The 122,864-nt window shown below is 59.1% G+C and overlaps 5 protein-coding genes, 2 long non-coding RNA genes and 1 other non-coding gene across 12 annotated transcripts in view; 5 read left to right on the forward strand and 3 right to left on the reverse strand.

Annotated features, from left to right (window-relative positions):
• Window positions 1-1,628: 1,628 nt before the first annotated feature.
• On the forward strand, window positions 1,629-1,700 carry TRNAS-AGA. The gene has a single exon. It is a non-coding gene; the product is annotated as a tRNA-Ser (tRNA).
• Window positions 1,701-16,632: 14,932 nt separating this feature from the next.
• GAS6 (growth arrest specific 6) lies at window positions 16,633-49,786 on the forward strand. Its single transcript, XM_032496567.1, has 15 exons — window positions 16,633-16,909; window positions 17,159-17,325; window positions 29,263-29,287; window positions 30,541-30,603; window positions 35,685-35,807; window positions 36,607-36,729; window positions 40,128-40,250; window positions 40,854-40,975; window positions 41,649-41,767; window positions 41,870-42,059; window positions 43,491-43,655; window positions 44,636-44,804; window positions 46,600-46,772; window positions 48,214-48,442; window positions 49,317-49,786. The coding sequence occupies exons 1-15, from the start codon at window positions 16,831-16,833 to the stop codon at window positions 49,466-49,468; spliced, it is 2,022 nt and encodes a 673-aa protein (XP_032352458.1). The 5' UTR covers window positions 16,633-16,830; the 3' UTR covers window positions 49,469-49,786.
• A 9,391-nt stretch (window positions 49,787-59,177) lies between these two features.
• On the reverse strand, window positions 59,178-83,354 carry TMEM255B (transmembrane protein 255B). The gene is given in 10 exon segments (XM_032496569.1): window positions 59,178-59,720; window positions 59,722-59,781; window positions 63,993-64,136; window positions 66,947-67,106; window positions 67,801-67,886; window positions 68,459-68,539; window positions 70,424-70,513; window positions 73,387-73,449; window positions 76,028-76,170; window positions 82,883-83,354. Coding segments are annotated over 10 exon segments (1,314 nt in total). The 5' UTR covers window positions 83,262-83,354; the 3' UTR covers window positions 59,178-59,612.
• Window positions 73,467-74,885, forward strand: LOC116668618. The gene is made up of 3 exons (XR_004325840.1): window positions 73,467-74,266; window positions 74,429-74,481; window positions 74,686-74,885. It is a non-coding gene; the product is annotated as an uncharacterized LOC116668618 (long non-coding RNA).
• On the forward strand, window positions 82,380-97,582 carry LOC116668619. 2 transcript variants are annotated; one of them, XR_004325842.1, is made up of 4 exons: window positions 82,380-82,525; window positions 88,566-88,637; window positions 95,795-95,965; window positions 97,440-97,570. It is a non-coding gene; the product is annotated as an uncharacterized LOC116668619 (long non-coding RNA). The 2 variants fall into 2 exon arrangements; XR_004325841.1 differs by having other exon boundaries at window positions 95,795-97,582.
• Window positions 89,972-102,714, reverse strand: GRK1 (G protein-coupled receptor kinase 1). The gene is made up of 7 exons (XM_032496568.1): window positions 102,016-102,714; window positions 100,670-100,797; window positions 98,204-98,361; window positions 97,447-97,530; window positions 94,871-94,995; window positions 93,008-93,209; window positions 89,972-91,941 (listed from the first exon to the last, which is right to left on the reverse strand). Exons 1-7 carry the CDS (start codon window positions 102,712-102,714, stop codon window positions 91,646-91,648), a joined length of 1,692 nt encoding a protein of 563 aa, XP_032352459.1. The 3' UTR covers window positions 89,972-91,645.
• A 2,451-nt stretch (window positions 102,715-105,165) lies between these two features.
• On the forward strand, window positions 105,166-110,035 carry ATP4B (ATPase H+/K+ transporting subunit beta). Of its 2 annotated transcripts, none has more exons than XM_032496022.1 (7): window positions 105,166-105,291; window positions 105,736-105,864; window positions 106,951-107,064; window positions 107,163-107,362; window positions 108,127-108,183; window positions 109,190-109,285; window positions 109,801-110,035. In XM_032496022.1, exons 1-7 carry the CDS (start codon window positions 105,180-105,182, stop codon window positions 109,960-109,962), a joined length of 870 nt encoding a protein of 289 aa, XP_032351913.1. In that variant the 5' UTR covers window positions 105,166-105,179; the 3' UTR covers window positions 109,963-110,035. The 2 variants fall into 2 exon arrangements, with proteins under 2 accessions (XP_032351913.1, XP_006176796.2); XM_006176734.2 differs by having other exon boundaries at window positions 105,180-105,291; window positions 109,184-109,285.
• Window positions 110,036-112,797: 2,762 nt separating this feature from the next.
• Window positions 112,798-122,864, reverse strand: part of TFDP1 (transcription factor Dp-1) — a 21,938-nt gene continuing 11,871 nt past the window's right edge. For all 3 annotated transcript variants that reach the window (XM_032496572.1, XM_032496571.1, XM_032496573.1), the window contains exons 5-12: window positions 121,928-122,049; window positions 120,898-121,063; window positions 120,550-120,693; window positions 120,046-120,114; window positions 118,087-118,238; window positions 117,531-117,697; window positions 116,564-116,642; window positions 112,798-113,922 (exon numbers count right to left, since the gene is read on the reverse strand). In XM_032496572.1, coding sequence (XP_032352463.1) covers window positions 113,775-113,922; window positions 116,564-116,642; window positions 117,531-117,697; window positions 118,087-118,238; window positions 120,046-120,114; window positions 120,550-120,693; window positions 120,898-121,063; window positions 121,928-122,049 — 1,047 coding nt within the window. In that variant the 3' untranslated portion in view covers window positions 112,798-113,774. The remainder of the gene's footprint in view (window positions 113,923-116,563; window positions 116,643-117,530; window positions 117,698-118,086; window positions 118,239-120,045; window positions 120,115-120,549; window positions 120,694-120,897; window positions 121,064-121,927; window positions 122,050-122,864) is intronic.

Consider the following 122,864-nt stretch of genomic DNA (forward strand, 5'->3'; position numbering starts at 1 on the left):
GGCTGTGTAAGACTTCTGAACATTCTGCCGTCTGTTTTGGAGATGTCCCAGCGCTGATTCCACCTACCAGCCCCCTGGCCTCCCTGTTAGTGCAAATCTCTGAATCTGACTGCTTGTCACCACCAGCTGCTGGCAGACCTTGTGAATGTGCCCAGAGAACCCCAACTTCAGGTTCCTGTGTGTCCTGTGTCCCCCACATTTATTCCGAACCACCCGACGAGGGCTCTTGTGTAAGGCCTGCTGGCATGCACCACAGTCACCCCAGGAAGGGTCTAGAAAGTGGTCACAAACGTGCCTCCCTGCCCCTGACACGAGCCCCCTCCCAGGGGAACAGCAGAAGCACAGCACCTCTTGCAGGTGCTCTGAGGAGGGGGGAGAAGATTCAGCCCCGGATGGGGCCACACTTCCTCCTGAGACAGAACAGAGGGCACGCGGCACGCGGCCATCTCCACCAAGTTCAGAAACAGGCCAATCACTTGTGATGGGAACAAAGGGACAGTGGGGAGTCACTGAAAGGAGGGGGTGAGGGTCACATGGGACAGTCTACTCACCAACACCTTATCATTTGTTTGTAAGTTTTACCTCCCCAAATCCCCACACCCCTCAGGATGGACCGTCCAGGGGTTGGAGTCGTGATTGGGCTTAGCTAGACTGCCCCAGAAGACCCGGCTCAGGTCTCCAGGTAAAGGATGCAGTCTCTGTACTGCTTCTTACAACTGAGGGTGAATCTTTAACTGTCTCAAAATAAATAGCTTTAATTAAAAAATCAATTTTTGTAATTTATAGGATTACAGGATAGAAACCATTCATACTTTCATTTCATATAGAAAGAATTTGACAAATTCAACAACCATTCATAATTTTTTTAAAAAGACAAAAATAGCAAATTATATTAACTCAAAGTAGAACAGGGTAATTACCTCAGTCCAGTATAGGGTATTTTTTAAAATTCTACACTTAATATAATGCCTAACTGTGAAACAGCAAACAGTTGCTCTTAAGATAGGAAACAAGGTAGGAATGACTGCTCCCACCGTTTTTCCAACATGTAGTGGAGGTAGTTGCCAGTGCAATATGGCAAGAAATAACACCAGGTAAACAAAAATCTCACCTCCCACCCAAGACTAAATCAAGGTCTGTTTATCTTAGCTCCTTAAACTGACACATCACGTCCAGCTTTTATCGAAAGTTACAAGGCAGCTGAAAGGCAAAAAAACACTGTCTGAACTGAAACAAGCACCAGAACCAGCTAAGGTATGGTGGGGATTCTGGAATTATCAGACCAGGAACTTAAAATAACTAAGGTTAATAAGCTAAAGGCTCCACTGGGAGAAATGGACAAAATGCAGTGATGGGGGTGAGGGGCCAGAGAGAGGGAAGCACCACGAAAGAATAAAAAGGAAGTGCGAGAAGTGAAACCACTGCGACAGAAATGAAGAATACCTCCGTGGGTTCACTAGTAAACGACGAGGGAGGAAGCAGCGATTTTGAAGATACGTCCCAAGTACTTGGAGGTTAAACAAAACACTTCTCAGTAACACATGGGTAACAGAAGAAGCCTCCAGAAAAATTCAAAAGTATTTTTAAATGACAATGAAAATTTATCAAAATTTATGAGATGTCGGGGAGAGGGTATAGCTCAGTGGTAGAGCACAGGCCTAGAATGCACGAGGTCCTGGGTTCAATCCCCATTACCTCCATTAAAATAAAAAAATAAACCTAATTACTTTCCCCATCCCTCGCAAAAAAAAAAAAAAAATGTATGAGATGTAGAGAAAGCAGTGCTTGGAGGGAAATTTACAACAGTGAATGAATAGCTCAGAAAAGATCTAAAATCAATGATCTGAACTTTCACTTTATGAAACTAGAAAAAGATGAGCAAGTTAAATTCAAAGTAAGAAAGAAAAAGTAATAAATCAATGGAAAGGAAAACAATAGAGAAAATCAACTAAACAAAAGCTAATGATTTGAAAAGATTAGTGAAATTGATAAACCTTCAGCCAAAGTAACCAAAAAAAGAAGAGAGGACAGTAACTACTAGCATCAGAAATGAAAGCGGGTCATCAGCACAGGTCCCACCCATCTGAAAACCGAGACGAAGTGGACCACCTCCCTGAAAGATGCAGCCCACCAGAATGCACACCAGGAGACATGGACCATCTGAGTAGGCTTGTGCCCAGTAAAGAAATCGAGTCGGTAATTAATAACCTTCCAAAAGAGAGAGCGAGAGCACCAGACCCAGGTGTGCTCCCGGTGAGCACTACCAAACCTGTAAGGAAGAAATCGCACTGATTTGCTGCAGTCTATCAGAGAAGATACAAGCAGAGGGAGTGCTTCCTAGCTCACTCTACGGGGCAACACTACCCTAATGTAAATGCCAGACAAAGATGTTACGAGAAAGGAAAAGCGTAGACCACTATGTCTCAGGAACCTAGATGCAGGAATCCTCAACAGAATATTAGCAAATCGAATACAACGAAGTATAAAAAGAATTATATGGCATGACCAAGTGGGATTTATCCCAAGTATGTAAGGCTGTTCAATATTTGAAAATCAATTAATGTAATCATCACATCAGCAGGCTGATGAGGAAGTCATATAATCGTAACAGTAGATGCAGAAAAAGCACATGATAAAAATTCAACATCTATTCGTGATAAAAAAAAAACTTTCTGCAAACTAGAAATAGAGGGGAACTTCCTCAAGAAGATGAGGAACAGCTACAAAAATCCACAGTTAACATCGTACCTCATGGTACGAAACCAGAAGCTTTCCTCCTACAACTGGGGACAAGGCAAGGATGTCCTTTCTCCCCACTCCTATTTAACATCATACTGGAAGTCCTAGCTAATGAAATAATACAAGAAAAGTAAATAAAAATTACACTAATTGGGAAGGAAGAAATAAATTTTTTTTTTTTTTTTTTTTTTTTTTTTTTTTTTTGCAGATGGCACGATTGTCTAGAAAATTCCAAAGAATCAACAACAACAGCAAATCCTGGGACTAATAAGTGACTTTCACAAGGTTTCAGGATAATAGTGGTTAATTATTGTACTGGTGAATAAATGTCCATTGCTCTCCAACATACCAGCAATAAACAATTGAAATTTGAAATTAGAAACACACTATTTACATTAGCACCAAAAAAGAGAGATCTACTTAGGTATAATCCTACCAATTGTAAAAATGTAAACAAAACATAGATGTATAACATCTATGTGAGGAAAACTACAAAGCTCTGATGAAAGAAGCCAAGGAAGAGCCAAATAAATAGACATTCCATATCCAGGCACAGGGAGACTCCGGTTGTTAAGATGTCAGCTCTTCCCAACTTGATCTGTAGATTCAACACAATCCTGATCGAAATCCCAGGAAGTTATTTTGTTATTATCAGCAAACTGATTCTAAAGACCCAGAAAAGTCAACACAATATTGACAAAGAAGAGAAAAGTTGCAGAACAGACACTGCCCTACTTCAGGCTGCACTAATCAGGACAGTGTGGTGCTGGCAAAAGAACAGATAGACCAGAGGAACAGACTAGAGATAAAGCCACACAAACACAGTCAACTGATCGTTCACAAAGAAGAAAGGATTGTCTTTTCAACAGGTAGAGCTGGAACAAATAGACTTCCACATGCAAACAAAAAAAATTAACAGGAAATTAAAGACTTTTGCTTTGTGAAAGACCATGTTAAGAGACTGAAAAAAGCCACAGTCTAAGAGAAAATACTTGCAAAGCACGTGTCTGATAAAGGACTGGAGTTCAGAGTGTATTCCTAAAATTCAACAATAAGAAAACAAACAACACAATTAAAAAGTGGGCAAAATTTCTGAACAGACTCCTCACCAAAGAAGTTATAGAGGTGGCAAATAAATATATGAAAAGATGCTCCACATCATATGTCACTGGGGAATGGAAATTAAAATAGCGGTGAGAGACCACTACACACCTGACGTCACCAAATGCTGGTGAGGGTGTGGACCACAGGAACGTGCGTCATGGCTGGCAGGAAGGTGGAACAGCCCCCAGAAGATGGTTTGGAGGTTTCTTACAAAGCCAGACACAGTCTTCACCCTGTGACCCAGCATTCAGGCTCTGTGGTATTTACCAAATAATTTGAAAATATATGTCCACACAAAAACGTGCACACAAATGTTTATAGCAACTTTATTCACAGTTGCTAAAACTCAGAAGCACCAAGATGTCCTTTAATGGGTGGATAGGTAAACACACTGTGTTACATCCAGACGATGGACTGTTATAGTCAGTGATTTAAAAAGAAAATCTATCAAGCTGTGAAAAGACATAGGAGAACCTTAAATGCATGTTACAAGTGAAAAAAAAAGCCACTTTGAAAAGGCTCTACGCACTGCGTGATGTCAACTCCATTGACGTTCTAGAAAAGGCAAAACTATGGCGACAGTAAAAGATTAGTGGCTGCAGGGGCTGGTGGTCTGTGGTGAACAGGAGGAGCACGGGGGGCGGGTTGGGGGGCTGTGAAGTACTCTGATGACACTGGGGTGGGGAACACGTGACCTTACCCATAGGGTGTGCAGCACCAGGAGTGACCCTGACGTAAACCATGAGCTTTATTAGTGATGTGTCAGCACCGGCTGATCAGTCATAGCAGATGCACCCCCGACGCAAGATGTTAATAACAGGGGAAGGGGGGCGTATGAAAATTCCCTGTACTTCTGCTCAGTGTTTCTGTAAAACCTAACACTGCTCTAAAAAACAAAGTCTATTAATTTTTTAAAAAGTGAAGAGGCTCTTTAGGGGTTGTCACAAACAGACGCTGAACAATGTGCACGTAAAATTGCATTTAATGTAAGAGAGGTGGAAACTGATAAAATATTCACATTTGTTTGCATAAAAGAATTTGGAAAGATCCTTGATGGTAATAAAAGAGCAGATTTTTGTTGTCCTGGTTTCCGCACACACCCCTGTCTCCACTCTTGTGTGCACAGACCCCTTGGGGGCGGGGAAAAGCTCCCGCTTTTCTTTGTCACATGTGCTCACTTGGAGGGGGACCGAACCCCTCGTGGTTTGGGGCTGCCCGCGGGCTCCCATTCCGGCCCCACGAGCTCTGATGTGTGTCCACACCCCTAGCAGCACCCTGGACAAGCCTGACCCCGTTCCTGGTGCCCGCTCGCTGTGCCCAGCCCGGAGCCTGCCCCAAGCTGATAAGCTTACAAGAACAGTTATTTTAAATATGGGGAAATAGCCAGGGAAATCTGACACTGGCATTTGATGCCTTTAAGGAATCACTGTCAATTATTTTTGTTGTAAAAATGGAATTGTGGTTTGTGGGGCGTTTTTAGTTCTTATCTTTCACTTAGAAATACTTTCTGAAATATTTATGGATAAAATAATATGACGTCTGGACTGGCTTAAAATAACCCCATGAGGAAGTGGGTGGAGTGTAGACAAAACAAGGTGGGCGGTGGACTGGGTCCCTAGGGACAGATCCGGGGCTGGTTGGGCACCATCCCTGCTGTGTGTGTCTGCAGTTTCCATAGTGAGCCTGAAAGGCTTGTGTGTTAACTTGTCCCCAGGGACCTCTGGCCAGCTGACCGCGACCCAGAGGCTGGGCTGTCCCCTCCGGCTCTCTAATCAAGGCGGTGACGTTGTACACGTGCTCGGTGCACACCCCTCACCGTGTGCAGACCTGGGGACCAGGAGGCTTCTTACCTGCAACAGTCTGCTGCTGTCTAAGCCTCGGGCCTCGCAGACACGTGTGTTTAGGATCGCCTCCATTTCTGTCGCAGCTTTGCCCTCATTTTCCTTCACTTTCCTTCTCTGGCACTGCCTTCCCTTGGAGAGTTTGGGAGCACACAAAGGGATACAGTGCACCTCAAAGGCCTCTGGGGGGAGGCAGGGGGAGGCGGACACACACACCCGGGTGATGGAAGGACTCTGCTGAGTCCCTCACGTGGGCGTCTTCACAGTCCAACCCCCGACCACACAGCCCGGGCCCACCAGGACTCAGTTTCCCCTCCACCAACACCCGGGCTTTGCCGAAGCTGCAGCCCCCACACCCTCCGCCTTGCGTAGCACAGGAAACAGCCTGTTTTGATAAGACCAGGCTACAAGCTGGGAAATCAGATAAGCCCTGTCGGACAAAAGCATTTCCTTTGCCAGCATTCCACGCTTCTCCCTTGGCCCGGGGGCCTGGTCTCAGTCTGGAAAGGAGGGGGCCCAGGGCGACCTCCAAGTGTCGGCTGTGCTGTGCGGCCACCTTCAGCAGAGCCCCCAGGCCCCGCCACGTGCCAGGCAGGCTGCAAGAGCTTTAAACATCCCCACGGCTTTTCCTCCCCTCAGGCCCCGACCAGCGTGGCAGCCAAGGTCAAATGGCCCCTTTCTTCACTCACTGTTGCATTTTGCCCAAATCTCAGAAACAGAAACGGGAAATGTCAGGAGACTGGGTTGGGCTGGGGCCCTCTGGGGCCAGTGAGATGCTCGTTTCCAGTCCTGCTCAGCTCCGTGCTGTGATCACAGAGGATTTGCGACACTGACCGACCATAACTAAGTGGTTGTGCTGCCCTGGGCTCTTTTCATAAAAAGCAGAAAAAGAAGATGCTTTTCCTTATCAAGTTCCCAAACTCAACAGCCTGGAAGGGAGGGGGCCTCAGCATCCCGGAGCAGTGTCTCCTCTGGGCGCCAGCTTCCTCACTACCTCCACCGCAGAGCGCATCATCCGACGGCTGCTTCTCACTCACCTGGGATACGGATAACAGGGCTGGTCATTCAGACCCGTAACCCCAACCCTGCCTGCTCCAGGGGAACCTCCACGTGCAGCAAACAGGCAAGTTGCAGCCTTGGCTTTTTGAGTTGCAGGGAGACGTCAGGCAGGGGGAGGTGGGGTGTGCAGGGGACCAGACACCAGAGCATCGTCCAGGAGGAAAGTGCGAGGGACAAGGGGACGGCCATCCCTCCTTGGGGACACATTGCTGCCTTTGAAGAGATGGGGAGATGCTGGCCTGTACCGTGGCGCCCCCTCCACATTTAAGCCCCAAGATGCACAGACTTCAGGTCGGCCCCCAGGGAGCATGGGCTCCCCTTCTGCCCTCAGACGGGCGGCGTGGTGGGAGCCAGGCCCAGTAGGGGCAAAGGGGCAGAGGGCTCGGGCTCAGCCTCATGTCCATGGCCTGCGTCTGCCTGCACAGCTCAGGGGAGGCCCAGCTCAGGGTCCGCAGTGCCCCGAGCACCAAACACAAGGAGATTCCAGCAGCACACGGTCCGCAGTGCCCGGAGCACCAAACACGAGGAGATTCCAGCAGCACACTGCAGTGATACCGTAGCAGAGCTGGGGGCTTCTCACTGTGGATTCTAAGACCTTGACCAGATTCGTTTGTTTTACCTGGAATTTGTTCTACAGGCGCCGTAGTTTAAGTGTCTATTCTTGGCTCCCAAACAGAAATTTCAACAAGAATTCACTCACAGGAAAACTACTAGAGCTGATCGAAGAATTCAGCAAGGTAGCAGGTTACAAGATTAACGTTAAAAAAATCAGTTGCATTTCTTTACACTAACGATAAATCAACAGAAAAAGAAAGTAAAGAAATAATCCCCTTTAAAATAGCACCCAAAGTAATAAAATACCTAGAAATAAATCTAACCAAGGAGGTGAAAGAATTATACACAGAAAACTATAAACCATTGATGAGGGAAGTTAAAGAAGACTTTAAAAAATGGAAAGATATCCCATGCTCTTGGATTGGAAGAATCAATATTGTTAAAATGGTCATACTGCCCAAGGCAATTTACAGATTTAATGCAATCCCTATCAGATTTCCCAGGACATATTTCACAGAACTAGACAAATCGTAATAAAATTTACATAGAACCACAAAAGACCTAGAATTGCCAAAGCATTACTGAAGACAAAGAAAGAGGCTGGAGGAATAACTCTCCCAGACTTCAGACAATACTATAGAGCTACAGTCATCAAGACAGCATGGTATTGGTACAAAAACAGACATATGGACCAATGGAACAGAACAGAGAGCCCAGAAATGAGCCCACAAACTTTTGGTCAACTCATCTTCAACAAAGGAGGCAAGAACATACAATGGAATAAAGACAGTCTCTTCAGCAAATGGTGTTGAGAAAACTGGACAGCAGCATGTAAATCAATGAAGCTAGAACACTCCCTTACACCATATACAAAAATGAACTCAAGATGGATCAAAGACTTAAACATAAGACAAGATACAATAAACCTCCTAGAAGAAAACGTAGGCAAAACATTATCTGACATCTCAAAAATGTTCTCCTAGAACAGTCTACTCAAGCAATAGGAATAAAAGCAAGAATAAACAAACGGGACCTAATTAAACTTACAAGCTTCTGCACAGCAAAGGAAACCATAAGTAAAACATAATGACAACCTACGGAATGGGAGAAAGTTTTTGCAAATGAAACTGACAAAGGCTTGATCTCCAGAATATATAAGCAACTCATATGACTTAACAAGAAAGAAACAAACAGCCCAATCCAAAAATGGGCAAAAGACCTAAGCAAGCAACTCTCCAAGGAAGACGTACAAATGATCAATAGGCACATGAGAAAATGCTCAATATCACTAATTAACAGAGAAATGCAAATCAAAACTACAATGAGGTATCACCTCACACCAATCAGAATGGCCATCATTCGAAAGTCCACAGATGACAAATGCTGGAGAGGCTGTGGAGAAAGGGGAACCCTCCTACCCTGCTGGTGGGAATGCAGTTTGGTGCAGCCACTGTGGAAAACAGTATGGAGATTCCTCAAAAGACTAGGAATAGACTTACCATGTGACCCAGGAATCCCGCTCCTGGGCATATATCCAGAAGGAATCCTACTTCAAAATGACACCTGCACCCCAGTGTTCATAGCAGCACTATTTACAATAGCCAAGACATGGAAACAGCCTAAATGTCCATCAACAGATGACTGGATAAAGAAGATGTGGTATATTTATACAATGGAATACTATTCAGCCATAAAAACCAACAACATAACGCCATTTGCAGCAACATGGATGCTCCTGGAGAATGTCATTCTAAGTGAAGTAAGCCAGAAAGAGAAAGAAAAATACCATATGAGATTGCTCACATGTGGAATCTAAAAAATAAATTAAATAAATAAATAAATAAATAAATAAATAAATAAATAAATAAATACAAAACAGAAACATACTCATAGACACAGAATAGAAAGTTGTGGTTGCCAAGGGGGTGGGTGGGAAGGGATAGACTAGGAGTTCAAAATTTGTAGATACTGACAGGCATATGTAGAATAGATAAACAAGATTATACTGTATAGCACAGGGAAATATATACAGGATCTTGTAGCTCACAGAGAAAAAAATGTGACAATGAATATAAATATATGTTAATGTATAACTGAAAAATTGTGCTCTACACTGGAATTTGACACAACATTGTAAAATGATTATAACTCAATAAAAAATGTTAAAAAAAAAAAAAAAACCCAAACAAACAAGAATTCACTCATCTTCTGTTAAGTACCAAAGAAAGACTTCCAACAAGCAGGCCCTTTGTGAAGACGCCCGGTCCCCAGGAGGCACCTCGGTGCCCCTACCGATGCCCTGAGTGGGTGCTGACCATGGGAGACGCACAAGCGCAGAACCTCACGGGGAGGGAACCGGGCCTAGAACCCCAGGCTCGGCCACTAGTCAGGACATGGGTGAAGTGCCACCTGGTGACACCTGCACTGAGTGAGAGGAGCCCTCCGGGCGCTTCCTGACACTACAGGGCCTCTCAGCAGGTGGAGCAGTGTTACCGTCTATGCTAAGAATACCCCAAACCCGGAGCCTTGGCCAGAGAGCACGTGGCGAGGCCCCCATGGCCACGCTGTCCCCTGTCACCGTCCCAGCTAAGTGCCTTGCAGGTCACAGATTCAGGCTCCCAGGTTACATGTTAACTCAGACCTTTTCCTGTGAAGAGGCAGATAATCTCCTCCCAGAAGAAAAGATAGCTTCAAATCCTACGCACACTTTAAGGACACGTTCTGTGCACAACATGCACATCTACCCGCGTGACCTCGAGGACATTCACCAGCAGCCCTGTCCACATTCCGCTGTTAATGCCCGTGAACACTCAGTCCCTTAAAATATTCTTTGAACCAACTCTCGGGTCCCCTCACCAATGAGTTAGTAAATATCTGACGCTTGTTCCTTCTGTCTCTGTGTGAGAGTCAGGTTGTGAAACGCTCAAAACTACACTTTGCCCCACCCTCAGACAGAAGAGAAAGCCATCACCTAAGGCAGCTCAGGGCAGGAGCCTGCAGGAGACGGTCCACCAGCTCTCCCAGCCTCGGAAAACGCACCCAAGTTCATGTGCTGGAGTCCGACCCCCGCTGTCTCAGCTTGTGACCTGCTGGAAGCAGGGTCACGGGAGATGTGACTAGTTAGGAATAAGGTCCCCCTGGAGTTGGGGGGCCCTGGTCAAACACGACTGGTGTCTTTACAAGAGAGGAAGAACACAGGTCCACACACTGGACACTGTGGCAGAGACTGAAGCTCAGTGCCTGGCAGCCAAGGATGCCGGAAAAACCAGGAGCCAGAAGAGGCAGGAAGGACCCCCCGCCCCACCAAGGGGTGGGACATGCGCCTCCAGAACTGGGAGGACAGATCCGTTTTTTGAAACCCCAGTTCATGGTCCTTTGTTGCAGTGGCTCCAGGACACTGACACCACCTTCTTAAGGACCGGAGCTTAGTGGGCTGTGCTGAGATGGTGTCGCAGCTCTCCCGTGGGCACCATGACCAACACTGCTCACCAGGCCTGGCCTTGAAGGTTAGAAACCAGCTCTGTGTGTATTGAAGTAGCCAGGTCAGCTCCAAAGGCGCTGCGGCTGCTTTGAACATCCTGGGTGCTCTCCAAAGGGATGTTTCCAGACGCCCTCAGCCTCGTGAACCAGGTTACTTTTCATTAACTAAAGCAAAGCTCACCCGTTTATCTAAAAGTCAGGGCTCAGACCAGCACGTCCAGGAGATGACACATTGTTTACGTTTCGCCCCCTTCATAATCAGGATTCAGCCATCGCAGGTGGGCGTATGAGAAATCCAAGTCCACTCGTCCCTAGACCACCTCCTCCTCACATGTTACTCAGTTTTAAACCAGCCTTGACAGGCAGATCCGACCAAGATCCCAACTCTCCCCCTCCCAGCTGCCCGGCCCCAGATCCACGCCCGAAGGAGGACCGACCGGTATGCCGCGGGAGGAGCAGGCCAGCCCGGGTCTGTCAGGTCATCAGAGGGGGAAGGGGAAGCGGCTCGGACCCCAGGTCCCACCAGCGCAGCTGCTTGGGTTCCCTGAAAACAGGCCCCCATCACCAAAGTGTGGGGGGCTGCAGAGCTGCAGGGTCTCCACAGCGCGCCTGGTGCTGGGACCGCCCTCATCACACACAGGTCCCCAGGGCCGCTGACCAACCAGGGGCTCGTCCCCGGTCCCCACTGGCCTCCCAGGGAGACAGCAGCCAGAGTGCCCAGGCTCCGCATGAGGCCACAAGGAGGAGGAATAAAATGTTAGAGACCAGAGAAAGCCGCCAGGGCACAGCCCCGTGAGCAGGGTGTCCTGGGTCAGGAGCCCGGGCACAGCAGCGCCCAGGGCCGGCTCTGCTCTGCAGGCCGGGGCCACGGCGTCCTGCCCCTCCTCTGTCAGGGGAGAAGGATCCCACCCTCCAGCTGCCTCGCCCCGTCGCCAAGGCGAGCCCAGGTCAGCGGCAGGAAGTGTGTCTGCCTGTACGCACGTGGAAGAGCAGCGCGGTGGCCTCTCCCAGGCAGAGCGGGCAGACGGCTGAGGGCACCGGCCCCGGGCCAACAGCCCAGCCCTAGGGGCGGGTATCACTGTCACGGGGACCCCTCCCCAGGCAGAGACAAGAGGGATAAAACCCGGATCGCAAGCCTGCCTGGGGACTTGGGGCGGGAAGGAGAGGTTTGGCAACCACGTGTCTCCCAACCTAGGGCCGCACCGCCCTCCAGCACTGGGAGGCACACGGCACACTGCACGCTGGGAAGTCCTGGAAATCTCAGTGTTCCGGCAAATGGCAACTGAACAGATGGGCAGTGTCACACTGAAACACTGGGAGCCACAAGAACAGAACATGGGATACTGAGAGGGGGAGCCCCCAGTCGGGGAGGGGTTCCTGGGGCACCCGCTCATGCCCGGGACTCAATGAGGCTGGTCACCCACCGGCTCTGCGGGCTGCTGTAGGGTGTCAACTATTTGCTGCCGCACACCTGCCGTCACCTCCCTGCGTCCCTGTGCCTCGACTCCATGGGCCCGCCACCTGCCTGGCCGCCCTGCCGCAGCCCAGGCCCTCCCGGTCAAGCTGCACACACGCACACCACGGAGAAGCCACAGCTCACCCTCCCAGGTCTCCCGAGAGCCAGGCTGATAAGGACCTTGGAACAGCTCTTTCTTGGTTACTTCGCTTCAACTTAAAATTCACTTGAAGTATGTTCAGAACTACTTAGCTAACCAGATTTACTTGGGAGGCCAAATGGGTACAAAAGGACACTTTCCATCTGGCTTTGCAAAAGACAGATCTTTGTCACAATAATGAAGTGGAAAGTCCACCTGGGTCGTGTGGGCAATGAGGGAGCTGACACTGACCCCCTGCTCTGCACACCCCTTGGCCCTGAGGCTGCACCCGGTGCCGGTGCCAGGGCAGGAAGATTCCTCCAACTGTGATTACATCAGAAGGTCGCATCAAGGTGTCACATCTTTAGAATACAGCCTAAGCCAGCTTACGTATTTTTCTAACAAATGTTTTATCAGTCAGAGGAGGGGAAAATGTTCTGAAAAATAGTTACTGTTCCGACAATTCTAAAAATGTAAACCTTTGGTATTGTATCACATGTATCTCCACCTCCAGTACAGAAAGCTCTTCTGACAAGGGCATGTGTGGCATTTTGTCTGCCCAGCAACTTTCCCTGCTGGAGCCCTGCCCACCTGCAGGGCCGGTGGTCACGCAAGTCTGGCCAGGGACGGGCACACACACCGCCCCAGTCCACAGTGGGAGCACCACCCGCACGAGGCCAACCAGACGCAGCCCTGGAACTGCAGCGGGAGCCCTGCAGAGCCACTCACGGTGTCCTCGGGCTGTGAGGATCAGCCTGGAGCTGCGGCAGCAGCCCTGTGGCCCCTGAAGGACACGTTAACTGCTGCAGAGCAAGCCCCAGGGAGCGCTGACATGGCTAGAGCCCAGAGGTCAGTGCAGGCCTGCTCCTCTCAGGGGTCCAACTCAGGGTTCCCTGACGGATGCACCCCTGAAATTCCCAGGCCTTGCAGCAATCACCCCCAGGCGATGGCACAGGGCTCCTGCTGAGTCCAAACACAGGCCCTTGGTTGGACTGGGCAAAGCACCCGTGTGCTTCCCCACTACTTGGCTGTCCCAGTCTCGGAGCAGGACCCGCCCCGGGGACGGCACTGTCATCCGCCAGCCACGGCCTTGCCACGACTCCCGCCCCCCCACGAGGTTCCCCTGACAAGCGATTCCTCTGGCGTAGCTGTCTTCTTGTGCTAGACCTGAGGGTGGGAAGTGGTTTTGGGTGAACTGATACCTGGTTGGGAGCAGACCCTCCAGCAACAGACACACCCAATGAAGAGACCATTGCCCCTTCTCTCAGACCAGCGGGGCATGGGATGGAGGCTGAGCGGCTGCCTCAGGACCGGTGGGGGGTCTCAGCCATGGCTCCATCTGTGTGTGTCAAGGAAGCCCCCTCCCCGTTTCATCTCATTGTCACACACACCGAGAGTCAGGACCCGTGTTGTGCAACATTGCAGAAAAGGAAACTGGGGGTGGAGGAAAGGGACTGCCAGAGGCCACGCTACGTGGGGGAGGCCAACGGCGTCTGGGCTCGGAGGGGAGCAGCGCCGAACTAACAACGAACAGTGATGGAAATAAAATCCCCACAACAGTCAGTGGATCCGGAATAAGGCAGAAGAAGAACAGGAGAGAAACACCAGTGGGACAAATGGGTGGTAGATTTAGACCCAAGCATAACAATGGTCATATTAAACGAAATGGTCTAAACATCCCAATTCAAAGGCAGGTGTTGTCATAGGGGATTTTTAAAAAGGAAGACCCTGCTACCTACAAAAGGCCCACTTAATTTTTTTAGGGCGGGAGGTAATATTTATGTATTTACCTATTTATTAAATGGAGGTGCTGAGGATTGAACCCTGGTCCGCACGCCTGCTGGGCACGCACTCTACCACTGAGCGATGCCCTCTCCCCCAGGAACCCACCTTAAATATAAAGAGTCAAACAGAGTAAATGCAAAACAATGGGAAGAGGTATATCATGAGAACACTGATCAAAAGAAAACCAGCACGGCTGTATTCATAACCAGACAAACGGACTTCAAGGCAAACAACAGGGCATCTTATTATGGTAAAGGGGTCAGTTACTCAAGACATGGCAATCCTAAGCATTTATACAACAAACTTTTTAAAAAACTTAAAAATACATGAAACAAAACTCAGTAGGACTGTAATGAGAAAGAGACATAATTATGTAATACAATAATTATAACTGGAGAATTTCAATACTCCATCCTCAGAAACTGGCAGAACCAGTGGGCAGGACCTCAGCAAGGACAGTGGGTTTGAGCAACACTGTCTTCTCCCTTGACCTAATGGACATTTCTAGAACATTCCATCCAATAAGATGGACCATATTCTGGCCACAAAACAACTTTGAAAAGGCAAAAAGGATACAAGTCATACACAGTATGTTCTCTTTCCACAATGAAACTGAACTGTAAATTATAACATTCTAAAATATTTGGAAACTCCCCAAATTGTTGGAAACTAACACAGTTGTAAATAACCCACAGGTCAAAGGAGACAGCGAAAGGAACATGAGGAAGTATTTTGAAATGGAGGAAAATGACTAAATTAAATACAGGATTCAAAGTGTGTCAGATGCCACCAAAGTACTGCTTTAAGAGAAATTTATAGCAGTAAATGCGTGTGTTAGAAAAGAAGTAATATCTCAAACCGGTAATATCTCAGACCTCAGCTCAGTTACGAGCGGGTGTACGTGAATACATTTTCTTAAACCAGCTCTCTACCAAATGGGAGGTGCTGTGTTGCTGGGACCCCAGCTCAGTAAAGGGGTGAATGGGAACTACAGCGAAGGGGACTGAGGTCCAGGCCAACAGGTTAGGGGCCCCGAAGGCTCCGTCCAGCCAGGACCGTGCTGACGCCCAGGCAGCTGGGTCCTCACCCAGTGCAGACCCTCCCAGAGGCACACAGAGGGGCCAGGACCGAACTCTGAGAACTGCCTCATTCCTCAAATACACACAAACAATGCAGAAAGTAATTGCAAACAGTTTCTACAAGTTCTCACGCTTCTTGAAATACGCCCACCGGCTGCCGGTTTAGAAGCCCTAGGAAATACCAGAAGTGTCGCTGATTAATTTAAAGGTCTGGCGTAAAAGCCAACTAAAGAATTTTTCTCCCCAGCCGGATTTTTTGAAACCAGGACTTCTTAAGCACAACAAGCAGGGATATTAACATGATCAATATTCTGCATTAAGTGCCTTGGCATCTGCAGTCGACTTTTGAGTCACTGGGCGTTTGAGTCGCCTACTGACAAGGGAGTGTCTGGTAACTAGCTGAGACACAGGTGCGGATGACTTAGTTGTTAAATTGTTAACTCTGTAGGACTCAGCAGCATCCATTGCCCGAATTTACCACTTTAATACTTGCGAACCCCACCTTCAAACCAGTGACCTCAGAGAATCACCAGCCGCACAATCTTACTCTCCCTCCAGGAAGGAAGGCGAGGAGAAACAGGTGCAGACTCAGGGCGTGGAGCCCACCAAGCCAAGCGCGCCCTTGCGCAGGGGGTGGCTGGCTGTGCCTTTCATCTTCACGTTGGGGGCGGGGACCCGGGAGCAGGGTGTGCAGGCCCCCTCCCTGCGGTGTGGGGCTCGCTGCCTGCTTCCTTCCTGAGAGTGGCCTGCTATGTTTTGGTTTTGCTTGTTTGTGTGTTTTCTGCCTGTGACTTTGCAAAATATTCCGGGAGGAGAGACAGAAAAAAAGTCTTGGTTTCCAAGAACAAGCAGAAAGTTGCTTTCAGTTTAAACATCTCCTGGGAAACCTCAAGGGTTTGAGAGTCATCATTATGCAAAACAAGGGTTACAATAGGAAGTAACTTCATCTCGCTCCCTGGACCCCACTGGGACTCGAGCTGACTTCACTGTGTCTTTTCTCCAGTGGGTTTTAAGTCTTGAGAAAATGTGCCCCCCGATCGAAGACGCGGGAAAGGATGTGGCAGATGTAGGGTGGAAGGGGCTTCAATCCGGCGAAGGCTCCAACTGCACCTGTCAGGTTGCTCCTGGCTGTGACCTCTTCTGTGCTTTTCACCATCTCGACTAAATAAGCTTCATCGCTGCCTGGGGAGAAACATCTTCGCTGGGACCACTTGGTCTCGGCGGCCAGCGAGTAGAGTCCCCTCGTGCCGACGACCTGTTTCCCCTCCGCCCTTGATCTTCCGGGAGAAAACCGGCTCGGCCCGGCGGCGGCGGCGGCTGGCGCGGCGCGGCGCGGCGCGCCCCGCCCGCCCCGCGCGGCCCCGAGGCCGGTCCTGCCCGCGCGCCCCGCCCCCGCCCCCGCCCAGCCCCGCTCGAGCGCCGAGGTGCAGCCGCCGAGATGTGACCTTCAGAGCCGCCTGCACAGGATGATCGGAGCCACCGCCCCGCGGCGCCCGCGGCTCGCCACGGACCCCCGGGCGCTCTGACCGCGCGCCCGGCTCCCGGCCCCGGTCCTCTCCGGGTCCTCGTCCCCGGCCCCCGCCCCGCCCCGCCATGCCGCCGCCGCCCGGGCCCGCAGCCGCCCTGGGCACCGCGCTGCTGCTGCTCCTGCTGGCCTCCGAGTCTGCTCACAGTGAGTACCGCGCGGGGCCGCGGCGCCGGGGGCCGGGAGAGCCCCCGAACACCCCGCCACCCGAGGGCCAGGGGAGCTCCGGTGCCCGCACCCCGACCCAGCCCGCGTGCGCCCACCCTGTGCGCCGCCGCATCCCGGGGCCCGCGGCCGGGAGGACGAGGCGTGCGGGGCCGCACTGACGGCGTGTCCCCGCTCTCTCCCCGCTCCTCCCGCTCCTCCCCGCGGCGTCCTCCCGCCCGCGCCGGGAAGCCGTGATGCTGCGGGCGCGCGAGGCGGCGCAGTTCCTGAGGCCCAGACAGCGCCGCGCCTATCAGATCTTCGAGGAGGCCAAGCAGGGCCACTTGGAGAGGGAGTGCATCGAGGAGCTGTGCAGCCAGGAGGAGGCCCGGGAGGTGTTCGAGAACGACCCCGAGACGGTGAGCACGCGGGCAGGGCTCGGGCGGTGCGGTGTGCGCCCCGGGCGCCTTGGGGCTCCGCGGCGGGGCTGGGCTGGACCGCGATGCGGAGCGGAGAGGCGGCCGCGGCGCCTCCAGCGCTGTCCCTGCAGCACCGCGTTTTGGGGGACACGGTCTGCCCGCGCCCTGGTGGGGAGCCCCGGGGTTCTTCCGCAGTGCAGACTTCCCTGCGCGGAGCCCTTCATAGCAGGGGGCCTGCTACCGGCGCGCCTGCGACTCTTCAGCAGGGAGGCGGTTCAACAGGGAGGCGGTCAGGAATGACGAAAGGGCCGGGCCCTAGGGTGTGGGGAGAGGGCTTGGCAGTCTTCAAGCCTCCTGTTTTGGGGCTCCAGTTCTCCTGGTGACCCCGGGTGCTCGCGTTAGCTGAGGAGGGAGAGACAGATGTCTCCATGGGGTCCCACTGACACCCTGAAGTTACCTTCTATCAGCAGGCTTCTGAAGGCAGCCACTTTAAAGGAAATACGCGATAATATGAGAGCTCCGCCAGAGTGAAGTAGAGTCCGTTTTAAAATGTAAAAGAAAGAAATGGCTTAAAAACCACCACAGCTTCCTACTCGCCTCCCCCTTCACTGGCTTGGAGGTGAGGAATGGAGCCTCTGCTTGAAAGGTGTGAGGACTGGCACTGCTGCCGCAGCAGGTCCCAAAATATGATGACAAGAATAGCACTGGAACATATACCGGGAGGGGTCAGGGGTCTGTCGGGGTGGGAAGCAAGGAGGGACCTGGCCCCTTCAGCAAGGGGCACTCTTGGAAGCAGCTGGTGACTTCAGGAGCCTGACGTGCTGGCTCAGGACACATTTCTATTAATAATGTCCTTGGAGCATGTGGGGTGGCTGAGCCGCCGACTGCAGGGAGCAGCCCAAGTGTGGATGGTGTCTGCGGAGCAGCCAGAGAGCCGTGCCGTCTTGGGGGTGTGGTGGGGGGAGGAGACGTTGCTTAAGAACATCGGTGGCAGTGGTGCCCGGTGGGCCCCTGGGTGCATGTCTGTCTCAGAAAGGTGACTTTGGGAAGTGAAAGTGATGGAAAGGGGAGGACTCGCACTGCATCAGTTCGCACCATGAGCTCAGGGTGACTTCACAGCTGCTGTTGGTTCTACAGGAAGTTTTCTTTCAAAGCATTCTTCTGGGAGTAAAGAAACATCACATGCAGTAAACACATGGCCGGGAGGGATGTGGGCTTTGACTTCCACTTTACAACCCCTCTGTCCCCTTCCTGAAACCAGCCCGAGAGTGGTGGGCCAGGCTGCAGTGTCCCTGGTGTCCCCTGCGGCTTGGCTGGTGGCTGCACCGGGACAGGTGCTCTCTCGGGTCACTGCCCTTGGGGTCAACAGCAACACGGTTCTGCTGGTCTTTTCTGGACTATTTTCCCATGTCTTTAATGCTGAGTCCCAGTGGCCCAGTTTTCCGAAGGTCCCGGAGGCAGGCTGTGTGCCCAGCAGCCGAGGGTCACCGCCCAGCTGCAGGCTCGTGTGACAGGTGCAGTGCTCACCAGCCCCGTGCAAGCCCAGAGCGTTTGCTTGTCCAGGGTGTGGTCTGGGCCTGCAGGTGACAAGAGTTCAGGGCAGCGAGGCCACCGCCGCCCCGACCCGCCCACGGCCCTGCTGCCTGGACAGCCTGCACTCAGTCCCCGTGTCCTCCTCCCCCGAGCCGTCTCCTCTCTCAAGCTGCCTTTATATTTTAATGATCTCTGTCTACAAACATATGAAGTGAAGACAAGAAAAAGAATCAGTGCTCACTGACTGTGACTTTAATGCAACCACCCTTTCTGTGCGGGGACTTTGAACTTTCCTGCGCTTTTCCTGAGGTGGAGTTGCTGGAACCCTGCAGGGCATCCTCTCCGAGCCAGCCGGTCCGGGACGTGTGAGTTCCTTTCATATCAAGGCGTCTATAATTTTCCTGTCCTTGTCCCTGACCCCCACCCCCAAACAGCATGCATCTTCCCCTTTATCCACCAGCTCCCCGAGGCAGAGCAGCTGCTCTGTGCCTCCCGTGCAGTGAGTTGGCTGCAGACCCTTCATTTTAACCTGCACCTTGCATCCTGTGTGGATCGCTATGTAGACTGCTGGCTCTCTTGTCTGGATTTGGCCCTTGGTTAGTCTTCCTCTTCCTTGAGAGGCAATGTGGAACGCTGGGGTCCACACCGTCCCTTCCGCACTCTGGGGAGAGCCAGGATCCCGGGGTAGGGGGAGCCCCTGCAAACTCCGTCCACTGCTAACACAGCTGTGGAAGAGCAGCACTCTTGAACGAGGTGGTCCTGTGAAATGATCAGCGGGTTCCTCTGCTCCACAAGGTTTGGGACTCTCTTTAGAAGTATTAATTCCTTCCCTTCAAGTGTTGCTCATTGTGAGTGTTTGTGGGTTGAGGCCGACAGAGTGACTGGATGAGGTGCCCTGACCTCAGTTCAGGAGCCACCAGGACTGCTGCCCGTGTCCTAAAGTCCTGTAGGTTCTTCGGGCTGTGACCTGCCTGCTGTCTCAAGCGGCTGCCTGTAGGAAACGCCAGTCTTCACCGGCCAGGGCCACTCTGGGGCCGCACCCTTGGCCGCCTGTCCTCAGTGTGTCTGGCTTAGTTGGAGCCACACGCCTGGTGCAGGATTGACGACGCTGCTCTTTGCTGCCGGCAGGGAAGGTGCTGCCTCTCCCGTTCCCGTTCCTGGGGCTCCAGGGTGCCCTGGGAGCGAGTAGGGAGTGGGCAGGCATGGGCACCTGGACTGCTCTCTGGGCTGCAGACCCCTCCCTGGAATTCGGGGGCTCTGCTCCTGAGTGGTCTGTGCTGGGTGTATTCTAGGGTCTTTCTGCCAAACAGCTTGTTCCAAACTGGGCCGTCTTCCTCTTTGGGAAGGGCAGGTGCTTGACCTTCATTCAGAACTCTCCTTTGAGCAGGTAGCTGGGGGCACATGGCTCCTTCCTGATTCTGGGGTTATCACACACCTGTGCCGGAAAGGAAGCAGCCTGGGGGCTTTCCTGACCCCAGGGGTCCTGGCCCCACTGCCCCCCTGCCTCGCAGGGGAGTGTCCAGGCTACAGCTCAGGCCCTCTCGACCTTCCAACCCTCCCCCGAGCCCAGGGGTGATTGGATTCCCACCTTATCTTGCTTTCTTTTCACATTGTTACTCTCTCTTCCTGACATTTCTGTCCTGGCGTCCCGCTCAGAAGGCTCTGGGTCGCCAGTCCCCCACATGTCTCTGCTGGACTCTCCTGAGTTCTTCCCAAAGCTCCCCCAGGCCAGCCCAGAGTCACCCTTCTACGTAAGTCCTTTAAGGCAGGCAGGTTCCGGGCGCCGATACCAGCTCAGTAATCACTCTCGGCTCCCGGAAAGGATTCTGGACAAAAGACTCCCTCAGCCTGACCTGCTGCCCGGTCATAGGTCACCACCTGCAGCAGCTGGTGCCACCCCAAGGCCCGTGGACTGGAAAGAATCCAGGCCCTGGCCCTTGACCCCCGCCTCCATTAACTGAGACGCAAACAGTAATGACCCCAGTACTGGCAGCACAGGGCGTCACACCCTGGGGGCCTCTCAGCATCCGAGCACAGCCTGAGCCTGACGTCTGACCCGGTGTGTTCCTCCTCCACCGCGTGTCTCTTTCTGTGTCTGTCTCTCTCTGTCTCTGTCTCTCTCCCTCCATCTCTCTCCCGTCACCTCTACCCCCGACCCCCACTCTCTCAGACGTGAGGACCTGGTGGTGGGGATGATCAGGGTTGGAGGAGCCCCGTGGTGCTGCTGGCCTTGACTTAACCATGTCTGCCAACCCCTGTCTGCCTGAGATCCAGAGTCTGGGGAAAGCTGAGGGTGGCACCCCAAGGGAGGTGAAGGCCCTTCCCTCAAGTCTCCCCTATGTTGGAGTGGCCTGAGGGGTCTCGTGCAGGACGGAATTGGAGTCCAGCAGGAGGATGGGAAGGAAGAGGGGGACCTTGTCACCTCCAGTGACCTCCAGGACAGCTTGGCCCACCTGCCCCCCAAAGCCCCACTGACCCTGACAGCCGTCCCTACCACTCGGACACTCAGACACCCTCAGACTCACACCCTCACTGTCCTCTCTGCCGCTCTGGGGTCCACGGGGGATGAGACCCGGCCCCTGGCCCTGCACAGCCCCGCCCCCCTCCCACTGGCCACACAGGCCTCCAGGCACAAGGCCTCCAGGCTGGGCCCTGGCCCCGGGCGCTCCCCTGGAGGCTGAGGAAGCCGGCAGGGGCTGGATTCTCTGAAGTGTTGTTCGACCGGTTGTGTTTTCTCCGGATTTGGCTCCCGCAAAGCTCCGAGGTCTGCAGACGGCTGCTTAGGCCTGGGCCAGCACGCAGGTCCCGGTGCCAGGCCTGCTGCTCCCTGGTGGGCCCCGGGGGAGAGGAGGGCTCTCTCCAGCCCCTCAGATGCTTGTTTTAATCCCTGGGGTCTGCAGGACTCAGAGCTGGTCTCTCCAGCCTAATGACAGGGCAGGCCTTGCAAATCACGCCTCATCCTCGCCAGTGGGCTCAGCTCTGTGGAAAACCGACTGAAGGGATTCTGAACACACCGAAGGTCTGCTGTGTTACTTAGGGACAGAGCACCCTTGTGAGAAGCTGATGCTTGTGGCCTGTTTCTTGACATTCCAAGCAGCCGGGCCAGGACATTCCAAACACTTCCAGGTTATTATTTTACCCCGGCACTGCTGGCAGGTGTCCGACTTCTTCACGCTGCGTTTCCTGCGGTCAGAGGTGGGGCTGTCTCTGTGAGGTGCGGACTTTGCTGTGGTTTGGGGGTTAGTATTTGATGTTGGCAGTGCTCTGCCCGTTCGGGGGTTATTTTGGCCCAGTGATTTCACTGCAAACCTGGTGCGTATACCTTGTAAATTTTGAGCCTGACAGAGTGCAGTTCGTTAAGCTTAAAAATAATTTTTAGGGAGGAGCAGGAGGTGGGAGAGATCTTTATTTCCCTCGGGGGGAAAATTGTACTGACTGAAAACACGCTTTTCAGAGGAGGTAGTAACGTGTTACTGTCACACTTTTCATTCTTATTTTCTTGGATTTTTTCCCCCAAATTGTGGGTGAAGTTTGTTTTCCTCCAGTTAGTGCTCACAATAATAAAACACATTCTTTTCCACATCTGTTCCCCAAACCTGCCATCTAGACCCAGTTCTCTGAGTACCTCTTCTTACAACATTGTGTTCCATGGAAGTCTCACAGCTGGGCTCTGCCAGCTTGTGGTCACCGCTGCAGCGGCCAGGGGCCCCTGCGGCCGGGTGGGGGCCGCCCACCCAGGACTGAGGCATGACTGGCGGCTGCAGGTGCAGTCCCCGGGGCGGGGGTGGGCGGGCTAGGTTTGGACACTTGTCTCTTTAGTGCATCTGCACCGCTTCAGATTGAAATGGAAGAACGGGACAGGTTAGGAGGGGGCTGCTGGCCGCCGCCAGGGCCAGGCAGGCATGCTCCCCTCCCGTGTCGTGTCAGCAAACCCTGACAAAGTCATCACAGAAGTCGCTGGGTCCTCACCCACCTCTGCGCCCTCTGGGTTTGTCTCCTTTGGCACCAGCGCATTCGATGCTGCCGAAAACTGCGCGCCTCCCTGCGTGGAGGGGTGGGGGCCGTGGTTCGGGCTGAGAAGCACCGAGCTGCGTGTCATCTTCCCTTTCACGTGCCAGGAGCAGCAGGCTTTTGAACTAGCGTGTGTCACAGAATTGCAGGTGCGCCCCAGGCAGACAGGAGTCCTAGCACCACCTGGTTTGAAGCGCTCCTGAGCCGCAGCCCAGGAGCTCACGGGGGCTCGTCGGAGCCAGATCTCTAGGGGGAGGATATGGAGGAGACACCAGGCTCCTTGTGGACGCTGCAGGGACCAGGCCCTAGGGCATCGCCTGCTCCTGGAGGCCCTGACTTTGCCCACAGGCTGTCTCCGACCACGCTGTTTGGACTGCTAACTTGTTCATGTTGTTCTCTGTCGAGTGTTTTACTTTGCTGTTTTGCATGATGAGAAAGTGTATCTTACTTTCCTGAATGACGTACAGGGAAGCATGACCTGCGTGTCTGATGTGGCTGCCTGTGTCCTGTGTGGGTCCAGTGAAGGGCCATACGTGGTGCCTGAGATGCCCCTCTTTTCCTCTCCTCCTTCCCCAGCCTGATCGGGGCACTGCCGCCTCTCAGGCCATGGGGTGAAGCCGCAGCCCCACCACCACCACCACTGCTTGGAACCAGTGGCCTTGTCCCGAGGCCACCGCCACGGCCCTCCCAAGACGGGCCGACACTCAGTCCTCTTCATGCTGCCGGACGGCTGCACGGTGTCCCCCTGCAGCTTTGGGATGGGGCCCAAGCCCCCGCGTCCCCCCGTGCACCTGAGACCAGGTAGGCCTCGTCCCTGCCCAGAGCCCGCTGGTTCCGCTCCGTCCTGGGCCCCAAAACTTGAGGTGGAACGTACTCTACTCACAGGCCCGTCGGGGGCACGTCTTTGTGTCCGGCAGACAGACAGCGTGTGGGGCTCCGCTGGGCACCCCAGGGCCGGCTGCCGCGTGCTGGCGGGGACGGAGCTTCCATCTGACTGGGGAGGTTGTGGTTCCTCACGGCCGCTGTGACACACCAGCACAGACCTACACGTCTGGAGGCAGGGTCTGAAGTGAGTCTGGGGGTGCTGCTCCCCCAGGGGATCCAGGTGAGAACCCTCTCCTGCCTCTTCCAGCTTCTAGAGGCACCACATCCCCTGGCCCCTCTTCCACCTTCACGGCCAGTAGGGTCGGCGGCTCTTTTCTTGATCTGGCTCCTTTCATTTCTGGCTCTCCTGCCGCCTTGCTCTTCCACATCTGAGGACCTGGTGGTCCCACGGAGCCCCAGGTGACGGCCTCCTCTCCTGACCAGCACCTCCTTGCCTTTGCTGCACAGCCCACCGGATTGGCAGGTGCCAAGGAGGAGGACCTGGACATCTTTGGGTTGTTCTTGTGCCACCAGAGGGAGCATGAAGGACTTGGCACTGGGCCTGGCGCTTAGAAATCCCTCAATACAACATAGCTGTAGTTTGAGTAAAGTTCTGCTGGTTTAATTCTGTGAGTTTCATTTCACTGGGAGGACATGGCAGCCTGGCAGATAAGGCTTAGTACCCTGTGAGGCTTAGTACTGCCTTGTGGGGCTTAGTACTACCATGTGAGGCTTAGTACTGCCATGTGAGGCTTAGTGCTCTGTGAGGCTTAGTACCACCCTGTGAGGCTCTTAGTACCCGGTGAGGCTTAGTGCCCAGTGAGGCTCTTAGTACCCAGTGAGGCTTAGTACCCGGCGAGGCTTAGCTGTTTCCTCTCCTGCCCATGAGCACCCCAGCCACTCGAGTGACATCGCCACTTTTGGCCTTGAGAACAGAAGAGTTTACCGAGCAAAGCTGTGGGTGATCAGTGCTGTGAAGGGGAGAGCCAGCAGCTCTCAGAGGCCTTGGCCAGGAGGGCACGTTAGACAGGAAGAGAGGCCACTGAGAGTGCCCCACTCAAAACTGATCAGGTTACACAGTGAGTGTACAAATTAAACTTGAGCATGAAACTGTAAATTAGAAAATCAGATTTATTCCATTTCATGCTGTATAAAATTTGGATTATAAGGGTAATTAGGCACTAAATTTTTAGAACGAAGAGACATTGAAGTAAGATTTGAGGGGAGGGGTAGGTCATATTTTTTCCAAAACAATAATGATTTTTAGAAAGCCAAAATTCTTCTTACCATAAATGGAGACACTTTTGCAGAAAGTATGTGCCACCTCTGTCAGTATTCCCACCACCTTCTCTTAATCCTGGACCACCAGGTTACTCTCTCCTGGAGCAGTTTTTCCATGATACTTGCAAACTTTCTCTTCTTCCATTTTTAATTGGTCTAAAGCCTTATTTATTAAAGCTTTAGCAGTGGCTGTTTCCCTAAACGTTCTCACTGACGTGTGAAACCTTGACTCTTGGTAGATTTATAATTTTACTTTGCAGGTGTTTATAATTCTGTTTGCACTGATTTGTCAGATTCAGCTAGCCTGGTATTGGCTGCATAAATTTGGAAAATGTAAACAACAGAGGTTTAAATGAGGTAGTTTATTTCTCAGGTAAAAAAAAGTGGGAGGCAGGCTGACCAGGGCTGCTCAATGGCAAGTGTCCCAGGACTCACACAGCCTATGTGTGCTCCACTGGACTGGTGCACGGCCTTGTCTTCCAGGCCTCCTCATATACTGGGTAAGATGCTGGAGCACGAGCCATCACATCTGCATTCCGGCAAGGAGGATGGAGAACCAACGCGCCCCACTCTCTTCACTCAGTCTCACTCTCTGTATCTCATTGGCCAGAATTTAGTCACATGACCAGCCTAGATGCAACGGAGGCTGGGCGGTGTAGTCTCGTAGCTGGAGGCATTGCAGCTCCAAATAAATCCAGAGTTCTGTTACTGAGGATGAAGGGAGAGTCGTGGATTGTGGGCGGCAGCTGTAAATCTCTGCCGCGGGGGAGAGGTGTGTGGAAGCAGATCTGTTCTACACGGTTCATTTGTCCACGAGCACTTCCACACCTGGCAGTCGATGCTGTCGTTAACCACGTCGGAGACCTGTGCTGTACCTCGTAACCCAGAGCTTGGAGGAACCAGCCGCTCCTCCACTTCGTGGGGGCCTGGGCAGTCGCCTGTCACCTGAGCCATCAGCCGCAACTGGGGGCCAGGGGCAGGGCTGCCACCCTCTGCCTTAGGGCCTGGCTGACCCAGAGGGGCTGGAGGACTCGCTCAGGGCTTCCTGCAGGTGCTTCACCAGCAGCTGGTGCCCTCGGTGCCCAGAGCAGGTGGGAAGCACGTGGAGGCCGTGTGGCGAGAAGCTGCTGTGGGCAGGTGCAGACTGCAGCGGGAGCTCTTGGTGAGTAAGGAGCGCGGGTTCCACGCGCCCAAGGCCACAGCTGCTCTGCCAGGGCCCTGAGCATCTGGACAGCAGCGAGTATCGTCCTAAACTGGTGTGAAAGGACCCGGAGAGCTGGGCTTTCCAGGGGTCCGTAGCTACCCCCAAGGGTCCCCTGTGGCCAGAGGATTAGTCAGTTCCTCTGTTTCCTGGGGTGAGACCTTCTGCACGCGGCACATCGACCGGCCAAGTGTGCATCACACCCGCGCGTCTGCCTGCCTCGTCAGGGACCATAGACTTTTGGAAACAAATTTTGGGGCAGTTATCCATCAAAGGAAGTAATCAATTCTTAGTCTACTGTTTGAGAAGTAGCCACATGTATTGTGATGTGGTACGTGACTCCTGTTCCCTCGTGTAAATCCAGGTGAAGCTCCCAGATTCTCCACGACAGAGTGAATCCTGCACCCCGACCCTGGTGTCTGCAAGGCCACGTCCACGGGGCTCCCAGCCGAGCTGGGAAGGGCGCTGCCCAGTCCATCCATCCGTCCATGGGGGGCAGGCAGTGAGGGCACCGTGGGGAAGGCTGCGCAGTGTCGGGCTGGAGGCCCTCTTTCATCCGTGGCTTACCCGGGCCCTGCCACCATGTTCCTGGCCTCTGGGGAGCCCAGAGGTTTGGACATGAAGGTGTTTGGTAGCCATCGGAGGCCAAGTTCCAGAACCTTCCCAGCTGCAAGTGTGCCTTGTTTATAAGCTGCAGGAGGCGGCTGTTTTCAGTCTTGTGCTGTTTGAGCCCAGGTGGTGGTTCCATCTCAATAGCGCACGTTCCAACAGACTTGGCTCCCATGTCTTTGACTATTTTCAGAAGGCGAATCTGCCCTCAGAGCGTCACGTTTGATAGAGAGACCCCCAGAAATCCCCCTCCCCACCCAGCCACAGAGGCCCAGGGAGGGACCCCAGAGGACAGTGCATGTAGGGGATTTGGAGCTGCAGGCAGGCGGGCTGCCTGGAGGAGGCTTGCCCAAGGTCCTTGCTTCTGGAGCTGCAGTTCCAGAACCAAGTGTCCCGCGGTGAGGGTGCTGGGGGTGGCCAGTCGACAGTCCTCGCTGACCCAGCCCAGTGAGGGTGGGCTGCTCCCTGCATTTCTTGACCTTTGCCTTGAGGGGTGGAGTCGCTATCTGGGCACAGACCCCGCCGGGAAGTCGGGGTCCTGGTGGTCAGCACAGGTGGAGGCCAGTGTGAGGTCTGTCCATGAAGGGGCTTCTCAAGGATCTCACCAGCCACAGGCTCTCGCCGCACCTTCCGTCATCGGTGAGGCGGCCGCCGGGCCAGACTCCTCAGGAGCAGAGACAGGGCCACGCAGAGAAACTCTCCCTGTGGCTTCAGAACAAATCGAAGCCTCGCTTTAGACCTGAGTGGACCCAGCTGCCCTCGGGCTCAGGCCCTCCCAGGGCCCCGGGTTCACAAGGCCGCAGGGAGCAGGTGGCATCTGAGGGCAGGTGCCCTGAGGCCAGAAGGGCGTGGTTTTCCTGTTAACAGTGCTCCTTCACAGCAGTAGGATTCATTATTAAAACACATTACATGGTACTGTTAACCAGTCACAATTTTGGAAAACACAGCACCCCTTCCTGGAAAGCTGCGGTCTGCAGGCATCTGTGTGTCGCTGGGGACTCTTCCTGTGGTTCTTAGCCGTCGTTCGGTTCTCAGTCTAACCCTTGGTTTCCTGGACCTGGGTGGGCACTTTCTGCGTCCGTCCTAATCCCCACCACCACTTTGTGACAAAGCCCAGTGGCCTCTGTTCTCCCTCTAAACCCAGGGCGATGCCACTACCCTGAGGGGCCCTGAGAGATCTGGTCACAGGGCCCCAGACTCCTTGTTTCTCTGTTCCTGGCGTCGGCTGGCGCAGGACTGAAAGCAAGAGAAAGAAATGGAGCCCAGCCTCAGGGTCCCAGGAGCCTAGAGGAGGGTGGTTCTCCCCCCTCCCCGGCTTCTGCCTGCCTGTTTGTCACCTTTGCACTGAATGTCACCTTTGAAACCATCACACAAGCTGAATCCCAAACTTACGTTGACTTTTACGTTTCTTTTAAAGAAGCTGAGTTTAAAAAATGGCATCTTTGCCAGAATGTCACTTTGTAAAAGCGCATCTGAGCACATCTCCGCAGGGCGAGCACCCCGCCCCACCCCGCCCCAGCTCGAGGGGCCCTGGCCGGGCGTGCGAGTGGAGGTGACAGACGCGGTGGCGCACGTGTCCTGCAGGCCGGGCGCCTCTGTGCACTCTGATGCCTCCCCCCAGCGGCCCCCCAGCTCTGGGGCCTCATCAGACTCCACAGCCTACCTGGAGCCTCAGTTCACTCGTCTGTGATAAGGGGGCTGATTACGACACCCTCCTTGGAGGCTGGTGTGGGGAGTAATCAAACAAGCAGCGTAGGAACCTGCAGTCCCACCAGCAGGCAGTTCACGTTGGCGTCTGGTCACCTGCTCCCTCAGGAGGGTCTTCAGGGCCAAGCTCTCCGAGGTCGGCCAGAGCAGAATACCCAGGCGCGCGGGGGCCAGGCTGCGGTGAGTCTGGGCCCACGCCCGGAGCTGCTGCTGGAGGGGTCAGGACAACAGCCTCCTGTCTGACCACCCTGTACTGTGCCAACCTCCTGATCTGCAGGCCTGGGTGGAAAGACCCCCGTTTATACCCTCCGAGCCCGTCCGGTAGCTTGTGTTCCAAGTACAGTAACTGCTGAGAGTCGCACAGAGACCTCGGATTTCCCCAAGGGCCCTGCGTCCCCGAGGGTCGAAGACTCAGTTTTCTTGGAACTTTTCTCGTCCCCCCACAAGACACTTCGCCCGCACTTTCAGTGGACACAGGTGGCCTGTGCTGGTCACTGCAGGTCTGGTCTCAGGCTTGCAGGCATCACGCCTCTCCCCGTGGTCTTAAGGCAGAAAGTGGCTTCCGGGGCCGTCCTGTCCCATGGGTGCTGAGCGCCTTCCTCAGACGCCGGCCTCCCTGGAGCCATTTCTGTCCGGGGTGGGGAGAGGGAGGCGCAGGTGACCAGCTGCTGGCGGGGGTGCTCGGACGCCTGGTACCTGCCACTGAACTCTTGCCTTCTCTTTTTCTGCAGGACTATTTTTATCCAAGATACTTAGGTAAGTTGAAATCACTGCTTCTAGTTGGGGGTGTGTGTCGCATGTTGGAGGGACAGGTGGTCAGACCCTGTCACTAAGTCATTCCTGAGGGAAGATGCTTAATCACACGTGAGTCTGGAACTGCCCAGAGCTCCCGGGTCAAAACCCTGGTCTGTGTCTCTCACACCATCATGGCGAGCTGGGTGACGCCCTCTGCTCTGCTCGGCTTCAGGCTTAGCTCGTTACGTGGGAACACGGTGACTGACTCGGTGTTTTCGGACTTCTTGGTCTCGGGACTGTTGACTCCGACGTCACTGAAGACCTCATAGGGCTTTCGTGTTCGTGGGCCGTGTATATCGCTGCTTGCCATGCTGCTCATTAAGGCCGAGAACGTTAGCGAGGTTTCTGTTCAGTTTGAACAACAGGTGTATGCAGGCACACCCTCAGCAGCGGGTCACCCGCTGGGCCTCTGGGAAGCCCTGGTGGCCCTCGGGGCCAACAGCGGGTCTCTTCAGTGCCGCCTGGAAGGCCCGGGTCCCCCAGACCTGCTTCCGAGTCGGCGTCTGCCCTTGCGAGGAGAGCGGTGTGTTCCGGAGCCTCCCTTTCAGTTGTGTGAATGCATGTTGGTAAAGTTCCCGTTGGCCTTAGAGCCTCTGGGACGTGCCCCTCTGTGTCCACATCTATCAGTAAGCAGAGTGGACCCGTGAGCAGCCCCAAGAAGCCCCCTGTGGGCTCCCTGCCGGCCTGCTCCCAGGCCTGTGGGCTTGCTTCCTCAGGCAAAGGTGGCAGTGGCCCCCGAGCCCACCTCCGGGGCCATCCGCTGCTGCACCCACATCCCACTTGGCTCGTGGGAGCAGTGGCCACCTACAGAAGGGCCAGGGGAGGGACAGTCGACAGCCCCTGTGCCCAAGTTCAAGTTCAGCTCACCCAGCCGCCCCTGCTCCTGCCCCGGGCCCTGCGCGGAGTGTCTGGATCCGCGTGGAGGAGCTCCATAGAGACTGGTGTCCAGACCCAGGGCCAGTGTGGGTGGAGGCTCAGCTCTGACCATGGCTGGGTGGCCCGCTGCGTGCCACCAGTGCCCCTTTGGAGACCACGTTCTCCACGTGGGAGGCGGCACCCCCATTTGCCAGTGTTGGGTGTTCCGTGCCCACAAAAGCCAGGCTGTGCTGCTGCTGGAGGGGGTGGTGCCTGCTCGGTGTGAATGGCCCCTGCCCGGTGGTGTGGGCCGCTCCGGCCGTGATGGGGAGTGACGCGCCGCCCGTCCTGTCTTGCAGCATGCATCACCAGACACGGGTCTCCGTACGCCAAGAGCCCGGACTTCGTCGCCTGCGTGCAAAGTAAGTCTGTCTCCTTCCTCGGAGCCCTGGAGTCAGGGCGACTTCGGCTTCGCTGTCATTTTCAGGAGGAGTCTGAGTGCTCCCGTTGCCTTGGAGCCACAGCACCCGCCGGAGGGCCGCTCCCTTTACATGGAGCTTCCTTTTCTAAGCAAGAACCCGCTGGCTTCCTGAGCAGGCGGGAGGTGCGCTCGGTGTGAGAGGCGGCCCTTTCCCAGGTGAGGAGCAGGCGCGTCCAGCCCTGCCTCCCACTCAGTTACGTCCCCTTTCCCCACGGCCACGGGTTCTAAGAATATTCTCAGAAGGAGAGACCCAGATGGAGTCTCGTTTCACACAGGTGCAGGCAGTTCGCTGTGCCGCCCCGACCTCCCCGCCGCCCCGCTTGTCCTTTTGTGGGCCTGGCACAGGTGTCCGCCCCCGCACTGCAGCGGGGTGGGGGCCGGGGGCGCCTTTCAGCAGTGAGTGTTGCAGGCTCCCAGCCGGCTCCAGGTTTTACTGTAACAGACCCGGGGTGACGGCAGCTTTGTCTGCACGTACCTGCAGCACAGATTCCCAGGACGGGGTCGCGGGGGGAGGCCCAGGCCTGGCCCCCAGCCCCCAGCGCCCCGGGAGGGCGGACCCGTCCCCACCGCACACCAGCCCAGTGGGGTCTTTTCATTGTTTGGTCTGTGCTGGTGGAAAACGACACCCAGTCATTCAGTCTGTGTCTCTCCCTGAGGAGTGAGGCTGGCCTGCGTGTCTGGCAGCCTCGTGTTCCTTCTTCTGTGAATGGTTCGTTTTCTTTGCCTGCTTTCCTTTGTAGGAGCTGTGGAAGGTTTTGCAGATCAGCCATTTGTACTCAAGGCAGCAAAATCTCCCTCAGTTCGTCGTGTGCCTTTTTACTAGTGTTACTGTTCTGAATGATCATACAGTAAAAGTGACGCTCTGGGGGCCCTGTTGCATGAATTCCAGCCCACGCGTGGCACCGAGCACCATCTCAGCGGAGCCTGGCTCGCGCCCTGGCTCTGGTCCACACGCCCTGCGGTGCTGTCCACTTATCACCAGCCCACCCACACTTGCCTTCATTCACCTGTTCCACCTGTGAGGGGCATGGCTCTGAGTGCACAGCCAGCCCTGCATGCCAGGTCTCCTGTGCTTGGCTCGGACCGCACCTTGGGGAGAGCGTGGAGGGCAGGCGGCGGGCCAGAGCTGGCCAGGGCCCCACTACTGTGGCCATCCCCACCTATCCACCAGCCGCTGGCCCTGCCTGACTCGTCCCGGGTCACCACCACCAGCCCCAGCCCCGGGGGACAGGAAATGATGGATGTAGCGGGGGTGGGGGGCGGGGGTACCTCCCAGGTGGCCTCCCAGGAGCACATTCTGGGCAGACTGGCCCCTGCTCTCAAGGAGCCAGAACCTGTGGCGTACATCGCGGGTGACCTGGAGCACGCCCCTGCCCTCCGCTGTCCCAGGGTCCCCGTGACTTCTGCTTCCCCAGAAGTCACCCGGGCTCACGGCCCTCAGGCAGATGTGGGAGTGTCACAGCAGTTCCTGCTTCCTGTCGCTTTGGCTTTCTGTTCTTAGCTGTTTTTTTGCTGTTGTCAATTTGCCAAACCAGTTTCGTCTTTTTAAATTACGTACTCAAGTTTATTAGGTGGTTTTAGTGCCTGGGCTCAGACCGCACCTGTCCTGAGATTATAAAAGTGTTGTCTGGTGTCTCATGTTTAAGCGTGTGACCTGCCCCAGACATCCCCGTAGGAGGCGAGGTTGGGAGAGAGCTGTGCTCGCTCATCCCACACGAGGCGGCCAGGGGCCGGCGGTTTGGTTCACAGCCCCTAGTTCTAACAGCTTTCCCGCAGGATGAGCTGCAGCACTCCTGGGCTGTGTCCCTGCACGCAAGGTTTCATGGTGTCAGAGTATCTTCAGTTGTTTGAACAGCAAAGATGGTTTCCTAACCCTGTGGGACTGGACCTTCCCCCCGGGTGGCGTGCAGCCTGGGAGATGAGGAAGGAGGCGGCCCAGGGTGTTTCCTGAGCTGATGTTCAGAGGATAAATCTCATGCCAGATGCACTAAGGGCATTTCTGGCAGATTGGGAAACACCTCCCTTCCTGGTGGCCATGGCTGTGTCTGCCAGGACCCCCATGACCCTGAGCAGACCTCTCACCCCCTCCTCCCTGCGGGCCGAGGGGGCCCCCGCGCGTGGCCCGGGCACTGTCCACGCAGCCTGGATACCGCCTCGGTCTGTGGAGGTCCGGACGCCTGAGGCTGTGCAAAGCACAGTTACCCTCGCCGGGCAGGCGTGAAGATGGGAGATGGGCCCAGGACGGCCTCACAGGAAGGGCACACCCCACCCTGCCCTCCTGGAAGACGGGCCTCCAGGCCTCCGTGCACATGGGGACAATTCAGGCAGCTTCGTGCCGGCTCCTTCCTAAGAACACTGTCATCGATGTCAGCCTGGCGTAGCTGAGTGTTTTCTCCGTTGCTGTGACATCAAAGCTGTAACCGCAAAGGGGACGTCTTAGTCTTCCCGTGTCTGTGTTGAGGCCGGCAGGCCGGGCCCGGGGGCTTCTCTCCTCTGACAGTCCCCCCTGCTCCCAGACACCCGGTGCCTCCAGCTGGAGGATGGGGGCCGATTTCTGAGGCTTTGCTTGTGGGTTTCCCGCAGCCTTCGTGGGGGGCTCCGGGCCTGGTGTCGTCCTGAGGGAAGGGTCTCTGTGCCCCTCCTCTCTGGCGAGAACAGCGGGCCCATATTTGCACGTGTCGCCTGGGTTATAACTTGCCGTCAGCCCCAGACTTCTGGAAGAAGGAGCAGAGGCTGCCAGCGGTCAGCACACACTCCACATTCCAGCCCGCGGCTCGTGCCACGTCCTTCCTGCCCATTCCCGCAGCATCACGGGGCCAAGATCGCCGGCGGGCCTGACCGGGCAGACCCCGTCCGGCCCAGAAACCCTGTGCAGGCTCTGTGGGCCGTTGCGTGAGGGCCCTCAGGCCCATGCTTTGGCTTCTCGAACGCGTCCACTGAGTCCCTCAGAAGTTTGCAGGCCCCTGTGTGTCTTCTCCCTCCTTCTGTCCTGGAGACAAGCTTCCCAACAGGGTAACAGATAAAGCAGTGCCGGGTGGAGATTCTTCGGGGATGGGTGTTGTGTGGGAATCTCCCAGAACCGTCCCACTCCCAGCTGAGACTGGGGTTGGCCTCTCAGCCCCCGGGATCCTGAGATTTTTAACGGGGGGGTGTTGGGCATTCTAGGCAAATTCCAGGCGAAGTTAACAAGCCCAGGTATGTACTTCTGATACGACTTCAAGTCTCTAACCAAATACGTCAAGTGGAGATGCATGCTGTGCCCCTACCATCCCTCCCCCCGGGCCTCTGACGTGCTGAGCGTTGGACCGTCTGGCTCTGGAGCCAGCCAGGCCCCGGCATATGTCCCCCACTGGGTCTCCCTGGCCCCTCCGAGCCCCTTCTTCCCAAGACGGGATCAGGAAAGCAGACCCGTTGCTTCATCTCTCATTCCTGGCCCTGGGCTGCTTCTGTCCCCAGACTGGGGTCCTGGTCACAGCGAGCAGTGACATGGGGGCCGCAGGGCTGACCTGCCATCCCCAAACCCCGTTTCCTCAGATTGCTGGACCCAATTCCTACTCACTTCGGAGTAAAAGGGGGTCTCAGAGACGAGCCCGACAAACAGCTGTGCAAGTGTCTCAGAAACACTCGGAGATGCTGTGTTTGGTCTACGCCCGCAGGTGTTTTGCTGGCCATAATTGTGCAAAACAAGCAAACTTTGAGGTGCCCTGTGGGAAGGTCTCAAGAAGAACCAATGAGAGACTTGGGTTCCAGTTTGCAGACACAGGCAATTATGAGGGTTCCCCGAGCAGCTGGGCCTTCTGTGAGGGGGTCCCCAGGTGACCGGGTGCCCAGGCCCGTGTGGAATGCAGAGGACAAAGCAGTGTCTGGCCTGTGCCCAGGACTGACACAGGCCTGAGTGGGCTGCAGGAACACAGGACCTGCTGGCCTCCTGGACCAGGAGCGAGCCCCACAGGGCAAAGTCTTGGCTTGGCCCCAGACTTGGCGTCAGGCTGGAAATGTCAGCCCTTCTAAGAAAGAAGTGATAAGTCAGCGGTGAGTGCCCGCCTAGCCGGCCTCCACCAGGACAGACACTGGCCTGGTGCTCTCAGTGGTCAGGGGCCCTGTTGGCTTGGCTTGGCCTGTAACTAGTAGCCAGGCCGTGGAGTGAACAGGGACCTCAGAGCTGTACAGGGCGGGGACAGGAAAAGCTAGAGAACCGTGGTGTCTTGGTTGCCTGGCTCAGACCTGCCTCTCCAGGTCTGTTCTCCAGCTTCCTGTGTTTGCAGAACAGCCCAGCCTCTCAGGTGTCCCCTCCCCATGTTCCTTCCCCCATGTCGCCTCCCTGTGTCCCCCCGTGTCCCCTCCCTGCCAGCCCCACCTGCACTCGGCCTCCCCAGGCACAGCGAAAGCCCTTCTCTCAAGATCTCTCTCAACGCTGAGTCCTGGGAGGGCGGGATCTCCACTGGGGGGCCTCCCCACCCCGGGGGTGAGTCAGGGGCTCCGCATGGAAACTCCAGCTGTTTGTGACAAGCTCCTCCTTGCCACCAGGGCCCTGAAACTGCAGGAACCACACAGCGGTGGAGCCTTGCTGAGGTGCTGTGGGGGGCAGGCAGCCTCCTGCGGGACCCCTGCCAGTGCAGCCTGGGCTGGGCAGTGGCCCTCTGGGATGGGAGGGGCGGCCACACCCGTGGAGAGAATGTTGGTGACGGTCCGGGACCAGGGGTCAGCCGGGGGTTGGTGACCTGCTCCCTGGGAGGTCCGAGCCCCAGCCAGCAAGGCTTGTTCCTCGCCTCTGCTGCCGCTGGGGCCAGCCCCCACCTCTCTGGCCTGATGGGTGGGTGGCTACACCCTCTGAGCTGACCTGGGTTTCCTGGAATCTGCCTGCGCCTGGCCAGCCTGTTCTGTGACCCCACTTCTGCCTGGGGTCAGGGGGATCTGTGCAGTCGGCCGGGGCCAGTGGAGGGGACACTGGTGCCCCATGACCGCTCCCTCCCTGCCGACCAGGAGCAGTTCAGAGTGATTTTCTCTTTCTTTTCAATGCAGACCTGCCTGACCAATGCTCTCCGGACCCCTGCAATAAGGAGGGGACCCAAGTCTGCCAAGACCTCATGGGCAACTTCTACTGCCAGTGCAGAGCCGGCTGGAGGGGGCGGCTCTGCGACACAGGTGAGGCCATGCAGCTGGCAGGGGAGGGCGGGAGGGCGAGGGCCAGGCGTCAGCGAGGGCCAGGCGTCAGGTCCTCCCTCAGGCCGGCTGCAGGGCCCCGGGCTGGAGGGGCTGCCAACTCCCTCTCTTCTTCCTCTCCTTACCCTCACTGCCCTCCCGGGACATGGCCTCGCTGGCCTATCTGGCTGAGGCTGTCAGGGACCCAGGCCTCTCAATGGTCAGCCTCCGCTCAGCTCGCAGAGGAGGGAGAAGTTGGGCGGGCAGGGTGCCTCAGCCCCTGAAGTCCTCCCAGAGCATGAATGTTTGGACAGCGCACGGAGGGCTTGTTTGTGTCCCGGGCAGGGCACCATCAGGTTGTAAAGCCGCCGAGCTGAGCCCTGAGCTCAGGCCAGCTCCTTGCGAGCTGGGATGGGTAGGCAGCTCCTCTCTGAGGGCAGGACCAGGCCGCGGGGGTTGAGGGGGGCTGGTAGGAATGCCCTGCCCCCATTGATTGACAAGGAGTCCAGAGTGAGTTCACCTCCGACCTCCCGGAGTCTGCAGTTATGCAGTGTTGGCAAAGAAGCTGCGGAAAACCCCCCAGACCTGGTTAGAACCCTGGGCAGCCCCCTCACGGCATGGAGAGCCCCGTCTCCCACGAAGCTGGCGCGGTGAACCATTACTGCCCCGGGTACAGCGGGGGCCTCCCACCCACAATTGGAGGGTGGAGTCAATGGGGTCAGGTGTGCAGACACTGCCACTTGCTCCGGGCGGGAGGTGGGTCACCTCTGACGGCCCTAATCCCTCTGTGTCTTGTTCCCAGATGTGGATGAATGTGGCCAGCAGAACGGGGGCTGCAGCCAGATCTGCTCCAACAAGCCAGGCAGCTTCCACTGCGCCTGCTACGGCGGCTACACGCTCTCCCAGGACCGCAGGACTTGCCACGGTAGGGCCTGGATCCAGGACCCTTGGGCTCCTCCCCCTTTTAACTCTGCAGTTGCCGAACGGCCAGACTGCTGAAGCCGGCTGTCCGCAGGAGACTGCGGGCAGTGGCTGGTTCCTCTGGCTCTGGCGGGGAGCGGGGTGCGTCCTGCAGAGACAGCACATGCCCGGGCATGTTGGCGGCCGCAGGAGCTGCCCCAGCACCGTGACATGGGATGACTCACTGAGATCCATGCAGGGCCGGCCCAGCTGGGGAGGCCAAGCTTACAGCCCCAGAGGGGAGGCAGCTGCTCGGCCTCCTTCCAGGCCACGGGGCGGCAGACGTGTTTGTGCCAGTCGGGGGCCAGGACATTCCACATCTACCAGGCTGGCTGCCCCACGGCCCTGGGCCATGGCCTCCCTCGGAGAAAGGCCAGCATCCCTCTCACTTCCTCTCAGCCCAAGCTGGGGCTCCCTCGGCCCAGCAGCCTGAGCACACCCGAGGCCACTGCAGACTGTGGCCCATCCTCTGTCCACCCTGGCTGCTGCCCAGTGGAAGACTCTGAGGCTGTAAAGGAGCCTCCCGTGCCCCACTTTGCAGGGACACCTTTCCTCCTGCCCCCCCCCCCCCACCGCCCCACACTCACTGCAGCCGTCTCTCAGTGCTGTGGGCTGGCTCACCCAGGAAACAGGAGCTGGAACTGCTGGGGAGAGGCAGCGTCAGGGTCGGGGCCCAGGCAGGCCGGGCACCACAGGGCCTCCGAGTTGTGCTCGAGGTGACTCCTCCTCTGGAAAACAGCTTCCGTTCCGTCGGTGGCTCCCAGCCCTGACGAGACCCAGGAGGCGTCCCTGCATCCACAGGGTGGTTCCCCGAGTGCACAGGGAACCCCCGCCCCTCCCACCGAGAACAGCCACCTCCATGTTCCTGGCTCGGTCTGGCCCCAGGAAGGGACTTCAGCCTGCAGGTGGCGTTTCTCAAGCAGCCTCAGACACCCCATGTTGGGTGTCTCACTGTGACCCAAGGGTCCATCCCCCCACTGCTCCTAGGGGATCGGCAGCCTTTCTACTCGGGGTTCATTTCTTGTGCACCTGCTGCCACCAGGGAGTCCTGAGGGCCCACCCCGACTGACTGTGAGGTTAAGGTTCTGGGGAGCCCTGCACTGTCTGTCTGGACACCCCCAGGCACCACTGCTGTCCTGCCAAAGGGCCCTGCTTTAACCTCTTTGGAAGACCCCCTAGGGACCCAATCACTAGTCTCCTGTCACCCCTCCCACCAAGTCTGTGAATGGTGAGGAAGACTCTGGTGGTCTGAGTGAACCCCTGCATCCTGTTGCCTTTTCCCCCCAGAACAGTGTGCAGAACAGGGGGGTGTTCTGTGCTTGCCTGGGGTTAGCGTGATTGATTAATAATCAATGTGATGGCAGGACCCCACCCTCACTGCCCGGTTTCAGGGTGTGCCTGTTGATGCTGCCCACACGCCTCCCTTTCTCTTGACTGCCACTGTCTCCTCTGGGACCTTGAGACCCACGGACCCAGGCCGAGGAGGCTGTGGGCGTGCGGTGCCATCTTGCCGTAGCCTCTGCCCGCCGTGAACAGCGGGACTGGGCCTGGGCTTTTGGCGCCAGGGGCCAGCACCACCCACCTGCCCGCCCGTGCCCAGCTCTCCCGCTGCCATGCTCTGGGTGGCGGCATCTTCACGGGGAGGAGTGTTGGGAGGGTTGAGGATTGAGGGGGCGGAGCAAGAGGCCCCGAGGGGGGAGGTCAGGGCACCATCTGGGCCCCAGCTCCAGCCCCATGTTGCTGGAGACTCTGGGAGGAGAAAGGTGATGGCTTAGGCTGGGAGCACAGTGGTCTCAGGGTTCTGTTCACTGTTTCTTGTGAGGAGGGGATGCCCAGCGCTGGGTCTGCTGGGGACACAGTCAGGACAGGTTCCCATCTGGAGAGGGCATCCCCACACCACGCCTTCCCTGGTGCTGGTGAGGCCCAGACCCCAGCTCTGCCTCCTGCACTTGTGAGGTGCAGCCTCTTGGGCCCCAGACGATCAAGTCAGAGTTTGTGGTGGGCCCGGCCCTCCAGTCACACCAGCCCAGGGGGGCTCTGTGCCACTCAGGCCTGCGGACCCCATCTAGGGCATCACAGAGCGGCCAGTGGGGGCCCTGCACCTGCCCAGCCTGCAGGGACGGGCCACTGGGCCACCCAGGGCTGGGCATCCCTCAGACAGCGAGCTTTCGTGGAGCCAGTGAGGTCAGCAGAGACTGCAGGGTAGGTGCGAGCTCCCCCACAACTGAGGCAGGACCTCGCCAGCCAAGGGCAGGAGCCAGCGCTCCAAGGCTGCCTTGTGCGGGGCAGCTTCCTGCTCCCCGGTCCCCAGTGCGAGCCTGGTTCCTCCCCGCGCTGTGTCTGGCACCTTCACCCCCGTGCGACTGGGGCTGTTCTGGATCCACGGCTGTGCCTGCGCACAGGGAGCAAGGACTGGTGGGGGGGTCGGCCCAGACTGGCTCCCAAAGGGACCGTGGGCTCTGAAGTGTCCACACGATCAGTCCTGCCTGTGGGGTCATCGCAGCTCACACACTCCTCTCAGGGAGCACGTGCCCTTTGTGCTGGCTCATGCCTGCAGCCTGGGAGAAATCCGGCTTTCTCATCCGAAAGCCTGCTTGCTGGTGAGCTGCCCTGTGGCCAAGTCATGAGCAGCTATGTCTTGGCCGCACACACTTCTGCATTGCCATCTGCGGAATCGGTGTTACCTGAAGCACTGCCGCACCTTCTCGATGTTCCTTGTCTCTGTAGGAACTAGTTCTTCAAGGCAGGCTTTGTCTACTTTTTTGCCAGAGTGGCAGAGTGGACGAGACCTCAGGGGAGACCCTTGATGGTCATTTACGTGACTGGAGTCGATTTCCGACGGGCAGACCCTGGTGTGAGTCAGGGAGAGGCGGCGCCCAGGGCTGTGGCTGCAGGGTCAGGAGCCAGCTCGGGGCTCCAGGGCACAGGGCGGACTTCAGGTCAAACTCCCTGGGGTGACATTTGACTTCCTGGACTGCGGTCATTTGAATTAAGCAGCTATCCTGTGCACCCCAGCCGATGGGTGCCCTTTGCCGTATCTGAAATCAACCTTCTTCACCAGGCCCCTGGTGAGAAATGCCCCCATCCCCACCCTGCTCCTGGGCCTGGAGCTGCAGAGCCCAGTGGATTAGAAGGAAGGGAGGAGGCAGGAGAGGAGGAGGGAGGAGGGGAGGAGAGGGTGGGAGTGGGGTTAGAGGAGGAGGGGGACTGGAGGGGACGCCTCGTTGCGCAGAGCTGGTCCGACACCGCCAGGCATCGCTCACCCAGCAGAGCTGGACGCCTCAGCCGGGCAGGCGGCAGCGCGGGTCCGGCCAGCTGCCAGCGGGCCTGGCCGACCTGAAGCGCAGCTCGCTTTTCTTGCAGACGTGGATGAGTGTGTGGACGCGGGCACCTGCGGAGAGGCTCGCTGCCGGAACCTGCCCGGCTCCTACTCCTGCCTCTGCGACGAGGGCTTCGCGTTCAGCTCCCAGGAGAAGGCCTGCCAGGGTACCTTCACGTGCGCACACACGGGCACGGGCGTGCACACACAGACAAGCCTGTGCCTCTTGATGTAGCCAGGCACCTTGCCACCTGCCACAGACACGGGAGGGGCGGGCAAGGCAGGGCCCCCGTGCCCCCGAGCCCCCGAGCCCACCAGCTTCTCTCCACCCGGTTCCACCTGCTGTGCTGGGGCCGTCCTGGCCCCAGTAGCTTCCTGGGGGCACAGAGAGGATGTCCCCTCCCGCTGTCTTCCTGAGAAAGGGGATGGGGTGGTCCAGGCCCTGCCTCCAACGCCTCCCCTCCAGGCCATCCCTGGGCCCCATGCTCACCTGCAAGCAATGCTGTCCTTGGCACGGACCTGCTCCGGAACCTTGAGTCTGGGTGTCCCAGGGAACAGGCTCAGCTTGTGCTGACCTCCCCTGTCTCCAAGCACAGTGGCCACTTCCCCAGCAGAGAGCCGCGGAATCAGTGTGTGCGGCTGGCTGGGTGGGAGCCATGGGAGTGGGTTCTCTGGGGTCACGTGCTTGGGGGCGTGTCCACGGCGGTGTGATCCGAGAACGAGGTGTGCACTGGCAGCAGCGGGGCTCAGGTGTACCTTGTGGCCTGCAGATGTGGACGAGTGTGTGGAGGGACGCTGTGAGCAGGCCTGCATCAACTCCCCGGGGAGCTACACCTGCCACTGCGATGGCCGTGGGGGCCTCAAGCTGTCCCTGGACATGAGCACCTGCGAGGTAGCGCCCGGCCACAGCCTCGTGGGAGGCTTCCTGGGAGCGGTGCTTTTGCCCGGAGGCCCGTGTCCTCGGGCCGCTTGGGGAGACGTGGCCCTTCCGCTGGGTGTTCTGTTGTGTTTGTGAAGTCGTGGTAACTCCTGCCCCGAGACTGGCTGGGTGGTGCCTGCCCCGAGTGCGACTGGTTCACATGCCGCGGATATGGCCTGTGCTCGGGTCCCGGGGGGGGGGGTGGGCTGTGCAGTCAGCACCCCCTGACTGTGGGGCGCAGACCTGCTCTGGCTGCTTCCAGCTGTGCTGTAGAGCAGGGAACCTTCTAGAAAAGACGGTCTTCAAGGCTTCTATGTCTTACTTACTTTACAACATTCTATAGTTGTTTTTTGTTCTCCATGCTTTTCTGTCCTTTCGAACTATTCCGTAATTTAAAAAATAAAAGCAAAAGGGAAATTAGCAGGGAGGGAGGGCACTGAAGAGACTGGGAGAGGCGGCTGTGAGCAAGGAGCCCAAGGCTTCTGGAAATGTCTGAGAGCAGCCCCTCCTGGAAGCCCCCACGGCGGGCCAGGGAGCAGGCCTAGGGTCCACGCTGGGCCGGGGCGTGCCCGGCAGGCCCCAGGTGCCCGTGACCAGGGCTGGGCTGGGCCGCCTCCCCTGACGCTCCCCCCGCCCCATTCGACAGGACATCCTGCCCTGCGTGCCGTTCAACGTGGCCAAGAGCGTGAAGTCCCTGTACCTCGGCCGCATGTTCAGCGGGACGCCCGTGATCAGACTGCGCTTCAAACGGCTGCAGCCGACGAGGTGAGCGCAGAGCGGGCAGGGAGCCTTGGCGAGCTCTGCAGGGAGGGGCCGCATGCCCCAAACCTGTGTGTAACCTGCTCGTCCCCTGGTGCCGGTGCTCAGGCTGGTGGCTGAGTTCGACTTCAGGACCTTTGACCCCGAGGGCGTCCTGTTCTTCGCCGGAGGCCATCAGGACAGCACCTGGATCGTCCTGGGCCTGCGGGCCGGCCGGCTGGAACTGCAGCTCCGCTACCAGGGTGTTGGCCGCGTCACCAGCAGCGGGCCGGTCATCAACCACGGCATGTGGCAGACGGTGAGTGTGCCACCGCTGCGCCTCTGGGCAGGGCCGAGGTGCCGGCCAAGGGCCAGCATTCACTGTGCTCACTCATGCACTCAGCAGTGAGCAGGCCCTGCGACGGCAGGACAGGTGACATCTCATCATGTAATCGGAGCCTGGTTTCCACCGCAGGAGCCGTGGTCCTCAGGGGGCAACTGCCCCAGGGACACCGGCTGTGTCTGAAGACGGTGCTGTCTGTCACGGGGGTGTGGCTCCTGGCAGCTGGGCTGAAGCCCGGGGGCTGCTGGGCACCTGCAGCACACAGGACACCTGCCCTGAGAACCCACTGCTCTGTCCTGCGTCACGGTGCCCAGGGCTGAGTGGCCTGTGACACACAGGGTCCCTCCCAGACCTCAGAGTCCCCTGGGTCAGAATTGGGCATTTAGGGGGAAACACTTGAGGAAGAAATGGGGAAAGCATTCTTTTTTCCTCTAAAAGAGAAGATAAAGTGGAAAAATTTGCCCTGGCCTCCGTGAATAAAAACACTGTAGACGTTTGCTAACATTTCCACCCCGTCAGCGACGCCCAGCTCCTTCTTTCCTGAACTCTCAAAGCCCAAGCAACTCCAGAGCAGCCAGAGAGGCACCTTCAGCAAAGTTACAGGGAAGAGTGAATCCAAGGGGCGCGTCTCAGGGGCTGAGCTCTGCACGTGGGAACCAGGCCCCGGGCTGAGGGGCACGCGGTGTCCCAAGTGGGTTGGACGCTGCCCCAGGGGCAGGCGCTGGAGGAGCACGGCCAGGTGGCGGGTGCAGCTGCCAGCCCACCCGAGACGCGAGCTGGTCCTGGAGGAGCAGGGCGGGCTCGACGACCATCATCTCTTGTGCGACCTGCCCCCCGGCCCCCAGTGCAGACACCAAATCCAGACCTGAATGTCTAAATGTGTCTCCCCTCGAGCCAAAAAGGAAATGAGTAGGCTCCTGGGGCATTGGAAGGGCGCGTAGTGTACAGAGTGATAGGTTTTTACATTTTCCTACGAGGAACGCAGGAAAGAGTGGAAAGTTTTAGGATGAATTTGTATGTTTGCTCAGCATTCAGTCTGCCAGACATGGAGCAGCTGCTGGAGATTCTGAAATAGAGCGTCTTCTCCTCCCTCCAGCTGTACAGAGCATGAGTCCCTCCCCCTGAAGGCAGCTCCCTGGCTGAGGCTTAATTTAGGGCCCAGGGACAGGGGAGTGGCTCCGGTGGACTCCTTTGCAGGGGGGAGGGGGGAGGGGAGGAGCCATGCTGGGAGGGAAACTGGCAGAGCCAGAGCCACACCGTAGACGGCAGGGGGCCCACGCAGTGATGGGCACGGTCCCCTCGGGGTTGGGAGTCTCTTGGCCCCAGGCCGTGACGGGAATTGGTGCCCAAGGCTGGGTGCCCCTTCAGAAGGGGCACCCGCCCCCTCACAGCGCCTGTGTCCTTCAGATCTCTGTTGAGGAGCTGGAGCGGAACCTGGTGATCAAGGTGAACAAGGATGCTGTTATGAAGATCGCAGTGGCTGGGGATCTGTTTCAGCTGGACAGAGGACTGTACCACCTGAATCTTACTGTAGGAGGCATTCCCTTCAAGGAGAAAGACCTTGTCCAGCCTGTAAGTGCAGCTGTCAGTTCCTGGGGTCAGAGCCCAGGATGGGTGAGGATGGGGTTTGACCCTGAGGGCCGTGGGCAGCACTGACCAGGTTTGTCAGAGGACCTGGAGGAAGACACACGTTTTCCAGCAGGTGCAGCTTTGTCGTAAACTCACCCTTTCTTTCTATGAGACTCATTTGAGTTTTCATCTGAATTGATAATAAAAATGTCTATCTTGCAGTAGAGATAAATCACATTGAAATTATTCTTTAACAAACAGAACAGTCAACTTTTTTGGACAATTGTCAAGGACATTTGGGCTGTTAAACCTCCAGGACTTCCATAGGGGAGAAAAAAACTGATGGGAGGTCAGTGTTGGTCATTTCTCAAAGTCCTGCCCCTTCCTACCACCTGCCCCACACGCTGACATCCATGGCCAGAGTCACTGGCGTTCTGACTCCGATTTCCATGCCACACACCAGAAGTCAGTCCAACATGCCGAGGTTCCGAATGAAGGATCGTGGCAGCACTGTCTCCCCTCCAGACGGGGTGAGGGGTGCCCTGCACCCCAAAGTTCCTGCCTCGTTTTACAGATGAGGGCTGAGGGGACATCAGGATTTGCTCAGAACAATAGGGCGGGTGTGTGGCTGAGCCAGACTTAGCGTTCCCAGCCCCTGACCTTCCTGTCCTCATGTGCGCTGGCGCCAGGTCAGAGTGCGGGCACAGCGTGAGTGTCACCGCGCCCCACCCCCTTTGTCTGCTGGGTGAGTGGGGAGACGTGGTGCAGACAGGGAAGCCCACCCGTCATGCTCCTGCGTGGGGAGCGGACCCACTGCGTGCACTGCACTCCTGATCGCGGGCTTTGTCGAGCGCAGAGCCCTGCAGCAGATTAACCTCCACATCTGCAGTGGTGTCCACAGCCTGAGCCGAGAGGGCGCGAGTGTCACGACACCTGGGAGCACGTGTGGTGCCCAGGGAGCCACTGGGCGTCTCTGTCTCCAGATGAACCCCCGTCTGGACGGCTGCATGAGGAGCTGGAACTGGCTGAACGGTGAGGACACCACCATCCAGGAGACGGTCAAAGTGAATGTGAAAATGCAGTGCTTCTCGGTGACGGAGAAGGGGGCCTTCTTCCCCGGGAGCGGGTTTGCCTTCTACAGCCTGGATTACGGTGAGTCCTGGCTCCTGCCTGAGGACAGCCGTGGTCGTCCTGCCGCCGAAACACACAGGGACACAGACAAACCAGCAGACAGTCCCCACTAGGACCACAGTGTGGGGTTCATACCTGGGCTGGGGGCCGGGGCGCAGGCCCACCTGGCAGGGCGGCCGCTCCTGGCCCCGGCTGTGAGGGGCAGGGGTGGAGGGAAGAGCTGGCCAGGCAGATGCAGGGGTCCCAGGGGGTGCTTTCTAGATGGTCTGAGACAAGACAGGCTTGGGCTCTTGCGCTTGGACATGGACGGCTGTGGGCCGGGGAGCGGCGGCCCCTCAGGCACTGCAGGGAGCTCAGCTTCCAGGAGGGGGAGGGGCCGGCCCCGCAGCTCTGCCTCCAGGCACTGAGGTGCGGAGAGCACCGCAGGCGCTTTCCCTGTACATCTGGGGAAAGGAAATGGGAATAGGCCTTGACAGCGGCTGGGACCTGGTGGACTGGGGAGGCGGCTGCAGGAGACCAGGAGTGGGCGGGCCGGCCCCGAGTGCCTCCAGCTTCTCTGCAGCCCGGCCCTTAACTCTTAGAACAAAACACGGTTATCTTTTTCCCTTTATTATTAATTAGGGACAATTTGCAGTAAAGACATAGAATTCTCATGTGCTGATAAATGAGCAATCACTTAGACATCAGCTTTACGTGGACTGAGTGACTGTCCCAAATCAGTGACACTGGTCGCTTGGTCTGTCCCAAAGATGTCGGCCTGGCCATTTCAGGCTGCAGGGTGGCTGACGGTTCTGTCCGACTCTTCCCTAGATGGGGCTTGGCTGGAGCCCAGAACAGTCACCATGCCTGGTTCATGGGCCCTAGAGGCTTTTGAGTTGAGGGTGTTGGGAGAGCCGTGCAGCCCAGCCCAGGGGCCACCATGCACAGCCTAAGCTCCGCTTTCAGTGGGTTGGCTGGGTGGCTGGAGTATGGTCTGTCTGCAGCTCCGACAGGTGCCTGCTTTCCTGGGCCTCCTGGGCCTCCGGCCGACACCTGTTCCAGGGAGGCTCTGGGTGACTCCTCATGTCCCCTTCTCTAGAGCCCACTCCTGCCCAGGCTCCCGGGGCCCTTCTGGCTCTGCCCTCTCTGTCTCCACGTTCTCACCTGTGGGGGGTCCATGTGTCAGTCAGGTGCATTAGATGCCCAATCTACACGTGCCATTCATGATCCGTCCAGTGCACCTGCTGCAGCCTGTGTAGCACACCTGAACAAAGGACCACCCACTGAGGTGCTAATTGTAACAGGAAAGCGAGCGCGGCTCAGAACACCACACTGTATGTGCGGTCGGAATGACCAGCTTCCGTTTTCATTGCTTTTTTAACTCTTCCAAGTACTTCAACTTATAGAGCTGCCTGAACACCACAGGTGAGGTGCGGGGGCCGGAGGGCCAGGAAGCCCCCAACCTCCCCTCCACTCTGTGGGAAGAGCTGTCCAGAGGCGAGGATGTTGGACGCAGCTGGGGGTGGACGCCGCGGCCCGCAGGTGCACCTGCGCCTGCAGCCCCGGGGGCCTGGATAGCCTGGTGGTCACCCAGAGGGGCGATGGGGAGGGCGGGCACTGGCATGGACATCCTTGGGTGGCCCCGGGGCCTTTGGACCTGAGTCAGGGGCCCAGCTGTCAGGTCACACGGTGGTGGAGCCTGGAAGGCTCAGCACTGAGTTTCCGGTTCCCATCTGCCTCTGGGCCCAGCAATCCCCGCAGCCCAGGGCTCACGGCCTCGCTCACTCTCGCCCCCCTCTCGTTTGTATTGCCTTGCGATGCGCCGCCTCCATCGCAGCACGGACGTCACCGGACGTGGGGACCGAGACCACCTGGGAGATAGAGGCCATGGCTCGGATTCGCCCCGCCACTGACACGGGCGTGCTGCTCGCACTGGTGGGAGACGACCACACCGTCGCCCTGTCAGTGGCCCTGGTCGACTACCACTCCACCAAGAAGCTCAAAAAGCAGGTACCATGCCCCGCCCCGCCCCAGGGGTGAGCACTGTCCTCGGGCGGCCGGCCTGCCAGCCACCCCTGGGCCCAACTGCGCCTCCTGGGCTCAGGTCCGTCCCCCTGACTCTCACCAGGGTCTGCCCAGCCACGCGTGGACACGAGGTCCCTGACACAGCTGCATGGCAGCTGCACTTGGGGGCCCACAAGCCAGCTGTGCAGAGGGGACACTTTCCACCCGCTCAGCGGCTTAGAGCAGTGTGAACCAATCGCTCACATTTAAGCTGGACAATTCCACTCGCGAATCAGATTTCCAGTTTCCCTTGAGGAGACAGGTGTGTAGACACGGCCCAGGCCTTGTAGCCTCATCCCCTGGGCGACACGCTCGGGCTCTGAGCACAGACCCCGACCCACCCGCTGCCGCCTCCACGCAGTCCCCACCACTCCCTACTGTCTCCCGATGCCAGGTCCACACCATGGTCACTGGACGTGCTGTCTTCTTAGAGAGCATCTGGAGGAGATGGAAATAGGTTTCATCCTCTGGCTTCTGGACTAAGGGAGGCACGGCTGCCCCAGGGGGACTTGCTCACCAAGTCAGCCTGCCTTCCAAGCTAGCCAGACCCTCTCACCTGGGCTAGGGGCCAAGAGGCCCCCCTGGGCCCTCACCTGCCAGGCCCGGCCTCCGCAGGGTCCCATGCTCGGGGTAGACAGCCTGGAGGCCCACAGCTGAGACCACATCCCCGGGCAGGGAGAGCGAGGGAGGAGGGGGGCCATCAATTGTCAGAGTATGTCAGTCCTCTCTTGTCACAGTGTCTCTGCCTTGTGTTGTCAGTGCCTCTGTCCCCTCTTGTCAGTGTCTCTCTCCCTGGTTGTCACATCTCTGTCCCTTGTCATCAGTGTCTCTGCCTTGTGTCATTACAATGTCTCTGTCACCTCTTGTCACAGGGTCTCTGCCCCATGTTATCTGTGTCTCTGTCCCCTGTCATTACAGTATCTCTGTCCCCGGTTGTCAGTTTCTTCGTTCCCTGTGGTCACAGTGTCTCTGTCCTGTGTTGGAAGCGTGTCCTGCCTGGCATGTGCACCTGGGCTGCCTCTTGGGCAGTTTGCATTTGCTGCCAGGCCCCTGCGTGCTGCTCCATGTGGCATCTCCCTGTGGAGAGAGCAGTCCTTCCCCACATTCTGGCCATGGACACTCTGGTGGCTGCGGTCATCTCTGCCCAGGCTGAGGCACGTGCATCCACGTGGCTGGAACTTGTTTCCCCAACTCCCACCGAGGATGCACTGTTCCATCTGTCCGTCTTCATGCCCAGGGGCCTTGTCATTTACACGCACAGAAACTGAGCCCCTGCCACAGCCCAGCTGCAGGGACCCCACCCACAGGAGGGTCCAGACCAGGGCAGGACACAGGGCCCAGGAGCACATGGCCGCCCTCCCCTGCTCAGGTGCGCATCTCCCCACAGCTGGTGGTCCTGGCCGTGGAGAGCGTTGCCCTGGTCCTGATGGAGATCAAGGTTTGTGACGGCCAGGAGCACGTGGTGACCATCTCTGTGAACCAGGACCGGGCTGCCCTGGAGGTGGACGGCACCAAGGGCCAGAGTGAAGTGAGCGCTGCGGGGCTGCAGGAGAGGCTGGCTGTCCTTGGGAGGCGCCTGCAGGGCTCTGTGCTGACCTTCGTTGGGGGACTGCCAGGTAGGGGCCCCAACCTGCTCACCTCAGCAGAACTGGGGTGTCTGTGCCAGAAGGAAGGGAGGACACAGGTGGGCCCACCAGCCGCTCTGTCCCCGTGTGTGTCTGCACTGGCTCAGCAGTGAATCGGGCCAGGATGGGAACACACTCACTGGGGACCGGCATCGGGCTGAAGCCACCCCACCTCCCGGAGCCCCTCGCAGCACCCCCAAGCATTTGTCAGATGGGCTCCAGCCAAGGGGCCAAGGATGGTTGGGAGGGCCCAGTCCACCAGGGGCCGTGCCAGAGCCAGGTGCCTGGTGCCCCCAGCCAGCCTCACCCCCCAAGTCCCAGTGCAGTAGCCACGGACAGAATGACCACCAGTGCCTCCTGCGTCCAGGAAGCGTCAGCACAGCTAGCTCCTGCAGACCAGGGGCCTCATGTCTGGTCAGATGGAGCCCAGTAGTGAGGGCAGAGTGCAGGGGGCAGATTAGGGCCAGGATCTCATGGAAGCCCGTTGGCCCCCACTTCCTGGGGAGGGGGGTGGTCTCTGCAGGCCACAGATGGCAGGATTTCTGTCTCAGCTGCCAGACCCAAACTCCGTTTAGTTTAATAAACAAAGCTTTTTGAAGAGGATGAGAGAGCCTGGAAGCCCTCAGCATGAGTCACTGGGCCAGGAGGAGAGAGTTTAAGTGACTGGACTGTCTGTGTGCACTTCCTGGAGGGTCGGGGGTGCAGACGGCAGCTGTCCAGTGCTTGTCTGTCGGGAGGCCCAGCCGGGACGGTGATGCCCTGGAGGAGGGCAGGGACCCAGCAGGCCATGGGGGCGGGGGAGCCCAGTCCCCAGACGATAGGCAGCCCGCCCACTGAGACACGTCTGTCTTTTCCACGCGGCCAGAGGTGCCGGTGACCTCGGCCCCCGTCACAGCATTCTACCGCGGCTGCATGACGCTGGAGGTCAACGGGAGGGCGCTGGACCTGGACGAGGCCAACTACAAGCACAGCGACATCACCTCCCACTCCTGCCCACCTGTCACGCCGGCCGCCTAGGCTCCCGCTGCTGCTGGACACTCGCGCCCCCGCCCAGCACACCTCCCGCCTTCTCCTCCAAGCAGGAGGGAAGGCGGGGGCACCAGTGACCCTGCGCACAACACTGAATCCTGGCCGGCGTCCCTCCGAGGCCACCCTCTGCCGTGTAACATACGTGTAAATAGTGGACTGAGCTCAGGGCCGACCCGAGCCCTCCTGGGGCCGAGGCCCGCAGCCGCCAGAGCGGACCCAGGAACGTGATTCTGTTATTTTTACTACCAGATGCTTCTTTCTGACCTAAAACTATGGAAAAATAAAATATTTACAGACCCTTTCTAGCCCCATGTTGGGGTTTCTGCTCCTTGGTGCTCAGCGGCACGGCCGTCGGCAGGTCTGAGGCCAAGGGGCCGCAGAAAGTGTGAAACATCCACCGCAGCCAAGGTCCCCGTGGAAGGAGGGGCCCCACCCGCCTCTCCACACACAGGTGCACACGCGGTGCATGTACACACTCAGTAGTGAGGCGGCTGGGGAGCAGAAAAGCAGGTTCAGGCCAGCAGGAGCCCCAGGGTCACAGTGACACCGTGGCCCACCCCGGCTACTCAGGCCAGCCCTGCTGGGCCCCAGGGGCCTGAGCCTCCGGTGTCCTTTCAAGTCACCCCTGTACCTTCAGGTCTCAGTCTGGTCCCTTGAGGTGAGCTTGGCCCAGGGGTCCCGCCTGATGGACCAGTGTCGTGGAGACCCCACGCCAGCCTTCTCCCGCTGGGCCACCAGACCACCCCACCTTGCCACTCCAGCCAGCCAGGGCCCCGGTGAGTCCTCGAGGCCAACTCTCTTCCAGGCTCAAGAGGGAGCCTCTCCTCCTCCAGGCACCGTGGCCCACGCTGCTTCCCAAGGGCCCCAGTGGAGCTCACTCGGGTCGCCCAACTTCAGCAGCCTCTGGGTGGAATTCTGCTGACTCAGGACTTCATAAAACCAGTCTAAGAGGCTCTTCAAGAGATTTCCACAGACCAGGGGCAGGGGGAGGTCAGGCGTGGGCCTCGGAGAGCCCATGTCCTCATGAAACGTCCAGCCAAGGTCCCCGTAGAAGGCGGGGGTCCCACCCAGCCTCTCCCACAGACCGTGGATCTCCTTCCACCTGTGACCAGGGTAGACGTGTGTGGCTTACACCGCAAGTGGACCCCAAACCCAGCCCCCTGTGCTGGCTCCGGGATGGGGGGGGGCGGCCTGACGGGCTGAGCAGGTCAGGCCAGGGCTTGGAGCTGAGGGACACAGCCTCAGGCTGTCCACCTAGGGCTCGAGAGCCCAGTCCTGAGGACCCTGGTGTCGACCAAGAGTACCAGCACAGACACCATCTGCTCAGTGAGCGGTCTGAGCACAACTCCAAGGAATGTGGGACACACAGTCCCACTGTGGCCCCCAGGAGCCACCTGGGCTGCCCACCGTCTGGCCACGTGTGGCCTCAGGAGCCCAAAGCCACTCTGGAGCCTGATCCAATTCTCAGTCTTGTCACCACAGCATTCCCGCCATGCTCTCTGGTTTCCAGTCCACTCTGGAGGTGGCTCTGGAATGTTCTTATGGAATGCTGCCCTGGCTAGCTGTGAGCTTCCTCCTGGCCAGCCCCAACCAGCTCATGAAGGCCAGGACGGCCAGCAGAGCAGGGGACTCACACAGAGCCCTGGGGCTGGACTCTGGGACCCACAGACGGGCCAGTGCTCCGGGGCCTCCTGACCACCTTGGGTTCGTCTTCTTCCCGGGGACAGCGAGGCAACGTCTGTTTCCTGGTGCGGTTTCCTTAGCCTTCCACCGGGCGCCAGGGGTTACCCTAACTGCTGCCAAGAAAAAGCTTACGGCCAGGTCAGAGCCAAACGCTGCAATACGTTCCCAGCTGCGCTGACCAGGTTGGCGAACTTGCTGCTCCCAGGTCCAGGCAGGGCCAAACTGCACACAAGGCCGTGGCCGACGGAGAGTCTGCATCTGACTGTGTGCGCCACGGAGGAGCAGCTGGGGTGAGTCTGACTGTGCGCTTTGCAGGACCGCACAGAGATCTGACCGGGCGCCATGGGGGGTGGGGGGTTGGGATGGGTTATGCTGCTGACACAGAATGTGGTCAGAGCTGACCTCAGAGTTTTTTGCTCTTTTGTTTTTAAGAGTAACATCTGTGTTTCATTCTTCTGTTTGTTTTTCGGATACTATAGATTGGTAACAGTTTTGTGTGACGGGCTGTTCTGTGCCTTTAGCACATTTAGGTGCATCCCTGTAGCCTACACGCCACTGCCAGTGGGAACCCACACACACACACGTGAGACAGTCACAAATGTCTTCAGACACTGCCACACGTCCCCTGGGGCAAGTCAAACCTGTCGAAAACCCCGCATTACAGAAAGAGGACGTTTGACCCCGCTCACATAACACAGAAAGTTACCGCTAGGCACGTATTTAACTCCAAGGTAACCTACGAGGCATTTAGGAGGTAACGCAAGGCTGTAGCCTGAGGGCCAGTGCGGCCCTCCCCCGGCATTGTTAACAAAGCCTCACTGGCACCAGTCACGGCACTGACTGACCCCTGTGCCCAGCTTCTCTCACGTTAGGACGGCTGAGCTGAACAGTGGCTAGACAACTGCTGGCCCTCGAAACCCGAGGTGCGTCCTATCTGTCCCTTACTGAACTTTGCTGACCTCTGTGATAAAAGACTATTTTTGTGAACTAGGGTGAAGAAATATTTCTTTAAAATATAAAACAAAACGCTCTCGTGATAAAGAAAAATATCTAAAAATTGGGCTGCATTAAAATCAAGAACTTCAAGAAAAACAAGGTTGGAGGACTGACGCTACCTGACCTCAAGACTCGTTAAAGGAGTTACAGTAATCAGTACGGCCTGGTATTGCCAAATGAACAGACAGACAGACAGACAGACCAATGGAACAGAAGAGAGAGCCCAGAAATAGACTCGCAAAAATAGAGTCAACTGATCTTCAGCAAAGGACCAAAGGTAACACAACGGAGCAAAGACAGTCTCTTCACAGAGCATGCTGGAACAGCTGGACATCCACACGCAAATGAACCTCGACACAAACCTCGCACCCCTCACAAAAGCCAACTCGAAATCGATCACACGTCTGAATATAAAGATCTACGCACGAAACTGTAAAACTCCTAGAAGACGCGCAGGAGAAAATCCGGATGGCCTGGGACTTGGGTTGACTTTTCAGATCCAACGCCAAAGGTGCAAGCCATAAAGAAATAACGGCTAAGCCAGGCTCCATTAAAACGAAACATTTCTGGCAAATGACACTGTCAAGAGAATGAAAAGACAAGTCACAAACAGGAGAAGATATTTGCAAAAGACACATCTGATAAGGCTCTGTGACCCAAAATGTACAAAGAACCCTTAAAACTCAACAGTAAAAAAACAAACAACTCAATTTAAAAAAATGCATCAAAGATTTCAACAGACATCTCACCAAAGAAGCTATACTAGTGGCAAATAAACACACAAACAGACGCTCAGCACCACATCCTCAGGGAGACGCAAATTAAAACAGCAGTGACAGACCACCTCGCACCTGTCAGAACGGCCAAAACCCAGACACCGACAACACCAAGTGCTGGCGAGGATGTGGAGCAGCGGGCACTCAGCACTGCAGGCGGGAGCAGCAGAATGGTGCGGCCACCGTGAAGACGGTTTCTAACGGAACTAAACACACCCTCGCCGCGTGACCCAGCCACCGTGCTCCTTGCTGTTTACCCAAAGGAGCTGAAAACTGTCCACACAGAAATGTGCACACAGCTGTTTACGGAAGCTTTGTTCATAATTGCCAAACCTGGAGGCACCTGAGATGCCCTTCAGTAGGTGGTGGGTAAACAGACTGTGTTCCATTCAGACACTGGATTATTATTCAGTGAGAAAAAGAAATGACCTACCAAGCCGTGAAAAGACATGGAGGAACCTTGAACGCATGTGATGAAGTGAAAGACGCCCGTCGGAAAAGGTTACACGTTGTCCGACTCCCACTACGTGACATTCTGGCAACAACAGAACTATGGAGACAGCAAGGATATCAGTGGTTCACAGGGACTGGGGAGAGGGGATGAGGAGGCAGAGCCCAGAGGAGTTTCAGGGCATGAAGCTACTCTGCACGGGACGGCAACGGCTGGTACGTGTCATTACACATTTGTGCAAACCCGCAGACGTCCACCACCGAGGGTGACCCGGTGACGGTGGGGGCAGTGCTGGCTCAGGGTCGTAGCAGACGGACCACCTGGTGGGGGTGCTGACAGTGGGGGAGGCTGTGCACGTGCGGGTGAGGGTCGGTGAGAGAATCTTCACCATCCTCTTAATTTTGTGGTAAATCTCAAACTGCTCTAAATAACGGTCTATTAAAAATAAGTAAATCAATAAATCGAGGATGTCTGTTCATCAAGGCACCAGAAAGAGGGCAGCCAACAAGCTCAGGCGGGAGAGGGTGTCGGGAAGCTCCCGGCCCGCACGGGGCGCACGTCCAGAACGGATAACAAATCCCTCCTGCAAACAGGAGGAGAGAGCAGAGACCCGACAGGCACGGGCGGGCCCTGCACAGAGCAGGACCACGTGGGCCAGTCTGTCAGTTCAACGGCTGCTCCTTAACACAGAGCAGTTCATCAACACGGAGGGAAATGCGAACCACAGACACCACGAGGTGAGACCGCAGGGAGGAACCCCCTCACCCGCCGCTGTGCGAGGACCAGATCTCGGCAAGCTGGAGCAGCGAGTGGGTCCTCCCTGCAGCAGACACAGGGCTGGGCACCGTCCAGCAGTCAAGGTCGCCAGGGCCCCAAATCCACGCCAGGGGCCCCACACACCCCAGGAAACCCGAGACACCCCAACGCCCACCCACCGAGAATGGGCGGTCCCACGTCCCACACAGAACCACAGGCGGCAGACGAACGTCCAGCCCACGGTCGCCTCTCACTGGCGTGAAGCTTGGCAGAGGCCTGGCGCCCTCGGCCCGTCCACGCGCAAACAGGGCTGCGGAAGACGGTCAGCACAGTGGACCAGGAGGGCCGGCCCCGCAGCCCTGCTCTGTCAGCATCACCGCGTTACACCTAGGTTTGCAGCCTGCTTTCCACACGTGTATTAGATTTGTAACTTAAAAGGTTTAGTAAACAGGAAAGGGAAATACAGAGTAACGGGAGCCACCCAAGAGCTGCTGGCAGAGCGAGGGCCCTGCCCCAGGACCCCTCTCCGCTGAGCATGCCCTGACAACCCCGCAGCATCTCTGCTCCAGCCTCCTTTGTGTTTTCGTCCCCCGCCCAGAGGGAGCAGAATCGGGCTACAGGACAGGACAGGGCGGGAGTGGGGCGGGCAGGGCGGTGCTGGGTGACCACAGGCCACTCAGGACCAGACTAGGGTCCCTCACTGCGCCCATGACCGTTGTATCGTTAACTGAGCACGTCCCATACTCCCGGCCCTGCCCAGAGGGCTCGTGTGCACTGGCACCAAACAAACCCCCTCTCCGCTGAGACACAATTCACACAGTGTAACAGTCACCCTTTAACAGCGCACGATTCAGCGGTTTCAGCGCATCTGTCACCACTGGTTCCAGAACGTCTCCTTGTGCCACGAGGGAACCCTGTCCCCATTAGCAGCCTTCCTGACACCTCCCACTACCAGCCTCAGTCTGGGATGAGGAGCGAGCGGGTCACTCCGCAGACAGAGGGGCAGGGGCTGTGTTCCCAGGTGGGGGGCCCTGGGGGCTGGGGGCCACACGTGGAAGCACACGGCGTGCAGGGTCTGGGAGTGGTCCTGGAGATGGGGGGGGGGGTGCCTGGCAGCCACCAGTAGACCAGGAGGTGAATTATTCACATTCTTTGTGGCTGGGGTGAGGGATAAAGACATTCTTGTGGGTAAAAGCAAAATTGTTGGCCTTGGAGTTTAATATTTTTCATCAGCTCCTGGCTCTGGGCAAGATGAAAAGCCCTGGCAGGCGGACAGGGGCTGGGCGACGCTGCTGTGAACAGTCTGGGGAAACTCTGATGCCCCACGTGCCCCACCCCGGGTCCTGCGTGGGGTTGAAGGCTGTCCCTGTGTTCTGGGCACCCGTGGCCGGGCTCCAGTCAGCACAGACTGGCTGCCAAGTCTGCAACCCAGCGTCCCAGCTGTTTGCTCCGGGGGCTGCAACGGGCCTGGGGGACACGGGAACTGCGAGACCCCTGGGGGAGCCACAACCCCCACACGCCCTCACCCACGGAGCCAACAACCCCATCCCGGTGCTCTTGGCAGCAGAGCCCCTGACTTCGCAGGACAGTTTGGTCCTTAAACCCCAGGCAGACGAGGTGCTTGCTGTGTGACCCCAGGCAGGTCAGCTGGGCATGGTGTCCGAGCCCTGATCCTCCCTGGGCACCTCCTTCCTGCCTAGCAGCCCCTCTCTGATTTCCGCCCCTCAAACCTGAGCCGACGGCCGGCTTCGAGCTCTGTGGTCACGTTAGTCTTTCCTGTTCGGAAAACCGGGGGGGGGGGGCACTTGGTGCCTTTGCTGGGGCGTGAGATATCCATCTCCAGGACACCCCAGCCCCACCTTCCCCCGAGGGTGACTCTGCCCGCTTCCAGGGCTCAGGTCTGAGTGCAGAACTTGGAGCAGGGGGGACAGGGCGCCAAGAAGGCAGGACCTTGAGCATGTCCCAGGCCTGTGGACTCTGGTGAAGCATGGAGCGCCTGCCCTCCTGGGAGGCTCTGAGCACAGTGCCCACGGGAGCAGGTGGGCGTCCTGGAGCCCAGCGCCTGCACCCAGCTCAGGTCCCAGCCTCTGTTCATTTCTCCTCTGTTGCTTCGTCTGGTCGTTTGCACCAGAGTAAATACACCCTGGACAGCAGGAAACAAAGTCCAAGACCAGAACCCTGGCCCTGTGTCCAGAGTTCCTTCTCAAACAACTAGGATGGGGGTATTTGAATGTCACGTGTCTTTGCACTTTGACCCCAAACACCAAGAACATAAACCAAAGATCCACTGAAAGCCACTTCTTCCTAGAACTTACGGGACCCAAATAGGCTGGCATCTCCGTGGCATGAAGGAATGGTCGTCCACCCAACATTTCGTGGCTTGGTTTTGTCATTTTAACACATTCAGAGTGGACGTGCAGGGATGGGCGGCCAGGTGGCCCCTCACACTGGGAGAGCTAAGTGCCTGTGAGAGCCACACAGGTGTCCCCAGCACACACTGACCAGACCTGTGCCCGGGACCTGCCCCTCCCACGGACGCCGGGAGGGAAAACGAAGCCGACAGAACCTTATCCGACACTCAGCGAAATGAACAGACGCGCGTGATGAGGGCAGAGGCCGGTTAGGAGTCAAGCCCCAGCACCGGCAACTCCACCTCGGCACCTCCCCTGGGTGAGCCGGGAGCGGGGCCTGAGCGCTGGTGGCGCCGGCGGCCGGCGGGAGCACAGGAGCCAGGGTCCGGTCTCGCCTACCGTCACTTGATTGTTAACCGCGTGTGCACTAATGTCCTCACGAGACCCTCAGTGTAAAAACGTGTATCTGCGGCTGCTAATTCTTACACTTTTTTGAAGGTCCCTAGGTTTATTTTTTATTGTTATACTATTTTTGAAGGTTACTTTCCATTTACGGTGATTATAAAACATTGGCTGTGTTCCCCGTGTCGCAGGCACGTCCTTCAGCCTGCCTCACGCCCAGTGGTTTGACCCTCCCAAGCCCCCACCCCTAGACTGCCCCCCCACACACTGGCCACCACTGGCTTGTTCTCTGGTGACAACATGGATGGCCCTGGGGGGCACCCTGCTCAGGAAATGAGTCAGACTGAAGTACCATAGGACGTCACTTCTGTGTGGAACCAAAAAAGTCCAACAACTAGTGAATGTACCAGAAAAGCAGCAGACCCTCAGGCACAGGGAGCAAGCCAGTGGAAGTCCCCAGACGCGCACTGTGACCCGCCCCCGCTGCCCGGGGCGCCCAGGCCGTGGGCGCGGCTGCGGGACCCTCGCAGAGCGGGGGATCGAGCGGCTGTGGGGTTGTGGCAGGCGCTGGTCTTCCTTACGCAAAACTGCCAGCGGGACCCGTTTGGCTCTTACAAGCCTCAGAAGTAAGAAGCACCTTCTCTGTTCCGTGCACAGTCCAGGCGGGGAAGACAGCCAATCACTTGATAACCGCCATTTTCAGGATGTTCAAGGCACGTTTCTTTGGTGAAAAACGATCTCCCCAGATCTCAGCCGACTCTTCCTGTGAGAGCCACCCTGGGCGTCGGGACACGTGTCCCGTGGGGTCCTCGGTGCACGCCAGGCCACCCCCAGCCCCCAAACTCCTGCCACCATGATCCTGAAGCCCCCAGAAAGGATGAGTTTTGAACCAGATCCTAGCTCTTCACGCAGCCGCCAAGCAAAGCCATGAGGAAGTGGACCTGGGCCAGTGAGTCTGGGTGACAGGGGCGGATGGGGAGGGACTCTGGGACCCACGGGGGCTGCTGAGTCAGGCACAGGCGGACAGCTGGAGAAGCGGCAAGGCCACGTGTGGCAAGGGCACCGTCTCAGCCAATGGAACTATTCCTTCTAAATTTGACAGTTTTGTTATTTTTTACGACATGCCCGAAGCAAGTCAAACAATTTAGCCAGCTTGGCCACGGATGGTTTGACCTAAAATCCAAGCTGACAAGGAGTGACCGCTGCGTTCGTGGCCTTGGGGCTCAAGCCCCAGGTCCTGGCCACAGAGGCCAGGGCTGTGCGGGGCCCACGGGGTCAGGACCCCTGGAAACACGGAGTCCACATTCAACAAAATGCAGGCGGGCCTCGCTCTACGGCTCCTCAGAGACTGCGTTTGCACAAACGGGGGGGCGCGGGGCCGCCCTGCGTGGAGCAGGTGCTTGTCGCTCGTGTCTGCGTCACTTGCTGGTGGCCCTCAGGATGTTCCAGACTGTTCATTATTATTGTATTTGTGTGGCGATTCACGACCAGCGATCTTCGCTGTTACTGTCGTGATTGGGCATTTCTGGGCAATGAAGTGTCTGTAATTGGGGGACGAACACCAGCTATGCGCCCTGGACAGACTGCAGCCTGGCGTGAGTATCGTTTCACAAGCCGGGAAACCAGGGGTTCTGTCACTCACCTCATGCAGTCTCGGCTCTGCTGCCCGGAATGCCCAGGGGGCTGCCGGGACCAGAATGACAGACTGCCCTGACCAGCGTCCAGGCCTGCCTGCCTCGTCCGTAACAAGAGGCCCTCCTGAGTCGAGGGCCCAGACTCTTCCCCGGGTCCTTCCTTCTCGAGAGGAAATGCTTGACAGGCACAGAAAACAGAGCGTGGGGTGTTTTCCGAATGCGAGGGCCGGGAGTATTTTGTCTGTTAGACCAGCAGCCCGCAGGGGAGCAGGAGACCGCGTCCTCTTAAGCCGCCCCTCTCCCCGTCTCTCCTCTCCCCCTCCCTTTCCCCTGTTCCCCAGAGACCCAGGACTGTAAATCTGGTCTGCCACTGGGCCAGGACTTGACTGTGCAGAGCCGTGCTCACCTGCTCCCTCAGGTGTGTCTGGCAGTGGGCAGGTGCCCGGGGGTCTGGGGTAGTAGCTTCAGGTCTGTACTGGGCACAGCTGCTGGGGGAGGCCCATTCGGGGTGCCCCACAGAGCAGGCCGGGCTCCCCCAAAACACTCCACAGAAGACAGGTGCCTCACACAGGAAACAGGCAACCACAGGGAGCAGACGTCCCCTCAGTGGGTCGGCGTTTGGAAAGGAGCACGGACCCCAGGCACTTGCAGGCTTTGGAAACAGCGTTTATGTGTGAATCTAGGAGTCCGGTCACTGGAGCAGACGTGTCCCCGGGGACACGACCAATAGACACAGCCACAGCATGTCCCCTCCAAGAGCCCCTGCTCTCACGGCACGGGGCCACGTGCCCTTCGCAAAATGACGCAATGACTAGTGAGGATGACAGGAGGGCGTGAAGCTGCTTTGTCAGCGAGCGAGGGGCCCTCGTGGGGACCCGGCAGTTTGGTGTGCAGCTGACCTGGAGGTGCTGCCCACGGCCCCCGGGGCTCTGTGCCCCTGTGATGCGCCCCGGGAGGGAAGGGGCTCAGACTCTGGAAGGTGTTCTGCCGTGTCCAGGAGGCTGGGCCATGGAAGCAGGGCTTGCAGACACAGCTTTGTTTTCTAACAACCCCAAGGAGACTTTGCTCAATCTCCGGCTCTGGTCAGGGTGCATAAGGGGGCGGCTTCTCCCCCAGGAGGACGTGGGTGGCAGCATAGACAGGGGGCATGCTGGGGGGGCCCCCACAGCCGGAGCTGGACTGAGACGGAGGCTTGTGTGTCCTCAGACACAGAGAGGTCAGCGCTGGGCAAGGCCGGGAGGCCGCTGGAGGGCTGCAATTAAACAGAGAAGTGTCCTCAGTCGGCAGGAGGGCAGCCACACACACTTCCACGTGCAGCCCAGGAGCATGCCTACCAGCGCCCTCCGGAGCGCCCCCAGCTCAGTCTCCCCAGACCCAGGCCCTCCCAGTGGGAACTGCTCCCTGATCAGCCTGCATTCCCAGGGGCCAGACGGAGGGCCCAATTCAGCCCAGCGGGGCCCCCTTTGCACAAACGCCAATCCACCACCTGCGGGAATGCCCTGCAGATCCCTGACTCCTGGCCTTGCCTGCTGGGCACCAGTATCAACCCTCGATGGGATGGCCATCGACCGGCCTAATGCTGGGACATGGTCATGCAAACCCTGTCTGAGGAAAAGTCTGCACGGCTTGTTAGGGGCCCTGGGTTGACTCAACACTTCATATTTTAAGGAAAAGAAACCAAGAACATGAATATTTTCAACACAGTGTGATGGTTAACCTTATGCATTAACTTGGCTAGACCTCGGTGCCCAGATCTTTGCTCAGATCTTTGCTCAGACCGTCCGGAGGTCACTTTGAGGGTGTTCTCTAGCCACGATTACCAGGAAGATCAGCAGACCACCCTCCCCGTTGTGGGTGGGCCTCCTCTGATCAGTCAAAGAGGGAAAGACTGAGGTTCCTGAGGAAGAGAGAGTTCTGCCTCCAGACTGACGGGACTCGAATCTGCAAAATCCCTTCCTCCGGGGGCCTCCAATCTGTGGCCTGCCCTGCAGGTTTCCGACTCTCTCTCTACCTCCGTTTCTCTACCTGTACGCCTCTGTCTGTAGCATCGACACCTGTAGCTGCAGACATATCTGTGTCTGAGTCTGTTATGCGCACACACCCCGATCGGCTGTTTCTCTGGAGAAGCCACACTTATACACGTAGACGCAAGAAAACGTGATTCTGTGAAGGAAACGTTGGGGCAGTGGCACAGATTCTAAATCAATGAAATTTCCAGCTTTTTTTCCACCTGTCAACAAACCTCAAGTTTCTTTTTACTTCTTAATTTCTAAGGGTTAAAAATGCCTGCTTTAAACCAGTATTAAACAAATAAAGCGAGCTCCCCCCACAACAGGACACAGGCATGTGTGCGGGCTCCAGTCTGTGGCCATACGGTATGGCTCCTTTGCTGCCTGCCTGCCAGCTACCCAGGTCCTGGGGAGGCCAGTCCGCCCCACCCCCAACTCCAGAGATGCCTCAGGCCTCAGGATCCGAAAGGAGACTTTTCTCATAAGCTGGAGCTCAGGCTCGACAGCTGGGGCTTTTGGAATCCAAGGGCCCTGGGCTCCTGCCCACCTCTCTTTCTTCCTTTCTCTCAAATTCACACTTATCTGACCTCAGGGGACAAAGCAAACCTCTAGAGAACACCCTCTGGGGTCTGCTAGGGGCTCCCAGCTCCCACCAAGCACGTGTCTGCTCGGTGCTTCACAGGAGACAGCAGCTGAGAAAACCAGGACTACAGCACACTAGACTATGGAACAAACCAGTGGGAGCCAGAGCGAACCAGCAGGAAACAATAAACCACCAGGAACCATGGAGCAAACCACCACGGACCACGGAGCAACCAAGAACCACGGAGTAAACCACCATGGATCACAGAGTAAACCACCACGGAGCAACCCATCGGGAGCCGTGAAGTAAACCACCACAGACCACGGGGCAGCCCACCATGGATCACAGAGTAGACCACCAGGAACCACGGAGCAAACCAGGCTCTGTCCACACAGGCGACCCCGTCAGAGGAACAGACAGGAAGTCCCTCGGTTACAGGACGTGAGGTCCCTTAGCTACGGGATGCAAGCTGATTGTCGGCATGTCCTATTCCTGAAAGCTCATCGGCGCCAAGCCCTTCCCTGCACGTCCTGGTCAGGTGGTCCTGGGAGCAAGGAAGGTGGGTTCCCTTCTAGATTTCTCTTTTGACTAACTGCTCAAAACAGCCCACCAGTAGCTGCTCGCTGCTTGCTGTTATGTGAGAGCATCTCCACTGCTGATGACTTTGACGGAGCACTTGAAACACTCCCTTCCCTCCTCTGCTGGTCAACAGAAGCAGCATCAACCTGTGTCTTTCTTCTCAGGAAACACAGAGACTCCCTGACTGTCATCTCCCGGAAATCTGATTACTGACGTCTGTGAAATGACACTCACATGTGCGCTGGTGTAAAGGCTGATGAGGCCCCAGGAGGGGAGCCCAGGCCTCCTCGGGAGGGAGAACGGGGAGCATCTGCTGTTTGTGAAGAGCCAGGGCTGCAAGGTGGATGAGGATGGGGTCCAACATTGGATAAAGTGGTCCGTTCATCAGCATTGAGCTGCGTGGATGGAGGCCATGCCCCACCCTGTACTCCTGCAAGGACCACAGCCCCTGAGGGGACAGGAGCAGGACGCCGCCCAGCGCCCGAGGTCAGGAAGCAGAGCACCAGCTGCTGTCGGCCTCCAGCACCAGCAGGATGAGGTCCTGTCCTCCCCTAGTCCTCCCTTTGGCCAAGCTTGCAGGAGGCTGGTGACAACCCAGCCCGAATGTCAGGGCTGAGACCAGAGGAGGGGCCCTGTGGGGGTCACCTCCACCTCCCAGCCACGCTGGCACAGCATGGCCTCCCTCCCAGGGCAGGGAGCTCCCGTGTGTGGGAGCGGCTGTGGGGCCTCCAGGTGGATGTGGGGGTGGTGAGACCAGCCAGCCTGCAGGGAGTGTGTGTCCCTCCCCGACTGCATTTTCAAGCTGGGGTTTGTGACCACAGGTGGCCAACCAGCCGAGGGTCCAGCGCTCCCTACAGCTGTGGGTCTCACATTCCAGGTTTGCAAACTAAGCAGATGAGGATGGCCAAGCAGAGCCCCCAGGACACAGGACACAGCCCAGATGACGCGATCCTTCCTGTGATGGGGACCAGGGAGGATGCCCGGAGGTGGGATGCGGGTGACACTTCTGGGCAAGGTGGGGACTGCAGGTATGGCCTGGGTGTTGGGAAAGCTGTGCCCGGTGACACCAGGGCGTGCCCGCCCTCAGGAGTGACGCCACCAGGGGGCGCCAGCAACCAGCTCATTTCCTGACCCCTGGATAGTCCCTTCCCAGGTCTGGAGCCAGGCCTCTCTCCAGTGGAGACCGGGCTCACAGGGGCCTCTCATGCCCAGACTCAGGACCCACCCTGCAGGTCCCACAGGGCAGGATGGCGACTGGCTAACTGGTCAACCCGCAATGGCAGGTGGAGGCCTCCCACAGCACAGCCTGTGCGCCACCATTCCGCACAGGCGTGGCATTGACCTCAGGCTGTGTCCTGGCCTCCTCTATGAATTCCAAGGCCCCCAACGCCCTGGGTGCATAGCCACCAGCTTCATTCTCAAGGCAAGTAGAAGGAGCTGGGCACAGAGGAGGGGACGGGCAATCCCACAGGGAGATAAGGTCGTCGCTGAACTCTCCCCGGCAGCCACCGATCCTGAGCTGGCGTCACGTCCTGCCAATGTCACTCTCTGGGCGCTGGCCCCCCAAACAAATGAAGGCATGTGACCTCACAACACACGGCCGGGGTCTGGGCATCCCCTCGTCATCCCCTAGCCCCCGCCCGCCCAAGGGCAGAAACAAAACCCCTCCCACACCTTGGAAGCAGGAGCTCCCAGGACTGGTCACTGACCACCACTGTCATTGACACAGACCACAGAGGGGGTCCACCTGGTCACCCTCAACACGGGGGCCAAGACAGGTTAACCTCTGCCTCCAAGGACACAGGCAACAGCTGGGGACATGTCTGTCATCACAACGGGGGTGTGCCGGCAGCGGGAGGGTGGGCCGGGGGCACTGCTCTGTAAACAAGATGCCCCCTTTCCCACAGCAGCCCCAAGGCCAGCATTGTGCAAGTGCCCCAGTGTCGGTGATGTGTGGGTGGGTGGGTGGCTCACTCACTCTGGACAGGAAGCCCTGTGGGCTGGCTGGGTCACCAGGGCCACACAGAGCAAAGGACACCCCAAATGCCCCCTAGAGCTGTTGGACGTCCAGGCGAGGGGCCTAGGGTCACCCTCCACGTCCCCTTAGACTGTCCCGAATCCTTTGCTGGTCCAAGCCGACAGCACTGCCCTATTACGTCAGGAGGGAAAGACACGGGCCCCCTGACCTCCTTCAGCCAGAGCTGCACCTCCACCCCCGCACCCTGTCCGACGGCTAAGTGACCACTGCCCATGACGTGAGCGGCGGCTTCAGTCTGGAGACGCTCAGCCTACCTGGAGAGGCAGCGGGAAGGATGAGCAGGTGGGGAGGGCTGCAGGCGCAGGGCAGAAGCCGGAGTAGGCCAGGACCTGCTGGGCGGGGTTGTAGAGCATCTGGGGCGGTGCGGGTGGGCCACAGGCCCGCTGGGACAGAGGGACCTGCCAGGAGGGTGGAGACGCGTCAGCCGACCCTCCCAGGCGGGCGCCCCTCCACCCGACCCCTCTCTGAGGAGCTCATCCCCCAGCTGCCGTCCTTCTGGGCCCCAAGTCCTCAGCCAGGCTCTCTCCCTAAAAAGGGACTCAGTCCCGCTTTCCGTCTTCTCGGTTTTTGTCCCAGGGACCCGCCAGCCTAGGCCACTGCAGGGGCCTGTGTCGTGCGGTCCCCACGCAGCTGCCACGAGGAAGGGGCTGGCTTCGGGGGCCCCTCCGCACAGGCGCTCCCGTGGCCCAGCTGTGGGCGAGAGCTCTGGTTGTGGGGATTTCTGGAGAAGCACGGACGAGACCAGAACTTCCCAAGCTCCTGCTCCCGTCAGTTCACGAGAGGCTCTGACTCCCCAGGGGAAATCAGGACCTGGGCCCTGATTTGGCTGCTCACCCAGCCCCGGGAGAGTACGGGCTGTGGGACAGACTCCTCCCCCAAGGGAGGCCAGTCACTCCCCTGGGGGACTCAGGGTTCCCAGACCAGAGACATACCCTTCCCTAAGAGCACGGACCCAGTTCCCGCCTGACTCCCATGGGGCAGGCACTGTGGATCCGGGGAGGGGCCACACAGCAGGGGCGGAGGGTCTGAAAGCTCATCGCAGCACTGGAGGTGACCAGAGCCGGCTGAGGGCTGGGCTGGGCAGCGGGGAGCCCCCCGAGCTGCCCCGCCTGGCAGGCCCTCCTACCAGGAGCTCAGCACAAGTCCTGCCTGTCGCTGAACTGAATCAAGGAGTCAGTCAAACTCCGAGGAGGGAGCAGATGGCTCAAAAGCAGGGATACAGGATGGAAAACTCAAGGCAAAGCCCAAGCTCTGCCACCTCGACGCCCTGACACCTTATTCACCAACGAGCAGAGCCGAGCGCCAGCTGCACATGCCCTGACCCACCCAGCTCCGCCCTCAGCCGTGTCCCAAGGCCACGGAGAGCCATCAGGGTCCGAGGCGTGGCTGGGGGGCCTCCCGGCCACAGGGGAGAGCCTGGGGGTTGGGGCTGAGAGGGCTGGTAGAGGGTCGAGGGTCAGGGCCAGAGAGGAGCCGCCTGGCCCTACTCAGCATTTCAGGGTCCCGGGGGGACAGGGGTTGGGGTCTCCCACGAGGCAGCCTCATTCCAGGGCACTACGGCCACTCCAAGGGGGACGCTGGACCCCACCCCCAGCCTCCCGTCCTGCGTCTGCCCGGTCTGGCATAACCACCTGTCCACCTTGTCACCCCTGTGCCCCCGTGACTGCGATGTGACTCCGGCTGGGCCAGCAGGACTTCCCACCTGCCTTCTCATACCCGAGGCCAATGCAGACCCTTCCTCACTCAGACAGGTTTTCAGCTGAGTTTAAGCCGGGTGTCTGTAAGTGTGGCCACGATGCTGGGACAACCCCACCCCGGGAGACCCTCTGCAGACCCGAGGCTCCCCCGACTCCGGCTGCCCGGCCCCCCTCAGGATGAGCTGTCTGTGACCTGCCCTCCTGGCCCTCAGTGCCGAGGGCTTTGGGTGGTCAGTGAAGTGTCTTCATCCCTTAAGATAATTCCTAAATTATAAGGTCCGTTAAAGTTGCTTTAAGGAATCACCTGCCTTGCTTCTTACAACACCCCAGAGCTTTGGGTTCATGGAAGGAGGTTGTCCAGAGTCTACAGAACTCCATGTCCTGCCTGTGTGACCAGGGCCTTCCCAGGGTATTACTACCTTCCCGAGAGAACACTCCAGCAAGGTTATCATAACCTCAGTGGGCTCTGGAGCTGCTTCCGGAAACCCACTGGGCTGACCGCCATCCCTGGGGACAGACCAACAACCTCTACCCCAGCTTGCAGGCCGGCAGGACGCTCACCAGACACACTGCGAGTCAGTCTGGTCTAACCTCGCTCTCCTATAATCTGCCAGGGGCAAAGCTCTAACACAGACACAGCAGGAAAGCCCCCACCCCGGGGGATTCTGCAGATGCACCGTGGGGCCCTGCGGACGCCAGGCTTCCTGGCCCTCGTCCTCGAAGGATGGGACACTCGTCCCTCATGAGTGTAAAGACATCCCACGACCAAGCATCTGCACTGCCCAGTGAGGGCCGGGACGGCTGTGGTTATGGGGCACAGGGTCTCCGTGGCGTCTCAGGTTTTGTCTGGAGCCAGAGAACCCTCAAGAAACATGTCACATCTCGGGAGCTCCCGGTAAGCTGAGAAACGTGGCCAGTGGCCAGAGCCTCCGGGCTGTGGTGACAAGCCACCACATGGCAGTCTGAGCTGCAAGCGGGGCTGGGGGCTGGCCTGCGGGGGCTGTGTTGCACACGTTTGTGTCTCCGTTAGCACTGGATGACACCGGGCGGCTGTGAGCTCCCCTTGGTGTCTGTGGAAGAAGGTGACACTGCAGGAGGTGGCGTCTGGCCCCAGTGAGAGCATCAGTCAGAGCAGACGGGTCCCTGGGGAGGACACTGCCCTGCGGAGAACCTGAGAGCAGCCTCCGGCCTGGGCCCTGCCGAGCTGCCCCTCCCCGGAGGCCCCAGACTCTGGAGCCCGTTCCCAGGAGGCTGGCCTCACAGTCATCTGAGCTTGGCAATCCACACGTGGACACAGCCGTGGGGGCGCCAGGCTCAGGTCCCCTTGCGGCTGAAGTCGTGCCCCCTGCGTGGGCTTCAGTGGCTCCAGCCTCAGGCAAGGAGGGGACTGAGGGCCCTGCTTCCACGCACAGCCCTGAGGCTGGGGCCCCACCAGCCTGTCCCCTTATCTGTGAGTGAGGGTGACGGGGCCCTGGGCCTGGTCTGCTCAGCACGGGGCGGGTGTTACTCACCACGTCCTTGAAGGCCCCCAGGACGGCCGCAGTGACGATGCCCAGGAACAGGCCCAGGACGTTGAGTGCCGCCGAGGCCCAGAGCAGCCGGTACAGGTGGAGCACGTCCCGGCAGCTGCTCACGCCCACGAACTCGTAGTAGAGGGGAGGGTGCTCAGTGCTGCGCGGGGGCAGGGGGGACAACAGTGTCACCCACACCTGCGCGGAGGGGACGCACCCCGCGAGCAGGGTGGCTCAGAGACAAAGTGTCCGGCCAGGTGCTCAGGCCTTTGCTGAGAATGCCCGGGGCCCTGACCGTGGAGGGACAGGGCCGTCTGTCGAGCGCACCCGGAAGCCCCGGGGCAGGGCTGTCCCCAGGGAGCTTGGTGTCCATCTGGGGAGGGAGCACAGGCCTCTGAGCAGGAAAGACTGCCCCAAACACAGGCCCTGGGAGATGGAACCTTGACTTGGTCGCCGTCAGAGCCAGCAGGGCAGAAAGGCTGACGGCAGAGCCCTCTCCACCTGGCCGCCCTGGCAGGGAACACGGGAGGGTGAGCCCCAGTGAGGCTCATCCTGGCCCCGTGGCCTGGGCCTGCGGAGGTCTGTGCAGGGTCTAGAGCACGGCTTCTCATCATGTGGCCCCAGCCACGAGGAGCTGCCAGTAGCCTGACTGGGGTGGAAACGGGGTAGATCCCCGCTCTTAGGGAGGGGGTGCAGCCTAGACCCCCCGAGTTCTCCACAATTCAGAGACGGGGCCCCAAGAAGCAAACATTCAGCTCCCTGCTAGTTCTAATGTAGGCGTTCAAGCTAATAACACAAAATTTAAAAGACAATGCAGGGAGGGTTGATTCCCCCAGCCGTCAGGCCCCTCTCACCTCTCACAGCTGTAGAGGTCACAGCAGTAGCAGGTGTTGCTTCTAACCCTCAGCTGACACCTTCCGCTCAGGGAGTGACAGGTGACCTGCGAGCAGAGACCCTTCAGGTCCCCGCCGTCCTCACTCCAGGTGGGCAGGGGCCTCCCTTGGGGGAAGGGGGGACCCAGCCACTCTGCCCCTCAGTCAGACCACTGCCCCTCCTGAGCCCATGCCGCCTGACCCACCCCTCCCTCCCCAAGACCGGGTGCAGCAGGGCTGGGAGGAGTCCAAGGACTAGGTTCAGCCACCCCAGGAGGCCAGGTGGCCAACACTCACTGGACAAGGGGAGGGAGAGGGCTCCAGGCAGCACGCCTCCAGGCGGGGGCCCCTCTAAGTAAGAGCCTTCCTGGGCGTCCAGAGGACGGCTCCCAGCAGCACGACTGGACCAAGCCGGCACACCCCAAGCCACCCGGAGGCCTCCCCTCGGGGGCCTGCGGCACTGGGGAGCAGGTGTTTGGGCAGCTTTTGATGTGAAAGCAGCAAGACTGGGGCAGAAACATGCACCTTCCTCCCTCCCCCAGCACTTTGCAACCGGCAGGAGGACCCCCGCCACCCGCGTGTGTGAGGTCAAGGGGCAGAGACCACCGGGTCGCGGAGCCAGACCAGCCCCACTGCTTACCTCCGTCTGGTAGACGTCGTGCAGGTATCCGACTCCGCTGGAGTAAAACTGACACCTTCCCGCCGCGAGGGGCCTGGGTTCCTGGAGACAAGGCACAAATGGAATGGAGTGGTTTCAGCCCCAAATCCAGAGCAACCAGAGGCGACTTCAGACGCTGAGTCTAAAGCAGAGACGCCAACACCAACCAGAGCCTCCCAGAAGGAGACCGAGAGGCAGGAAACACGTGGCTCGTCCCCGGGCAGCTGGGCTCCTGTGCCCAGAGGGCGGGCGAGCAGGCACCCTGCCCTGTGGCCGGATGGACACGTCTTCCCCCAACTTGGTCGACACAGGGCAGCTGAAGGGAGGTGGCTGTGCACTCACACAAGGCCCAGAGAGGCCCCTTGGCTCCTACCTCTTTTCCTAAAAGCAAAACTCTTTTTTCTACTAGGAAAGGAGCAAGATGGATTTCAGAGTAACTCCCTCATCCATCCAACCAGCCAATCGTCCATCTGATGGCTTAATCAATCATCTACGTAACCCTCCACCATCTCTTCATTGCTCCCTGCATCCACTCGTCCACTCATCCATCTCTCCATTTGTTCATCCACCCCTCACCCATCCTTCCATCCCTCCGTCCACAGCCACCCATCCATTCATCCCTCTACTCGTACGTCTCTCCATCCCTCCACCCGCAACCACCCACCCATCTTCCATCTGTCCATCCCTCCTTCCAAGCCCTCAGGGCCTCATCGCCTGTTAAGGGCCCATCTCTCTGGAGGTAAGGTTTCAACACATCAGTCTGGGGGACGGGAGCACTCTGTCCACAGCAGAAGCCCCGACAGCACGGTCACACGCTGCTGTACCCGTGGACAAGCTTGGAGGCAGGTGGGGCAGTGAACGCGACTGAGTCTGCATCTCAGCCCAGTCTCTTCTGTCCAAGGCCATAGAATGCCTAATGAGGTTCCTCAGGAAACGTAGCCATGACTTCACTGTGGCAGCCTCGTTGGAACGGGGGCTGAGAAGGGGGCTCGAGCGGGACAGGGTGACGGTCAAGACCCCTTGGCAAGCAGACAGCAGGTGCAGCGCCAGCACAGACCCGACGGTCTCCCCACCTTTGACTCCTAAGACGAAAGTACCAACTGGTGGACAAATGCAGGAAGCACCACTGCACGTGACCAGGGCTGGCTCACTTCAAGGGAAACGGGGCTGATGGTCAGGCAAGCGCTTCGGTGCTTCTGATGAGGACGGCCGCTGCACTGCACTCCAACTGACGCTCTCTGACTTGCCTGACTGGAACCTGAAGGACCGCTTCCTGACCGTGCAACAGAACTTCCACAAACACAGAAAAGGGATCCGGAAACACCCAATGCAGTCTGACAACGGGTCTTGCGTTTTGCCTTCGGCTGGCTGCCCTGGCTGATTTTAACGCAATTTAATATTTTCACAATCATGGTGTTCGGTGATCTAATCTTTTGTTTGCAACCTGCTCTCAATTTGCTAAAAACTAATACCCCATGTGATCTGTGCCGAGGCCGAGGGGGCCCCACAGGTCCAAGCCACAAGCGTCCGATGTGGCTCGGGTTCAAAGATCCACTGCCAGACTCGTCTGCCCAGACTTCCACACCGCCAGGTGCCACGGAGGCAGAAGATTCTGCCACGCCTCCTGAGAGACGCATTTGAGCTAAAAACCTGGGAAGTCATAGGGCAGCAGACTGTTGATTTAAAGAGGCTTGAGGAGAGTCAGTGGGGAGTTGAGGACTTTGGCTCCAATGATGTGCTGGGGCTGCGGGCGGGGCAGCGGGGAGAGCCGGGTCAGCCCGGGAGGAAGCGAGGGGCAGGAGGGACAAGACCGCAGTCGGCCAACACCAGTGGGGAGACAGAGAGTGGGGGTGCTGAGCTGCGCCTGCAAAAGGAAACTTAGCTCTGCAGATTTTTTAAAACCCAAAGTAACTGAGACCAACATCAGGAAGAGTGGAGGAAACTCACAATGTGCTGAGCAGCAAATACGCCGTCCACAATGGCGCAGCAGAAGGCGGCCACCACCCCGAAGCTGATGAACACGATGGCTGCCACCAGCTGGAAGCAGAAGGGCAGGGCTCAGCACAGATGGACCCTCAAGGCCAGCGTCAGGCCCCTGGAGGCAAGGGAGGGGCCGAGGACCCCAGAGCGTGCAGTGCCGCCCCACACGGAGGTGATGGGGCTTCCAGGGCAGTGTGACCACCTGCGACGTCTTGCAACTGCAATGCTGCTACACGGTTCTACGTAAAACCCTGGGCTTACGTGTGAGTATTTCTGCGGGGTGGACTCCCGGGACACGCAGGAACCCACGCTCGTGGTCGGGGCTCCGTGGGCAGGGTCTCGCGCTTCAGCACCCAAGAGGACGCTGCAGGCTTGCTCCTCCTGCAGCCTGCCGCCCGCCCCCGAAGCCTGGAGACGCTGCCTAGGGCCAGCCCCGGGGTTTCCGAGCTGATGGGCAAAAAAGGCTCCCTGTGCCCTCAAACACACTCCTCTGTGTTCACGGAGGCAGAGGCCCTTTGCTCACATCTGTGGGCCATTTCTTCAGCATTTTTCTATCTTTTCTTATGAATGATTTCAGGTTTACCAAAACAAACAGCAAAAATAGTACAAAAATTCCCGTCTGTCCTCCCCACTGAGCGGCCAAGGGTCAACCCTTCCAAACCACACCAGGACCCCTACACTCTCTCCAGTGGCCACAACCACAGCCTGAGAACCAGTGCTCAGTCCCCAAAGGAGCCTAAAGTCACTGTGGAGTTTCTCACCCAAACCCTGTGAAAACCGAGCCACCGACTAGAGCACAGGGCTCGCCTGCAGAGCTCCGTCTGTAACCTTAGAGAGCATAGTTCCGTTGGAAGCTGTTTTCCCACGTCAGCTGGTTGCTTCTTTCCCTGGTCACGGACTCCACACGGCCTCTCCCTCCCACCCTGGTTAATCTGAAGTATTCACTGGTTCCACCAGGCACTCGGGCTGGTTTGACCCCCGGGACTTTGGTTTCAGTCTTGGCATGAAGCTCCCAGTGGCTGCTCCAGGGGACAGGATGGGATACGAGGGCCAAGCCCGTGCCCTGGGTTCCCCTCCTCGCAGCCCCCACGAGCTGCTTCCAGGTGAAGCCAGGCCCCCAACATCGCAAATCAGAGCTGCGTCCAGTCCTTCGGTCTCTGCTCTGCTGGCCTCTCTGGCCCTCATCTCCCCTCTGACTATCCGTGCACTGAATAAACGCCCTGTGGGCCTGCTGGGTCCCACCAACCAGAAGCTGGGGGCACAGGTGTGACAAAGGTCAAAGCAGAGACCGGAGAACAGACAAGCAGTGAAGAGAACTGACGCTGGTTCTCTGAAACTATTAACAGAACCGACACATCTTGAGCTGGACAGAGCTGCGCTGCCCCTGGGTCTCAGCCTTAACCACCGAGCTCCACTCCCATCCCAGCCTGGGAGCAGACCCCCCAGCCCTGTCTGCCTCCACCGCCTCTCCCCGTCCTCCCCCAGAGCCCCCCATGCTCTGTGCACAGCTCTAAGTCCGTGAACCAGTCTCCCCACCCAGTGCCCAGCTCAGCACCATGCATGCTTGGGAAACATTTGATGAAGAAAGAAATGGGTGGGTGATGATAATCCTCACTTGGGAAAAGTCAGGGAGAAACCTGTGCCCTCAAAGTAATATTGACAGTTACTCGTGGTCATTGACAGTCACTGACGGTTACTGGCAATTATTGGCAGTTATTAATGGTTATTGATGGTTGTTGCTGGGGTGGCTGAAATTGCTTTGAGGTAGAATCAGTGACTTCATTTTCCCACCAGAGATGCCGTGTGCACCCAGGACCTCGGAACATGCGCCTCATCTGCCTGCGCAGCCGTTCTGTGTCAGCCCCACCCACCCAGTCCTGGGGGCAGCAGAGACCAGCTGGGCTTCTGCACAGAAGGGGAGGGGCCCGTAAGGGGCCCATGATGCCCTGACCCCAGGCAGAGGGGGCGCGGGGAGGACAGCCTGGACCCTCCCCAACACAGGCTGATGCCCTGCCCCCCAGGGGACATGCTCATCGACTTCTAAGTGACTTCAGTTAGTCTGAGGATTTTAAACTCTGTTGCGGAAGATTCCAGCATGTGTTTGAGTGCTCCCACCTGGACAGCGGTGGGGGGAGGAAACTGCTTTAGACCCATAACGTCTCCATCCTTGGCCACGGGGACCACGCCCGATGGCAGAGCCACCAGCGAAACCACGGGCTCCTCAGTCTGTCTGGCTGGGGAGAGAGCAGTAAGCCACCCGCAACGGGGCAGCAGCAGAAGCCGACGTGACTGGCGGCTCTCAGGTCAGAGATAATGGTGAAGCCATTTCTGGTGATTAGATTCCACCCTCTAGACTGAAGAGTGGAACAGTTACAGAGACAATGACGACGCTGGGAGGTGGGCAGAGGCTGCTATGCCATTCTGTCCACGTTGAGTAGGGTTCGATGTTTCCACTGTAAAGCACCGGAATAAAGGAGATCAAGGGAAGAGGAAATGTTCTTACACATTCGGGAGCATGCAAGTCACGAGCACGCTCTTTAGCTGACGTTTTCTCAGCTTTTTATTGTCTACTTTTGAAGCAGCATGAATATCCTGACTGACCTACGTGCTTAAATGCAGGACCTAACTGTGGCTGCTGGTCTCTGAGCACCTGTCACCAGCCAGCACCTGCTGGACGCTGCCGCGTGCACACGGTGGTGCTCAACCATCCGCACGCCACTGCCTGCGCTACCCCCTGCCCATGCTCTCCTGCCCACGGCACTCCCCCACCCACACCCCCCACCCACACCCCCCACCCACACTCCCCCTCCCACCCACTCCCCCAACCACACCCCCTCCCACCACACACCCCCCACCCTCACCCCTTCCCACACTCCCCCTCCCACCACACTCGCCCCCCTACACGTGACAGAAACGATGTCCACTCTTACCATCTGCCTTCTGTTCTCCACCAGGTTGATGCCAATGATTCCCAAGAAAGCTCCGAAGCCCAGCTGACACCAAAGGAGGACAAGAGAGAAAGCGCTCGGGTCACCGGCCTGGAGCGTAATGCTGACCTTGGGCGGTGACAACGCACAGGGGATGGCCCACCCAAGCGCTCTGTCAGAGGGCGAGGCGGCCAGCCCCCCCCGGAGCTCCAGCCGCTGAGCGGAGGTGGGCTGGGGGGGCGTCTCCAGCGCCACCAGGTTGGCATGGAAACCCTGAAACAGACCCGTCTGGTCTTGTCTTCACATACGTTAACGCCCCCATCTGTTTAACTCGATTTCAGGAAAAGAGGGCCCGTGCCCCTCACCCTGACCGGTCAGTCGTCCTCGTGGTAACCCCACCGCTGCGCGGGGGCAGGAGAAGCCGTCTGGAGGCCGGAGTCGTAGGAGGATCGGCTCCTCGGGTGGGGTCACAGGAAACCAGAGCCGAGCGCGTTTCAGAGGCGCTGCCAGTCGCCCCAACACTACGCAGACGACTTGGAAAGGGGCTCTGACTCAGGTGAGCAGGCAGACAGGTGATCCCGGCAAGCAGACCAGGGGGGCGGGGACTCCCGCTGGGGGCGGGCGCTGGGCGGAATCGACCCGCCTGTTCTGGAGGAAGCCCCGCTCTCAGCCCCCAGGTGCAAGTGACGTGGCGATGCTGGGGGAACCCACACGGCGGCGTGGATGTCAAGGTGAAGGGTCCCTCCACCCAAGCACGGCCGGGCGTGCGGGCCTGGTGGAGGAAGTTCCTACTTTCCCCTCAGCTTGAAGCTCAGAACAGCGGGTGAGGAGCATCTCCCAGGCCGCACAGAGCTGCACTGCGCTGCAGTCCCGCCTGCAGCAGGTGAGCCCTGCGCTTCCGACTTCGAGCGACCATCTGGGGCTGGGCCCGCAGCCAGCCTGGGGACAGGTGACCAGCTGACCGGCACAATTGTGGCAGCCCTAGGCCGTGGGGCCAAGTTTAAGGCAGTAAAATCCAACCTGCTTATGTGGGATGTCTTTGCAGGCACATCTGCAGCCGGACCAGAGTGCACAGTTTCCACCAATAATTAAGGAAAGGTGAGCGTTTTCTTCAAAATACAATAGTCCCTCTCACAGCTCAGAATATCAAAATCCCACTCCAGCATGAAAGTGCCAAAATACATCCGTTACACTTCACTAAGTTTCATTTTGGGGGATTTGAAAAAAAATCCTCTTTCCAAAACGTCGTGGCGTCTGTTCCCTCCCACCCGGGGTCCTCCTGAGACCCTCCCTTGGCTCTAGGTCTCCAGGTCAACGCAGTGTCTCCACAGAAGGGACTTTATCCACGTCCTCGTTGGGCGAATCCCATCGGTCGTGTCCACAGTTTGCTCTCACAACCGTTCAGTGGAAGCCAGTTTCCTCCCGGCCACAGCCCCGGAATCAGGCTCCTCGCAGAGCAGGGCTCTGAACACACCCAGGCTGCTGTGCGTGTGACCTCACGGTGAAATCCCGAATCAGCAAAGCTTGGAGAACAGGCCAAAAAGCTGCTCCTTGAGGCTGATCTTGACGCTTTGCGAGTACTCTGGGGAACGCATCCTCACGGCCCTGGACCCCAGGCTCCCCGCCCGCCCAGGACCCGGGCAAAGAAGCAGTCTCGTGGGATTTCACTGAGAAAACTCAGCACAGACCCTTTCCTTAGGTCTACTCGTCAGTTACGCAGAGGAGGAGAACATGGGCTCATAAAGCACACACAAAACACAAAAGTAAAAATCACATAAAGATGAACAATTTTTACAAACTGTCTTCAAATATTTCATCCTTGCTAAAAATGTTATCAATGTTGTCACCAACCTTGACAACACTTTAGTGAGCGTAGTGAGATTAAACTTCTGTTCTTAAGTCTTGGTTCAGCACTTAATGACAAGTGACTCGGGTTCTGGTGCCCTTGGAGGGCGAGAGCTGCTAATGGCAATTTCACAGATGTTCCCTGAGTGCAGTGCCAACACTTGGAGCAGGTTCTACTGCTAGCAGAAGGACGTGGGTTCCTGGTTCAGAACTCCCCTGGGTGATGCTGACTTTGGGGGCTGCTGTTGCCGGGTCTGGTTAGGCTGTCGGTTTACCGGCATTCCTGCCCAGAAGTGGAGGTTAGGAGGGGTGACGCCAGCTCCTCCACCTGCTGTCCCCACGCGACCGTGTCACTAACGAGTCTTCGATGGAGGCTTCGGGGTAGGCACCTTGGAAAGCTCCATGTCTGTTTTCCGACGGTTGGTTTCGTTGGTTTGGTCTCATGGGGCTAAAATCCAGGTGTCACAGGGCTGGTTCCCTCGGGGGACTCCGGGGAGACTGGGCTGGGGCCTTTCCCACCCCTGGGCTCTGACCCCTCCCCTGTCCCTCCCGATTCCTTGGGACCCCGTGCTCCCACCGGGCCACCTGGCGGTGCAGGACACTCACCCCTCTATGGCTGGCTGACTAGCAGCCTTGACCGTGCTTTGCTGTGCAGCCCACCACAGCCACACCCTAACCTCCTCCTCTGCGGGGCTGGGGTGGAGCGTGTCACTACCTCACAGAAATCTGTGTCCCCCGGGGCCCCCGGCCCCTCCGCCCCTCCGCCCCTCCCGGCAGACCCAGGCACTGTGGCACTCACGATGATCCCAGGGTAGTAGCCCCCCACGGTCACATTCTCCGTCCTGGTGGTGGCGGCAAGGCCAATGGTCAGGATGAAAGTGGACACCACCAGCAGAGACCCCACAAACCACAAGCATGTCTTCTTTCTTCTCTCAAATCCTTCTGGGGAGGGCAAACAAGGAGCTGATTAGCGCAGGGCCGGGCTCGGGGAGGGGTCCTAGCAAACATGGGCACCTTCAGGGTCAGCGAGGCTCTTTCCCCGAAGCCCTGCCGCCCACTCGCTGGAACCTGGCATTCGCTCGCCCTGCCCCTCCCCAGGGCCCCCCTCAGGTGCACTGAAGTGGCCTCTGAAAAGCCGTGGAGACCACCACTGCCCAGCTCCTTCTCACCCAACCCCGGTCCTCCGAGCGGGGACTCTTACTGCCCCTCCGCCCTCCCTGAGGTTTCTGCCGGTTCCTCGCCATCAATCCCTGAACCGCACTCAGGGCCCCTCGTCCACCTGCACAGCCACCCTCATCCGCGCCTCCATCTGACCCACCTGCGGTCAGAAGCAGGAGCCCGGCTGCCCTCCCCTGCAGCCCCCACTGCACCCAGAGGGGCTCCAGTCACTGTCACCACGTCCTGTGCTCACCTCCCCGATGCCTGTCCCCCAGACGACAAGCCCAGTGAGGGCAGGTGCAGGCTCCCTGGTTCCCTGCTGCACCCCTCTCCCCTAAGATGGCACCCACACATAGTGGGTTCTTGGTAAACACCAGAGCCGAGGGTGGCCGAGCCCTCCTTAGGTTCCAAGTCCCTGACTTCACCCCACACTGCGGTAGTCACACCAGCCACTTGTGGAGCTTCTGCTCTGTGCCCAGCTCCACCAAGCACTTTAGTTGCATTAACAAGCACCCCTAGACCTTAGGGAGCCTGTGAACCACAGACACCTGCCGCTTTCTAAGACTGGATGGAGGACCTTTGCACCCTGTGCACAGAGAAGGTGCATGCTTCCCTCTCAGGCAGCCAGCACTGCTCCCTGGGTGCACCTGTGAGCCTGCCTCCACACCAAACTCTCCCCACCTGCACATCCATCCTCTCTTTCCGCTCAGCAGGCCCTGATTACTGAATGTGGAAACATGCCAGCTGGAGTCCCAGCAGATAATCATCCGCCTCAATGAAGGACTTGGGTGGTCCTACAGGAAATCTCTTACAGGAGCCAGTCCCTTTGCCTTTATCCCGTCCATCCTTCCTGCTGCCTGGAGTGTGAACATAAAGGTGGAGCCCCAGCCGCCATTTTGGGCCATGAGGGAACTTGACAATGGAGGTCGCATGCAAAGAAAGGCAGAACAGAAAGACAGCCCTGGGTTATCTGCCTCCAAACTTTGATTAGGTAGCAGAATTAGACTATAAACCACTAATTTGGATGTCCTGGTCTGTGCATCCAAACCTCATTCTGTCACTGAACTCAAGATCGCGGGCAAGAAAGGAAAACCTCCGCCGCCGGCGCCTCCTCCCTCAGCCCCCACCCCTGGGTTTTGTGTAGACCTAGCTTCTTCCCCACTCAGGGAAGCCTCCTGTACAGTAACCACAATTGTGATAATTGTCACCACAATTCTATCCCAGATGCTCCTGTTCCTACGTGGTCATCAGCAACCACACAGCGAGGCAGCGACAGCCGGGGGGCAGGACTGGAGGCCACGCTGAGCCCGGCCAGGCTGCTGTGCTGTTTTCTGGGAAATTACCCACCTTGATCTCTGTGGCTCCAAAACAAAATGGGGGAGGAAAGAAAAACATGGTTCTTCTCCCCAATCTAAAGCTTTTTAAATCGATTGTGTGTGTGTGGGTGTGTTTGGTGAGGGCAGCTGCGTATTTGATTGCAACCACAGGTCAGACGCCCCCCTCCCCGCCGCATGCAGGCTGCCTCGTCCCACCCTCTAGACCTGTGCGTCTGCAGATTTGCAATGTCCGTCCACAGTTCCATCAGCAAAGCTTCACAGCAGGTCAGTCATGACACCCCAGAATGGGGCTGTCACGTACTCGGAAATGAATTACACAAAACTGAGTCAGCGTGCGCACTCAGAATAACTTGGCCACTGGGCAACGCCGTTTGTACCCGCTGACCTAGCAAGGGTGAGTTTCTCAGGAAAAGCCACTTCATGCCGAGGCCAAGCAGGACCCGGACGAGGCCCAGGCCCCCCTTCCTGTGCCCCTCAGACTCAGCTGAGCACCCCCCCCCCCAGCCTCCTTCCTCCAGACCCTCAGGAAGACCCTTCTCCAGAGATCTCACCCTAAACCACCTACTACCTCCACCTGGAGAGGACGCACTCCCCTCGTTCACCAGGGTAACGAACTGCCAGCTCCCACCCAGCCCAGCAACCAGCCGGCTGAAGGCCCAGGTCCCGGGGATGCGGGGTGGAGGGCCCTCTCCGCGCCGGGGGCCCTGCCCTCACTGTCTGCAGGCCCTGCTCTGCAAGCCCTGGCCGGGCCTCTCCAGACTCAGACGTGAGTGTCTGGGTTCAATTCCTGCCACCAGCTCCAGAATTCCTTCCCTTAGGCCTTCCCTCTCTGCCTCCCTAGACAGGCTGGTTTATTTCCCGAGTCCACAGGGAGGGTTTCTCTCACCTGCCCCCAGCTGCGCCCCGGAGAGCCCAGGCGGGCGGTGACGCGGATTTGAACAGAGGAGGGGCGCACTCTGGCTCCTTCTACCCGATTCCCGCGGCACCCACCGTGGGGGCTGTGTTGAGAATAACCTTCAGAGGAACAAGTCTGGACCGAACAAAACCTGCTCAGAAGGCTGACGCCCCCGAGGCCGGACGGGCTCTCCACACAGTGCCCGGGGCGGCCAGGGCGCACACTCAGCAAGGGCTCCTGGAAGCGAGGCCTCTGGGCCAGTGGCTGCAAAAGGCCGCCCACTGCAACAGCACAGGGGTCGTGATGCAGCCCCGGACCAGCCCCGCCCGCCCCAGGGACGCCGGCCAAGGGCTCCCAGGCCCAGCAAGGCAGGCTCGGCGGGGCGAGCATGGAGAGGAGTGGACGGAGCAAGGAGCGCAGAGACCACTGCCCAGGCCACACCCGCTCCTCGCCCACGCCCACGGCCACGGGCTTGGCTTTTGCGACACCGCCCCAGCTTCCAAACCCAGCCCGGGTTCTAGAGCCAACTCCCACCTCCGTCCAGCCTCACACTAGCCCCGCAGCCCGCCTGCCCCCAGAGGTGCTCTCCCCCGGTGGCTTGAGGCCAGGCCACTGTCAGACTCGTGCCAAGACAGGGCTCCTGGTACCTGCTGTGCTTTTGCAGGTGGTGAGGAAGTGCCCACTCAGGACCCGTGTCCGCGGTCAGGCGGCGCTAGCTGGACAGTCCTGGGTGCCCACCCCAGCCCCCACCAAGTCTCCTCTCCCTCCCCAGCCTCACCCCCCTCCTTCTTCCCCACGCCTGGCTTTTTCAGTTACTCAGGGACTCCTCTTTCCATGCCTCTCACTGTCTGTGAGCTAAAAACCAACCCAGATGGGGGCCAGAAAATATCCCCAAGATGAAAAACAGCACTTCTACAAGGAAAAGTAAGAGTGTAAGTTTTATATTAAACATGTATGATTTTTATCTGCTCATAAGAGCAATAGTTATTTCTTAGAACATTTATAAAGTATACTAAATACAGAGGAAAAAACTGAAATTCACAGTAATTCCATCTTCCAAAGCTGGCAAGTGGGCAGATAATCTTGGGGTCTTTTTTCAATGCATTTATCTACTTTTCAATGTATTTTTTCCTTTAATTGGGACAAAAATACCTTTAAATCTGTTTTTAACAGCTTAATATGCTGCAAGAACCTTTCCAGCTTCTTCAGTCCCTCTCCAGACACGACTCTCACTCACAGCAGTGCCTTCACTAAGGGGCGTGTCGATTCGCCTCCCCCTGCCGCTGCGCGCTTGCTTTGCTTCTAAGTCTTGCGTTATTTCTTCTCCAGCTGCTCCTCCTCGACGCTTTCTTTCCTAGGTTCCCATTTCAATCCCAGGTGTTAAAACAGGTATAAGAGCAATATGACTCCGAAAACTAAACGTGATGCGGCTGCGTAGCTCAGAAAACGTCAGACGATCGCCCTGCTCTTCACAGGACTTTGGTTTCTGCTGTTTTCCCTAATTTCATGCATTACACATCTGTTACACGTGAAACAATTAACCAGAAGTCTCAGCAGCTGCTTCAAACCACAGTTCTGACCGTCTGGGCCTTGTCTCGTGGCCCCCTGTGGCCTGTCTGGCAGAACCACCTGACCATGTTCTGATTCCTGAGGCTCTGGACTCCGCCCTGATCTGTCCCTTTAGGGAAGCTGTGTGATAAGCGGGGATCTGACCGGCCCCACCAGGCCACCAGTCCCGGGGGGACCTTGTCAAGTCCGGCGTGACATTCTGACACGCGCATCAAACACCCCTCCTTCAGGACCACATAGATCTTCCCGGGAACCACTCCCAGTCTAACTCTGCCATTTCCCCACTGCTTCCTGAGTCTGCCTTTGCCTCTGAAACTGCCGCGTGATAAAAAGCGGAAGACGTGAGCTGTCTTGTCTGGATTTTGGTCATAGGTTCCAAGGGGACGTGAAGCCCGGGGCGCTGGGAAGGGTGGTCCTGAACAACCTCCTTCCAGTGACACGAACTGTAATACTTAGACTCCAGGTACAACAGAGATAAAAAAAAAAAGGTGAATCCTGACCTTCAACGCTCTTTACAAACATAGAATTCTGCATTTAAACAGACAAGAAGAGAGAAAATCAAGAAGGCAGGCTACCTCTCTGATTACCACACAACCCACGCATTTTCAGATCTGGTCCTCCACGCTGGGCGAAAAAGCCAGTGTTCCCTGAATGGCTCCCTCGAGCCCCTCCCCCACCGGCGGGACTCCTCCTGTGCGCAGTGTTAGAGCCAAGGCCTTCGTGGGGAGGTGCCCTGACTGTCCATGAACTTATGTACTATGAGGCTTCTAGCCATGGTGGCAACTTACAGGAACTGTGCCCAGCTGCTGTGCGGCCGCCCAGGCTCACCCTCTCTGAGCCCCGAGAGGAAGGGTCGTGCGGGGCCACCTGGGCCTCTAGTGCCAAGCGAAGGGTGCACGTGTTTCCTGATCTGCACAGCAGAGGTCATGACAGCCACCTGCCTTCTCACCTCCTACCTGCTACAAGGACCCAGTGAGAGAACGGCCAGGAAGGCGCAAGGTGTGTCTCTATGCACGTAATGAACACGTGACCACGGGGGTGCCAACACAAGGACAGCAAAGTGCTTACTTTTCACCAGTGTTTCTCCACCTGGGAGCTGAGGGGAGGTGTCCCGAGGTGGGGAGCTGAAGGCCAAGGCTCTCACCTGTCCTGCTCACTGTTCTGACTCCAGTCCGTCTAGAATGTCTCAGGACTGCACCTGGTCGCTCCCCCGGAGCCCCTCCTGCCCCTGCACCTGCAGCCCCCCCATCAGCCCCCTCGGGCACCTGGCTGCATCTGGAAGACAGGCAGGGTCGGGGGAGACCCCGTGCTGCCCCCCTTTCCGCACTTTCTCCACTTAGTGGAGCCAGGAAGGGGTCGCAAAGATGGGCGCACAGCTCGGGAGGGTCCTTGTCACGGCCTCCCTGCCAGCAGGGCCCAGCCTCCGAGAAGGAAGAAGGAGCTCATTCACTCACGACAGCGGCCGTGGGGGCAAAGCGAGTCCGGGGAGAACGGGCAGTGCTGTGCCCTCAGCCATCAGCTCCCCTTGTGGTCTGCTTTTCCAAGTAGCGCGCCCCGAGGTCGTGGACACCGAGATGTGAGAAAATACCCACCATCCCAGCCCAGCCGCACTGAGGTTTAGGGCTTTTAAATTAAACGCCAACCCCAGCATTTTTTAAATTCAAAGTTCCTCTTCAGAAGAAAAACCTAAGTCAGAGGTGCTATTTTTAAACCATCAGGCCGTTCTAATACAATAGTGATGCCAACAGTGACGGCTAGTTAATAATAACTGGTAGTAACAAACAGTTGTGACAGGTGTTTCCCTGAGGACGGAAGTCAGTTTGTCATAGAGCATTTTGCTCTAGAGAGTAGGGGCGTAGAGTTGTTTCCTTTAGGAAGAAGCTAGATTCCTTGATTGTTATCAGAAAATCAAGCAACACTACTCATCTAGTTTTTTGGAAAAGACTTTGCAGACACTCCCAACAGGGTGCGAGGTCAAGCACGCTTTTTCAGCCAGCTCACCTCTGCAGCAGCAGCAGGGCGCCGAGACGTCACCACCCCCATTCCAGCCGGCAGAGCACCACTGACTGTGGAACTACGTTTTCTCTTCTTTTCAAAACCGTCTCTGCCTCTCCCCTTCAGGAAAACGCACCCGGCACTGCTCCCGTCCCAACCGCTTCCCAGTACAGAAACAAAAACGCTGGGAACCTGTGATCAGGCGGCCGGCTTCCTGTTTCCCGCCGGCTTGGCTTCTGGCCTTATCGGGCTTGGTTTGGACATCAGCAAATGAGAGACCGCGCACTGATGAGGGGAGAAGCCTGGGAGGACGCGCTGGAACCCAGCGAGCCCGAGGAAAGCTGTAAGTGCCTTGGTCGCTTTCAAGCAGGAAGATGCTACCAGGTTCCGTAAAATGAACTTTTCCTAGAAACTTGTGGGGGGTAAGGAGAGGGTTGTCCGGTTTGTGTCTATCGTGGTGTATTTTTCATAATAATAGACAGTGGGGAAAGGGACAGGGCGAGACAGGCACAAGGGCAGAGACGCCCAGGAAGAAGCGGAGGGAGCGCAGAGGCTGTGAATGGAGGGCCTGCGCCAGCGCCAAGGGTCCCCAACGGAGCTGGGGGCGGAGAGGACGCGGAGCCTGCGCTCCCGGGCGGCGAGCCCCGCGGAAGCGGCCCCACGACCGCGCGCCCGAGCCTGTGCTCGCCTGTGCGCTCACCTGTCGCGTCCAGCAGAGCCAGGGGCCCGGGCACCGGCGGACGGAGCGGCTGCATCCCTGGGGGGCTGCTCCCGCGGGGAGGGGACTGCTCCTGCGGGCGGTGGCGCCGGGCAGCCTCTCCTTCTGCGCAGCGACGACGGTGGAGCGCGCGGTGGCCGCGAGGATCCGCCGCCCGGAGCGCCGCCCCCTCTGTCCGCGTCAGTCTGCCCGCTTCCCACCTGCGCTCCCGCCCTGGCTCCGCCCCCTTCCCCTCCCCCGGCCTTCCCGCCCCCTCCCGATTTTCCCGGAGATCGAACACCAGGGAAGGGAAGACCCGTGCGGGGTACAGCTCCGTGGGCAGAAATGCGCGTTTCATCTTTGTTCTCAGAGGGTGGCGCATAGGATTCAAACTGAGTTCTTGGTGAATGGGTGAATGCCACTTGCACCCCGCGATGTGTCTCAGGACGCTTCCCAGGGCCGCACTGCATGGTGGTTAACGCGCAGGAGCGCTTCACGCATCGGTAGGAACAACTCCTAAAACAAGGTGGAGCAAAAATGCGGTTTCACAGTATTAAGGATAGTACCATTTACGTGCAGTTTTAAGCATGGAAACAGTACTATTCACTCACAGACGCCATCTGAGTTGTGTCCAGCGTCCACTGCATGTACTAGACCCTGTTCCACACACGTGCGAAGGACGGACAGACAAAGCAGCCAGGTGTCCTGGTGGAGCGAGCGCTCCTGCGTGCATAGCACACACAGCAGCGGAGGGCAAGGCAGAGTGCATTCAAGGCAGCGCTGCCAGGACTTAGGGAAAGGCCGGGAGAGGGCTGAGCGGAGAACGGAGAGTTTCTGTCACTGAGAGGTGGCGTCTGCCACCCCTGAGGTGTGAGGTGGTACCAATGGGCAAGCCAGGTGAGCAGGAGGCCAGCCAGCCAGACGGCTCATGGGGATCAGGGACCTTACAGACGATTGACTCGAAGTGACGTCAGGGCCACAGGGGAGCCTGCTTTAGAGGGGTCCCCGAGAGTGGGCTGTGGAATCACAGGATGGAGGCCCCTCCCATCCCAGCCCTGAGCACAGACACTGCTCCAAACAGCTGCTGGGATGGGCATGGGGGTGGGCACCGCCTTGGGGCCCTAGAGGAGCCCAGCTCTGGTGGGAAAGCAGACACGGAGACAGGCCAGTTCCAAGGTGACCCCGTGTGCATCATACTCACCTTGTGAACAGGCAGGAGGGGCTTCACTGTGACCTGGGCCATCATGAAGGCTCCAGAAAGAAGCAGGTGTTGGATGACCAGGAGGCAGCTGGCTTGACACTTGGGTGGCAGTCAGGTGGTTAGTTATTACGGGGCAGAGCTCCAGGAACCAGGAGACTGTCCAGGTGTTGATTTGATGGGGAGGGGATACAGGGGCTGCCCGAGGACCCCTCCTGCGAGTCTTGCCCAAGAACATCCAGGAAAGACATTCTGGCTTGGAGGAGTTCAGAAGATGAAAGTCATAGGATTGTAGGTGTTTACAGTTAGACGGGACCTTGAAAGGCTATCAGCACCACAGCTGTGCATCAAGTTACCCTGGAACTTAGCGGCTTAAATAAGAGCATTTATTTTGCTGGTGAAGTTGGAATTTGGGCAAGGCCTGGAGTGGACACCCTGCCCTGCTCCACTCAGCCTTCAGCTGGGGTGGCTCACACACGTGTGTGTGGTACAAGGTCCAGGGCTCGGGACCTGGGAACAGCACCGTCTGCGGTGACAGGGGCTTACTAAGCTCAGGACCCTGAGGTGGAGGTGAGCCTGGACTACTCAGGTGGCCCTAAACATTGCCACAAGGGTCCTTACAAGGGGGGAGAGGGGTCAGAACAGGATGGAGCAGCTGCCCCAGGCGGGAGGGGACCTGGGGCCACAAGCCTGGGGGGGCAGGTGGCTTCCAGACCTGGAAGAGGCAGGGAGGCAGGTTCTCCCTTAGACACCCTTCCCACGCCTTGACTGTAGCCTGGTGAACCCCATTTTGGACACCTGGCTCCAGAGTCATACGGGAATAAGTGGTGGTGTTTAAGTCATGATACACCGTGGGGTTCGAGGGCTCTGACAAGGAGGACTTCCGGCGGGAGGAAGAAAGGTGAAGGAACCAGAAGACGTCACCCTGAATGTACCTCTATCACGTAAAAATTATTTTGAGCTGAAGGCAGTTAAGAAGAAAAAGCTCCCCCTTCCTGCCTAAAAACGGAAAATCCTCCTTTGACTAGAGACAGACCTTCCCCGCCCCAGGGAGGTGCCAGCAGCCTCTGCGGACCTCACCCTTTACTTTCGTCCCGTGTACGCCCCTTCCCGCCGGTGGCCGCCCTTCGGGGCCAAGTCGGCTTTCCTGGGTCCCGCCCCGGCTCTGGGAGGCCTCTGTCCTCCGCTGAGACGCTGCCCACGCTGTGTGATCTGTGATGTGCACTGCACGTTAATGAACCGTGTCTCGTTCCTCTGTCTCCTGTACGGGGGCCTCAGCCCAGAGCTCAGGGAGCAGAGGGGACGTCTCCTCCTCCCCCCAAGGCGAGGTAAACTTTGGGCACGGAGGAACAGGACGGGTGAGAAACATGGTCGGTGGGGCAGCACCAGCCCAGCCCCCGAAAACTCGTCGTCTCCCCCAACACCATCCCCGGGAGGGTAAGAAGTAAATCCAGAAGCGGCTGGTGGTCGTGGAGATGCCTGTTTGCCTGTCTGCCCAAAACGGAGAGTAATTCCTAACATTTTCTGACAGGAGGTGAGTCTGATTTGGTTGGTCGCTTTGAAAACAAGGCCTGGCCCTGCCAGCCGGGGCACCTGTGTGTGTCGGGGAGAAGGCACACGGCGTTCGAGTGTTCTGTCCACGCTGCCCTGCAGCTGGGGACCCAGCAGGGTCGGCGGGGGAAGCTCAGGAGGGTCACAGGGCAGGGAGCCACGTGAGTCGTGATCAGCTCATGACCACTCCCCTCCCCTGCTCCCCCGGCCAGAGGAGGACTGAGGACCAGGAGGCTAGTCCACGGGACCAGAGCAGACCTAGGTCTCCTCCAAGGCCTGCGTGTCGAGCTGTGGGGACAGAGATCGTCAGAGTCCCCCAGGAACCCCCACCCCTCCAGGAGCCCAAGCAGTGCAGCCACAGCGTGGGGGTCACTGCTCTCCAGCTGAGGATGCCGACGGACAACTTGTACATCCACACGGGCCTGAGGACGCCTGCAGCAGCTGAACTCTGCAGGGAGCGACTGTCTGGATCAGGGTATTTTTAAACATAATTTAATCTAGCTCTTGCAAAGGCAGTTACGAAGGGATGAGGAAATCTGTCTTCTACCGGTCTGAGGACAATCAGAGGGTCTGGACCAATTATTACCGACATTAAGAAGCTAATTTATTAAAACAGTGATGATAAATGCCTGTTGTCTTCCCTGATACCAAGCTCCTTCCTGCTTCTTGTAAACTGTTTGAAGATCCTAAGACCTGTCACGCTGGCAGCGGGTAGGGGGCTCATCGGGCCGTCAGGTCCTCATCGCCTGCCCCTGGTGTCCCCACCACGCTCAGGTGGCCTTCTGTGGCCGGCACACATCTGCCTCCTCCCCGCCTGCTGAGTGGGCCAGGGCCTGGAGCTGCAGCAGCAGAGTCTGGCCTGGGCACTGGCCCACCGCCCTCTTCCTTCAGTCACCACCTCTCAGCACCAGGCTTCGGCTCTGGAGAAACCACCAGTGGGCAGAATCACAGGGACTCCTGCCCGTCCACCCCTCCCCGCCCTGGCCTTCCCTCCTCCAAGGATGAATGTCACAGGCTCCAGCTTGCACAGGGGAGAGGATGAAGAGTGTAGAATTTAGCTTCTTAAATTATGATCAGGGTGACTTAAAAATACATGACCCAGCAACCCAAGAAGGGAGTGTGGGCCCTGGGTGCTGTGCCAGCAGGAGGGCCCCTGCTGCCCGCGGCGGGACAGAGAGTGCCAGGGAACCAGCCCCGGGGCCGGACGAAGGCGGGTGTGAAGGAGGGTGGCAGGGCCACCCCGGCCCTCACTCAGTCCTGCGAGGAAACCAAGCTCATCCTGGCACCCTGCCTTTTGTTCCCTGCTTGGAGCCGCGTGGAGCTCTTGGGGGCACCCAGAAAAGCCTTGTTGATGGAGACGGAATGAGCGTGGTCCCCACACCCTGATCAGCACCTGCTCCTGCCAGGTCGGTGCCCCTGCCGCCCAGCCCCCTGGGGGAGATTGTGGAGGAGGACCCGTCCCCTCCTCCTGTTTGTTTGAGCAGAGAGTGGGCACCAGGCCCCTGAAACCAGGACCAGCTCTAAAAAGAGAGGGGTTAAAAGACCTCGGGAGTCAGCAGGAAGCCTGTTCGTCAGCACAGGCCTGGTGGGTTCCAGGTCCACAGCCCTCGGCCGCTGTGCAGGCAGGGAGCACGAGTGACAGCCTGGTGTGGGCCCCGGGGGGCCAGGGCAGTGCAGACGCAAAAACACGACTCGCCTGTAAACAGATAGCCCTGAGGTGCACTGGGGATGAATAATGCAGACCAGGCCGGGAGATGCAGGGCCCCGCCTGCCTGTGCCCGGCGAGGCGGCGGGGCCAGATGGGAGATGTTCTCTGAGACACCAGTGTTTGCAACCACAAATGCTCTGGGGGCTTCCCTGGAAGATCATGCAGCCACCGTCTCCGGCCCCTCGGACGAGCCCTCGCAGGGAGGCTCTCCTCCCAAGGCTCAGTCTCCGTGCCCGCAGGAAGCAGGGTCCCAGCCCTGACTCCCTGTAAGGGCTCCTCCCGGCCCTGGGGGTGCAGCCCCGCCACCTCCTGTGACGTGCAGGCGACATGCAGGCCTGGCCTCTGCGCCCACGGCCCACACCCAGTACTGACACCCCGCGGCCCCCAGCCCACGGGGCTGGGCAAGGAGCCGGGGCAGGTGCCCTGGCCTGGGCCACCTGTGCCGTCACACCCCGAGGCCCCGGTCTCGGTGAACCCCATCCCCTCGGCCCTCCATCCCGCCCGTAAGAAGGACAAACCGGAAAACACTGTTCCGCTGCCACTGGGGGACCGAGGTCTGGTTTGTACAGAACCTGCATCAAGGCTTATTCGTGTTAAATCGTCTGGGTGGTACCCAAGAGCCTGTCTCGTACGATTTCTAAACTTATTTTCAAACGGAAGCTTCCCTTTCCAACTGGTCTTCTGCGAGCTGACAAAATGTCGGTAACCTGTTCGTTTTATTTCCAGTCGGGGTCCTGGGCCTCCACCATGGGCTGTGACAAGGACCCAACCGCCCACTGGGCTGTGTTGAGGGGTCCCCGGGACACCTGGGATCCCACGCCTCACTGCCCACCTGTCTGTGGGAATGACCCTCCTTGCACATCTGAACGCTCGCTGCAGGGCCTGGGCCCATCCAGCTCTGTGAAGACCAAACACGGGGACACCCAGCTGGCTGTGAGGACCTAACAGTGAGCCCAGTAGAAGGGTCACTGAGACGTGCTGGGCGTGTGACCGAGTCCAAGGGATCAGCAGGAGCGGTCCCTCAGTCACCCTGGCTGGGCCCCTGAGAGCACACGGCTGGCCCACACTGTCCCCAAGAGCCACCAAGGGAGGATGACACAGACTTTGGTCCAGGACTGGACTGTGTTCTGCCAGGCATCGCCAGACAGCCTGGAACAACCCCTCCACCCCGACCCCGGGGCTCACAGCCCTATCCCTTTGCTGAGATTGTCTGTTTCTACTTCCTTCAGGTGCTGGGTGATCACTCGCTGGGGCCATCGGTGACCCCACTGGCCGTGGCTGCATGCTGACTTTGTTGACAGGTTTGCTCAGTCCAGCTGGGGGTGGGGGCTCCTGGCTGATGGGTGACCTTCACATGTCCTGGACATTTGGGGGTCATGTTACAGACCCTGGGCTCCCTGGCGCCCGGGGCAGTGGGGGCAGCGCCGGTTACTGCAGGTGACCTCTGCTGTGCTGGTGGGGGGTCGGGGGCCATTACTGTTGCTGGGGGTGGTCATTCCCGCCAGGCGGGCAGAGCAGGAGGAAGCCCGGGTTCCCACGGGGCCCCTTGGCACAGCCCAGTGGGGGTCGTGGCCTCATCAAAGCGCAGTCCCCGCTGCGCCTTGCTTTCCATCTCCCAGCCCCCCTCCACTGCCCCTCGGCACAGAGAGCAGCCTCTCCTGGGGCCCTGTGTGCTTTCTCTGGCACTGCGCCGGTGGTCCTGGGCCCCTGCCCTCTCCACCATCAGAGCCTCAGCTAGCTCCAGGCCAGGGGTGGGGGGTGGGGGTGGGGTAGTTCGCCAGCACCATCATGCCCACAACCAAAATCCACTCAGATTGTTTTCAAATCTGAAGGTGATTGGAGCTCGAGGCTCCCAGACGCCAGTCTGCCCTGCGCTGTCTCACCAAGATGCTTCTCGGGGGCGGGGGGCGGGGGGGACTACACCCACCAGGGGGCGTCCTTACCTTGGGGAATTGCGAGACTGAAGACCAAAGCCCTGTGCACAGGGGCCCCACCATCCACGGTGCCTCAGGTGTCTGTCACCGCAGGCTCCACCCCTCCAGGTGTCCCATCTAATCGAAGGCCCTGTTACCCACCCAAGGGCTGGAGTAGGGCCTTGCTCGTGGACAGCGGGGCCTGGGGACGAGGGGGGTTTCACCTGCCCCACCACTCAGGCCCGGCGCCGGGCGGGTCTCTGAGTCCGGGGCACAGCGGGCGGTGCAGGCAGCAGGACCAGCCGAGGACACAGCATCTGACGGGACCCTTGGTGCCCAAGGATTCTGTTACTGCAGAGCAACTATGACGTTCCTGGGTTTTGTCAGTTATTGGGTTGGCCAGAATCAGCCCAGAAGCCCCAGGGAGCGGCCGAGGAAGGCCTCCTGTGGGCAGCTCTGTCTCTGTCTGCCGAGGGCCGAGGGCACACCCACCCAACGAGGCAGCTTAAATCACTCTGCTCAGGGCCATGGGGACCTAGTGCAGACTAAGTGGGCTTAGGAAAATCAGAGGTGGTCTTTCTTGCACCAGAATGTAGTGAAGTGGGATTTCTAGCCATTGGGTGATCAACTTGTCCCATCCTGGGACACAAAGCCAGTCCTGCCAACAGCCCAGCCTCCCTCACCCTGCAGATCCCCCGTCTTGGGCCTCCCAGGAGACATACAGGGGCAGTTTCAGGTCACAGACGAAAAACACTGGACACTCCGCAAGGCCCTTCCAGAAAATTCTGTGACTGTCGCACAGGAGAGATGGTCATCCTGTGGGGCTTTAATGTCCTCAGTGCACCGGGACCCAGAGACACACTGGAACATCCCCACCAACGAGCTGGCCTCTTACACCTGACGGCTGTCCGACCCCACACCTGCCCGGGGGCCTGCCTCTGGCAGTGACTGCACCAGCAGGGCCACGGGCCGCCAGGTCATGCTGTCAGGATCACTCCTCTCCTGTGGCTGCAGGGAGAGCAGACGGCGGGAGCGCCCTATGCTCCGTGTGACAGTCTGAGGACGGAGGTGCCCCACGCTCTGTTGAATCCCACGGGGCAGCTGTCTCTGCCATGGCTGGAAGGTTGGCAGAACCCCCAGGCACGTGGGGGTCTATGGAGGACTGCACTTTTCCATCCCCGGCGGGACCCAACATCAGCCCCACCAGCCAGGTGACGGCAGAAGCCCCACTGATGTCCTCGGGGCCCCAGGTGCCCTGCTGGACCAGCATGCGGTTCAGCTGTCCCTCCTCCTGCCACTTGTGCGTGAGCGGCAGGGAACTCAGAAGTTCTTCCCTAAGAAAAGGTCAGAGACCCCTCTTCTGGAAGTGGGTCCCCAGGCCCCAAATCCCAGCTCCTCCCCTGTCTGCTCTCCAGCTGAGCCCTCCATGGGGTGTCGGGTTTCCCGGCCGGGTTAGGGGCTCCAGAAGCAGCTGCTCCAAAAATATGTTCTCCAGGTTGAACTGGGTGAACACTCGGGGACACTGGGAGGCTCAGGTGCAGCTGGAAACACCAACCCCCGCAAAGGTGGTGCCTGGGGCTGGTCAGACCAGAGAGAGGCTTAGGGCTGCCGCTGCTGGGGAGATGGGGGAGGCGGACACTTCTGGCCTCAGTCAGCAAACCCCAGGTCACAGGACTGGCCAGAACAGACACGGGAGATAAGATCAGGACGGACAGACAGAAACAGTTGGGCCTTGCGGCCCAAGAGGCAGAGCTGGGGGGTGGCAGGTGCTTAAAAAAGCTGCCGACCAGCCCTGTCCCGTCTGCCTGGGGCAAAGGGTGGGGGCAGCTTTGCACCAGTTGCCATTGTCTGGAGACGTTCTTGGGATAAAGAAAAGCCAAGAGGGGTGGCCACCAGAGTCAGTCTCATCCTCAGACCCCGACACCCTCCCCTCATCCTGGACATCTGGTCCCCGGCCAGCGACATTCAGGTGGTGACCAGCCTGGGCCCTGGCAGTGACCAGATGGCTGGAGGGTGGGGCCGAGATCTGGGTGCCGAGTAAACAAGCCAGGCCCGAGGTCTGGGCCTCTCCAGGCACAGGCTGCGGATTGCCAACCTCTGACCCGACCGAGAGAAGGCAGGGCTCTGGGAAGGTGCAGTTACGGTGGCAGGACACCAAATCTCCGCCAGTGCGCACGTCCACTGCGGGGGCCCTGGAGAGCCCTGCGAGGTCAGCGGGTTCCATCCAGGTACAGCTTACAGGCTGGGTCTCCTGACCCAGCCGGGTAGATCTGGCCAGACCAGCCTCCGCCCTCCTGCCTGGGAGACAGCAGCTCAGCCACGGCCATGCAGGTGGCCTGGCGGCGGGCTGGTCGTTCACTGCTGGCAGCTCCGCTGACTCCCGGAGGCCCGGTCATCTAGGACACCAGACACATTCCCGACTTGGACGGGGGGGTTGCCTGCACAGAGACCCCCTTCATGTCATCTGGCATCTGCCCGTCAGAGCGCCACACATTCAGCTCCCCAAAGACACCGGTCTCAATCATCTCCTCTTGCCAGGGGACGGAGCAGGTGCCAGTGGCAAACTCTTGGAAGAAGTCTGTGTCCGCTTTGTCAAAGACCACCCCCTTGACCGTGGAAAAGGCCCCCACATCCTGGATATTCTTTGCGTAGACGGTCCTGGAGTCCGGGGTGAAGGGAGGCACGAGCAACCCTGTTGGGAGACAGGAGACACATCTGCCTCTGCGGCGGGGCCCCAGCGGCGGGGCCCTGGGTGGCGGGGCCCTCGGCAGCGGGGCCCTGGAGGTAACAAGGAGAGTGACACTGGGGCCCCCCGGGCCTCCTAGGGCGCTGAGTGAGCTGGAGACCCAAGTCCAGTCTGGACGGCACTGCCTCTCGCCAGTACTCCCAGGGCCCCATCATGAAGGTCAGCGTGTTCTCGGCGGCACCGCCTCCCCCCACTGCCGCACCCACCTTCCTTCTCTGCAGACCCCCGTGCCGGCCTCCCTGTCTGCAGGTCGGACACCAGGACCCCAACTCAGAACAGAACTGCTCGCGCCTCTCACACCATTCCTCCCCTGGGCACAGACCCCGGGCTGGGTCCACCTGCCAGAGAGTTGCAGGGGCCTCGGGACTAACCTCCGGGCTCCACAGTTCTGATTCCTTGAGCTGCCTGACCTCCCCAATCCTGGGCTGGGCTGGGCAGCTCTCCCACCTTCAGATCAGCCAGAGCAGCCTCTGCTCTCACCCTTCCTGCAAAAGTAGCTTCTACTGGGGCAGCGAATGCTCATTGCCATGTCCCTAGGCTGTGAGGTCACATGCTCACAGACCGCAGGCTCTGAGGGTTGACGCGCTTCTCTCCCGAGGACACACGTGCACACACGCACACGCACACAGGTATCTTGGATGTGACTTGACAGCAAATGCTGGTTGAATGGATGAGTTTCTCCCAAGCAGGTGGCTAGAGAAATGCCACCTGGACTTGGGTCATGGGCTCCTTCAAGGAAGCGCCCAGCACCTCTGATTCAAAGGCGTGTCAGCAAGTTTCCCACACGCCCCATCCAACCTTTGCTGGCCTCCGGGAGTTCCCCAAGAGACCCGGGGCGCAACGGGGTGAACAGAGAACTGGATGTGGTGCTTCCGGTCAGAGAGATGGTGGCAGGGGGAGCCCCAGCCAGGTGCCCGCCCTGGGAGGTGGCGCTGAGCTGCCAGATGCCAGTGGGACAGAGGGTCACCTAGCAGACCCGCCCCAGGCCCGAGGCACACAGGCAGGACCCTACCGGCCTCCAGCTGCCGCCAGCTGATGTCCCTGAAGAGGGGGTCGGCACGGAGCCCGTCACAGCTGCCGTCTCTGAAGCCCAGGCGCGTCTCGGGGTCCTTCTGCAGCAGCGCCTCGCAGAAGCCCCTGCTGGCCTGGCTGAACTTGTCGGGGTAGGTGACTGCCTCCTCGAGGATCCTCTGCTTCAGCTCCTTGGTCTCCACCTGCACCGCGGACGCACTGTCTGTCAGCCGTGTCACCCCGGCCCGGCCCACCGGGGTCGCCCGAGCTGCCACAACAGCCCCAGACACGGCTGCACTGATGCCGCCAGCCCTGCTTTTGGGAGGGAGCCTGCACCAGCCTCCCTGCATGTCGGCCTTTAAAGGGCCTAGAACCGCCGGTTGGGCGTGAAACCGCGCAGGTGAACCTTGCACTCACATAACCTTTCCCTCCCGACCAAGGAAGAGAGGAACCTGAGGGAGAAGCCACCTGACAGGCCCGAGCTGGCATAGGGGCCTGGCGGCTGACGCCCACGGGGTCCCTGCTGCCGTAGAGAGCAACGGAGCGAAACTCAGAGCCACAGGACTCACTCCAGCAGGTCAGCCACCAGGGAGCTGCCCGGAAGCCTCCACCCCACCTCAGCCAAAGGCTGACCGATTCCGCTCCCAGCCAGTCAGGCTCACTCTCCCTAAAACCTCAGAGAACTGGGATCACCCAGAGGTGCCCTCTGGGGCCAGGTCCTGTCATTCATCATTAGAGATGGGTTCAAGACTGGTCCATGTCGAGGGTGTAGCCAATGGAGGGACCGTGCACGGATGGACCACATGCAGTGGGGCCACATACAGAGGGAACCACAGATGGACCACACACTGGTGGGCCACGTGCAGTGGGACCACATGTGGAGGGACCACAGGTGGTTCACTATGTACTTTGGGGCTGAGCTCCTAGAAGGGTAGTTGTGCTCATTTTCACACAGAAAACAGGGACCTGTGGGCCCAGTGAGGGCTCTGAGGTGGAGCTTCTATGTGGCCTGAGGCTGACGTGGCCCCCGTACCATTTTGCTTTATTTTGCTCTGTGAGCTGTTGCAGGTCGGGGAGAAAACTGTTACTAGAATTGAAGGCTGAGGTGCAGGCACACACAGTGACACTACGCATTGGTCACAGAGGGGTTTCACTCCTGAAGACTGGGGACTTTGTTCCCATACTGTCTCAGGGAAAGGGGTGGGGGCTGGGGCGGGGTGGGGGCCACACGAGGAGGTCCAGGCAGAAGAAGTGACTGGTGTGACATCCAGGCAGGCTGTGCGGCTGTGGGTATGGACAGAGAGGAGCTGCGTCTAAACTGCCGGTCACGCCAGGCCCCCTCACGCCCTGTGACGCCCCCACAGACAACCCGCAGGTCTCTGAGCTGGGTCGGCACCGGGCTCAGTGGGCCCAAGGAAGAGGCCAGTTTGGTCCTTTAGTTTTGAACATTGATGGAGCCTCTGTATCATGCATTCAGGGTTCTGCTGGGCTGGAGCAAAGCGCCTGGGGGGTGTGGGGCTGCCACACAGGAGGGACGGGGGACTGGGAGAGGCAGGGCACAGCTGCTCCCAGCGTCCACCCCTGCAGGACACCCAGGGAGCCTGCTATGTCTGGAGAGGGCCGTCTGCGGGGTTGGGGTGTCCAGGTTCCTCCCTCCTGACCTGGTCCTGAGTGTCCAAGGAGTCATAAGATGGCATCACCATGTCCCCTCCTCTGCCCAGGAAGGACTGACCATAAGAAAGCTTAATGTTCCCCTAAAAGGAGGGTCACCAGGTCACTGCGGGGACACTGCTCCCATGACTCACACACACCCGTGGAGCTGGTGCCAGGACAGCCACGGGGACACTGGCTGCCCACCTCCTACCTTCTCTCCGCGGGCTCGGAAGGGTCCTCTGGCTGCAATCATCTCGTACAACGTGACCCCCAGGGCAAAGTAATCCACAGAGAAGTCGTACTCCTCCCCCCGCAAGAGCTCCGGGGCCATGAAACCTGCGACAGGAGCGTGGAGTGACTCAGGGACACAGTGCACGGCAGGGCACTCACCTCCCAGAGCGGGGGCCTCGCACGGAGACACGTGGGGCTGCCAGTGCCCGGAGCCCCTCCACCCCCAAGGAAGCACTCCCCAGATGTGACAACCAGACATCTGCCGACACTGCCACTGCCGAGCGTCCCCTTGAGCACAGCTGCTGGGTGGGACCCCCACAGCAGGCGGAGCAGCGTCTCAGGCTCATGCAGGACCTGGGGGGGCGGGGGTCAGAGACGGGTGCTCAGGCTGCTGCCTGAAGGACACAGGAGGGGAGGCGGAAGCCTCCTTGTTCCAAAGAGCCGTCCAGGTGCCGCATGGCCCGTCTGCTCCACACCACGGGCTGGGCTCCACAGGGTGAAGGATGACACCCCCAGAGCCAGCTCCAGCCTCCATCCCCAAGTGCCCGAGGAGAGGCCAGCCCGGCGCATGGGGCAGGCGGACGGCAGCGTCAGCCTCGGGGCTGCAGTGCGCTCCCCTGGGGCTGGGGCAGGCACTGGCGCTGGGTGCCGGGGCGGCTTCTCTGCTGGGAGGACGTTAGACACTTCTCCCCAGAAGCAAAGCTAACTGTGCCCATGTATTGGCAGCCCTCCCTGGTCCTCCTGTGTTCACCCGTGTTCACGGCAAGTTCCCGGGAGGGAGGTGGCTGGGCCACTGGGCCCACGCTGCTGGGACCGCAGGACCAGTTCTCCCAGAGAGGTTACAGAGGGCAAACGCCACCACGCCTCCCGGCCCTGAACGCAACTCTGTGTGCTGTCTTTTCAGGGCAGTGCGTGACTGTCCTGACCACTCTGACTTGGGGAGAGACATGGTCAACTCACCACAACTTCTCCAGGAAAACGGGGCTCAGGGGGGCCGCTGACCACAGAGACACCCCAGCCCCCTGGCACGTCTAGTTGGCTCCCTGCGCCCGGTCCGAGGACGTCTGTCTCCCAGGTCTCACGTGGCAAACATGCGTGTGTGTGGGTGCGTGGACGCCAGCTCAGCTTAGTGCTACCCTTCCAGGTCCACCCTCCTCCCTGGGGGGACCCCGTCTCCTCGCACCCTGCGGGGCTGGCAGGGTGTGCCACCCCACCTGGGTGGATTGTGGCTGACCTGGTGCAGAGCTGCAGTTCTGGGGGGCCTGGGCTCAGGGTGGGGGGGCTCCCCGGCTTCGCTGGATGCCAGGCCCTCTAACTCACACCCCAGCTCCAGCCCTGCTACCCGCCAGACCCTTGGCAGGCCCCTCCTGGTGTTCAGAGCCGCCAGGCAGCATGGCAGGGCCGTGGCGCCCTCTAGCGGCCGGCGGGGCCTCACACAGCAGAGTCAGCCGCACGGGGCTTCCCATCCAGGTTCTGCTGGGGGCTCTCTGGGACCTACAGATCCGAGTCCCCGGGCGAGAGCCCACAGGTGTTTCTGTCCGCGGGCACACCCGGGAGAGGAGCCAGAAAAGGCAAGACAGGACCTTTTCCTAAAAAGCCACACACGGGGACAGGCCCGCAGTGGCGACAGTGCAACCCCTCACAGGCCCCACGGCACGTGGCTGGGAGCATCTGGGACAAACAGACCCAACCGGCCCACAGGCCACTTTCTCCCTGAGAACCAAACATGGGGGAAGGAGATTAGCTAAGAAACCCTGCACCCTCAGGAATGTGGAGGGCGTGGGGCTGCTGTGCCGGTGCGAGTGTGAGCCTGCCAGGAGCACCGCCTCCCTGCTCCGGAGTCTCTGCCCTGCTGTCTGTGCCCCCGGGGTGGGGAGGGGAGGGTGCCCTGGGGGGCGCATGCACTCAGTCACACACACAGGCACACACAGAGACGTGCACACACACACAGTCACTTGCATGCACACAGGCACACACAGACACAAACGTGAACACACACACAGGCACACACATAGTCAGATACATGCTCACAGACATACACACACACGGACACACAGGCACACTCACACGTGTACACTCAGACATGTTCCTGCACATGCACACACTCATACACATGCACACATGCTCTGGACGAGGGCAGCCTGGCCCCCTGCAAGACCAGCCCCCCCGCCCACGTCCACCCTTGGCCACATGAGGTGGGGGCCCCATGGCCCCCAGTCTCCCCCCCGGGAGGCTTCCCAGTGGAGCGTGGGCTGGGGAGGCGAGCTCTGCCCCCTTGCCCTGCGGTGTCTCACTCAGTGCAGACCATCAGGGTCCTCCCTTCGCCAGGCGCTGGGGAGCCTTCAGTCAGAGGCACAATGGGATTTTGGGGCGAGTCTGAGGGTCCTCCCTGAGGTGGGTGCCCTCCCACTGGCCCTCTACCCCCTTGGGGGAAGGGTAGCAGCTTCCCTACAACCCCCGCCCCCACCATGCCGCCCACCCTGGCCACAGGACCCCAGGACCCCAGGCCTCGCCCCCACCCCCACCACTGTCCCCTCTCTTGCTCTCAGGTCGTACCCGGGGTCCCTGCGTAGCCCTTGGTCTTGGTCTGCCCGTCCTTCAGCTCCACGGCCAGCCCAAGGTCAGAAATTCGGACATTGCCTGAAAAGCAAACGTGGGCTGAAGTCACATGTGGCTCCACAAGACAGAGGTGCCCGGGGTTCCCAGAGCCAAGGCCAGCCTCTGCACACACGTGTGCACGCATGGGCACACATGCTTGCACACGCACACCCGGGCAGGCCCCACTCCCCAGTCCTGCTGTAGAAGGACCTATAGCTGGATTCGGGGCAAGGTCCACCCCAGCTCAGCCTCCCCATCTCTGCCTTCCCGAGCTCTGCAGCCTGTGGGAATGTCCGTGTCTGTCTGACCTGGTGACAGAAAGGGCTGAAGGGAAACCTATGTGTCCGGGATTTCCCGAGAGAACCCCAGCTCAGCTCCTCACCGAGCGCAGAAGGAAAAGAACGCCAGAGGGCGGGTTTGGCCAGAAACTGTCAACCATTTACTAACAGTCCCACACATTGTCCACATCCTAGTCACGCACCAAACTGCACCCCAAATCCATCCAAAATCTCCCTGTGCGGACAGTCTCGTTCTGTCGCAAAACAGCTGAATGAAAAATAAACAAACTTGAGATGAGTCCTGGTGCCGTTTAGAAACTTAACAAGCATTTGTCAAGGTCGGCCCACCCCCTACCAATGACCAGTCAGGCCACAGAGGTGAACCTGGACAGGAGGAGGGGGAGGGGGAGGGGAGGCCCGGCGGGGAGCCGCCTCACCGTCATCGTCCAGGAGCACGTTCTCGGGCTTGAGGTCTCGGTAGACGATGCGGTGCCGGTGCAGGTGCTCCAGGCCACTGATGATCTGGGCCGTGTAGAAGATGGCACGCGGCTCCGGGAAGCCCGGGTTCTCCTCATCCACATTGTAGATGTGGTACCTGCGGGCAGACCACGAGGAGGCCTGTGCCTCTCTGGCACGACTGCAAGACCTGTGCCTGTGGTCTTGACGGAAAGTAAAGTCTCAGGAGAGCAGGGAGGCCGCAGCCTCCCATGCGCCGTCAGCAGAGCGCCTGTCATTCTAGCCTCAGGGTCCAGCCTGCGGAGCCTGCAGCAGAGCCAAGGCCCCGCGGCGGCCCGTGTTCGCATCCTTACAGCCCCCTCCACCGCAGCGGTTATAGGGAAGACGCAGTGTGGCCGTCCTCACCCCATCGCCCCCACCCCGGCCCATGGGGCCTGGGAAACAGGCCGCACAGCCACTGCACGGTCACCAGCCGAAGGAGTGGCAGAGGGGAGAAAGGCAGCCCATCAGGTGTGAGTGGTCACCACAGAGCCCAGGACGCATCTTGGCCTTGCACCAGACATGCAGACCCTCGTGGGCCTGCAGCAGGATGCCCCTCCTGCCCCACCCCAGGTGGTGTTCACATCTCACAGAGAAGCAAACCTAACAAATGAATTATTCAAACTGGACAGCAACCAAGGAGGGGAGAGGCAGGCGGGAATCACAAAGAAATGAGAAAGAAATCCTCAGATCAGCTGGAGCAACAGCGTGAGTGGCTCTTACGTGGCATAATGTTTTGGTGGGGTGCGGGGTGGGGCGGGTACGCTCTAGTGCAGTGCAGCCTGGCAGAACATGATACAATGTGGTGCAATGCAGTGCAACGTACAGCGTGGCATCAGGCAGCGTGCTGTGGTATCGTGAGCACGGACGGTGCACAGCAGTGTAACACGGTCAGCACGGCGCAGCGCAGCAGTGCACAGCACGTGGCCTGAGTAGCGCAGTACAGCACAGTGCAGTCTGCTGTCGTGGAGTGTACTGTGTGTGCGGCAGCATGGTGCAGGATGCTGCACCACAGCACAACACAGGGCACAGCGCTGTGTAACAGCGCAGCACCACACCGCAGCGCATAGAGTGCAGTCTGACGCAGCGTAGGACAGTGACGGAGTACGTGGCACAGCGCAGTATAGCGCAGAGCATGTAGCATCACCTGGCGCGGTATTATGTGGTTCAGTGCAATGCAGCACAGAGAGCAGAACGCAGAGCGGTACGAGATAGCAGTGCCGTGGTGCGGTGCAGCAAGAGCGGGAGAGTGCACGGCAGCCTACAGCGCACAGCAGTCTACAGCGCGCTACCGTGTAGTGCAGTATAACACACTACAGTGCAGTATAACGCAGCGTAGGGCTCCAGCACGGCGCAGCACAGAGCAGGTGCGTCCTCGACAGCCTGACGCGGTCAGCGTGGGGCGGTGTGATGTACCCCACGCTCCTGGCACTGTGCCGCATCGCATACTGCAGCGTGGTCAAAGGTAGGGCGGTGAGCGTCACTACCACTTTTGCGCTTTGAGTCAGGCTGTTTGCCCTTCCCGGACCCCTGGCTTCTCTTCCAGAACTTGCGTGGGTTGTGCCATCAGGCCTCAGACCCTTGTCGGGAAAAGGGAGCTGACAAGCTTACCTGGCAGGGTCTTGGCGCCAGTGAGCGCAGAGGGGAGGACAGGGGCGCAGCGTGGCCCCTCTTGTGAGAGGGGCGTGTGGCAGTCTTCCTAGTGTCCCAGAGTGTGGACTTAGTCTCCACAGCAACCTTTGAGCACCAGGATTTCGTCTCCACCCCCACTTTGCAGACCAGCACTCTGTAAGGCCAGGTTGCCCAGCTCACAGGTGGGCCTCCCCTCGGAGAGCAAGTGACCCGACTTCCCCCAGGAGTCCAGGGCCCTCAGGTCTCTGGCAAACACAGGCCCCGCCCAGCAACAAGGCCCTCTGCCTCCCTCTACCTCCCTCTGCCTCCCTCTGCCTGTGACCGGGTGACCGCCAGGCCACAGCTCCCGAAGTCGGCCACATGGTGCCCCAGCTCTGCAGTCATCCAGAGCGTGGCATTGATGAAGCTTCTCCACGTTGGTTCCCCCCTCAGAGAGCAAGGCCCTCAATCCCTTTATTCATCCGTCCACAGACCAGCACCTGACCCACAGCCGCTGCTGCCCACCCAGTCCCCTACCATCCCCCAAACCCCTCATCCACAGGACCGGCCAACGACAGTCCCCCCGGGGACCTGCACTTTGCTGGGACTGAGGACACACCATTTGAGAACCAGCAAACAGGAGTCCAGAGACAGACTTGGATGGGGGCAGGGCTTTCCCTCGTGGCCCCCGGGCCCTCGGCTCGTGGGAAGCAGCCCCCCTGGGCTCAGGGACCCGCACTCCACACTCGGCTCCGACCTCCCGTCCCGGCCCCCACGTTGGAGAGAGAACCTTTTACCTTATGTCACCTCCATTCATGATGGTCATCACCAGACAGAGGTCGGTCTTGGTTTCGAAGGCATAGGCCAGAGACACTATGAACCTGCTGTGGACTTTGGCGAGAATCTTCTTCTCCACCATCGCGCCCTGAAAATCAGGGTAGGCACCCAGACTTAGGAACGTGATGCCGCCAAAACGGCCGAGTTCCACGAGCCAGAAAACGTCACAAATAGAATCAGAGCTGCAGACAGATGCTGGAAGCAGTGGCACGAAGCAACTGCACGTAACTCAGAGACACGCTTCACACGCCCCGCTCCACGCCGGCAGGGTCACCAGCAAGCCCGTCACGTGCCAGGACTTCAGGCTTCCCGGAGCCTCCAGCAAGGGGGCTCCCGCCACCCGGTCTTACGAGTGCAGGTGAGGGTCCCAGCAGGCCCCCGGCAGCCTGTCGGGCGCTGACCTCCCCTTCCAGCCCTTCCTGCTGCGATCCCAGCCTGTCCTCCCCGCCAGGCCTCTGGACACAAAGGTCAGCCAGAGTCCACCGGCCAGGGCCCCCCAAGCCGCTCCACATCCCTGTTCATGGTCCATATGCATTGTAAAGCCCCTGAAGTCCATTTAACGAGTCTGTTCGAGATGGGCTGGGTTAGGAGAAAGTGTCCTTCTGAGGGAGGGGCTCCCCGTGCTGGAGGAGCCCTTCCTACCGCCGTGTGGGGAGTTTCAGGTGGATTTTACTTCGTGAAAGCTCCCTAAGGGTCCTGAACTCGGGACAGAGCAGCTGCTGTATCCTAACTATGGCCTGAAATTTACGGTGGATGCCACGTAGGCACAAGGGCAGAGCATCGTGCAACGGGAGGCCCCGCGGTGCCCGCTGTCTGCCCGCAGCACGGTCTGCTCCGTGCAGAGGGAACGGGACGAGGGCCTGCGGGACGAGATGCCCACTGGGAGATGGCTCCTGAGATGCTAAGCCGCCTCCACGGACCCTCCCAAGTGGAGCCTGACGCCAATCGGAGGGCAGACCCCCTCAGAGCACCTGCCTCCATCCACTCCCGGGCCAGCACCACGGAGCCTCCTGCACCAGCTCCCCGTGCCGCCTCCTCGGCACTAGCCAGGGAAGATTCCAGAAAGCCAGAGTGGAGAGGAGACCGCGCAGGAGGGACCAGTGCCGAGCCCAGCAGGACGAGCTGAGTCCCAGCGCGGGAGGCCACACACGGCCTACAGCCCCCTCCAGCCCGGGCTTGGCAGCCGTGCAGACAGGCTGACTCGGACGGACAAGGTGCACAGGATGGACATGCCACCCAGGGCTGAAGCAGGTGCCCCGCAGGGTGGGCCTGCCCACCCGCCCACCTGCCTGCCACGGCTGCCCACCTGGTACCCCTTCCTTTTCTTCAGCCGCTTCTTGTTCAGCTTTTTACATGCGTACATCTTGCCGGAGGCCTTCATCTGGCAGGCCGACACCTCCCCAAAGCCGCCACGCCCCAGGACCCTGAAGTCCAGGAACCAGTCCTCCCCCATGGGCTGGGCCTCCAGCCACTTCCACTGCAGGAACCGCAGGAAGTGCAGGCTGCCCAGGAACTCCTGGAAGGGGGCCCGGCTCAGGTACTCCAGGGTGGCCTGCAGGAGGGGCTGGAAGGGCCCGTCCTCGCCGGCCACTGGCCCCTCCCTGGCACGCGCCACCGTCCCCTCGTCCAGGAAGCTGCAGAAGAGCTTGGCCTGGGGGTCCAGGTACTCGGCCCGGATGGCCTGGGCCTTCTGCGGCCGGAGGTCGTCATCGGCCAAGTCGTAGTCCTCGACATCCTTCCAGAGCCCCAGGGCCGGCACGTGCCTCTCGTCCGCCCTCAGGAACTGCTGGAAGAGCCGCTTGCCGATGGGCTGCTCGGAGCACACGCTGGGGAAGTCCAGGTCCAGGCTCTCCCGGAGCCCCTCGCACTTGGAGAGCGGGGGCAGCTTCAGCCTGGCCAGGTACCTCCTGTCCCGGGAGGACGGGCCGCCGCTCCCGTCAATGCTGCCCCGGGCGGCGATGAAGGCCGAGTTGGCCACCACTGTCTCGAGGGCCCCGAAATCCATCCTGGGGCCCACCTCCCTCCCGTCGCGTCAGGCACCGCGTCCCGAGCCGGCCCGAACCGCTGCCCTTGGTCTGTGGCCCGCGCCTGCCCTCTGGGGATGGAAAGTTGGCCCGGCCGCAGCCCCGGGAGCCCGGCTGACGCAGCTCAGGCTAAGCCCGCCCGGCCGGAGTGGAGGACGCTCAGGGCGCAGCAGGTGCCAGAAAAAGACAATCCCTAAGCCGCTCCAGACGGATTAGAGCAGCCGCCCTGTCTGGCTCCTCCCCTCCTTCCCGCGGGGAAGGACACACCCCCAACGGCCACACCACGCGGGAGCCCAGAGCCGCCTGTCGGCCCTCGGACCCAAGTCGAAGGGCCGGACCGTCCACCGGCTTCCCCGTGGGGGCACGAGGCCCAAGTGAAGGGAGGGGCCGGGGACGTGAATTCACAAAGACAGCTGTGTTTCCCCACGAGGCTTCGCTTTTGTCCCTAGAAAAACAGCAAGTGGGAAGAAAACCAGCTATGCTAGGGGTTGAGGAGTGACCACCGGCCAGGGGGCCAGTCAGCCTGCCAGGACCAAACTCCACCCCGCGCTGACACTGAGAGCAGCTGTGTCACCATGACCAACGGCCTCAAGTAGCCCCGGCACTGGCTGAGGGATCAGCCCCCCCCTCCCCTGGGGAGTGCTGGCAAAGCCGAGACACCGAGAAGCCAGTGAAGGCAGGGTGAGGAGCAGGAGGCCCCCAGCTGCACCCAGGGCTGAGGTCCCACAGAGAGCGAGGGGGGTGAAGAGGCCAGGGACACCCTGGGGGACAACACCTGGGACACACCACCTGGGACACACCTGGGGCACATGTGGGGGACACTAGGGACACACCTGAGACACAGCTGAGGCACACCCAGGGCACAGCTGCCCTTCCCCATGCCCTCTTCTGCGTCCCCTCCCCCCCAGCGCGTGTCTGGAGAAGGTCATTTTGATAACGAGTGTGCAGTGCACACACTTTCCCTATTGGGAATTCAGAGACTGAGTGTGGAAGATTTCAAAGACTTCCAGAAAGAACTCACCCTTTGCTCACTTCCAGAGCATCTCTGTCCTCTCCAGACCAGGGTGGCGTTTATTCCGGGGACACCAGCTGCTGCCCTGTGGCTTCAGGCCTGGGCACACTGGGTCCCAGGCTCGCAGGCTGTGGCCTATTAGACTGCAGCCCAGTGCAGCATTCCCTGTTTTTCCGGCCCTAAAATCCCAAAGTTGTGAATGGGAACAGTTAAGGAAAATGCAGAGGATTGGTCCATTAAGGAATTATGAGTTCAAGCTAAAATGGTGCAATTGCATCTGAACTCTGGGCTGTTCAATTTGCTGACAAACTTAATCATCCTGAAGAAAATGAGCATGATGGCTGGAGGGGTTTTCGTTATTCTTGGTCCCAAAGGAACCTCAAATTTGGCTGCACGGCTCCCTCAGCGGGAGGGCCTGGGAGTGGCAGTGAGGGAAACGCCTCACAAGGCCAGCGGTTGTGAGCTCCGTGTCAATGGAGAGGCCTCTGCCGCGCAGCGTCTTTGCCAGGCTGCCCTTTCTACCTGGCTGCAGTCGGATGCCCCAGGGAGCGGCTGTCACGGCCCCCACTGGGCAAACCGCCAAGGCCTCCTGGTTCTGGCTGCATCTCGAGACGGCCTGCAGGTTCAGGCCCCACGCAGGCTATCTCACCCAGAAACTCGGGGCTGGGATGGGCGCCCCGGGGACCCAGTGTGCTGCAGGGCCAAGCGTCCCCAGCCCAGAACCTGCCGTGGCCCCGCAGCCACCGCACAGCCCCCGAGAGCTCCAGGACCGTGGGGTCCCCTTGGCGCACAATCTGCATTTCAAAATCACGCCCAGGGAGTGGGGTGCGTTCCGTCTCTGGGCTGCACAGCTGTGCATTCCTCAGAGACACACGAAAAAGTCCTGAAGAGCCTAGCCCCCCGCCCCCAGCAACGGCTCTCAGAGACAAGAGCCCTGCCTGGGCACTGCCAGGTGTGCGCTCAGGGAGGGGCGCAGCAGGAAGGCAGTGGCGGGAGACCCCCGTGGGGCCGCCACCTCAGTCACCTGCTGCCCCTCGTCTCAGAGCCGGAAGCAGGTCAGCGACAGGTGAGAGTCGGGGTCCGGCCCGCCCTCCTGCTGCCTGCCCTTCACACCCTCCCGAAGGAGCGAGAGCGGGAAGAGCAGGGGCACCTGCGCGCAAGGAAGACTTTCTCCTTCGCCGCTATCAGAACAGACCAAGTCAGGGCCAAGGGCGTCCGGGGCTGGGGGCCGGCAGCGGGGCCCCGACCTGCCCAGGGAGAGGGTGGAGGCACCTGACAGCGGGAGGACCTGCCAGGGCTGCCCGATAGCGGCGGCGTGATAACGCCTGCCGGGCTCCCCTGGGACCGGCTCCGCCATGCCGCTGACCTCTGACGAGGAGACTATAAAACCCCGGACTTTCTCCTCCTGCAGGAGGGCTTCCAGAAGCAGGGCCGATGGCAGCGCTGCAGGAGAAGAAGTCGTGCAGCCAGCGGATGGAGGAGTTCCAGCGCTACTGCTGGAACCCGGACACGGGCCAGATGCTGGGCCGGACGCTGTCCCGGTGGGGTCCGTGCCAGCGGGGACAGGGCAGGGGTGCTGAGGAGAGGACAGAGGGCCCCCCGCCAGCAGCATGTGGCTGGCGGTCCTGGTTCCCGGGCCCTGCCACCTCCCTCAGCAGATGACCCCATCTCAGCTCTAGTACCCCCAACACCCGGCCCTGCGGGAGGTACTGCTGAGGACGGGCCCCAAAGCTTCAGCCTCAGATTTGAGAACAGCGCTTTTAAAGCTTGTTCCTAAAACTCTAATTTTTAAAAGACTTTTCAGCCAAGGGCCCAGGGCTCCTGTCAGGGCCAGGAGAACATGCTGGAACTAGACGGGGGTGGTTGCATGGCCTGTGTGTGGGCACACTCGGTACCGGGGAGCCGCTCGCTTGACGGCATGGCTCGGTGGGTTTCCCGCGTGTCCTCCCAAGACACGCAGGGAGCCGGGTCTGCACTGCCTCTCCCGCAGTGTGGATCAGCCTGTACTACGTGGCCTTCTACGTGGTGATGACCGGGCTCTTCGCTCTGTGCCTCTACGTGCTCATGTGCACCATCGACCCGTACACACCGGACTATCAGGACCAGCTCAAGTCGCCAGGTACGGTGCGGCTCCGGACCCTGCCTCAGGGCCCAGACAGGCCGCCCAGGGGCCCCCTGCCCCTCTCCAGCGGCGCCAGGGCTTCGAGGGGTGCACCTGGGTGTGGACAACCTCAGCTTCGTCTGGGGAAGGTGACCCAGATCATAGTCTGGCCTTGGCTTTGGTTCCGGTTATTAAAACAGGTGTCTGTGCCAGAGACGGTCTCGACACGGTGACCTTACATGCTGCTAAGCACAGAGACCTCTGAAGGGGAGGCTCTACGAGCCCGGGAGGACTGTCGTCTCGGGGAGGACACCCCCGCACAGCTGCCGGGAGCCTAGTGGGGGACGGCGGGGGGACCAGCCTTACTGAGCCCCACTTCCGTGGGAGCATCTCGCTCCCTCGACAGCAGATTAAACCCAGAACGGTGTCCTGTGAGCACAGGGGCTGCCCTCCGTGTGGGGAAGGGGCTGAGGCAGCACCAAACGAGAGAAGTTCGTTGGTGACAGGGACACGCCAGGGCTCAGACCGGGAGGCGGCACTTCCAAGTCCTGGGAAGGGGTTTGGACCCAGACACGGCCAACCCAGGGTGACCACAAAAAACAAACAAAAAGTGAGGGAGGGAGGAGGAGGAATGAAGGAAGAAAAGCTTTTTCCAGCACAGCCGCTCAGTGCTTGTACCAGCATCCCTAACTCTGAGGAAGACACCGGGGTCAGGTGACGGCGGCAGGGCACTGTGGCCAGGAAGGGGCAAGGGGTCCAGCCACCCCCAAGGACCTTCTGTAAGTCGTCGTGACCCCAGAACACGCTACTGGGTGTCAACTTTTAGAACCAGCCAACGTGGAGGATTTCAATGTACCTTCAGAGCAGAACGTAACAGACGACAGACTTGAGAACGCACCACCTCAGAGTCTGTCCACCACCCAGGCAGGCAGGAGAGGCCAGAGCACCGTGGGGCTGCGGCCACCACTGGCGCCCACGTTCCAGGAGGAGATGAGGCCAGGGAGCAGGCTGGAGTGGGAGGCGGGAGGGGAGCAGGGTGCTGGCCGACCCCACAGCCAAAGGCCTGGATGCGGCCAGATTCGAGGTGCCACGCTCTCCCCCCAGGGGTGACCTTGCGGCCGGACGTCTATGGGGAGAAAGGCCTGGACATCTCCTACAATGTGTCTGACAACAGGACCTGGACGGAGCTGACGCGCACCCTCCACCGCTTCCTGGCGGGTAACGTGTAAAATGCACTGCAGTCCTGCCTCCTTCTCTGAGACACCCCCAGGGCAGCTGCAGCAGAGGCCATGCCCGCAGGTGCGTCTGTCCTGCAGGCTACTCGCCGGCGTCCCAGGACGGCAACATCGACTGCACGTCGGAGAAGTACTTCTTCCAGGAGCGCTTCCTGGCCCCGAACCACACCAAGTTCTCCTGCAAGTTCACAGCTGACATGCTGCAGAACTGCTCCGGCTCGCCGGACCCCACCTTCGGTTTCGCAGAAGGAAAGCCGTGCTTTATTATTAAGATGAACAGGGTGAGTGTCGGGGTTGGAGGTGGCCGTGGAGAGGAGGGGCCGGGAGGTGGGCTGGGACCGAGGCTACAGCTGCCCCGTCCCCTCTCCCCTCACCCCTCCCACACTGAAACTGCCATCCAAACACGTGTGCACAATGGCTGAAGAGAAGCCGGGCCGTGTGCAGGCCCTGGGAGGCACCTGGGACCTGGGGACCAGCCCAGCGCTGGGCGCTGAGAAAGGCTGACCATCAGAGCACAGTGGACCACAGCAGCACGTCCATGTGGACACGGGGACCAGGGGACAGGGAGAGGTGACATCTCTGTGGGGACCTGAGGAGGGTGGGGTCTGGTGGGGGATGGGAGATGACCTGGCTCCAGGCCGGCATCTGAGCACTATTGTTAATTTTCCTTTCTAAGAGGCCGGGGTGGGTGCAGTGCAAACGTGCTCACATAGGTGGAGGACGGGGCACACGGCGAGGCAGGTGCTGTCCTGGGCTCTGGGCACGAGCAGGAGCATGGAGGCTGCGACTTCAGGAGGCTGAGACCTGCGTGAATTGGGAGAGGCACACGCGGCCCCAGGAATCTGCGTGGACCCTCCCGAGCATGGCTTGGACCCTCCCATCCAGCTCTGCTGCTGCCCCGGTGGGGGGGGGGGGCTCCTGGCTTTGAAGTAGGAGTAACACCCACAGGGTCCTTAGGACAGAAACCTGCCCCAGACCCTCCTCTGCACCCCGTCCTCACACCCACAGACGGGCGCAGAGGCCACGGCCAAGCTTTCCCTTCCAGATCGTCAAGTTCCTCCCGGGCAACAGCACGGCCCCCAGGGTGGACTGCGCATTCCTGGTGAGTGTGACCGGCCGGGAAGCCCACGGGAGAGCCCCCAACCCGTCAGGCTGAGCGCTCGGGTGTGCGAGCCGTCCCGGAGTGGCTTTACTGCGGGGAGAAGGACCCAGTGAGGGAAGCGCTGGACGTTGCTGTTCAAACAGCTTCGGGAGCAGCAAATCACTAACACGCTTCAGGATGCTGGTGGCAACTTAGAAAAACCAGCGCACTTCCACCGCACTCCTCTGTCCTTATTCACACGCTCACAAAAGCAGGCCCGATGACCCACGCTGCCCTTGCTGGGCAGAGTGTGTGCGTGGGCTGCCGAGAGCCGGCATTAATTCACTCCAGCTTTTCTCAAAACCGGTTTTTAAGCACAACATGGAAAACTAAATTTGTCTTCACCGCATGTTCTCTCAAGTGCGTTTCACAATTATGCCCTCAGCCAAGGCTCCAGGCTGCCAGCACGGACGCCCCCCGGGCATCACCAGCCCCGAAGCCTGCAGCCTACCCAGGCGCAGGTTCCTCTATTCGGTTTTCCTCTTCTACTTTTCTCGACCACACGCATAGGCCGACTTGAGATTGTAACAGACACCAAGGTCTCATTCCCCATTCTTGGACGAGCTCCAGCCGTCCAGCCGGCAGGCAGCCCGCCGACTCAGCGAAGGGAAGCAAACCCCACGGCAGCAGGCGGATCCGTCTCCAGCCGCGGCTAATTAGCTGGCCAGCCTCCCAGCTCCCATCCCAACGTTCTCAGCTCTGTCACCCTTTTTATCCCAAGAGGACTTAAAGTGGAAAAAAATACAAGCTCGATAAGTCACCAGGCCTTGCAGACTAACAAGTCACGGCCTTAGTGAAGAGTAGCTCTCGCTCACGCCAGCTGCACAAGGTGGCCACCTGCCCAGTGCACACATGCGGGTGCTCACACACACAAACGCACACAGAGACACGCGCACGGGTGCACACACCCGCGCGGACGTGCAGGCCCCTCCCTGCTCAGGCCGCGCCTCTCCGCCCCCAGGACGAGCACCCGCGCCAGGACGTGCCCCTGCAGGTGGCGTACTACCCGCCCAACGGCACCTTCAGCCTCCACTACTTCCCCTACTATGGGAAGAAAGCCCAGGTGGGTGCGCCCCTCCCCAGCAGCGGCTCCAGAGCCGCCTCAAACCCAGCAGTGAGCGACAGGGGAGAGCCACAACCGCGCCGCCTGTAAGAACGAGGCAAGGCGTGGCACAGCCCCCTGACCTCGCTCTCCAGGTGCTTCCAAACCCACACTCTCAAGAGTATCTGAAAATACATCATTCTTGTACAGAATAAATACCAAATCTGGTCTGTTACTTCCCAAGGGCCTCCCAACCCCTTTCAGACAACTGCCTCTTTCAAGTCATTTTCTCCAGATCTCTTGCTTTGCTCTCTGGTTTTCTTAATAGTAACTTTCATCTAATATAATTTGGAGGTGAATCCGCCATTGGTCTGTCCCCTCGAGGCAACTCTCCCCGTTTCTAGGCAAGGAGTCATTTTGTCCCAGGGCCTCCAGGGCCCACAGTGGGGCCAGCGAGCTGGGAGGTGCCCGCAGCTCTAGGGTCAGAGCGCCCCGCCCACGCCCACCAGGGTCCTGACCGACCATCTCCGTTTCAGCCCCACTACAGCAACCCTTTGGTCGCCGCCAAGCTTCTCAACGTCCCCAGGAACAGGGACGTTGTCATCGCATGCAAGGTCCTGGCAGAGCACGTGACCTTCGACAACCCCCATGACCCCTACGAAGGGAAGGTGGAGTTCAAGCTTAGAATCCAGAAGTGACGAGCAGGAGGCTGGCCCGGCCCGCGGGGGCACTCGCAGACCACCACCTCCTGGCCACCGGCTGCCACCACGCCCACCTCGCTGGAGCCGGCGCGGGGAGCAGACCGGCCTGTGCACCGCACTCTTGGCATTAGAATCAGACTAGGTCTCTACTCCTTTTTAGAGAGGGTTTGCAGTGCTGATAAAAACGTGGGGCCGACATGGTGACCCTAAGGCAGCAGCCGTCTGACCACCGAGACCCCGAGAGGACTTGTCCACCTGGACACCACTCTTCCTGCTGTAATTGGTTTTGTCTGTCTGTTACTATAGAGACTAGGGATGCACTGACGTGAAACACGGGGCTGTGGGCATTCTGGAGGCTTGCTTTAAAAAGTGCAATTCCTAAACTAAAAATCAAGTTTATTAAATTAAACTCACTCTTACTCTATAAAAAAGTAATGTCTTTCCTGATAAGGAGAAAGAACTGAAAAATCAAACACCTCTTTCTTTAAAACTTTCAATAGCAAGTCAGGGAAACCACAGGACAAAGCAGAACGGCTGTCACTTGAGAACACGCGGTTCCCGGGAGCAAGGGTGTCGCCAGCGCGGACGGACCCGAGCCCAGAGGCGGCCTCCCTTCCAACCTCCCGCCAGCCTCCAGGAGCATGAAGTCTGCAACGCTAACTCCTTGGAAAACACTGAGATGAGGACAATCCGTCCAGAGACAAACCTGCTCTCACCGAGGTCGCCTATTTTCACCCAAACTGGAGCTCGAGGCCCGGTGTCCTGACCCCAGACAAGCACCGGGGACACAGCCTGGGGCAGGCACCGGGCAGCACCCCACGGCTGCGGGACCCTGGGAGTGTGGGCGTCTCCACCACGTGAGAGCCCGGGGCAGATGCTCCTCCTTGCTGACCACCCCCCCGAGAGCCACTCAGAACCATCACATCAGGTCGGAAGTTAGGTCATCTCAGGTGTGCCATGACAAACGGCAGGTCAGAGGTCAGAGGTCTAGGTCACCCAGAAGTGACACCGAGGCTGGGATGGGGCGGGGCGGGGCGCAGGTACCTGCAAACGAATGAGGCCAAGGGGCTGACCCAGGCCGGACCCACAGATCCCATCTCACAGGTAAGGACAGAGGCCAAGGAGGCCCGAGTCCCGGCATCTGAGGGGCTGCGCGTGCTTGGGGAGGGAAGGGTGTGTGAGATCTCGGTCCTGGAAGCACACAGACCACAAACCGCTCCTTGGGAAGAAGTTCTAGAATTTTCTGCCAAGTCGCTGTTAAATACATGGGACAATCAGCACCTGGGGGAGGGGTGGCACAGGCTCTGGGGTCAGGGGTCAGAGGCCAGAGGCCGAGGTTCAAGTCTGGAAGTTTCTCCTCCCCAGTGGAGATGAGCCATTTCGCCTCACACTGATGTCACCAAAGCACCAGGCACACGGCAGGCACTCGCTGGGCACACGGCAGGCACAGGCTGGGCTCACGCGGGGCACTCACTGGGCACACGGCAGGCACAGGCTGGGCTCACGCGGGGCACTCGCTGGGCACACGCGGGGCACTCACTGGGCACACGGCAGGCACAGGCTGGGCTCATGCGGGGCACTCGCTGGGCACACGGCAGGCACAGGCTGGGCTCACGCGGGGCACTCACTGGGCACATGGCAGGCACAGGCTGGGCTCACGCGGGGCACTCGCTGGGCACACGCGGGGCACTCACTGGGCACACGGCAGGCACAGGCTGGGCTCACGCGGGGCACCCACGTGCAGGTGCTGGCATCTCCAGGAGCCGCTGTGCCAACACCCAGTCAGTACTCGGCCCATTTAGCCACAGGCCCTCCTGTTAGAAACTCAGCACTCACTACCTTTAATGTTTCACTCCTTACAAAATGTGACCTTTATAAACACACACATCCCCACAGAGCACCACAGGGACACCGGGGGCCAAAGGGTGCAGGCGGGGACACCCAGATGGCGATGCTCCGAGATGACAGGGCCACGGCCAAGCACCCACCAGGAGAAGCAATGAGGAGATGGTGCCAGAACCTTGTCGCCTGCCCAGGATGGCCCCGAGAGCAACATGACCACCTAACCAGCAGTCACAGGCCCCCTCGCCCTTCAGAACCAGCGGCTGTCATCCTGGTGGGACCCGCCCAGATGCACTGGAGGAGGACGCAGCAGGGTGCAGAGCCCAGGAGAAGCCGGGCTGGCCGCACGTCCACCTGCATGTGGCGCTGAGACTCCCCGGCCCTCCGTCCCACAAGCCACAGGACAGTCGGAGTTACAGTCACCATCAGGAGGAAGGGGCTCCGGCCACAGCCTGAGGGACGCCCGCCCCTGCTCAAGTCCACAACCGTCTCCTGAAACGTTCACAGATTCACTCAACCAGCTCGAATAAACCACTTAATTCTATCTTGCCTTCCAATCTTACTCTTTTCCAAGAGTCAAATCCATAAAATCTGTCTCATCTTTCAGGATCCAGAAGAAAGGCAGTGACTCGGCCTGGTGATCTCGCCATGGCTGCGTCACCGTGAGGGCACCCCCGGTGCTCGGTAACCCTGTGGGACATGTGTGCACAAAGGTGACATTTTATAGGGAGTAAAGCATGGTAGGTGGTGGGCACTGTTCCCCTGAAAACAAGGCGAGCAGGAAGGCAGGCATGAGCCCTCTGCCCAGCCCCGGCCACCGGAGAGGGGGCGCCGCCCTGGCTGCATCCCCAGGACCGCCTTGGGCAGCGGCCGAACTCCTTCCCACGGTGGTGGAGAGGCGAGTCCCAACAGCGCCCCTGTATCAGAGGGACTCGCGGCTTGTTTAAAATGCACACACACGCTTCATTAATAAAAACCAACGGTGCCGAGTTAAACAAGTCAGACAGTTAAAGTCTCTTTATTCCACAAAATATTACAGAAAAGTTTATTTGTGTTCCAATAAAAAGGCTTGTTTAGAACAGGCAGCTAACAGCAACGGTGCAGTTAACGGTTCTTTGTGAGTGAGTTTTAAAAGAGACTACTGCCTGTCCTGAAATTCCTGTTTCTTTTTATAAAAAAACAACTATTAAAAATGATTGACAAGTTCTGAGTTAAAAAACTGTTAAAACATCCTCTATATTTAATTTCAATTTTATAATAGATTACAGAAAGATGCTTGCGAAACAAATACAACATTTGTTTCAGTACATGTCTTTAAATGATAGACTTATAAGTATGTAAACAACTATGTAATAAAAAGTCTCCAAACGCTGCCTGTAAGAAATCAGGCGAATTTACCATAAGCAATAAACCATTCCAAGCTTTCCAGAGTTTCCACAGCTGCACCAGCACGGCAGTAAACTTCTACCAAACCAAACAAACAAAAACAAAAAAGGAACTTTGCAATGTGTTTGCTGCAACGCAGAGCAAAAACAAAGTACAAACCCGATGGAGTCACACGGTCAATATAATTTAAGGGAAATGAGGTCGTAAGGAAAAGGCAGGGGAGCAGAGCCGGGCAGGTCGCGATCGGGGCCTCACCAGGCGGCACTCGGCACTGGGCGGAGGCCATCCGTCTGTCCTCACCAACGATGGGTGGAGCCCAGCTTCCTCAGCAAACCCAGCAAGAGTCCTCAAGGGGCAACAGAAGCTCTGAATTTAAAGAAACAGCAAACGAAAACAGAAAATCCTAAAGCAGCGGAGGCTGCGCGTCAGCTGGCTGCACCAGGCCAGCCGTCCAGACCCCGAGGGTCCAGACCCCGAGGACAAGCCCACGCCGCTCGGAGGCGCACGTTGAGTCCTGCGCTCGCCAAGGAGGCCAAGAGCCAGCCGGCTGCTCCGCAGCTCCCCTCCCAGCGCCGCGCGGCTCAGTCCTCCTCCTCGTTCTCGATGAAGGCGTCGTCCTCCTCGTCGTCCTCCCCGACGCAGGACACGGGCGTCTCCACCCTGGACCCGCTGTACTGCGACCCACTGGAGCTGGTGGCCAGCATCCCGTCCGCGCCGTTGGCTAGGTCACTGCAGGGACGGGAGGTGCACGAGGTCAGCGGCCGCACCAGGGACGGCGGGCGGCGGGGTGTCTAGGGCACAGTCAGGAGCGGGGGCCTCACGTAGCACGGAGTCCAGCACCCGTGGCCCCGTCACCCTCTTGCGTCCAAAGCAAGGGGACCCAGCAGGACCCCAGCAGTGAGTCTGCTCCCGTTCAAGTCTCGTCAGAAAGAAGACTGCAGGTGCACAAATCGGAAAACCTCCGGACCCCCGGGAAGAGGCGGGGGCAGGGGAAGAAAAGGCCCTGCCCGAAAAGGATGACCCGGGACCCTCCACACGAGGCCCCCGACGGCGGTGCCAGGGAGGGCCCAGTGAGCTGTGCGTGCACACGTGCACTCGTGCGTGGACAGGCGCGTGTGCCAACAACGCCCCGGCCCCTCCGGCGTCTGCGCCACGTGACAGTGAGCTGAGACCAGCGAGTCTCACGCAGACGCCCTGCAGCCCACACCCCGGCCCGGCTCCGGGGCCCCACTGTGCTCACAGTTTGTGGATCAGCGCCTGCTGATGGTCAGCGGGGAGCCCTGGGCAGTGGGAGCCAGGGATGCCTGGCCCCCCACACGCTGGTCCTCGGACGAGCGTCTGGGACCCGCCCATGCCTGCAGATGCCCCCAGGAGCCTCACCCCATCTTTGGTTGTCACAACTGGGGGGGTACTGGCATCTGAGGCCGTGGGTGCAACCCAAACCCCACGAGGAGCGGGGCAGTGCTCACCACAAAGCGCCATCCAGCCCGGAAGGTGGGGGCCCCGGCCTGGAATGGAGGGGGTTTGAGAGCCAGGGTCCTGGTGAAAGATCCCAGTGCAGCGCCCCCGACGTGGGGTCAGCGGGCCCAGCGGTGGTCCGGGGCCCATGCCCACCACAAGGCGGGCTAAAGTCACACGTCATTTCAGCATCTCAGCACCCGAGGTGAACGGCAAAGAGGTTTTCTAAGAAACACCAAGTATGGAAAGGACGTCGACCGAGAATTAAAATCCCAGAGCTCATCCAGCCTCCAGACTCCGGGAAGGCCTCCCGCCATGACTCGGAGCCGCAGCATCTGCCCCAGAGGGAGGGCTCGCCCAGCAGGCCGACCTGAAGGCCTTCGACTGTTTCCACAAAGGGAGGTGACTCTGGAAGAGCAAACCCATTCAGAGGTGACAGGACGTGAAAGGGTCAGAGCCGCACTGGAAACCAGCCGTCAGGGACCTGAGACGGGGCCTGGGCGTGTGACGCGGTTCGGGGACACGCTGCTGCTTTAGTGCCCCCGGAGGCCCTGACGGCCGGTGGCACCGCCAGCACCCCCAGCCAGGGCAGCCTCAGACCCTAATGCTGGAACAGAAAATCACACAAGCACCTTCACACTTGACTGGTGTCTGCGAACGCTGCACGATGAAACCTACTCAACGCCGAGCTCTTCGACAAAGGAATCCCCGCTCCGGGAGACCCAGCCCAGCAACGACGTCGGGAAGGCTGAGACCTGAGCCGAGAGGCTGACCACGCAGCTCCTCCTGCAACTGGGAGCCACCCAACTCCCGACACGGAGGCCGGGTCAGCAAATGTGCGTCACCCGCCTCTGTGAACTCTCACGTCCACCACCACGCACGGGGGCTTTTCTTCAGAAACAGTACTGGCTTTGCTTGTTTCGCTACAAAAACCGACACAAGCCTCTGGAAAACGAATCAATAGAAGGAGTTCCTTAAAGATGAAAGTTTAGAAAACACCCAAACCCCACCTCTTGGAGCAAGCACGTCCGGGCTCCACAGGCTGACCACACCCGCAGGGGCAGGCCGGGAACTGACAGCCGAGCTGACCTCCGCCGAGGCCCAGCCAGAGCAGGCACCCGGAGGACTCCGTGCTCCTTCGGCCCCGCCGACGGGGCCGACCCCGCGGGCAAGCGCCCCTGCCGGCGAGACCCCTTGGGGCCGCGCTGGGGCCCCAGCAGCGCCACAGAGGCCGCACAACACCAGGGCCTCCGTGGAAGGTGTGTCCACACCACGACTCGGCCCCGGTGGCTGGACTCACTGCCGACTGTGCTCTGTTTACGAAGCTAAACACTTAAAATTAACACTCAGATGAAGACAAAGTAACATACACAACGTAGAACACCGCACAAAAGCGAATAAACCCAGTATCATCAACACCTACCGCTGACACCGTCTCACATTTACCTTTAAAAACTAAGATAAACCCCCAGGCACAACATGATTCTGCCCGGGACTGCTGGGCCAAAGGTCAAACACATGGATTCAAACGTCAGAGCCCCTTCAGCACAGAAAAATACAATAAATGGTCAAGTGAAGAAAGGAGGGGACAAAATTATACGTAGTTGTGACCTCAAATGTGTTAAGAGAAAAAGGAAACGTGTGACCAAGGAGTACCGTCACTCGGGCTGCCACGGGTCACGTGACTGCCCCCACCTTGCAGGCGCTAGTTTCTCAAAAATAAAACCCGTGTGTTACTGCTCATCTTTGGGGAAGAAACTGGTCACACAAAAGGGGCCTCTGCACAGGAGACGGGCTGGGCTGTGACTCGGGGCAGCGTGAGCACGTTGGGCGGGCAGTGAGCCCGGTCTGCGCAGCTGCGGAGGGCTGGTCCCCGCTGCCGGATGACCCTGCCAGGACCACAGCTACTCACCTAGCAGAGAGCCTTGTGCCGTTAGAAGCCGAGACCGCAGATGTGAGGAAGACGCCGCCAAGTGACCCCTGAGCCATTTCTGGAAAAGGAGTAAAGCAAAGTCACGTAGGAGGCACACGTGCTGAGACAACGGCTGTGCCCGTCCCTCGGAGCTGCCCAGGCAGGGCCACAGCCGGGCCTCCCTGGGCGGCTCAGCATCCTCGTTCACGTCCCCAGTAAGCAGTCCCTGGTGACCTCAGCCGAGCTGGGATAGGCGCTGTCGTCACAAAGCAAGACATGGGAACCAAGGGAAGAAAGACCTACATTCGCCCCGGCCTGGAGGCCGCCGCACCCCTGAGAACAGGGCACAGCCGCGGTGGGAGCAGGGGGTGGGCAGGATCCGCTCACGGGACGCTCTGTGGCCAGACTCCCATTCCTCCTGGACTGCGTGGGAGCCCTTCAGGTCCCACCCGAGGCAGTGGGGATAAGTCCACCCCACAGAGAGGCAGGGAGGCAGCTTTTTCTCACCATGCAGTCCATCCCTCCGTGGCCAGGACCCTACCAGCTCAGCCAAGGATCCACAGGTGCCTGAGACCCAGAGCAACAGCTCCCCCCGCAAACGCCCGCCTGCTGTCAGGATGGGCACTGACCCTCCAGACTTTTTTGGTCACTTGGCTGCACAGACCAAGCAACTCCGTCGGGGGACAGGCCCCCACCTACTGCACCCCTCCAGATCGCCATCTCCCAACTCGGGGCCCCACTGGAAGGGAACCCCAACACCAGCTTCCCTGTGCAAACCACACGGCAAAGCACAGGGTGCCGGGTAGACTCCACACCCACGTGTCCGGGGACAACGGCCCCGCCAGACAGAACCCCACCGACGTGGCCCCCGCCATGTTTGTCTCTGCCCTCAGTGCCAGGCTGGAGCTGCCTGCCGCGGAGGTGGGGGCTCTGTTCTGGGGGGGGCTCCGTCCAGGCGGGGGCTGACCTGTCACGTAGGGCTCCAGCGCCTTGGGCACCAGGCTTCTGGCCACCTTCAGGCCCTCGGCAGAGCAGCTCCCCGACTCCAGGCCACAGGCCATCCCCATGCGCTTCAGCACCTCGATGTCGTCATGGATTTCAAACGTGTTGTCAAAATTAAACAGATACTCAAACCTGGAGGAGAAGGTCATGGTCAGAAAAGCACCGTCTCTGAGACGCACACACAACTCAGGGGCCCCAAGCGGACACCCCACTTGCCCCAAACCCTCCTCAGTCACACAACACATCAACGCCGGGGCCGCTGCACGAGGGGCTCCGGCAGCACCTCCGCGCTGGGCAGGGCCCGGCTGGGGAGTCCACGGCCCCCAGGACGGACTGAACAGCTGCCCTGACCAGAGCCCATGGGTTGGATTCGCCGTCCTCCTCAAGGGGACGCGTCACAAGGGAAGTGAGACACAGAGGGCACACTGATCCTGCGAGGAGCCCAGACGTGACGACTGTAAGTCAGACACCGAGGGGACCAGACAGCGCCTTCCATCGGCCGAGGGCAGCCCCAGACCTACTTGTCGTTGGAAATGCTGCAGTCAATGACGGTCTTCTTGCCGGTGTTGACGATGATGAATGGTAGGTGGATGACCGAGTTGGGCGGGGGCGGCCGGCTGGCCTGCTGCTCGGCCTGCCGGTTCCTCTGCACCAGGTTCTTGAAGGCAATTTGCTGAAAGGACGCACGACCGACACGGCTCACACAGGCTGTCACCGAACAGCTACCCTCCCTGAGCGCTGACACCCTCCAGAGCCCACCGACGCCAAGGGGGTCTGGTCCCCCCTTTAGAGATCAGAGTGGCTGGGGCAGCAGCCCCAAGGAGTCGCCCAGCAAAGAAAACGTCCACACACCACACGTCTGGAGGAAGCTGGGGACACAGGCACTCAGGCCACCTGGACACACATCTCGCAGCCGGGGGGTGGGGGGCGGCTAAAGGAAAAGCGCTGATTCGGGGCTCCGTTCCTCCTGCCGCTCTGGGTGGATCTGAGAGCCCCCGCTGTCCCACCCTCAAGTTACGGGGCCCCCAGGAGCGCGGATGTGCCAGGCAGCCTGGCAGTAAAGGCTGTTTCTCCTGGGGCCTCAGCTAGAACTGAGTTCACCCTCAAGGTAACTCTCCTGCCCCTGAATTAAAGCCAGAAAGTGCCCCCACCGGCTTCTCCCCAGCGACAGCTCCGGGGGAGGGAGCCAGCGACTAGGATGTTTTTCAAGCAGCACAGCCCATCCCTGGGGACTCAGTGGGAGAACCTGGGAGCCAGGAGGGGCCGCTGCCCGGCATGCCCTCCCCTCCCTGGTGGACCTGCACCCACCTGCTCCTCCATCTGTCCACCTGCCCCCTTGGCCCTGCGGCCCCTTCCCTACCCACCAAAGCACCCCCTGGGCCAGTCCCCAAGGAGGGTCCAGGCCCCTCTTTCCAGGGCCCCCGTGCTGAACAGACCCGCAGGGGCAAGATGCACACCCTCCTCCGCTGGGTCCTGGACGCCAGGCTGGCAGATGCCCCAAACCCCACACTGACCCTGCCGGCCTTTCCTGGGGTGGCGATCCCCACCCTCCGCACTTCTGCCCAAGGGTCCCACCTGCTGTCACAGCTTTTAACACCCCCAGCCCTCTGGCTCTTGGACAGTCCCCCCACAGGGTCCCGAGACTCCCTGACACCCTCCAACCTAAGCAGGGCCAACAAGCATCTTGTGAACCCTTCTCTTCCCTGACCCACGGCCTACGGGCAGCCCCAGCACCACACTCTCAGCCCAGGGATGAGCCACCCTCCAGCAACACACGCTTGCTTCCGACCCAGAGCACGAGCCTCCGGGACTCCACAGGGGCAGGGCTGTGCTCGGTGACGTCTCTGCAGGCTCACCGACACACGTGTCTGGGGCAGGATTGGGTGTATTGACGCCTGTCCTCTGACCACACATGCGGACCCACCTCATCTCACATAGTCTGGGGCCTGGTGCTCAGAACACAGGACATATGTGTCCCAGAGAGTCCTTCCACACTGTCCCTCGGGGGCCAGCCCACCTGCCACCCAGACACCTCCTGACGAGCAACAGGCAGGTGCACACACTCACAGATGTGCGCGAACATATGCACACACAGGCACACACGCACGTGCATGAATATACACATGCAAGCACACACACACACCTATGCACACGTGTAAATGCACGTGGACACACGTGTGCACACATGCACAAGCATGCACGCACATGCACGCACACACAGGCTCACACGCACACAGGCACATGCACGCACACACACGCATGCGCCCTCTCAGATCACGGCCCAAGTCCCTGAGGGCTCGTTGTGTCCACGACATCCGCATGGGACGAGCTCAGTGAACGTTCATGGAACCTGTATTCAGAATCTCAGAGTAGAGACTTTATTTGCTGAAACACAGAGATGTGCAGACACTGCAGCTGAGGAGGAACTAAAGCTGCAGGAGCAACGGACCACCTTGCTTGCAGGACGAGCGTGTCCTTACCTGCAGGATGAGTTCCTGGAGTTGGGACTGTTTCTGTTTTATTCTCTCCAGTCTTCTCTGTCTCTCTACCTTCAAAGACAAACCACCAACATGAGGCATCATCGCAATCTGTTCCACACGCACACGTGAAAGCCCCAGCCGACACCGCCCCAGGCAGGCCCCAACGCAGGGACACAGCGGCTGCTGCCGGCACGGGGCTTTCTTAATCTCAGCGCCACACAGCCTCTTTCCATCTCCCCGTTTCCTGGACGTGCTGTGATTTTTAACGAGACACCCACAAGCTCAGATTCGAGACTCACCCACCCTGGAGCCCACCACCCCACCCACCGTGCCTGCAGCGGTGGGCCCGCCAGGGGGAAAGCAGGCCCCTCAGGGGCCCAGGACACAGAGCACCCGACACCCTCCCGCCGGGTCCAGGCACAACAGCACGAGACCCAGCAGGTGCTGGTGGTGTGGACAGGAGGGGCTGCTGCACACACACACGGAGCCGAGGGCAGGGGGTACCTCCAGGTTCTGACACTCCTGCGCCGAGTTGGTGGGCAGCCCGATCCACTTTATCTCCTTTTTCTCCTTGGAGATGATGTTCATGGCCATGAGCACGTTTAAGGCATCATAGACGCGCCGTCTTATGTTCTTCTGGTCATAAGCCTGTGGGGATGGAGAGGGGTTTCCCGATGTCGGACGTCAGGCCCCGAACGCCCTGGGGGCACACACCCCACGCGGGGCACCCACCTCGCTGGCAGCCAGGCGGGCGGGGCTGCGCACAAAAGCACCGGGGCTGTGGGCGTCACCCCACAAACAGGGCGGAAAACATCCCTCAGAACCTCCGCGCGGCCCGACCGTTTCCCTCACCGACTCGCTGGGTAGGATGTGGTTGTCGGCGGCGCTGAACTCGGCCACCAGCTCGTCCGCCACCTCGTTGTAGGACGTGGTGCCTTTGCGCTGCACCTTCTCGCAGACCTTCATGGAGAAGTGCCGCAGCCCCTTGCCGTTCTTCTCCCCCTTCCTGCCCCGCTTCCTGCAGGCACGAGACGGGACGGCCACGGCCTCAGCACGGCGGTGCCAGCAGGGCCGGCGCACGCAGGGCTGGGACACAGCCAGACCTCACGTCTGCACCTGCGACGCCCGGCAAGGGAGAGCAGACATCCCCGGGGGCGGGACCCGGGACACCCCTGCTGAGACCTGGCACACCGGCCACTGCTCAAGAAGACGCCACCGGCACCGGCAGTCACGGGAGCCCCGCCGGAGTCAGGGCCCGGTGCGCACGCGGGCGGCCGAGGAGAGGCAGGGCGGGGGCAGGACGGCCCCAGAGCGCTGCCGACGGGGAGGCAGGCCCCACGTCCGGGCTTTCTCTGAACCTCCCAAGTGGCCACACAGAGCACAGGCCCCCCTGGTTTAGCTGATGGACTCCGGGCACTGATGATTTTCGCTTTAGAACCAACACAAACGCGATTCCTCAGCTTAGCTTTTGTCTGTTTTTAAGGAAAGCCATACAGCTACCCTCAAGTACAACCAATCAGTGGAAGAAAGGGTCCGAGGACGTGTGGGGGGCCATCCCCCTGGCCGTGTGCAGGTGCAGCAGGGGAAGCTGCCGCGGGGCCACCACATTTACTGGGCTTTGAAAAACGCCACTTTCTGGTGTGGACGCCAAGTGTGAGAGTCAACGCTGCGTTACACAGCCAGCTTCCTCCTCTTCTTCAGTGTAGCCACACCCCACCCCGGAACACAGGGGGCTCTTCCACAGCCCAGCCTCGCACACACGTGCACACGCACACAGACATGCACACACACTCGCTCTGGGCGTGCGCGGCATTTCCCAGTCCTCGGCAGGGTGGTTGGCCCGCGCAGGCAGAGGCTGGGGTAAACCTCGGTGCATGCTCACCCGGCAGACCAAGGTGAGGGGTCTGAAGGCTGGTTCTGTGACACAAAGTGAGTGTTAGGAGTGTGGGGGCTTCCGACCACGATCGTGTTGGGTGCCGCAGGTCTCTGGGGCGTGCCGATCACCTACAGTCAAAGAGATGATTCAGATCAGTCAGAGACCCCCACGTACAACTTCTCACTACCTACGGCCGCTGCTGAGTTCCATTAACCCCAGAGACAGAGAAGCAGCGATCCCATGTGCCGGTGGACACTGGACCGCGGTCCACGACCTCCCTCCTGCTCTGAGCACCTCCACCTCCCTGGCTGACCTCAGGCACCTCCTCCAGCCACACAGACACGGCAGGAGACACACCCCGTGGGAGCCGTCAACAGTGGGCCTGCAGCTTTTGACTCTTTAACTTCCTTTGCTTTTACTGACATGGACAGGAATGAACCCTGCTCCAATGGTGGTACAACCAACCCAAAAAATAGAAACAGGAACACGGGGCCAGTGAGACTGGCTGTGGTGCCCACCAGCCCACCCAAGTGTGGAGGTCCGGGAACCCCAAACGGCACAGGGCAACGGGGAGGGAGGCCACCACACTGGGGGCAAAGGCAGGGTCCTGCTGCCCCCGGGACACAAACAAGCACTCAGAACTCTGGCCCCGTCAACAACTGTTGGAGCACGAACACAGGGACATGACAACAGCCATGTCCGGCTTCTCAGAGGTGCCGCTGCAGACCAGGAGCCACCCAGAAGCACTGCGTCTCGGCGGCCCCACAGGAGGGCCTCACAACATGGTGACGTCACCAACCGTGCCAACACCGGCTCTCCAGGGCCGGGCAGCCTCAGAGGGAGGCTGTGTCCAGGCTATTTTAAGCTGGACACTCCGGAAGAGTCCGCGTCTTAGCGGGATAAGTGTTGCCTGCCATGGCCCTGGGACAGCTGACCTGGCACT

The sequence above is a fragment of the Camelus ferus genome, chromosome 14 (assembly GCF_009834535.1).
Source record: "Camelus ferus isolate YT-003-E chromosome 14, BCGSAC_Cfer_1.0, whole genome shotgun sequence".
Taxonomy (NCBI): domain Eukaryota; kingdom Metazoa; phylum Chordata; class Mammalia; order Artiodactyla; family Camelidae; genus Camelus; species Camelus ferus.

Excerpts from the sequence above, each read along its gene's own strand:
- ATP4B (XM_006176734.2), top strand. The coding sequence starts at position 105,180 with ATGGCAGCGCTGCAGGAGAAGAAGTCGTGCAGCCAGCGGATGGAGGAG. Across the intron at positions 105,292-105,735 it reads CCGGACGCTGTCCCGGTGGG|TGTGGATCAGCCTGTACTAC; the intron begins GTCCGTGCCAGC and ends CCTCTCCCGCAG. Across the intron at positions 107,065-107,162 it reads CCTCCACCGCTTCCTGGCGG|GCTACTCGCCGGCGTCCCAG; the intron begins GTAACGTGTAAA and ends TCTGTCCTGCAG.
- GAS6 (XM_032496567.1), top strand. The coding sequence starts at position 16,831 with ATGCCGCCGCCGCCCGGGCCCGCAGCCGCCCTGGGCACCGCGCTGCTG. Across the intron at positions 41,768-41,869 it reads AAACGGCTGCAGCCGACGAG|GCTGGTGGCTGAGTTCGACT; the intron begins GTGAGCGCAGAG and ends GCCGGTGCTCAG. Across the intron at positions 46,773-48,213 it reads CCAAGAAGCTCAAAAAGCAG|CTGGTGGTCCTGGCCGTGGA; the intron begins GTACCATGCCCC and ends ATCTCCCCACAG.
- GRK1 (XM_032496568.1), bottom strand. The coding sequence starts at position 102,714 with ATGGATTTCGGGGCCCTCGAGACAGTGGTGGCCAACTCGGCCTTCATC. Across the intron at positions 97,531-98,203 it reads CGTGCTCCTGGACGATGACG|GCAATGTCCGAATTTCTGAC; the intron begins GTGAGGCGGCTC and ends TTTGCTTTTCAG. Across the intron at positions 93,210-94,870 it reads TCCGAGCCCGCGGAGAGAAG|GTGGAGACCAAGGAGCTGAA; the intron begins GTAGGAGGTGGG and ends TCCGCGGTGCAG.